The sequence below is a fragment of the Carcharodon carcharias genome, chromosome 20, assembly GCF_017639515.1.
Source record: "Carcharodon carcharias isolate sCarCar2 chromosome 20, sCarCar2.pri, whole genome shotgun sequence".
In the NCBI taxonomy this organism is placed as follows: Eukaryota; Metazoa; Chordata; class Chondrichthyes; order Lamniformes; family Lamnidae; genus Carcharodon; species Carcharodon carcharias.
The window spans coordinates 6,728,399-6,857,038 of NC_054486.1; the positions used below are offsets into that span (position 1 = coordinate 6,728,399).

General features: G+C 42.8%; 1 protein-coding gene and 1 long non-coding RNA gene across 2 annotated transcripts; both read right to left on the minus strand.

Moving 5' to 3' along the window:
• Positions 1-6,917: 6,917 nt before the first annotated feature.
• Positions 6,918-22,958, minus strand: LOC121292404. The gene is made up of 3 exons (XR_005946262.1): positions 22,837-22,958; positions 17,927-17,979; positions 6,918-6,929 (listed from the first exon to the last, which is right to left on the minus strand). It is a non-coding gene; the product is annotated as an uncharacterized LOC121292404 (long non-coding RNA).
• Positions 22,959-29,619: 6,661 nt separating this feature from the next.
• LOC121292749 lies at positions 29,620-120,520 on the minus strand. The gene is made up of 8 exons (XM_041215096.1): positions 120,450-120,520; positions 112,353-112,451; positions 111,628-111,736; positions 104,454-104,695; positions 89,264-89,416; positions 84,001-84,078; positions 83,807-83,885; positions 29,620-29,933 (listed from the first exon to the last, which is right to left on the minus strand). The coding sequence occupies exons 2-8, from the start codon at positions 112,401-112,403 to the stop codon at positions 29,620-29,622; spliced, it is 1,026 nt and encodes a 341-aa protein (XP_041071030.1). The 5' UTR covers positions 112,404-112,451; positions 120,450-120,520.
• Between the last annotated feature and the right edge of the window lie 8,120 nt (positions 120,521-128,640).

Sequence of the window (128,640 nt, forward strand, 5' to 3'; positions counted from 1 at the left end):
ATGCTGTCAAACATTTTGAGTGCAGCTGAAGGCTGCATTCATCTACAAGATGCACTGCAGAAACTCTCCAAGGCTGCTTTCCAAACCCCCGACCACTACCATTTAGAAGGACAAGGGTAGCAGATACATCAGAACACCACCACCTGGAAGTTCCCCTCCAAGTCACTCACCATCCTGATTTGGAAATATATCGCCGTTCCTTCACTGTCGCTGGGTCAAAATCCTGGAACTCCCTCCCTAACAGCACTGTGGCTATACCTACACCACAGGGACTGCAGCGGTTCAAGAAGGCAGCTCACCACCACCTTCTCAAGGGCAATTAAGGATGGGCAACAGCCACTTCCCGAAAGTGATTAAAAGGAGAAGTGAGTGGTGATGATTGCATTGCACTCCTTACATGAGCCTTGTAGAGGGAGAAACTTTGATCAGGAGGTGAGCCATACAGTGGACAGCACCCAGCATCTGTCTTGTTCTTCTTGACGCAGTGTTAATATGGTAGGTCCAGTTAAACTTATGGGCAATGATGACCCCCAAGATGTTGACAACAGAGGATTTAGTCATGGTGTTGCCATAAAGGGGTGGTGAGACGGCACAGCTTTCTTGTTCCAGATGAGCGTTGCCTGTCATTTAAGTGGTGTGAATGTTGCCTGCTAGCTGTCAATCCAGCCAGGAGATAACATCAAAGGTTTACATTTAAAATCAATACAGATAGTTTTCAATTAAATTTAATCAATTTGTCCCATAATTTGAATTACTCTGCTAAGGTATAGTACAAATATAGAACATGGTGAATAATTACATTTTACCCAAGATTTATCAAGTGATGCTACTCCCATAGTTCTTAAACATGTCTCCACTTTATAATACCCACCTCAGAGTTGTAATTTCTTTTTTTAGTACATATGCATACTTGCTTGTACATTAACATTAAATCTTGAATCCATGTCCATTGGAAGTAATTACCTCCACCCCTGAATTGAGCTAGCATTTACTGCTTTTTGTGGTAGTGACTCACCCTTTGCATGTAGAAGTGTTTTCTAACTTCTCTCCTCGACGGTCTGGTTCTAATTTTCTGTTTATATCCCCTTGTCCTAGACTCCTCCACCAATGGGAAAAAGTTTCCCTCTCTCAATCCTACAAATTCTTTTCAAAACCCTAAAAATCTCAATCAAATTGCCCCTTACCTTTCTATATGCCAGAGAGTGCAAGCCTAGTTTACATAATCTTTCTTTTTAATCTAACTCATGGATTTCTGGTGGTAACATTCTGGTGAATCTGTGCTGAATGCCTTCTAAGGCCAATACATTCTTTTTAAAATATAATGCCCAGAATTTACAATATTCTAAATATGGTCTAACCAGGGCTTCGCACAACAATTGCAAAACTCTGTCCCCTTGATATTCTAGCCATATAGTTACAAAGGTGAACAATTCCATTTGTCTTTTTGATTTTTTTTGTTGGATTCGACTACTATATCTTAGTGTCCATGGACCCCTGAATCTCTCTGCATCTCCACTGTTCTCACCTTATCTAATATATAATACACTGGAGCAGCATGTCATGGGTTCTCAGCTGTTTTACCCACAGTGTTGAAAGATTAACTGCAGCTAAATTAGTGTGGAAACACGTGGAAAGGAAATTGGGTATTCGCCCATGAAATTACAAAAAACCCCATAGAACTGCTTTCACACAGTATCCTGTAACTGGTTCCGAGTGACTTCACCCTCCAGCAACCTCTGTGCAATACACTTGATATGGACCAAGATGATGAGAGAATGGTGACGGACAGTGTGATGGCTGTCACTTTGAGATCACTTCAACTGAGCAGGGGGGTCACGTGATTTGTTCAACCCAATGTGTGGCTAGAATAAGTTCTAGGGAAGGGGTTTCTTAGGAAGTGATGGCTGAATGAGAGGCTGGTTGGACGCAAGCAGCCACGGAAGCTCTTGTGTAAATACAGTTCGTTCTGTTTGACTAAGAGGCCTCCCCAGATTGTGTTTCTACAGACGGGAAGAGTACAAAGGCAAATGAGAGATTACATGCAACATTTATTGTAAGCTATCTTGACGTTTTAGACCATCACTTACATTTCTTTGCTCATTCATAAGTTCTCCAGTTTTCATGCTTGATTTTAGCCATTTTTGGTTGCATCAAAATCCAGGTCATATCAGTGCTTTCACCAGTGGAGCAGTTCAGCAGTATGGTCTTGAGAGTTCCTGATTAGCAAGGAGTTTGCAGGATGGAGCACTGATTTGAGCAGTGAGCAACACAAGTCCAGTATAGTGCAGGTCCTTTGCCAGACTATTGAGAAACAGTTACCATGAGGGGGATCCAGAGTCATTTTGTGTGAATAATTGAACCAAATGTCAAGGAACAGCTGGTATAAATAATAGAAATGGTGAGGGCATTTAGGTATCTGATTCATGTTTTGTCTAAACCACTGATTTCAATTTTTTTTAATGGGTGGGTGTTGTTAGGATTCTATTGACTTAATTGTGAAATTCTGGTCAATTTAGAAGCCCGAGCACAGCTGTCCAAAATTTAAAAACTAATTTTGATTGAGCTGAGTGAGCTGGGGAAGGTATCATTTAAACATAGGTGGTATTTGTGACTTCGTGAAGAATGCGAAGTCTTGGTCCCAAGGGAATGCCGAGCTGTGTCAACCTTTCTTCATTCAAGTAAGGTAATTCCATTACACCCAAGCCAGCATTCTCAAAATGTGGAACGTATTTCTGAAAGCGAGAGACAAAAGATGGATAAGTTGCTGTCAATAAGCAAAGTTTTACAGTAACTTGTACAGTTTTGTTTAGGCGCAATAGCGACTGTTGCAATGTGTAGGCGATGTAAAGCTGTGGCTTTTTATTAAATACAGGAGGGAGGAGAGCACTTGAGAAGATTTGATTGTCAAAATTGGACTTCAAACCGAGAGGCTATAAAAATATATAATTGAGAAAGAAAAATAAATAACTTGCATTGATACAGGACCTTTCATAACCTCAGCACATCTCAAAGTGTTTTGCAGTCAGTCCAGTATTATAAAGTGCAGGGACCATTGTACTGTAGGGAAACAATACAGCCAATTTATGTATAGCGAGGACCTGAGAACAGAAATAAAATTAATGGCCAGATAATCTATTTTACTGATGTTCCTTGAGGGATAAATGTTGGCTAAGACTCAGGAATAAATCACCCACTCTTCTTGAAATAGTACTAAGTCCACCTGGGAAGCAGGTCTAGCCTTTATAGCATCTTTAACAATGTAACATTCCCTCAGTACTTGACTGAGGGGTAAACCTAAATTGCAATGAGTCAAAGCTGATGACTGTAGCAGAATGAGATGTTAAAAAGAGCCAATATCCTGGTAAACTGTCTCATGCATTTTACCATGTTGTAAACAGATATTACAATAAAGTTGCTGTGTCATTACACCTTACAAAAAGCTGGGGAAGGGGCTTTTCTTGAGACATGAGCCTGTTTAACAGTATTTCTTAATGCTGGACATTTCCAGCATTTTCTGGTTTTATTTTACTCACGGTGATTAACCCAGGAACTGGAAAACAGGTTTCTCTTATCCTCTTCCTGTCACTGTTTGTAACGGATGAGATTATGAAGGTATTTAGCATTACTGATGTCACGCAACAGAAAGTGAATATGATTACTAGTCAGGTGGTGATGGAGGGTAACCAGATTCAGTTTGCTGCATGTTTGGTGATTGAAGGAGGAATAAATGCTGATCTTTAAATGCTCAAAGGCCATGAAGTATAAATTTGTCTTGGGCAGTGGTGTGGAATGGGTGCTATTGGATTGGTTACCCATTGTATGCAGCACCTGACACTCAGTTTTGCACCACCAACACCAGCCAAGGTAACAATCTTCACACCTTTCAGTGATTGTCAGTTATGCCTGTGAAGGTCCATTGCAGCTTCTGGCTTTTTCTGGAATCTTCTAAATTCATTTTCTTTTCAGTGAATTTCTGAATTTATCAAGGTGAAGGTTACTAGTAGTGTGGAGTGCAATACCGTTCCACTTTGAGAACTCAGCATTCGTATCAAGCATTGGTGGGAAGCGGAGCCAGGCACCCTGTACTCAACCACACAGCACGTCAGTCTCACAACTCAACCAATGTGGATGACCCAGAGTTTGTTGTCAAATTAAGGCTGAGATTAATGACGCTCACTACTTTTTACGCACAAATACCACAGCTACTTCAGATGAGGCCAGACACACAATTAAATGCATAAATTGAACAATAGCTGCCAAGCCACTGTTATCTTTGCAAAAGTAGCATCTCACTGTTTATCTCCCTATTCAAATGCATTGAGTAATGTGAAGTTCCTACACTTACATGTTAGGCATGGCATAAACTCATCACAGAAAGTTTAGTCAAGTTCTTTTACATGTAAATACCCTGTGATAGCGTTAATTATTGCCAGTAAACCTCTCTGACACTGAAAATGTAACTATTACAAGGTCAGACTCTCATTCTTTAAGGTTTTAATTCTTAGAGGTTGTTTTTATTATAAAATAACTTTTAAAAAACCTTTTTTGAAGTGTGGTCACTGTTGTTATGTAGGAAACACAGCAGCAAATTTACGCACAGCAAGATCCCACAAACAGCAATGTGATAATGACCAGATAATCTGTTTTTGTGATGCTGAACCAGGGAACCAGGGATAATTCCCCTGCTGTTCTTTAAAAGAGTGCCATGGAACCTTCCACAGCCATCTCAGAGAGAAGATTTTGGATAGGATCCAAAATATGGCACCTTCGACAGTGCAGCATTCCCATTGTCCTGCACTGGAGTATCAGATTTTTGAACTCAAATCCTGGAGTGGGATTTGAGCCCAAAATCTGCTAACTCAGAGGTGTGGGTGCTATCAACTGAAGCACAACTGACAGACACAGGCTCTTCGCCTCACCTGCGCCCGAAGAAAGCCACAAGTGATTAAAGTTCCCACTTTTATTTCGAGTGTTAAGCTTAGAATCTGACCACTGTTAAAATAGCATATAATTGCAACTATTAATCTCAATTCCACATGTTGTGATCACTTGTGTCAGCTTAAAGACTGTTTCTGGGCCTAATCTGGCATTAAATTGACCCTCTCCAGATTACAATCAATGTGTTTGTTGTTAGTTTCATTATTCTTCAGTCTTCTCACTCAGATCCCAGGTGCTCTGCAGAAGGAGCCAAGTCATTTCCATTCCAGACCTCCAAAAAAGGACGGTGCTAACTAATAGTGGATGCCATTTGTCACTCTGTTAGAGCAATATTTGAGCCAACATTTCTATTCCAACCCCAACAAAGTTTATTGCCTTTCATTGTAAAATGGATCATTTTATGCTGGGCGATGATCAATTAGAAGCAATTATTGTAACGGAAGAAGGAAAGTAAATAGTTTTGCCCACTTTAGCTGAATGTTTCCTTCTTGCCCGTTCTGTGTATGAAGGGTGCTTTGGTAGGGCAGAAAGACTTCATTTTTACCTGCCTCACTTCAATAAGTAGAGGATGAAGAATGTAAGGATGAAAGATCAGCTACCGTACACTGTAGGTGCACTGTGCCTATCAACTCAAACGCTCCAAAACAAATACAGATGTCCAGACTTACCAGAGTAACCATCAAAGTGGAGAGCCAAGATTTGCCAGGAACGCAGTGTTAAATTTGTGCCAAATGCCGCAAGGAGACTTCTAGTGAAACTCCAAAGCAGACACAACACTGCCAGTTGCTAATAAAGTTCTCTATAGCTCTAAACCTATTTGCCTCAAGCTCATTTCAGGCCGCCATAAGGGATATCAGTAATATCAGTCAGCTTGCCGTCCACACAGTTAGGAAGCCAATTTTCAGGAGTGATTTTTAAAATAGTTTTTTTTCACTTTAGCTAAATGTTTTATTTTCGCCGTGTGATGGGGGTTTGTGGGAAAATTGCTTACCTTTAGGATAATGAGGGTCCCTTTGGGAACCACGCTTTATTTGTCTTCAATGAAAAAGAGGAGAATAAAGAGGGTGAATGCCTCCTTAAATCGCTGCAGACCTTTGACACCTGAAGTAAAGTTTGATTTCTTGCTCATGAACGCATGAATAATTCATGCCCGCAGCTTATCCACAGCACACCAATGGGGCTGAAGCTAGAAACAACAAAGCTGCTTCAGCACTCGTTGACTTGGGTAGTACAAACCCCACCAGTTATACCAGTCTCCTCCATATGATCATAGGATCAAGCATGACACAACTACAATGAGTAGAAAGATTGTCAGGAGGAAGGAGTTCTGGATGTGAGGATAGTGAGGTACCATACCTCACTGTAATGTTATTTTACTACCTGTGATAAGAATATTTATCATTTCAGTTTAAGAATAAAACTGCCATAAATATTTTAAATTAATAATGAACTTAAAGGTTATTACTTTGTTCTTCCACTTTTACAAAATAACCTGTTCTCTATCGATGGATGTTGTAATTGACCTGAACAATTACTGGCTCACCTTATGTAAAGAGGGAATTAATCTACCTTTGGTGAGCAAGTGTGTGTTACTTTCTGTTATTTGAGAAGCTAGAGAGAAATTGCTACTCTGAAAATCATGGTCTTTTGCCTTACTAACTCAACAAATCTGAATTAACATAACATTACAGAATTCAATCGATAAAGGACACTGAAGTTTAAGAAGCTCATACCAATGGGTAAAGTGAGATAACTTTGACACAACTTTACATGTAGGTGCAAATCTCTTGATAATCTGGGGGTTATGGCCCCATCAAAATATTTTAACCATTGTTTTAAACTATTTTTCCCTCAGAAAATCAGCTGAGTTATGTCATTGCAACTATGAAGAAAGTTTATCCTTGTCCCAATTTGTGAGTTGTCATTTGTTTACCTCATATCCTAATTTCTTCAGAAATACTGACATCAATGAAGGTTTTTCTCCACAGCAGCTGTTGACAAATTGAAGCAAAAATATAAAACGTTTAACACATCTGGGTAAAGTCAAGCAGAGATAATGAGAAGTTACAAATAGTCATAGCTAACATCGGGAACTTTATAAACCAACCTGCAACAATTTCAGAACAAATAGTTCCATTGTCGAGTCAGTAAAGAATGGACATAAACTGTCAGAATAAACACTTAGGGTAAAATTGTCCTTACATGTGAGAAGTTGTTCAAGAAATAAGACTAAAGACCACAGCCATTCTGTAAAAATCAACTTAAACTCAAATAGTACTTTTCATGATCTCATGGTGTCCCATAGCACTCTTGAAATGCAGTCACTATAATTATGTAGGAAAATGCTCCAACAAGGCATACAAACAACAACCACTTATATTTACATGGTGCTGTTAATGTAGTGAAACGTCCTAAGGAGCTTCACAAATTGGATAAAATTTGATATCAAATCAAAGAAGCAAACAATGGGACTGGCAACTAAAAGCTCAGAGAAAGAGGCAGTTTCTGAGGAGAATCTTAAGGGAGAAGGAGAAAGATGGAGAAGCCAGGGGGAGTTAGGGTGTATCAGCCATGGCTCAGTTAGTAGCACTCTGATCTCTGTGTCACAGGATTGTAGGTTCAAGTCCCACTTCAGAGACTTGACCACAAAAAAAATCTAGGTTGACCCTTCAGTGCAGAGCTGAAGGAGGGTTGCACTCTTGGAAGTGCTGAATTCAGATGAGGTATCAAACCAAGGCCCTGCTTACTTTCTAAGGTGGATGTAAATGATCCCATGGCACTATTTCAAAGATCGGGGTTTTCTTCAGTATCCTGTCCGATATTTATCCCGATAGTCAACATCATAAAAGCAGAAGGCCTGGTCATTCTCACATTGCTCTTTAGTGTGAGCTTTTACTGTGCCCTTTTCATTTGTTCATGGGAGATGGCACAATCACCATTTATTATCCATCCCTAATTTTCCTTAAGGTAATGATGAGCCACTGCAGTCCCTGTGGTGTAGGTACACCCACAGTGCTGTTAGGGAGGGAGTTCCAGGATTTTGACCCAGCGACAGTGAAGGAACGGCCGATATATTTCCAAATCAGGGTGGTGAGTGGCTCGGAGGGGAACTTCCAGGGGGTGGTGTTCCCATGGGCAGAATTTTACGATCGGCGTGCAGGTGGGTGCCTGCCACGCCCGAGTGTAATATGACACGCGATGATGTCAGCTGTGCGTCCTGATGTCATCGCGCACTCGCACGATATTTCATTCAGCAGCCACGCGCTGGTGTCAGCTGCAGGTGGCCAATAACTGAAAGGCCTGTTAAGGCCATTAACAAGCTTATTAAAATCAAATTTACGCTGCCCGTCCAACCCAACGGTTGGCGGGCAGACAAAAAGGCCAAGCGGCCTTTACATATTTTAGTAAACCTCATCCACGAGCGGGAAGAGGTTTCCTAAAGCAAATAAACATTAAACAAAAGCTTTACTTTTGAATTAAAAACATGTCCCAGCTCATGCGACAGAGTCACACAATGGGACATGCTTTATTAAAATTTTTACTGCCTTTAATCATTTTTTTAAAAAGCTCCCTCGGGTGCCTCGGAGAGATTGAAGCGCTCTCTCTCGTGCGCGTGCATGAACTCCGCTCCAGGCTCACTCTCCCTCCTCCCCCTGCCTGCACAGCTAGCACTGAGCGCAGCTGCTTGCAATCCACACAGGGCAGGCCTTAACTGGCCCGCCCGTGTGAAATCGCGGAGCGGAGCCTATTGCAGGAGGTGTTCGGCTTCCCGACTACCCCCCCCACCCCCCACCCCCCCCTCCACCCCGCCCAGCGAGGGAAAAGCTCTGGCCCATGCGTCTGCTTCTCCTTTTTCTCGGTGGTAGAGGTCGTGAGTTTGGAAGGTGCTGTCGAAGGAGCCTTGGTGAGTTGCTGCAGTGCATCTTGTAGCTGGTACACACACTGCTGCTACTGTGCGTCGGTGGGTGGAGGGAGTGTATTTTTATGCTGGCAGATCGGGTGCTGAGCAAGCCAGTGGCTTCGATTTGAATTGTGTTGAGCTTGTTGAACGTTGTTGGAGCTACACTCATTCAGGTGAGTGGAAATTGGTCCATCACACTCCTGGCTTTTTTTTTATTCATTCATGGGATGTGGGTTTCGCTGGCTGGGCCAGCATTTATTGACCGTCCCTAACTGCCCTTGAGAAGGTGGTGGTGAGCTGCCTTCTTGAACCGCTGCAGTACATGTGGTGTAGGTAGACCCACAGTGCTGTTAGGAAGGGGGTTCCAGGATTTTGACCAAGTGAGATTGAAGGAAAGGCTTTATGGATAATAAACAGGCTTTAGAAAACCATGAAGTGTGTCACTCACTGCAGAATTCCCCCAGTCTCTGACCTTCGTAGCCCCAATCTTTAGGTGGCTGCCTCCATTATGTTTCTGGTCACTATGAAGTCAAGATGTTGCTGGTGGGGAATTCAGTGATGGTTGAATGTGAAGGGAAAATGTTAAACATCTCTTGTTGGAGATGGTGATTGCCTAACACTTGTGTGGCACCACTGTTACTTGTCAGTTATCAGCCCAAGCCGAATATTGTCCAGGTATTTTTGCACATTGAGGTGGAGATCTTCATTATCTGAGGGGTTGGGATTTGAGCAGCTAGTTTTGGATGAGCTACAATTCATGAAAGATGGGAGGCTGACTTAGGGAGCAAATAACTAACAGACTGGATATTTTGTTTTTGGTGATGTTGGTCAGGGCACTCGGAGGTTTCTCTGCTCTTTTTCAGGTAGTCCTGTGGAATCTGTAACGGTCACCTGTTCTGGCAGGTTGGCTTTTGGCTCTGCAGTTTCAAGCACTATGACAGGTTTAAGGACATTATTCAAACTGATGATGGAATACTGTCTTTCAAATTAGATGTTAAACTGAGGCTCTGTCTACCCTCTCAACAGATGTACTAGATCCCATAGCATTATTTGAAGAAAGTTAGGGGATTTGTGTTGGCTAACCAAAAACAGAAGAACCTGTTATTAATCTTATTACAGTTTGTGGAACTTTGTGGTAAATCGATCTTACGAAATAAGGGTGACTACACTCCAAGAGCAATTCATTGATTGGGCATCTTGGGATGTTCTGAGGATATGACAGATGATATTTAAAGATAAGTAAAGTACTTTATGTAGATTTCGTATTCAAGTCCATGGTGTGGTTTGAATGTAGAAACCCTGTGCGACAGAGACAAGAAAGCTACAAACTGAGCCACATTAAAACTCTCATAAACAGCATGTTGAGAGAACTTGAGCATCAGGGTCCAAATCTACTCTTGCTATATGTTTGACAGCTGGGATTTTGTAGTCAGCAGAGAACAAATGGTGCTAACTGTTCATTACACTTACACCTGGCCACAGACATGGGGAATTGTGCAGCGATTTGCAGTAATTGGAGAGTTCAAACAGCATTGCAGATGCTACTGGGGATCTGGAACTGGCGTGAACAGGGCACGCAACGATCCATCTCCTTAACTAATCAGATTGAAGAATCCTGACTGAGACGAGCAGAGTCGAAACTAGGAAGTGTAAGATAGAATATTTAATTCAACACCAAATCATGTACAGAACGCAAAACGAAACAGAAAGAAAGATGGGGCTAATGGGAAGAAAGTTTTAAAAAAAATGAATCAGCAGGATTTTCAGGTCATTGGGCAGGTCCAGGAGCGACCGGGAAGTGGCCCACCACCCACAATCGGCCCCCCACCACATTAGACGGTGGCTGGCCAATTAATGTCTCGCTAGCGTGAAACACGCGCTGCTGGAGTGGGGGCGGGGGGAGTGCGAGTGCTAAAGTCTGCGTATGCGCAGGGCAGCGCACTGAAAACTCCCTGTAGGCAGGGAGTGCCTGAGGAAGCTGACAAATTCTAACATCAAGAATAAAGATTTTGAGAATGTGAAAAACATGTCCCCACATAGGACCCCCTCACATGAACAAGGACAGAGTAAAAAATGCTGTCAAAACATTTTTATTTTTTATAATTAATGTTGGAAACCTCATCCCGCCCATGGATGAGGTTCCCTCAAAAAATGCGAAGGCCGCCTGGCTGATTCATCTGCCTGCCAACCGGAAGGTTAGACGGGCAGCGACAAAGAGCTTTTAATTCATGGATTAATTGCCTTAATAGCCTCTTAATTGTCGGCGGGCACGCAGCCGACTCTCGCATGCGTCAGTCAACTGAAATATCACACGAGTGCGCGATGAAGTCAGGACACTCACATTGCCGTGCGCTATTTTATGCCTGATCGAGTCAGACGCTCGCCCAGCTGTGGGACATAAAATCCTGTCCAATGTTTTGAAAATCCAACAATGATTAAAATCTGAAATGACATCCCACATTTTTAAAATTATATTTTCAGTGCTAGAGAGGTTGTTTGGTTGTAGTTAAAACTTACCAAGCCATTTAGAATTGACTTACATTTGGATAGACAAACTCTAACTTTTCCTGGCATGGTTAGTGGGTATCTAATGGGTCAGTACCATAAATTCACGCCCTTCCATGTAATTAAATGCCCGGTCTCTCAGCAAAATACTGCATAGCGCCGCTCCTGGAGGAGTGCAGTAAATTGAACATCAACTTCCTGAGTTCCACATTTAAATGTGTGTGTGCAATCACTGGAAATTGTTTTCTGATTTGCTCTTTAACAGTGGGTGTTGATAGGCTCATCATTAATTTAGACCACAAAATCTGGGCCAATGTTCTAATTAAAACAGACCATTTCCGTTGGTATAAATAATGCGCACGTATAAAACAGTACTGATGATATAGTGTGTACTTTAGAATATAGGCACATGCGCAGCAAGCTCGAAGCACTCACACAACTGGTGGCACACATAAAAATGAACTGCACTTCCTCTGACATTGGGGACTAATCTCCCTGGGTCATGGAATAGCTACAAAAGTTATAATAATTTAAAAAATGCTTTGGCCCTCCAATTAAGGGTAAACAGAGATCAAAAGCTCATCTGGTATATATAAAATGGGGAAAGTGGCTCTTCAGTGTTGGGATTTCTACCTGGATGCCCTTCTCCCATTATCCTAATGACAGAAACTTTTAAAGATAAATCTATTGAAAATTCTACAGCCTATATTAAAATAAAGGGAAGGATTTTCCCCTTCTCAGGTGGGCATGGTGAGTGGGCCCTGACCGAGATTTCTTGCTGGCTGGCCAATTAACGGCCAGACAGCGTGAAACACATGCTGATAACCTTGGCGCTGCCTGGGTGGGAGGAGGGCAAGCGTTAAAGTGTGTGCGTGTGCGCATGAGTGCGCTCAGTAAAAGCCCCCTGAAGGTACAGAGCTGTCTCAGGGAGCTGAAGATTTTTCACGTGAAAAATAGAGATTTCAATAATAGGGAAAACATGTCCCCACGTGCGACTCTGTTAAACGAACAGGGGGATGTGAAAAATGAGTTTTAAAAATTTTAATTTTTATTTTAAGTCGCTGTTGGATGAGGTTTCACAAAAAATGCAAAGGCCGCCTGGCCGATTCGGCCAAACAGCTGGACGGTCAGCGAAACATTCAATTTAGTTAAATTAAACATTCAATTAAACATCCAATTTAGTTAGTTGACTAATGGGTTTGACAGCCCTCTTATTTGTCGACGGGCGCGCTGCTGACTTTCGCACACGCCCACTGGCCGAATTATCGTGCAAGTGCACGATGTAGTCGGGACACTCGTTCAACATCATCACGCGCTACGTCACGTTTGTGGGTGTCGGTGCCCACACGCCAAGCCGAAAGTCCTGCCCAATAAAATGCCTAAAATACAGCAGTCACGGAAAGGAAGTTATTCTGACACCGTGTGGCAAATGTCAGGTACCGCATAATAAACTTTGTGAAATCCTTTAACATAATTTAGTTCAATTATAACTTCTGATTGGAAATAAATAATATAGTAAAGTCCATTAAATTAGTTTACCTTAAGGACTAAAACTTTTGACATTACTTTTCTCCTTTAAAGCCTTTCTGAATTCTTAATGAGAACATAAGAAATAGGAGCAGGAGGAGGCCATTCAGCCCCTCAAGCCTGTTCTAATGTTCAATAAGATCATTACTAGTTGTGGCCTCAACATTGTCCCATCTGGCCCCCGTAACTCTTGACTCCATGTCAGTCAAAAATCTGTCCAACTCAGCCTTGAGTATATTCAATGGTCCACCTTCCACTGCTCACTGGGGTAGAGAATTCCACAGATTAATGACCCTCTGAGAGAAGAAATTCCTCCTCATTCCCATCTTGAATGGTAAACCCCTAATCCTGAAACTGTGCCCCCTAGCTCTAGATTCCTCCATGATGGAAAACATCCTCTAGCCTGTCAAGCCCCCTTAGAACCTTATATGTTTCAATATGATCCCCTCTTAGTCTTCTAAACTCCAATGAATGTCAGCCTTTCCTTATAAGACAACCCTTTCATCCCAGGAATCAACCTAGAAAACCTGCGCTGAATTACCTCCAACACTAGTACAGTTTGCCAACCTGAAAATGAATCATTTATCCTGACTGTCTTTTCTGTTAGTTAGCCAATCCCCTATCCATGCTAATGTATTACTCCCAAGACCATTACCTTGTTTGGTAACCTTTTTATATGAAAATCCAGAGAGACTATATCTGCTGGTTCCCCTTTATCCACCTTGCTTGTTACATCCTTGAAAAAAAATTCAAATGATTGAGGTGTACAAAATTATGAGGGGAATAGATAAAGTGGACAGGATAAAATTGTCTCCCTTGGTGGAGAATTCTAGAACCAGGGGACATAGATTCAAGATAGGTGGCCGAATGTGTAGGGGGGACATGAGGAAGAACTTTTTTACACAGTGGGTAGTGGGTGTCTGGAATTCACTGCCCAAGTTGGTGGTAGAGGCAGAAACTCTAAACTCTTTTAAAAAGTACCTGGATCTGTACCTTAAGTGCTGTAAGTTGCAGGGCTATGGGCCGGGTGCAGAAAGGTGGGATTAGAAAGGGCACCTGGGTGTCCTCAGGCTGGCATGGACAAGATGGGCTGAATGGCCTCCTTCTGTGCTTAACTTTTCTATGGTTTCTATGGTAAATAGAGTTGTCAAAACACTGTTTTTCTTTCACAAAACCATGTTGACTCTGCATGATTGAATTATGATTTTGTAAATGTCTTCAATAATGGATTCCAGCAATTTCCCAACAACAGACGTCTTGTGCCATCATTAGTGGAAAATGTGAGAACAAAGGGAGTGAGTGAGTGTGAGCAGAGTATCAGGCCAGGCTTCCACAGCTGCTGCCCTGTGACGGTAAAGTAAGAAATGGGCAAGGTAGAGGTGGGAGATTGAGAGTAATTCCCCTCCAGTTGTGTCCTCTTGGGTCCACTCAGCACCTTTCCCTAAAACCACAGCTAAAGTATGGGAAACTAGGCACAAACCTACATGCCGCTTCCCAGAATCCTGCACCACTGTGGAGCTCTTTCTATCACAAACATTCTGAATTGACTAAAATACTAAAGATTACTTAAATGAGCTATTTTTACATCCTAACAGTGAGGTCGTTACTAGATTAACAAAAGTCACAGTAATCTGGTTTAAGTCATATTTATAATCAGTTTAATTCTTATCTACTTAAAAGCACAGGACTAAAATGAAAAGTAATTAGATGTACGCTGGAGAAACAAACTATGAACAAATCACTGTGTATGGCTGAACATTGAATGGAATTATTTTCAGGAGCAGTTTTTGTTTTGAGGGTGTGGTTAGCTCAGCTGGTTGAGCGGCTAGTGTGCGGGTCAGATTCATGCCCACAGCCCTGTTCTAGCTGAGGGAGACTTGGGGCCTATTGCCTCAGCCTACCCATAGCAAAAATCACAGCACTTTACCGTGGTTCACTGAATAATTGCCAAGGATCCGCCTACAGGCAGAGAAATGAAGATTTATTTTAACAGATAATTTCTGCCCTTCTTTTCCTGCTCACTCTGGTGCACTGCCCTGCCGATGTGACAGGCATTCCCCTGGACAATGCCAGCGCAGTTCCAAAACTAGTTAGCAGGACATCCCCCAAATGAACTAAGGTAACCTCTCTGAGTTTATCTCAGTTGCACTAACTTGCTTCACCCAAGTTCAAAAACTTTTTGAAATTAAGTAAGAGCTACATGAAATTCATCTTCATGGTATAATATCTGGGTGTTTCCGCTTGTTGTAAGATGTGGTGGCTCTTGAAGTGGAAATCACTTCCAACTGTTGGCAATATGCATTAAATGCAGAGGGTAAGTATGTTCAATTCCAGAATTCCACTCTCAGCTGAATTGTGCCAATGTGCTTAATGAACCTTTCCATTATGCAGGAGAAATGAGTGGGAGGCTGCTCTTGCAGCAGTGATTCACCCAGCTCCAGTCCAGGGTAGTCACTTTGTTTGTGAACCACTTTATGGCCACTCTTGTTTGTTTTGACTTCATTCTCCTGCCTGGAATGGAGATGCACACTGCAATGAAAAACTCCACAAGGAACCATTCTTCCTACACTATCAATACTGAGGGCAACAGTGGAGAGGCTAAGGTGAGACCTGGAATGGAAGGCAAAGACAGAGAGCTGCTGGTTAAAGGACATTCGGTATTTTGAGAATTGTGCAACAGAACAAAAGAAACAAAGGAATTAGGATGTTAGTATTGCTTAAAGGATCACTATTTATTGTCCAAGCCTAGTTGCCCTGGATATAAGTAAACTGCTCGTTTGGCCATATCAGAGGCTAATTATAAGAGTCTACTATGTTAGTGTGAGATTGGTTCACACAAGATCAGATAAGGACAGTAGGTTTCCTTCCCTAAAAGGCAGGAGTGAACCTGCTGGATTTGACAACAATCATGGTCCCTGTTATTGATTCCACTACATTTTGTATGAAGTGTCCCACAAGAATCCTTTGCAATGCTGTGTCCTGGTGTAAAAGAATTACATGCTGTTGGCAGATTAGTCTGCATTTTCTGATACATCAGAAAGATCAAACATAGGTCTGGTGATCATTTCTGCAGAACATCCAGTGTGTCCACAATTGTGACTCTCAGCTTCCATTACAAATCTGACTTCTCTGCCTTTAGCTTTATACATTTTACCAATGACATTCAACACAAACTGGAGGAGCATCAGACATTGATCATTCTCATTATGTCTCCTTTAATCTCAGTCACATATCTGGGATATCACCATCTCCTTTTCCCAGCTCTATCATTCTATAGACAGGGTAGATGTTGAGAAGATGTTTCCACTAGTGGAGGAATCTCGAATGAGGGGACATAGTTACAGAATAAGGGGACATAGAGTCACAGAGGTCTACAACACAGAAAAAGGCCCTTCGGCCTATTGAGCCACTCATTTAAAACTGAGATGCGAAGGAATTTCTTCTCTCAGAGGCTAGTGAATGTCTGGAACTCTCTAACCCAGAGAGTTGTGGAGGCTAGATCACTGAAAGTGTCCAAAGAGAACATAGATATATTGGGGAGTTGAGGGCTATGAGGAGCTGGTACGAAAGAGGAGTTGAGGCCTGGGGCAAATCAGCCATGATCTTATTGAATGGCGGGGCAGGCTTGAGGGGCCGAATGGACTACTCCTGTTCCTATTTCTTATTTGTCTTCCTGTGTATGTGATTATTGTGGGTGTGTGTGTGTGTTTTTTTTTGTGTATTCTCTCTTCTCCTTTTCCCTTGTGGTGTTCCTCTTTAAATGCTGTTAGCCTGTAATATCTTCCAATTCTGAGGAAGAGTTCATTACCTGAAACATCAAATGTGATTTGCTGAGTATTACCAGTGTTTTCCATTTCAAATCTATAGCAGTTGCATCTTTTGTTCAACCTATAGGATATTCTCTAAATAAAATGACTCATTATTCTTTGAAGTGGAGTTAGACAGGAGAATATTGGAAAACAGTTTTGAAAATTGCAGCCTTTCAGCTTGAACTGTAATGTCCAATATTTTTGTTCATTTGTCTCTATAAATTGTTACTCTTTGTGTAAGTCAGACTCATTTCTGGGATTGGGTGAGAAAGTGGATCTGAGGTGGTTCAGCAGTGGTCTTATTGAATGGCAGAGCAGGCTCGAGGTGTATGTCCTACTTTCTTTTCTGTTCGTGGTTCAGATAGAATTCTGAAAACAGCAACATCAGTAAATTACAGATTTTTGCCACCTCCACTGTTCCATTCTTGTCAATTGCTTCATTTCTAATGTAAATGCCATCTTACTAAAACCTCTGCGGAGATTACATGCCTGACTTTGGTCATATAATGTGCTACACACCTCTGCTATTTCAACAAGTTAAAAGCAATAAGTAATAATAGGTAAAAGCAAAATACTGCGGATGCTGGAAATCTGAAACAAAAACAGAAATAGCTGGAAAAACTCAACAGGTCTGACAGCATCTATGGAGAGAAAGACAGAGTTAACGTTTCGAGTCATCAAAACGTGATGAAGGGTCATACGGACTCGAAATGTTAACTCTGTCTTCTTCTCCACAGATGCTGTCAAACCTGTTGAGTTTTTCCAAGTAATAATGGGTGTTGAGTGGCTGAGCTACACAGAACTAGGAACCCGGTTTAAATCACTGATCCTGGCTAAGTCACCTGATCTCAGCTGGAACAAGGATGGGAGCAACATAATTGTTTCAGTATCCCCGGGTTAGAAATGCGGGGAGGTGGCAAGTGGAAATCACTGAATTCACATTGTTATTATCATCCAGTGCTCCTACGGGAAGTACTTGTATGTAAGTATCAGATGAGGGCAGGCTTAGGCTCTTTGTCGTACCTACATTCAACTTTTCAGACTCAAACACAATGGGCATTTTCCCTACATTGAAATAGTGATTACACTTCATTGGCTGTAAAGCGCTTTGCGATGTCCTGCAAGACTCCATATAAATACAAGTTTGTTCATTCACCCTTTCTTGCTTTCTTTCTTATTTTCTGTCAAACATTTCTAATTGCATCCATCACTTTACAGATACCCTATGCTCCAAACATGTACTTACTGTGAAAGCTCGGAGCAATTCTGTCTGATAGATAATCTGTCAGAGTCCCCAACCTGCCAATAAAGAACACAATCCTTCACTAACAGTAGTAGCACCACATTATTATAGCCACATTACCTGAATATCCAATAATGTACAGTACACATTGCTGTATATTTCACAAGAGGGTTTTGTATCAAATACAAAGTTCATCGCTTTGTTAAAGGCACTATATACGTATATATATATATATATTTGTGTGTACAATAATTATTGCAATTTTCTATTGAATGTAATTCAGGATATATCATAATTGTTTTCAAAGTATGTTCAATGAATAACACTCGCATTAGTGCTATTGTTGAGGGTGAGGGAAATAGAGGAATGTGAAGGCTTGGGGATTGGTGGGGCAATGACAGCTGATGAAGGTGACTGGGTCCAAGGCTTAGGCTGAGACTAAAGCAAGTTACAAAAAAATTTAGCCATTGGACAATGGGGTTGGAGCCCATTTAATTCATCAACAGGGAAAATGGAACAGGAACAGATCCTGAGGCAAAAAATTAAATGTAAAAATAATGGATTTTGTTTGTACATGATTATTAATTTTAATTCTTTATTACTTGTATTAGAATCTGAGGGTCTAATAACTCAGGTTCACACATTACAAATCAGCTGATTTGTTACATATTCAGTGTAGAACCCAGACAGGTTGCCTGGATGGGAATCAGTGGTATGTTGAGTATACATCAGTAAATCTGTGACAGGCTCCTGTTGAAACAAAAGATGGTTTTAAGATGGTAACATTGACGAGTGCAGGTGCATTGGGTCATGCTTGTTTTAAAGTATATTTGATGCCATTCCAATTATGACAAATATATCTAACTTGGGAGACAAATGTCCTCTGTGATTGAGTATCAATGGCAGCCAAGTAAAAGTTAGTCTGTACATATCTTTGGCAGGAGCTGCAAGTCCGGCAAAGATTAATGAATTGGCTCTGTCTTATGGATAGCCAACTATGGGTGAAGAAAGGGTTTCGGGTCTGTGAACAGAGCAGGGCTATTGGCTTGTTGTTGTCTTTTTGACATAGTTGAGGTTCCAATTCCTACCTGCATTTAGCTGATCAGTCTATACGGTTAGTTTCCATCCAGAAGGCTATCTATATGGCAATGTTTCATCACGTAAATGAGTCAGTTACACAGCAATTTGGTGACATTGGCAGCAGAGGAGCATCGTTATTTATATATCGGAGGGATAACAAAGTTTATAAATTCAAGATCTTGCACTCTATGTTAAATAAATTGCCCAGTGAATTGTAGTCTGAGTCCAGATCTGACAAGTCCACTCACTGAAGATGAGGAGCAACATATGATATGTTCCAGTAAGCCAGCAAAAAGTAACAAGGGTTCTTTATTCAATCCCTAAGTCTTGCTATTGTTAAACCTAATGCACTCCAAATGCAGCAGACACAGGGTCTGCTTTCAGAAACGGCTGGTGATGCTGAACCAAAATAGAGATGCACCCAAAAATGTGACATCAAAGTAGATTGGGAAACGATAAAAACAATGTAAGAATAGAATAGAGAGACTTTCAGATTCATTGCAGCAAGTAGACTATCATTTGCTATGTCTGATTGGTCTGTGGTGTATATATGACTGATAATATGAAGAAGCTGCTAACTCCAGATGACCTCTAAAATTGTACAAGCTTACAATACAGCAGTATCACAAAACACAACACTTTTTGTAGATGTGACCTTCAACAAACCAAATGCATTTTTATTTGCTTTCAGCACAGACAGAACATGGAACAGGAATGGACGTTGCATGTCAGAGTCTGTGGCACGATTATTTATTCTGTTTCCAATCAATAGCCAATTCCTATTAAGTTCCATCCATCTATCCTATTAAAAATACTGTCTGTTTTGTGCAACATTATTTGATTGTGAATTTTTAATACTGCTGAGAAGTCCATGTCATGCTTACTCCTGGACACCATTGGATGCCAATCCCTTAACTCCACAGAATATGGGACTGTTGTGGGAAATACATTCCCTGGTTCTATCTCTCAGTTTGTGATTTTTACCTCATCAACCCACATTCTGACCCTTCCCAAGCATCACACTGTCACTCCGCCACCCACCCCCCTCTCTATGTGGTGCAGCACTGACTCATCCCCTTAACATCCACAAAGATCTGACTTGAGTATCCTAGCCATATCTCACTGCCTGACGTTGCAGTCCAGAACCCCTTCCTCTCCCACATTTCGCTTCCAAATGCTGGAATCACGAAATATTCCTAATTTTGTTTGGAGTTTTATAAATATCAAAGAGTTAAATAGGAATTAATATCTGATTTCTAATTAGATTGTGAATTGAAATTGCAAATATTTAGTTTAGTTCGCAGTTAATGAAAGGATGTCCTTGTTCTATCAAGATATTTATGGTTACATATATATAATATATATATGTAACTGTTATATATTATTTATGTATGTGATGGTTATATATGTGTATGTAATCATTATAAATGGTTTAAGTTTGTTTTACAACCTGCAAGCCTGGAATATGAGAGTGATATTTTAGTAATTTAGTGATAAACAGTGTCTCTCTGTTTTTTCACACTTGGTATGTCGATAAGGCTGAATTATAAGTAAAGAATATTAGCATTCTTCAAGACATCATACTTCATTGGCAGGGCAGTCAAACAAAGAAGCTGGAGCAGTCGAGCAGTTGGTGGTTTTCTAGGTTTATTTTTGGCAATAATCCTGAGATTCCAAAGAGTCTAGGCCCTGCCATTCCCTCAGATTCCTCCAGTACTGTAATCTCTCCAATGTTTAAACTCAACAGCATAACCATCTCCCACATGCCACTCCCAGAACCAGCCAGCCCCAGCCAGCTTGTGCACTTTGTTGCTGGCAGCCTTTAAGCGGCAGAGTACTGACCTTGTTCCAGTTTTACATTCACTTGGCCACACACCCAGCTCCAACACCTCTTTAACTCTCATCCCCCTGCCTGTTCCACTGTTTGGCTACCAACTCTATTCCCTACACAACTGCATTATTTCCCACACATGCTCCAGACTATCTGTGAATAACACTACGGAAGATCTGCAAGTATCGATTTTTTTAATCTTAAATCAAATTACTTTTAAATTAATTGGGGTAGACCTTCAACTTTCCTCTGAGTGTAAAGGAGGTATTCCTCATTGACTACAATAGAGTACATGATTTAAGTTGGTAATCAAGAGCATCTGTACCAATTGGGGAAGTATTAGGGCTTCATTGCAAGAGTATCAAAAGGTGTTAGCCAGAATTTTTACCTTGATGGGTGGGTGGGTGGGCCCCACCAGCTTGGCGGTGGGCAGGCAGCCGAACTTCACCGCCAAAACGGGCCCCGCCGCCATTTTGAGTGAGCGGGCCAATTAAGGCTTGTCCAGCGGGCTGCCCGACAGGAAGCGCTATGCGCTATGTACTTCCTGTGCAGGGGGGTGGAGGGATTCCCCATCTGTCAGAGTGAGCTCTTTCACACATGTGCACGACACAGCGCACATCTCCCTGAGACTAAGTGCTGTCTCAGGGAGATTACTGACAGTGTAAAAATCTTTAAAAATAGAAAAATATTAAAATTATTAACAGTCCCCCTCATGTGACAATGTCATGCGAGATGGGACAAGTTAATAAGAAACATAAATTTTATTGAAGTTTTTAAAAACGGACATGAAACCCCATCCCGCCAGTGGATGAGGTTTCCTGTTTTATCAAAAGCTCACAGGGGCTCCTGGCCTGCCCGCCAGCCTTAAGGTTGGACGGGCAGGGCCTGTAATTGGCTTAATTATCCTGTCCATGGCCTCAATTGGGGGTTCCTCCCAATGTCGTTCCGTGTCACTTTCCCGTCGGCGAGCGGGCCCCACCCCCGAATTGCCGATGGGAAAATTGTGCCCGTTCACACTGGGGGTAGAATTTTACGGTCGGCGAGCAGGGGTGGGCCAGCTCACCGACGTGTAAATTAACGCGGGGTGATGTCGGTGGGCATCCTGATGTCACCACCTGTCAGTTAGATTTTCAGTTCGGGGGCTGTGCACCCGCTGAACTGTCAAAGGCCTATTAAGGCCTAATTAAAATAGTTAAATGAGCTGCCGGTTGACGAGGAGACGGGCAAAGAGCCCAGGCGTTTTTTGCATTTTTCACGAAACCTCCTCCACGGGCGGGATGAGGGTTTCATGAAGTTTTTATAAATGAAAGAAGGTTTTCCATTGATGTTCCTTGACATGTCCCAGCTCATGTGACACTGTCGCATGAGGGGACTTGTCTTATGATATTTTCTTTTTTGTAGTTAGCTTTTAAACTCTTTAACTAATCTCCCTGAGGCACCTCCATGCCTCAGGGAGATTTCTGTGCTCTTTCGTGTGCGAAAGAGCACAGGTCCCGACTCAGGGAACGCCCCCCCACCCCCCCACCCCCCCCACCCCACTGGGCGAGCATCACATTGGGTGGGCCTTAATTGGCCCGCCCATGTAAAATGGCGGCGCGCACCCGATCGGGGGTGCCTATCGGGTTCGTGCTCACTCCCGCCCACTCCCACGCAATCCAACCCCCCCCCCCCCCCGCCCCCCAACAGGGGGAACATTCAGCCCTGGGTGTTGGGGGAATTGGAGGAGTCTGTGTCTTTACTCCGTAAGCTTGGAAATAAACCTGTCTTAAGGTGCAGGCTGGTTCCCAACTCACTCACGCCTCAACATACAAATAGAGGATTTTTCATCCTCTCGTAATTGACCTTCTGATTCTCCTGTAGCATTTCAGAAACTACCTGCATTCTGTTTAAAGTATTTTTCAACCTTCTCTAGCAATTCGGATACTGCAGCAGTTCAAGTTGGCAGCTCACCAGCACCTTTTCAATGCCCACATCCCGTAAACTAATTTTAAAAAATACCCACCACTTTGTTGCAAACATGTTGCGTCTTTTTTACTTCCTGTTGCAATGAATGTATTTCCAGTAGCAAGGATGTCTGGGAACCAATTTCATCAGCCAAGTGAGCTATGTTTCGAGCCAGGAGGAGTACATGAGCTTCCAGATGAGCAAACCTCCTTTGCAGTGTACTGTAAAGTAGCAAACACATGAATAAATGTACACAAAGCGATTGAAACCTGCAATAAGCAATGATGGCAATCTTCAATGAAGCTTTTAAATACCATGTTATTGTACTCCAATCAATGTGTTACTTTTTTAATTAAAAAAAATGCACGATTGAATTATTGATTTAAGGAACAGACATGAAGACTGTGCATAAGAGAAAAAAGATTCAGCGGGTAAATACATAGAATATAACTAAATGCTGACATGATAAATAAACATATAACAGAGTATAATAAATGCCTTAAAGTTACAAATGAGTGTATCAGAGTCGTATGAATGAAACTGCTGGAGAGGGTGGTTCAATCTAGGCTTCCTGGAGACTTTTCAAGGCTACAATAGTTTGAGTAAACATACATAGATTGTTTTGTAAGGATAAACTTAGAGGCATTGCTTCTTAGATATAATGAAGATGGATTGTCTGGTTCATATGTGGATGAGGTGGAAATCCAGTGGACACGATTGAGAAGAAGGAAATTAACTGAAGGTATCTGTTATTAGGTACCAGATAAGGAGGGAGTGGACTAAACACTCTGTATGTAGATGTAGGAAGGGTGTATAGAAACATGCAATCATTATGGGTGACTTCAATTTACCAGGGCTACATTGGAAATTCTATGAAAGGGCGCAATAGGTGTCTGACCATGACCTTGGACATAATACTGGATTTTTATATAGAATGATGTGGCAAGGAACCATACAAAGACTGTTATTAATGAAGACAACAAGAAAGTAAAGTAGATCTGAGTCAGAGTTTAAGATTAGACTAATGAGAGCAAAGATGAAAAGGCTGATTTTATAAGTCTGTTCTAAATAATAAAGAACTGGTATAAATCTTGCCAGACTAGTAATGTGCTAATAGCACAGTTTCCTGGAGTCAGCCTATTTCCATAATTATTTATAGCTCTGGTTGCACATCCAGACAGGTTTAGGGATTGTACAAGATAGTGAAGCCCCCAGATCCTGTGAAGATAGCTCCTAACTTTCACTGGTGATCATGTGTGACAATGGTTGCTGGTATCTGAGTACAGCCAACCAGACTATAAAACGAAAAAGATTTGCATTTATATAGCACCTTTCACAATTCCAGGAAGTTGTTAAGTGTTTTACAGCCAGCGAAGCATTGTTTTGATGTGTAGGCACAGCTCGCATGCGTAGGAACGCATAAGCCAATTTACACCCAGCAATGTCCCACAAAGAGCAATAAAATAATGACCCAGATAATCCAATTTTAGATTTTGGTTCGAGATATGGGCCAGGCCAGGCCAGGGACAGCTCCCCTTGTTCTTCGTTGACATAGTGTTATAGTATCTTTTACATCAACCTGAGAGGGCAGACATTTAACATCTCATAAAAACGTGGCAGCTCTGGCAATGCAGCACTCCGTCAGTACCGCACTGAAGTATCAGCCTAGATTTTGTGATCAAGTCCCTGGAATGAGATTTGAAGCCACAACCTACTGCTCTGTGGTGCAAATTCTAGCAAAAAGCTATGAGTGACACTCTAATAATACTAACTCCATATTGATTGTTGAACACTCTGGCCTGCTTCTTTTCGGATATTATTAGAATGCTTTCACTATTTGTACCATTGGATATTTAATTGCCAGCTACTTTGGAAACCAGTTTTGCCAAATATGCTGATCCTCTTCAAAACTGAATCATGTGTATCTCTGTTAATATGGGTCGTGAGGGTGGCATTTCTGCTGCTGTCTGGACTGACTGCTATTCCTACGTAGATCCTTCCCTTTGTTCAAAAAGATCAGAAAAAGGAATTTCTATTAGGAAACCCATTGCTGCCACCAATAAAGGGGCTATTGCTGTTTACAGTGTATTGAAAAATGATTTGGAAATTGAACAAAAATAAAGCTTGTTACATTTGCAGTCGACAGCCAATTGTAGATGGCAAGTTTAAACAATGGAAGCTGTGCAACCAAGTGTCCATCAAATTCACCTTGAAGTGGGAGGTGGATAATTAATACCCCTGTCTGAATCCCTTGACAATTTATCAAGTTAATGAAATCCTGTGCACTTCCGTAGATGTTAAACCAACCAATTGGGTCCTGGGCTGTTTTTCGTCATTTTTTTTTTTAAATATTCGTTCATGGGATGTAGGCATCACTGGCTAATATTGCCCATCCCTAATTGCCCTTGAGTGGCTTGCTAGGCCATTTCAAAGGGCATTTAAGAGTCAACCACATTGCTGTCACATGTAGACCAGACCAGATAAGGATGGCAGATTTCCTTCCCTAAAGGACATCAATGAACCAGGTGAGTTTCTATGACAATTGACATGGTTATCATTAGACTTTTAATTCCAGATTTTTTATTGAATTCAAATTTTACCATCTGCTGTGGTGGGATTCAAATCCAGGTCCCCAGAGCATCACCCTGGGTACCTGGAGTACTAGTCCAGTGACAATACCACTATGCCACTGCCTCCCACTGCTTCTATCCTCCGAGATAGAAGCAGGTAGTAGTGCAGACTGTCATGGTAAAGTTTTTGTTGGAGTACATCAGTAACTGCACCACCTGGCCTCCACTTTACCCTATTATTCCAAGTGTCGCAGTTTAAATACAATTTGTCCTGTAAAGACTTTATTTTTGCCTTTGGAATGTGTTTCTTTTAAATTATTGGTTGTATAAAAATGATTTATTGTAAACACAAGCTCCTATTCTATTTAATCTCCTATTTCATTAGTTAGGGAATTAAATGAGCAAAAACACATAATTCTACATATAACATAATAACTTCATGGCAACTTTGTTTCAGGCAAAATGCTACCATCTTTAAAGAACTGTATATAACTTTGAGATTCTCCCTTTAGGTTGAAGTTGACGAACATTTATTGCTACTTTGCAGAAAAAGCATTGCCATGAATTTGTCCTTTGACCTGTATAGGATATGAATCTATGCTTAGCAATTTGTTAGGAAGGACAGGAAGCTAGGAAAAGGTGGGGGAGGATGGTGTTGGGGTAAGGGGTAGCTCTGTTAATTATGATGGTATTAGCACATTAAAGAGGGATGACCTAAGTTGAGGAAACCAAGATGTAGAAACACATTGGGTAGAGATGAGAAATAATAAAGGCAAGAAGTCACTTGTGGGAATGGTGTACAGGAACCCTGACAGTGCTCACATGGTAAGATGGAGTATAAAAAGAAGAGATAATGGGAGCTTGTCAGAAAGGTACAGCGATAATAATGGGGGATTTTAATCTACATATAGACTGGAAAAATCAGATGAGCAAAGGTAGCCTAGATGAAGAGTTCATAGAATGTTTTCAGGATAGTTTCATAGAACAGTATGTTCTGGCACCAACCAGAGAGCAGGCTATACTGGACCTGGCATTGTGCAATGAGATAGGATTAATTAATGACCTCATAGTGAAGGCAGCCCCAGGTAGCAGTGGTCATAATATGATTGAATTTTACATTCGTTTTGAGGGATAGAACAGTGGGTCCAAGGCTAGTACTTTAAACTTAAATAAGGGCAATTGTGAGGGCATGAAAACACAGTTAGCTCAAGTGAACTGGCAAATTAAGTTAAGGGATAGGTCGTAGAGATACAATGGTGGACATGTAAGGGGATATTTCAGAATACACAGAAAATATACATTCCAATGAGAAAAAAATTCCAAGGGGAAGACTCACCAAACTAAAAAAGTTAAAGATAGTATCAAACTTAAAGAAAAAGCATATAATTACACAAAGACAGGTGGCAGGTCAGAGGATTGGGCATAATATGACCAAAAAATTAATAAGGAAGGAAAAACTAGAGTACGAGAGAAAGCTAGCTAGAAATTTAAAGACAGATAGTAAGAGTTTCTATAGATATTTAATAAAGAAAAGAGTTAACAAAGTGAACATTGGTCCTATAGAAAGTGAGTCTGGGAATTAATAATGGAAATTAAGGAGATGGCAGATGAATTGAACAGGTATTTTGCATTGGCCTTCCCTATAGAGGATTCAAGTAACATCTCAGAAATAGCTGCAAATCATGAAATGAAAGGGAGGGAGGAACTCTGGGAAAATTACAATCTACAGGAAAATGGCACTGAGAAAATTGTTGGAGCTGCGGGCTGACAAGTCCCCGGGTCCTGATGGACTTCATCCTAGGGTCTTAAAAGAAGTGGCTAGTGAGATAGTTAATGCATTGGTTTAAATTTTCCAAAACTCCTTAGATTAAGTAAGGTTCCATTGGAGTGGAAAATAGTTAGTGTAAATCCTTCATTCAAAAAGGGAGGGAGACAGAAAGCTGGAAACTACGGACCAGTTAGACTAACATCTGTCATAGGGAAAATATTAGAAGCTATTATTAAATACGTTATAGCAGGGCACTTTGAAAAATTCAGGGTAATCAGGCAGAGTCAACATGGCTTTGTGAGAGGGAATCATGTTTAACCATTTTATTGGAGTTCTTTGAAGAAGTAACATATGCTGTGGATAAAGGGGAACCAGGGGATGTACTTTATTTAGAATTCCAGAAGGCATTTGATAAAGTGCCACATCAAAGGTTATTGTGAAAAATAAAAGCTCATGGTGTAAGGGGTAACATATTGGCATGGATAGAAGATTGGCTGGCTAACAGAAAACAGAGGGTCGGCATAAATGGGTCTTTTTTTAGTTGGCAAGATGTAACGAGTGGTTTACCACAGGGATCAGCGCTGGGGCCTCAACTTTTTACAATTTATATAAATGACTTGGATGCAGAGACTGAAGGTATGGTTGCTAAATTTGCCTACGACACAAGGATAGGTATGAAAGTAAATTGTGAAGAGGATGTAAGGAGGCTACAAAGTGACATAGACAGGTTAAGTGAATGGGCAAAGATCTGTCAAATGGAGTATAATGTGGGCAAATGTGAACTTGTCTATTTTGGCAGGAAGAATAACGAAGAAGCAAAGTATATAAATGGTCAGAAATTGCAGAGCTCTGAGGTGCAGAGGGATCTGGGTGTCCTAGTGCATGAATCACAAAAGGTTAGTATGCAGGTACAGCAGGTAATTAGGAAAGCTAATAGAATGTTATCGTTTATTGTGAGGGGAATCGAATACAAAAGTAGGGAGGTTATGCTTCAGTTATACAGGGCACTGGTGAGACCACATCTGGAATACGGTACACAGTATTGGTCTCCTTATTTAAGGAAGGATGTAAGTATGTTGGAAGCATTCAGAGAAGGTTTACTAAACTAATGCCTGGATTGGATGGGTTGTCTTATGAGGAAAGGTTGGACAGGCCAGGCTTGAATCTTCTAGAGTTTAGATGAGTAAGAGGCGATTTGATTGAAATATATAGGATGCTCAGGGGTTTTGACAGGGTGGATGGAGAGAGAATGTTTCCCCTTGTGGAGAATCTAGAATGAGGGGTTGCTGTTTAAAAATAAGATGTCGCCCATTTAGGACAGAGATGAGGAGAATTTTTTTCTCTCAAAGGGCTGTGAGTCTCTGGAACTCGCTTCCTCTAAAGGCAGTGGAAGCAGAGTCTTTGAATGTTTTTAAGGCAGCGGCAGATAGATTCGTGATAAGCAAGAGGGTGAAAGGTTATCAGGGGTAGGTGGGAAGGTGAAGTTGAGGTTACAATCAGATCAACCATGATCTTATTAAATGGCGGAGCAGGCTCGAAAAGCTGAATGGCCTACTGCTCCTAATTCGTATGTTAATATATTCTAATGACAATGCATCTTATAATAGTCATCCACAAAGTAAATTAAAAAATTGCATTCATGTCCCAAATATCTTCACAGTCAATTAATACTTTTGAGGTATAGTCAACAACTGTACAGCAAATTACCACAAAAAACACTGAGATGAATGAACAGGTAATCTGATTTGAATGGTATTGGTTGGTTGAAGGGTAATTGTTGGCCTGGGCACTGGGATAGCTCCCTCGCTCTCCTTTGAAAAGTGCTGTTGGACTTTTTAAAGGCCTCAACTTAATATCTCAGCCAAAAAAAAGTGAGGTCCTGTCAGTTTTCTGTGGTAAACATAGAATATCCTGAAGCACTGGACATCCCATTGCAGTTTGAGGGAAATTACTGGGCACAATCCAACTGTCACGTTTCCTTACAATACAACAACAATTACTATTTGACAGTAATTAATTAGCTCTGAAGAGCTTTAGGACATTTTGTGTTCATGAAAGAACCTGATATAAATTCAAGTTCTTTCTCTTTCTGTCTCCAACACCGCAGCTCTCACTCAATACTGCCCTGAACTGTCATCCAAAATATTGTGCTTATGTCTCTGGAGTGGAGAATGAAATAATCTAAGATAATGTGCTCTGAATACTCCAACAAGAAATACAAAATATGACAGCTAAATTAAACCTGAAAAATTGGCATTGTGGTATGTCTTTGGGTACGCATTTAGATATTTAAAGTTTTGGAATAAAAAAATGTCATAACCCCTTGCCTTCAGTGCTGTATTTTTAGTAATTCCTATAAAAACCTTGGCATAAAATGATATTAATAGGGATGTTAAAATTGCTGTCAATCATTTTAATTTGTTAAATTGACACAAAATAATTAAAAGGTGAATTATATTATGTCATGAAATGCCACTATTTAGAAATGTGTTACTTTTGCAGTTCATCTATTCAAACTACTGCTCCCTGATAAATACCAAAGATCTTTCTGTCGCTGTAATGTGAGCTGTGCTAATAGTTTGCCATGTTTCACAGGACTTTGTCCTTTCTGCTTATGCAGTAACTTTCGATGCACTGGTACAGTCCTGCTCTCCCTTGAAAGAAGTGTGACAAGTTCCTGGTAATTTGCTTCCAGGGACTGCAGATGTTGTCTGATATCTTCCAGTTGTGATCGTCCTGTGGTTCCAGTGGACACAGAGTTGCTGCTTGATGCTTGAATCACTGAGCCCAGATGTGGAGAATCTGATCCTTGTTCACCTTTATTGAAGCGAAAATAACACTGCAGTAAAGTGAAGCAGAAATGTTTTAATACATACAATACACTCCATGTCTCTACACCGCCCCTTTGCAAAACAAACTCTTTTCATACTTCCATTTATCATTCTTATGATAAAAGCCATGTTGTAATTTGTCTCTGGTTGTGCTGTGACCTCTGCTGTGTAGTCACGTTGCTAATGCTGAAACCTAAAGTATAATAATCTTACTGGTGCATGTCCAATCTGGTCTCTAGTAATCTTAGCGGCATCAAGAAAAGCTCTTACATTGAGTTTTTGTGGGATTTTTTTTTTTGTTACAGCACAGAAGGAGGCCATTCGACCTTTTGTGCCTGTGTTGGCTCCCCAAAGGAGCAATTTACCTGGTGTCACTCTCTTCATTTTTCCCTCATAAATTTAGGTGACATTTTGTGATGCTTTTCTATTCTAAACAATAGCAAATATAGTGGCTGTAAAATTCGTTTGCGCCCATATTTTTGGCATTATGGGTGCTCTTTCAAGTCCAACTTGCACTGGGGGTGGTACAGTGAAGGTTCACTAACTTGGTCCCTGGGATGGGAGGGTTATCCTATGATGAGAGGTCCATTTTCTCTGGAGTTTATAAGAATGAGAGGTGATCTCATTGAAAAGTACAAAATTCTGAATGGCTTGATGGGGTGGACACAGAGATTGTTTCTGCTGGGCGGGGAATCTAAAACATGAGGGTCCAGTCTCAGGACATTTAGAACTGAGCTGAGAGGAAATTACTTCACTCAAAGGGTTGTGAATCTTTGGACTTCCCTACCCTAGAGGGACGTGGATGCTCCATCACTTTTAAGGCTGGGATAGACAGATTGTTGTCTCTCGAGGAATTGAGGGATATGGAGCACAGGCAGGGAAGTGGACTTGAAGCCCAGGATCTGCCTAGATTGTATTGAATGGCAGAGCAAGTTCAAAGGGTCATATGGTTTACTCCTGCTCCTATTTTTCCTGTTCTTGTGTGTTCCAAAATCACATCCATGACATGCATACAAATTCTTGTGCTGGCTCCGCTGGATGCCAGTTTGGTAAAGGCACGAACACAGGGCACAGACCAGCGCAGGAAGTACGCAGAGCAGGCAGAGTGTGATATTGGTTAGTGTGTAACACTGATTTCACACCAAGGGTGCCAATTTTAACTTAGCACTCCAGCTAACACAGTCTCTGAACCTTGCGCAGCTGGTGTGCATTCAGCAGCAAGAATATAACCTCATTTCAGGGCTGTTTAAATAGGTCAGCAACTAATTCCAAATGAATTACCTCTGCTTGCTGCTGCTGAGTTAGTGGAAGTGTTTGCCGGTTTGTACCCTTGATTAAAGTTGGTGAAGTTTACAGGGTGCGGATGTGGTAAAGGTCTTGGTTTGGCCTTAGAGCTCTGCTCAGACTGCTTGCTCCCACATGTGGGGGAAGTAATATCTACTCCCTTTCACCTAGAGCACGACAGGGAGAATGAACAGAATAAGAGGACAAGCTGCTGGAAGAGGAGCAGGAGGGAGAAAAGGGCTCTCAGCCAAAAACCATATCCAGCAAAGATCTTCAGAGAGCAATTCCCCCACCTCAATCTGAGCAAGGAATATTGTCTCCCCTTCTGCAGGAAGGTGCTGACTGAAATCTGCCCAATGTTGCAGCCTAATTTGCAGCCTCAGAAGGAGGTGAGGACAGCACTGCCAGTGGCTGTGGGAGTGGCTGTGACCATGAACAGGGACACCAAGCGTCTCTATACAATGAGAGCTGAAGAATTCATTCTGCCTTATTAGACTGAAGCAGGCAGTGTGCACGTGGCCTTGCGGTGATTGAGGGCTTCCCATATTGCCAGGTGCCATTAGCTGCATGGACATCGCTTTGAGGGCAATGTATATAAATGTAGCACAACCAGGAGGGTTTCCAGTCCCTCAATATCCACCTGTGCTGTGACCATACACAGCGTATCAGGCAGGTCAATGTCCGCTATCCTGGGAGCAGCCAGGTAGCCCACTGTACCATCTACAAACCAGAGGGTGGCACCTGGGTAATGTGGACTCTCAGCTGACCACCTGCCTCATAACGTCGGTATATGCAATCCATGCATGTTTGGGCAGCATGCATATAACGTAGAGTATGATCAAGCAGATCAAGGATGCTTGAACAATATTCCACTGCCTCGATTGTTCTGGAGGAACCCTACAGTACTCACCAGAGCACATGTCGTGATTATTCATGGTCTGCTGAACGCTTCAAAACCTCACCATCAAGAGAGTACATTCATGCTACCAGATATTTAGTGAGCAGCTAAGGGAGAGGAGGAACAGGAGGAGGCAACTTACAAAACTTCCCTTTCTGACCAGGCTGTGTGTGACTGCTTCAACTGAGTATGATATCAGTGACCCCAATTCCTCATCCAAAAACAGTCCCACACTTTACCTTCCCTCTGTTCCTGGCCATTCTCTTGGCCAAAGCACTGAACTAAAAGCCACCACGCAACAAACATAGAAACATAGAAACTAGGAGCAGGAGTAGGCCCATTCAGCCCTTCGAGCCTGCTCCGCCATTCAATATGATCATGGCTGATCCTCTATATCAACGCCATATTCCCACTTTCTCTCCATACCCCTTGATGCCCCTAATATCCAAAAAATTATCACTTTCTTTCTTGAATACACTCAGTCACCCGGCCTCCACAGCCTTCTGTGGTAGAGAATGCCACATGTTGACCACCCTCTGAGTGAAGAATCTTTCCCCATCTCAGTCCTAAATGGCTGCCCCATATCCTGAGGCTGTGTCCCCTGGTTCTAGACTCCCCAGCCAGGGGAAACATCCTCCCTGCATCCAGTCTGTCTAGCCCTGTTAGAATTTTATATGTTTCAATCAGATCCCCTCTCATTCTTCTAAATTCTAGTGAATACAGGCCCAGTTGAACCAATCTCTCCTCATTCGACAGTCCTGCCATCCCCAGTATCAGCCTAGTGAACCTTCACTGCGCTCCCTCTATGGCAGGTATATCCTTTCTTAGGTAGGGAGACCAAAACTGCATGAAATACTCCAGGTGTGGTCTCACCAAGGCTCCTGTACAGCTGCAGTAAGACATCCCTACTTTCCCTACGATCTAAGCCATCCAATATTCCACATCAAAGTCAACTAATATCATCCTCACACATTCCTTTAGTGCCTTTCTTGTGGGTGCCTTTGCCTGTCCTAGTATTCCTACACAGTGTAACTCCAGTGACTGCAGTGTGGCTGGTGGAAAGCTGCTGACTTTCACTGAGGGAGACTCCAGATAGCCTTGCAGTATGACCTCAAGCAGCTCTGGGCCAACAAGGCCCAGCTTCAGACTGCACCACCTCAGCATGGGAGGTAACAGTGGGTGACAGCGAGGGCACTGCAGGAGTGGTTGTGGTGGGATGACAGGAATGGTCTTATCCTGAGGGTGGTCAGCAGGTTCATGGTCCACAGTGCGACTGCTATTCCATCGATGTGACACCTCAGCAATGTTAGTTATCAGCTGGAGGGCTGATCCTGCATGAGCGCTGTCTGAGCTTACAACAGACATCGGGTGTCTTCTGCTTGTGATACAATGGAAGCTGAGACATTGCTCATCAGACTCTACATCATGGTTGGGTCCATGAGTGTGCTCATGGAGTTGGTCACTGCGTCCATGCTGGGCTCCAAGCCCTAAGCAAAACCATGAGCTAGGTTGATACCAGACTGTTCCAAACTTTCACTGGAGTCTTTGCAGTGGGGTTCATGTGCTACCTTATCCTCTGGCAGACTGGCAACTGCTCTTTCCTTGTCTCCTACCCTTGCTGCTGGCCATTCAACCCTGGTCTCCCAAAACTATCAAATTCCACCTCTAAATTACATATTGTTTTTATTCATTAAAGAGATGTGGGCATCACTGGTAAGGCCAGCATTTATTGCCCATAACTGCCTTTGAGAAGGTAGTGGTGAGGCGCAGTCCATGTGGTGTAGGTACACCCACAGTGCTGGTAGGGAGTTCCAGGATTTTGACCCAGCGACAGTGAAGGAACGACAATATATTTCCAAGTCAGGATGGTGAGTTGCTTGGAGGGGAGCTTTCAGGTGGTGGTGTTCCCATCTATCTGCTGTCCTTGACCTGGTAGGTGGTAGAGGTCACAGGTTTGGAAGGTGAAGTTCAAGGAGCTTTGGTGAGTTTCTGCAGTGTATCCTGTAGATGGTACACACTGCTGTTACTGTGCAATGGTGGTGGAGGGAGTGAATGTTTAAGCAGGCTGTTAATCAAGCTTCTTGAGTGTTGTGGGAGCTGCACTCATCCAAACAAGTGGAGAGTATTCCATCACACTCTTAAATTGTGCCTTGTAGATGGTGGACAGGCTTTGGGGAGTCAGGAGGTGGGTTACTTACTGTATTTATATGGCTGGTCCAGTTAAGTTTCTGTCAATGGTAACCCCCAGGATGTTGATGGTAAAGGATTCAGCGATGGTAATGCTGTTGAATGTCAACAGTAGGTGGTTAGATTCTCTCTTGTTGAAGATGGTCATAGTCTGACACTTGTGTGGTCCGAATGTTACTTGCCACTTGTCAGTCTGCTTGTGGGCACGGACTGCTTCAGTATCTGAGGAGCAGTGTCAGTGTCTGAGCCGGTGGCTGCGCAGGGGAGAGCGAGGGACAGAGTTTTTTTTCCCCCTGAACTTCCATCTTTTGGTCTCCCATCAGGGCCTGCCTGGCCAGGTTGCAATTCTTGGGTACCTGAAAGGAGAAAGGCACAAGGATTGGGTTGTGGTAAGAGAAGGGGGAAAGCAAGAGGTGCCTGATTACAAACATTATCTGCAGCTTGTAAATCAGGTGTGATTGTGGACTGATGGGCAAGTGGGATGTGAGAGGCAGGAATAGGTACCGCCACCTCGGATGAGGTCCCCAGCCTCAGCAATGGCTGCTCCAATGATGGTAAGCACTGTCTCCCCCCTGAGGGAAGGACCTGCAACTGCACCTGTGCCCTGCTGGTTAGGCGCTGCTGTCTCCACTTGTGCACTACCTGCCCTGCAAGAGAGAGGGAAGGATGTCAGTGAGTGTTGTGCTTGTGATAAGATGATGGTATGGCTGTTATGGTTGAATAGCTGGCAGTGTGTGCAAACTGTTGGATGCAGGTGTGGGGCTTGCAGCAGTGCTAAGTGTGCGAGGTTGAGGAGAAGCTATGAATGTTATGCGTGAGAAATGATTGAGAGAGAGTGTTGGTATCTGAGTGATGGAGATGTGATCCATCAAGCTGTGGCTACTTGGCAGGTGATGGCATTTGAAGATGCATTCACTGACCTTGACCACTTGTGAGGTCATTGAATGTCTTGTGGCAATTCATCAAGATCCTCGGGGCTCAACATCTGGCACTGGCTGCCACAGCTGTTAGCTCCCACCGCCTTCTGAGTGTCACTCTGGCCTGCCTCCTGTCGATAGATGACATCTTGCCTGCCCTCCTCCTCCTCCTTGGCCAAGGCATCTAGTACAGCTTTGGAAAATCCTGAAGCCTGCTCTTAGATAGGTTGGTGCCATCATTCAGCGTCCCTCTTGTTCACAATTTCTCCTACAACCTGTTCCATCAGCTGCTCCGGCCAGGATACACCTCCCCTTTAAGAAGCACAGAATTTTAAATCGGTGCTCGGGCATGCAACTACTCAACAGTGCGCTTAGCGCTGGCTGTATTGCTGCAATCATTTAAATAAGCAGGTTGCACCAAGTTTTCACGTTGCATTTTTCTTCCTTTAATCTTCAATGAGATGTGGGTGTCACTGCCAAGGCCAACATTTGCTGCCCATCCCTAATTGCCCTTGAACTGAGTGGCTTGCTAGGCCATTTCAGAGGGCAGGTAAAAGTCAACCACATTGCTGTGGGTCTGGAGTCACATCTAGGCCAGACCAGGTAAGGATGGCAGATTTCCTTTCCTAAAGGGCATTAGTGAACCAGATGGGTTTTTACAACAATGCTAATTGTCTTGGTTACTATTACTGAGACTAGCTTCATGTTCCAAATGTATTAGTTGAATTTAAAATCCACCAACTGCCGTGGTGGGGTTTGAACTCACGTCCCTAGACCATTAGCTTGGGCCATTGGATACTAGTCTAGTGACATTACCACTATGCCACCACCTCCCTGTGCATGCATCAGAACCAATGGATGTGACTTAATAATGCATTGCCTAAAAGAGCAAGGGAACATTGCAATTATAATGTTAAAAACAATATATGGGAGTTCTCATCCACAGCAGTTTATTACAATGAATTTATACTGAGAAGACACTCCCAGCCACACAGCACATTGTTTCTGACATGCCCAGAAGGAACTGACTAAGCCTCTTTGAAGTACAAACTTATAATGAGGTGTTCGTCCATCAGTGCAATCAATTAATGTGGTGAAGGGTGGTTTGGGGGTTCAAAGAGAAGAGAAGCTCAAGAGTAGGTCAGAAAGAAGTGTTCAAAATCATGAGGGGTCTGGGCAGTGCTGACAGAGAGAAACTGTTCCCATGAATGAGAGGACACTGATTTAAGGTGAATGGCAAAAGAACATGTTTTTTAAATGCAGTGATATGTCACCAAAGGTTTCATCTGACAGCACAGGCTATGAGAGTTCAAATGGTCCATCTTCATCATTTGACCCTAGAAGTTGAATTACAAAATTAAATTTCTTTTACGGCTATCACTCATGTCCATGATATAAAATTATTTTCCTTCTGTTGCTTGTTGCAGGACAGTGGGGTATTCCTGTGGGAAGTGGAATTTTAAAAATGACCAATTTTAAGACATAGACAGAACCTTCAGTAGTATTTTTGGTTAATTGCTCAGGAGATAGATTCCTTTTAAAGGTAAGTGTAAGTTGTTACTATTTTGATGTAACTTTCTTAATATTCAATAACAAACTTAACAGGGCCTATTTTCTGAATAAAGATTTCACACCCAATATATTAGCCTTTTAAAAATGTTGAAGGATCTGTATACAGATAGAAGGCAAACACTCCGGGGGTGACATGATACAGGGGTTGGAACGCAAAACAGGAGGTATTGCATTGATCATCTCTTCTACGCCCTGTCATATATTCAGTTCTATTAACATAAATAAGACTAAATATCAGGGCGTGTCGGATAACAGTCAGCAAATGTGATTTTGCAGCCCACCCAAACCCAATTTCATCCCTTCACTATAACTAGGGAAGGTTTCTAATCAAATGCATTTAATAGAAAAAACCATTTGGTGGAATGAAGTTTGCATATTACAGAGCAACAGGTTGTTAAAGTTAGCATTCTCGTGCAGTTGGGATGGAATTGATCTAGCCTCAGAGTAAAGGGAAGACCTTTTAGAACAGAGATGAGGAGAAACTTTTTTAGCCAGAGAGTGGTGAATCTATGGAATTCATTGCCACAGAAGGTTGTGGAGGCCAGGTCATTGAGTGTATTTAAGACTGAGATAGATAGGTTCTTGATTGGTAAGGGGGTCAAAGATTACGGGGAGAAGGCAGGAGAATAGGGTTGAGAAACTGATCAGCCATGATTGAATGGCGGAGCAGACTCGATAGGCCGAATGGCTTAATTTCTGCTCCTATGTCTTATGGTCTTATATTCTGCCTTCAGTGCTGTTTCCGCTTAGGCTTCTAATAAATTTCTCATCTGTATCTCCCTCTGAATTCATTCATTCTATGTGGTTAAAAGATTTAATCTTTTGTTTTTGAACTGCACATAATCCTAAAGAAAGAACTGATTGGTTTGGTGCTTTTCCTGAACAATTTATATCAGTAGTGGAGTTTAAGTGGAAAGGAGTTAGTATGTTTTGTTGATTGGAAGGTTTGTTTATTAGAGGAGCTTTTACAGGACAGACAGGCAGTGGAAGAGGCTTGAATTTTAGATTTTCTTGAATTACTAGATCACCCAAAACTATTTTCTCAGAGCACATCATCACTCCAGTCTCTCGGTCTTGCATAACTTCACAATGTACTGCTAAATGCGATGCTTTTTAATTGGTAAACTGCTGATCGATAGACTTGTTTCGATTGTCAAGTGCAAAGGAAGATCTTGCACCAAGACAGACTGTGGGCTGAAGTGGCAAACCGGCCCCAGAATAATGTTTGGTATGTTTTTACTGTTTTTTAAATCTTAATGTTTTCCTGGGCTAATCTCGGAGTCGATCTGCCAGGAGGCTACAATTGGCTCAATCTCTATTGCTGAGTTTGTCGGTTTTGCAGTCGCACTATTCTGATTTGCATGCAATGTTTAACAGTCCAGATGTTTAGGTGTTTCTTGGCTTTTCCTGCTAATAATAAATCTGTGATACTAAATGGAAAAAAATAGGAAATATTTATTACAATTTTTAAGTTGCACACTGTTAAAATTCCCTAAAATATGAGATAAGCTGGTGACGTGTGGGTGGGGATGTATAGGATCCAGTCATACTACATGTGGGTGGGGATGTATAGGATACAGTCATAACACATGTGGGTGGGGATGTATAGGATACAGTCATACTACATGTGGGTGGGGATGTATAGGATACAGTCATACTACATGTGGGTGGGGATGTATAGGATACAGTCATACTACATGTGGGTGGCTATGTATAGGATATAGTCATACTATATGTGAGTGGGGATGTATAGAATATAGTCATACTACATGAACTATTGCCATAAAGAGAATGCAACGAAGGTTCAGCAGACTTGTTCCTGGGGTGACAGGACTGTCCAATGAAGAGAGATTGGGGAAATTGGGCCTGTATTCGCTAGAGTTTCAAAGAATGAGAGGTGATCCCATTGAAACCTTAAAGGAATAGACAAGGTAGATGCAGGTAAGATGTTTCCCCTGGCTAGGGAGTCTAGAACCAGGGGGCACAATTTCAAAATAAGGGGGCGAGCCACTTAGATGAGGAGAATTTTTTTATTCAGGGACTTGTGAATCTTTGGAATTCTCTACCCCAGAGGGCCATGAAAGCTCAGTCATTGAGTACGTTTAAAGCAGAGATTGACAGATTTCTAAATACCACTGACATAAAGGGATATGGGATATTGTGGGAAAAAGGCATAGAAGTGGGCGATCAGCTGTGATGGGCTGGATGACCTTTATTCATTGAGTATTCTTATTAGCTTCTTAGCAAGTCGACAATTACTTTAACAAGAGAGTTCCATTATTTTAGTGAGTCCATTGTAAGCGCTTGCCAATATTGGCTGGTAGATTATCTAAAGGACAGTGGTAATTGTGATTCAAATTTTGAAGTCTCACCTTCCGAATGGAACTTTGTGCACCTAGCATCTTAAAAGAGTCTTAAACCAGTTCCGTCTTGTTGGTGATTAGATTTTCTAAGGTTGTAATAAGGTCAGCTTAGTTTAAATGGTGCTGTTCTTGCCTGCTGAGTTAGTAGCTTGTGGGTTCAAATTTCACTCGAGTATTTTACTTTAGTGTAATTCTGAGGGTGGACTGAAAAGCTGGACTGACCTTTCAAATCAGACAATAAACCAAGGTCCTGGGCAGGATTTTGCCAGAATTACACTAAGTGCGGTCACGGGTGGGTAAAATGGAGTCCTAGCTGCCGACAAAAATGGTGGGCTTTCACGCCATCTCATCCCAAGCCCTGCGAAACACGCCGTTTCCATGGCGAGCGGGCTCTCATCCGCCCACCCACCATCACCCCGCTGTTGCATCACACCGGCCGCCATCTTTAAAAGACAGCTGCCAGAAAAGCGCTCATGACCACCAGCTCACCATGGCTGCCCAGGAGACATGGCCAGCAAAGGGGGAAAAAAACTCCAGCCCCCCCCTTCAACGACGGGCACCTTGAGCAACTGCTGGATGCTGTGGAGACCCACTGGGATGTGCTCTACCCTCGCTCTGGCCGCAGGATGGGCAACAAAGTCACCAACCCCGCTTGGGAGATGGTGGCAGAGGTGGTCAGTGCAAATACCCTGCAGAGGAGAACAGCCACTCAGTGCTGGAAAAGGATGAATGATGATCTCCCTTCAGCCAGCGTAAGTTACTCTTTTCATTGCTCCTAACTCTCTCACTAACCCATCATACATCCACAGGGCCCTCACTCTCTGCCAGTGCAAGGGACATCACCATTCACTCTTTCACACACACAGTCATTGTCCTCAGCCCGTCCATGGGTCAGCTCACCAGGCCAGGCATGCTTATCATCTGGCCCGGCAGGCATCCTGAGACACTCCCCCAGTCTGGCACACAACAGGAGGGAAAGGCCACAGACAGGTGGAGGGACGCCAGAGATCAAAGTTCTGATAAAATTTGAAAACAGAGCCATCCAGCTAGCCGGCGATGACCGAGACCGGTCCTGTGCTGATAGTGAGGTTGGCGCTGCTGTACCAAGTGATGATCCAGCAGTGCAACATCCATCAGATGTCGTGAGTGGATGTGTCCTGTTTCACAGACCACTGCCATGCACTAATTATCTCTCCTTGCTTTCGCAGGCACATCTGGGAAACAGCCGACAGAGTCCATGACCCAGAGCCTCCAATCAAGCCCCAAAGAAAAATTTGGAGACACCCTCCCTGAAGTCCCGTCACAGCCTCATCCACACCCTCCACCAGCGCAGAGACACACACCTCGGTAAGACCAAGCTTTAGAGCAGCCTCGGGGTCACAATCTGGTGAGCACATCGCACTGTCTGATCCACAGCAGGCGGAGGCAGGAATTCCCAGGTTCCCAGCACTCGGAGGACTGCTGGAGACCAGAGTCCAAGAGAGACGATGAGCCTCTGGACTCGGTCATGTCACAGTTGCTGGAGCTGCAAAGGCAAGCTCAGGAACATCAGGAAGGAATGTTTGCTGCACTCCTCAGATTGCAAGGCACGATGGAGGAGTCTGTCCACCTTCAGGCTGAGGTGATAGCGCCGGCATGTCAACGCACCCAGGTCAACACTGGCAGGATGGCGACCGTCATGGAGACCTTGGTCCAGGACGTCACTCTGGCACTGCTGCACAGGCTCAACTCCATCACTGATGCCATAGTTAGGCCTCAACAGTGTGTTTGCAAGATGGGTGCTGGGCAGCTCGATCTCACTCCAGCTACCCCTTCCGCTCATGGAGTCAGCCAGGGGCCCTCGGGCACCCAGAGGGAGGAGGAGGACCAGCAGGTGCACACTCCCGGGCCATCCACCCTAGTGATTCTGGGAGTGACCGGCCCATCCAAATCCCCTCTTCCTGTGACCTCAGGAGGGGGCCGCTCCCACACAGCAGGACCCTGAAAGCAGGCCGGGGCCCTCCAAGTCTCGGCCCTCCAGAGAGACACCCACCAAGGTCATCGCAGTCAACAGCTGTCTCCACCTCTGCTGTGGACGTCAGGGGAGCACCAAGACGTAGCAGCAGGGTTAGGACAATTAGGTAAAAGTAGTTGCACAGCCTGGGCATGGGTGTTGATCACTTGTACACACTGTTCACTACTGTCAATAAACGCCTAAGAACGTCTCCCTGCCTGTGTCCCCTTGTTCTGATGAGCAGTGTTCTTGTCACTCCAGATGTGAAACCTTTCTGCACAAGATAAAAGGCAGGTTTCTCAGTCCAGGGCCTCTTCCTTGTGTCTGTGCAGCCTTCAGGCCACAGTGATGGTCCAGCCTCACACTCCCTGGAAACATTACAACATTACTGATGCCTGCCCCTCGATGGTGCTGGTCATTGCTGCCAGAATGTAGTGGGCAGGCACCACACAGCTCCCTCATTCTCCCTGTGTGCTTTCAGCACCTTTAAGGTGGGGCTGGCCCCCATCACACCAACATCTGTGACCAGTGATGCTGTGCACCAGCTCCTGAAGGGCTGTGGTGCTGAACTCTTGATGTAACGCTTTCAAGTACAAACACGTTTCCATCTGTTCCTATTCAGATGAAGTTACATGGTTTCATAGTTTGCCATTGTGAGATTTGAACTCTTGATCTTAGGGTTACAAACCCAGTACCATAGCCACTTGGCTATTTAGGCCAAGCTTCAAATTATACATGGCAGAGTGTAATTATAGCATTACAATCATGGTACTATTGTGACATGAGATGCATGTACCTTTAAGAGGGCGTACCTTAAGCTGCTGTCAATTACGCCCACCTCAACATCAGGATGTGTTGTAACTCTTTCAAGTACAAACCCGTTTCCATCTGTTCCTACTCAGATGAAATTAAATTGTTTCATAATTTGCCATGGTGAGATTTGAACTCTTGATCTTGGGGTTACAAGCCCAGTACCATAACCACTTGGCTAAGGCAGACGCAGCATCATATGCATCTAAAGTTTCGTGACTGCGTCTCTGAGCTGGCCCTGATCATGGAGCGCAATCGAGCTGCCCTTGGCCAGACAGGGGTCAGACATTCTCAGAGGCTGTGTGAAGATCTATGGAGTGTCCTCACTGAATGTCATCATCATCCTCCTGCGATCGAGTGACTATTCGGGCCTCCACTGTGTCTGAAGGAGCGTTCTCACAGAGGATATCAGCGCTACCGTAAGTCAGACTGGAGTCAAACTTCACCTCATTACATGTGGTCATCATCCTCCACAAATCTGGCAGCTAATGAGGGCCTCCGAGCGCACCTGCCTCGCCTAACCAGTTTGAGGGCCTCATCCCCATTGTCGTCACCACCGAGGACCCCCTCACCCTCATCCCTGTCAGCCTCCTCCTCATCCAGAGGAGATGTGCAGCTCCTCCATCCTCCTCCCCAACCAGTACCTCCCCCTGTTACAGTGCCTGTTTGTAAAGGACACAGCAGACAATGACGATGTGTGACACCCTCTGCGGACTGTATTGCAGGGCTCCACCAGACCGGTTCAGGCACCGGAGCCTCATCTCCAGCATCCCGATGGTTTGCTCCACCAAGTTGGGAGTTGCAGCATGAGCCTCATTATAGCGTCGCTCTGCTGCAGTCTGAGGCTGCCACATGGGTGACATCAGCCACGGCCTCTGTGGGTAGCCCTTGTCCCCGAGGAGCCATCCCTGTAGCCCTGTGGACACTGGAAGATTGCAGGGATCTGTGAGTGACTGAGGATGTAGGAGACGTACACACTCCCTGGAAACTGTGCGCACACCTGCAGGATGTGTTCCTGGTGGTCGCACACCAGCTGCATATTCGGTGAGTAGAATCCCTTGCGGTTGATGTAGTCCATGGAGTGTAGCGATGGAGACCTGAGCATCACATGAGTGCAGTCAATCACACCCTGCACCTGTGGGAATCCCGAGATCAGGGTGAATCCAATGGCCCTTGTGTCCTGGCTGTCCCGGTCCTGGGTGAAATGCACAAAGTTGTGTACCATGGAGAAGCTGGTATCCGTGACCTCATGGATATATTTGTGGGTGGCAGATTGTGAAATCCCACATAGGTCGCCTGTGGAGCCCTGAAAGGAGCCACTGACATAGATATTGAGCATCATGGTCACTTTCACAGCCACCGGCAGTGGATGCCCTCCATGTCCCCTTGGCACCAAGTCCTGCAGTAAGTGGCAGATGTGAGTCACCAGGTCCCTAGACATGTGCAGTCATCGGCGACACTGGTTCTCAGTCATCTGCAGGAATGATAGACGGTGTCTATAGACGCTGGGTGTCGCTAGGCGCTGACCAGCCACAGGTCACTGTCACTCCTGGACAGCGTGTGCGGGATCTCCTGCTGCCCCTTCTTCATGAGGTTGCTGCTCCTGCCTTTGCACTGCCAGGAGCCTCAGTCGCTCTCTCTTCCATCTTCCACAGTCTCTGTAGGCTATCAGGCATACAGGTGGGTCACCAGGACCCATGATCCTGACGTGGTCCTCCTGCAGCGTGAAAGAAAGAGGGACGTGGTTATCATGGCTGTACATAGCGCCATTCCTAGCCCTGTGTGACTGCCCCTTAATGCTTCCCAGAGAGTGCTGGTCACTCCTCGGATGCCCAGAGGTGAGTGCGCTGCATGGCTGCCCTGTCAACCTGCAACATGGGGGACACTGGTCCAAACCAGGATGCTGAGATTGCAAGGGGCTGTGAGCGTCTCCAGCAGTGACTGCTACATGGCCAGTGTTGGCGAGGAGATTGGACAACGTGTGCAGTTCAACTACTCCGCAGCCCAATAAAGTGGTGGCGGACTCGAGGCCTGTGATGGGGTGGTGGGTGGGCAGGCGAATGGGGGCTAAGGTATGGAGCGTTTGGTGGCCCTTTGGTGCCTCCCCATTTCTTGCATGTGCAAACAGGCTAGGAGCCCGACTCCCCACCCCCACCCTTCCTCCACCGACAACAGTCACTTCCGAGGATGGCCAGCACTTGGCCTCCAGGCACGCCCCCTCCCTCAGCAGTCACCTCCCCCCCCCGTGCCCCTGAGGCCTGTAAACAGTGGGCGAGCTATGGTGAACGCTGCTGCTCACTCACCTCAGTTCCCCCAAAGTGAAGGCTGCCAAGTGCACGTCGCCTGCGTGTTGTTGTGAAACACAACGATGTGCTTTCCCGCTAATGTGGACGGACGATCCGGTGGGATTCCAAGAGCCTGGCGGGATGGTCTTTTAATTATATGCTAATGTGTTACAATTAGCTCCTCGCCGACCGCTGGCGGGAAACACGGCCCACCGTTGACGGGCTGAGTGGACGATTGCGACCTGCTTCACACCGTCGTGGAGCAGATCCCACCATATCTTCCGCGCACTCCGCCTATCACTCCCACCCCCAGAGGGCTGGGAAAATTCCGCCCTTATCTATTGAGGTGAATGTGAGAGGTCCCGTGCCATCCTGTGAAGAGCAGAGAATTGACCTAGAACATAGACAGTCGATCATACAGAACAGGAGGCTGCCATTTGGCCCATTGCGTTTGTGCTGAATCTTGGAAAGCGATCCAATTACCTTAACCCCATTCGTCATAGCTCTGCAAATGTTTCCTCTATACGTGAAAATATCCAGTTATACTATAAAAGTTATTTTTCAATCTGCTTCCACCATCCTTTATGTGTTCCAGATCAGAACAATTCATTGACAGTGCAGCGGTGAAGCTCCTTTCCTTCACCCAACTGAACTTCTCTGCTTTCCAAATTGTTTATTTAACTATAAATACAATAAAATTAATTGCTATATAAAATAAACACAGAATGCAGGATTTCAAGCTGGGACTGAAACGGTGCACCCAGATGCAATCTTTTTTTTATTCATTCATGGGTTGTGGGCTTCGCTGGCTGGGCCAGCATTTATTGCCCCTCCCTAGTTGCCCTTGAGAAGGTGATGGTGAGCTGCCTTCTTGAACCGCTGCAGTCCATGTGGTGTAGTTACACCCACAGTGCTGTTAGGGAGGGAGTTCCAGGATTTTGACCCAGCGACAGTGAAGGAACAGCTGATATATTTCCAAGTCAGGATGGTGAGTGACTTGGAGGGGAACTTCCAGGTGGTGGTGTTCCCATGTATCTACTGCCCTTGTCCTTCTAGGTGGTAGTGGTCATGGGTTTGGAAGGTGCTGTCTAATCAGCCTTGATGAATTCCTGCAGTGCATCTTGTAAATGGTACACATTGCTGCTACTGTGCATCGGTGGTGGAGGGAGTGAATGTTTGCGGATATGGTGCAAATCAACCAGGCTGCTTTGTCCTCAACGGTGTCGAGCTTCTTGAGTGTTGTGGAAGCTGCACTCATCCAGGCAAATGGAGAGTATTCCATCACACTCCTGACTTGTGCCTTGTAGATGGTGGACAGGATTTGGGGAGTCAGGAGGGGAGTTACTCATTGCAGGGCTCCTAGCCTCTAACCTGCTCTTCTAGCCTCAGTATTTATATGACTAGTCCAATTATTTGCTGCCCTTAGGGAGGGAGTTCCAGGATTTTGACCCAGTGACAGTGAAAGAACAGCCGATACAGTTCAAAGTCAGAATGGTGTGTGACCTGGAGGGGAACTTGCAGGTGGTTTTCTTCGCTTGTTCTTCAAGGTAGTACAGGTGGTGTCAAAGAAACCTCGGTGACTTTCTGCAGTGCATTTTGTGGAAAGTACACACTACAGCTGTTTTCCTTTGCGCTAGGTATGACTCCAACCAGTGGAGGGTTTGCCCCCTGATTCCCATTGACTTCAGTTTTGCTAGGGCTCCGTGATGCCAAATGTGGTCTAAGGCTATCTTGATGTCAGGGCAGTCAGTCTCACCTCACCTCTGGAATTCAGGTGCATTCGTTCAGATTTGGAATCTGTTCTACATCCATACTCCTTTTCTCAGGCAGTGAACTGTAAAGTAGGAGAGCTCACTATTCTGTTTGTTACTTTACCTGGTTTAGAAAAAGAACTGGTTGAAGAATTTATAGAAACTTATTGTACATTTGGCCCTCTGTGCCTATTGCAGCTATTAGACAAAAGCAGCGATGTGGCTCTTTCAGTGACCTTGTGAGTTCCTCAACCTCAAATATCTTTTCAATTCCCATTTGAAATGTGTTATGACACAGTGGATGGTAAATGTCAAGCTGCTCAAATCCCAAAGGGAAACTTGAAACAGCTACCACAACTGTTTTGCAATTTGCATTTTATTTCGAGATGCATGCCTCGAATTCAGCAGTAATAAGACCACTGAGGCTTAGAGATTTTTTTACAAAACTAAATTAAACATTTATAATAGAATAAAAGGTTTTAAGCACATCCATAGGTATACAAATTACTACTATAATAACTCCTAACTCTTCTAATTAATCTGGCTCCCAGTTATACCTCCATTAAGGCAACAGTAAAACAAAATAAATTTCAACAGACCCAGGCAAAGCACATAATACCGTAGACAGTGATATTCACAGTGAGTTATCTTAGCTTCAGTTCCTATGGACAGCAGCTTGATACATAGAGGCTGGAGGCTTTTCAGGCTTGTGTTAGATCTTAGAATTCCTTCCTCCTGACACATAACCTCATCTTCTTTATACATGTTTCTCCCTTTTTAATGTAAATTCCATTGTTCCCATATGTCTTTGCAACTTTACTTTTCTCATAATATAAATTTTCATAGTACTCATATTATCAGTAACCTTTGAAAAAAATAAACACACTGTTTGGCTTAACTTCTTATGGCTAAGTGTAACATCTTACCGTCTCTTTGAAATTCAAACTAACCTAATTTATCTAAAAACGCAAATGTTCCTCACACCTCACATTCTAAAACTTCTGTCATGTTTACGTATTTAGCATTTCAAACCTACCTTCTCTTTTGATAACTTAAAATCTCCAGACCAGCTGCTTCCAATTCAATTCAATCCACCCCACACACACACATCCACACAGAGAAACTAATCCAGAACCGACTATTAACTTACCTTTACAATAAATCACAATAACATTATGACAATTATTATATTTTCATGACAAATTATGTATGGGATCAGCTTATGTAATATATGTGTATATAAATATATATTATATATGGTCTTTGCAGAGAAAAGTATTTCTGAACTAATTCATTTTATTGCAATATCTTTCCTTTTCCCCTCTTCTGAAGGTGTTGATTCTCATTGGAATTTGTGGATGGAGATGGTTTAATTGAGTGGCCATTCTTCACATCACCAGACATTGAGGATTGATGAGCTGTTTAATTGTGAAAGACATTACGGCAATTCAAAATCCAAAATCACAGATCTTCCAGCTGAGTCAAAACCCTGGAACTCCCGCCCTAACAGCACTGTGGGTGTACCTACGTCACATGGACTGCAGCGGTTCAAGAAGGCAGCTCACCACCACCTTCTCAAGGGCAACTAGGGATGGGCAGTGAATGCTGGCCCAGCCAGCGAAGCCCATATCCCATGAATGAATCAAAAAAGGAAAGCGATGAGCAATGAGAACTCCCTCCAGGGCTCAGGCCTGCTGAGGTTCATTGCAACCCCAGCGAACCAAGATAAGCTCACTGAAGAATTGAACCAGTAATCTCGTGGCCTTGTTCCACACTTACATGATCAACTGTATCATTAAGGGAGTGAAGGAGTTGCCACTGGGCAAGCTTTTGCACGGTATCGTTATGCACAGTTCAGAAAGCATGGAGGAATATCCTAGGTAATACTGACATTTTTTTTTAAAGAGGGTGGAGGTAACTTTTTTATAAACAATATACAATATCTGGTTTTAATCAGCTTTTTACAAATTTTCCATGACCATTTTAAAATAGTATCATAATCAATTTTCCATGAAAAGCGTAAGAGACATAATCATAATAGGTTTAAAATACCTAAGGTGATGACAAACATTTTATATAAGCATTGCCAAAACAGGCTAAATATATAACAAGACAAGCATTAGACATATTATTATAGCATGTCAAGGAAATTCATGATAAGAAGCCAATCGTAATGTTACCAAAGCAGATTTTCTTTCTCTGTTCTCTCTAATAGGCCTAATTAGTTTGCAACAGCAGGCTGTGTTCTTACAAGATCTCACTGTATCTCTTCTAATAGTGTTAATCTTATTAGTTCAATGCCTGACACCAAAACACAGGCAGAGGTGGCATTAAAAAAAAAGTCTCTAATGAAATTGGATGATGTCATAGAAAGTCACGTGGACAATGTATTTAAAGTTGGCGTTTTAGCAGGCAAAAGTTCAATGGCTCTTTAGAAAAGGCCAAAAATGCCATTTTTTAAAATCCATTCATGGGATGTGAGCATCACTGGTTAGGCCAGCATGATATTGTCTGTCCCTAATTGCCCTTGAAGATGGTAACGAGTTGCCTCCTTGAATACAACTAAGTGGATTAGTATCATTTCAGGGGGCAGTTAAGAATCAGCCACATTGCTGTGGGTCTGGAGTCACTTGTAGGCCAGACCAAGAGGGAAGGGCGATAAATATCCTTCCCGAAAGGACATTAGTGACCAGACATTTTATAAAGAATCCAGTTGTTTCATGGACACCTATACCCATACTAGATTCTTTAAATTCCAGATCGGATTAATTAACAGAATTTAAACTCCCCAGCTGCCTCGGTACAATTTAAACTCTTGCCTCCGGACCAGCTTTCTGGATTCCTAGTTCAGTAACATAAGCACCATCTTGTGGCTCAGTCAGTACCAGCCCCCAAGACTCTGAACCAGAAGCATGGGGTTCAAGTCCCACTCCAGGGCCTGGATTTTCAGCTCAGTGGCTGGGCGCAATCAGCGGTCCCAGGATTGGCTGGGAAACAGACTGTTGGCCGAGAGCTGCTGCAGGGAGCTGAAGACCTGATAAAGCATCCATGCATCATAATCAATTACCTGAAAATTTAGCTGATGAAAACGCTGTCCATACAGATTTATTTATATTTTATTTCTTCACGGAAATCTCATCGCACCCGTGGATGAGGTTTGATGAAAAATGCAAAGGCCGCCTGCCAATTTGCCCATCTGTCAACCATAAGGAAAATCCGAGTCAATTGCACCATTAATGGACTTCTTGGCTACAGAGGGAGCATTAATGATGCAGTTCAACTGGGCTGATAATCAGCCTGTTAATCCCCCACTTCCCCAAAGGGGGGTAAAAGTGTGCAGGAAGATACAAAGGCAGTAAACCCACTATGCTACCATATTCTGCACTTGAACCAGGCCTGGGAGAAGGACCAGGCAAAGGAATCCCAGCATGGGGACATGAAATAGAGTCTACATAAGCTGCAGGAAGATTCAGCTCTTTACACCTGTTCCACCCGTGAATAAGATTATAGCCAATTGTATAGTGGCCACCACTTTACTGTCTGTCCCCCAAAACCCTCAACTCTCTTGTTGATCAAAAATCTGTCCAAATCAGCCTTGAATATATTCAGTGACCCAGCTTCCATTGTTCCTTGGAGTAGAGAATTCAGGAGATTAACCACTCTCAGGAGAAGAAATTACTCCAAATCTCCATCTTAAATGGGAGACCTCTAATTCTGAGACTATGTCCCCTAGCTCTACATTCCCCATGAGTTGAAACACCTCTCAGCATCCACCCTGTCCAGCCTTCTCAGGATCTTATATGTTTCAATATGATTGGCTCTCATTCTTCTACATTTCAAGGAGTACAGTTAACCTGCTCAATCTTTCCACATAAGACAAACCCCTTCAGTTCAGGGATCAACCTAGAAAACTTTCTCTGAAATGCCTCAAACACTAGTTACATTGCCAACCTGAAAATGACTCATTTATCCTGATTCTGTTTCCTGTTAGTTCACCGGGCCCCTAACCAGACTAATATATCACTCCATCACCAAGAGCTCTTATCCTGTGCAGTAACTTTCTATGTGGTACCTTATCAAATGCCTTTTGGAAATCCAAATGCAGTGCATCTACTGGTTCCCCTTTATCCACCCTGTTTCTTACATCATCAAAGAATTCTAATAAATTTGTCAAACATCTGTCAAACTTGTCAATCTGCTGCATTTGTCCATGACTTGACATCTTGGCCAAAAAAAGGCAGGTGCTGTTGCAGGAGGTGGATGCAGGGGAACCTAAGAGCAGAATTTTTAGCTTGGCATGCAGGGGCGTGCCAGATCTCCTCGAGCGTAAACTAGCACGTGATGACGTTGGGTGAGCGCTGCAATGTTATCCCGCGCTCGCGCAATATTTTGGTCAACGGGTGCACAAAAGTCAGAGTGTGCCCGCCGACAATTAAGAGGGCAATTAATCCCATTAAAGTTCCAATTGTCCCTGATTTTTCGTGGTCCGACCGACTTACAGTTGGCGGGTGGGTGAATCTGCCAGGTGGATTTTGCACTTTTGATGAAACCTCGTCCAAGGGGCAGGATGAGGTTTCGTTACTAAATTTAAAAAATTAAAATGTTTGGACAGAATTTTCATCACCGATATGTTCGGGTGACTGATTCTGATGCACGGTCATGTTTTTCTGGATTTTAAGATCTTTATTGGTTGCTTTTATATTCTTCAGCTCCCTGAGGCAGCTCTCTGCCTTCATGGAGCTTTCATCCTGTACTTCCCCGCGCATGTACAGGTTTCAGCGCCTGCCCTCTCTCACCCCCACCCCAGCAGCACTGAGCATTTCAGCACGTGTTTCATGTTGACTGGCCGTTAATTGGCCGGTGTGAAATGACAGTTGGAGGCTAATCACGGTCAGCGGTCCATTCTCAGGACATTCCCGATGTTCACCTATCATGCGCGCACACCAACCTGAAATTCCTGCCCCAAATGTTTTTCTAATCCTGTACACTGCATTGAGTATAAATTCCTGTACACAATGACACACTGATTCGATAAAAGTTGGTGAACATATTCAGAACATATATAAAGAAGTATTCTGAAGTGCATCTTGAAGAAATAATCTTTTTTTTTCAAAAAGAAGCAAATTCAAATAAACATATGTGATAAAGAAGTTGTGCATTTAATCAGAAAATCTGTTCAGGCACTAAATCAGTTAAATTACATCAATCCTTTAAATAGATAAGCAAGACAAATGCTGACGTTAACAATGTTCTATTCCCTATACCTGTAATGAAAAATATCAGACATGAAGATGAAATCTTCACACCAGAAGAAGCTGATTTGAGGATTAATGAATGGAAATGAATAAAGAGAGCAAAGGGAAGACATGAAATAACTGAAGAGATCAGGACTTAAGTCTGGATTAGTTCTCTAAGGAACACCACAAAAATCTATCTGATGTTGTGTATATGCACATCACATGCCCTGTGTCCATTATTCAAGGATCATCCTTCAAGGGGAATGCAAAGATAGCCCCTTGGTTTCGTTCTCTACTGCAAACCTTCTTCTTAAACCTCTCTCCCATGCAATTCCACCCTCACCACCAACATTAAGTGTGAGGAGCTCATGGAGTTCTTTGTTGCCAAGATGGAGACGACCTGATCAGCGGCCTCTATGGTATCCTAGCCCAAGCTTCATCTTGATCTCCTCCCCCCACCACCCCCCAAACCCCAACCTGAGCCCTGTACTCTCATCTTTCACTCCACTCATAGCCCCTGAGTTCATCTCGCCCATGCTTCCAGTCCTTCAACCATATTCCCACTAAACTGCTCAGCATCCAATTTCCCTTCCAGCTCTCCATATTACCCAATATTTTTAATGGTTCTCTCTCTTCAGTGTTGTCCCCTCTCTCCTTGAAATCTGCCATCATCACCCTCCCCCCCTCAAAGAAATCATACCCAGTGTATCACTCACAATGATTTTTCTCCTTGCTCTTGCATCGTTACCTGTGGTGTCCCCCAAGGATCAATGCTTGGCCTCTTCCTACTTCTCATCCACATACTGCCCCTGGGCAACAGCATCTGAAAACACAGTGCTAGTTTTCACATAGATACTGATGACACCCAGGTCTACATCACCACCGCCTCTCTCGACTCCACCACTGTTGCTAAATTTTTAGACTGCTTATCAAACATCCACTACTGACTGAGCACAGTCTTCAGACTGCCACATTTGTGGTTTTGTCCTGCCTGGATATACCCATAATGTGCCACAGTCAGTGAAGATGGAAATTGTTAAGCTTCTTTTCTTGGTAGCTGTAAGTCGTCCATGGTTTCACAGTCATGCAACAAGGAGCTGAGAACACAGGCCTTATAAACCATCACCTTGGCCCTAAAGGTCAGCCTGGTCTTATTTTATGTGCATTTCCTGAGTTGGCCAAAGATAGTAGGGATTTTCTCTATGCAAGTATCAAGTTCTGAACCACGGAACAGTTTGTGACCATGGACCCGAGGCAGCGACATCTTGATTTTAAAATTCGCATTCTTATTTTGAAATTCCTTCCCCGCTCCTTATCTCTGTAATCTGCTCCAGCCCCACAACTCTCCAAGATATCTGCACTCCTATAATACTGGCCTCCTGAACATCCCCGATTTTCATCGTTCCACCATTGGTGGCCACACTTTCAGATGCCTCCACCGTGAGCTCTGGAATTCCCTCTGTACCTCGCTCTCCTCCTTTAAGACATTCCTTAAAGCCTACCTCTTTGACCAAGCCTTTGGTCATTTGACCTAATATCTCCTCATATGGTTCAGTATCATGTCTTGCTTCATAGTGCTCCTGTGAAGTGCCTTGGGGCATTTTAATATGTTAAAGATGCCACATAAATATAAGTTATTGTTGTATTGGTTGTACTGGCACAAAAGTTACACTTGAATTGGATAAAGAAGGGTTATTTGCTACTAATTTAATTTCTGTTCACTTTACAATTATTCTCACAACCTTCAAAGATTAAAACGTAGTTAGAAAGGAATATTTACGAATGACATAGGGCAGCTATTCATTACAATAGCAAGTTCTAAGCAACTGTAAGTAAAGTACAAGATCCTAATAGCTGTACCATTGTTAGGGTCGGTGTCCAAAGCTGATTTTCCATGTAATTTATCATCAGGAAATAAATTCTGTTGACAAGAAATGCCAGTCACAACAACTCTGTGGGAAAATGAATACACTTTAAATCTTATTTACATCCTGATACAATGAAAACTACTTGATGTACCAACACTATAAGCAGAGGATAAAAGAGATGCCAAGCCCAAGTGGACTATGAAGCTACATTCTGTATTTCTACTGTAAATACTTGATTGGTGTGAAGCAAAACTGGCTTTGCACCAACCCTGCAGTTGGAATGTGAAAACATCTATAGGAATTAAAGCACACAAAGCGGCAAATTCACCCATCCTGCCTGTCACAGTGTTAGCTCAGCTGTAAATATCTAAACAACTTCTGTGAAAGCTCATTGACCTGAAGCGTTAACTCTGTTCCTCTCTCTGCAGACGCTGCCGGACCTGCTGAGTTTTTCCAGCGTTTCTGTTTTCATATAGGATTTGCAGCATCCTCAATATCATACTTTCGTAATCCATTTCCTCGTCCTTTCCCTTTAACCCTTCTTACTGTTCATTTTAAATACTTGTCCAGCTACCTCCTAAACGCTTGTAATAATCTCTGCTGCAATTGTACAGTAATGGGATAAAGGATATGCTAATGAGACCATGATGATCTTATGATGTAGCTGTGACATTAGTAGTCAGACGACAAAGAGAGGTAGGCACAGAATAGTCTGTGTCATGAATACCATGTACTTACCCTGTGGTCTTTGTAAATAATTCTTAATAAAAGGTTCTAGGTTAAACCTTACTATCTCATAGGGAAGCAAAGCCTTATCAAGGCACAGCAAGATTGGAAAGCATGGTATAAGTAAAGCTTCAGTAAAGCTCGGCAACAACATTGAAACATGGTGGCAGCACTAGAGGCCACAGTCTAGCAACAGCCACAGATCGGCAACCTACAGGTGACGACCGGTGAAAGAAAATCCACTACACCGTGACACAGATCAGACCAGGTGGTGAGGCCTTCCAACTGCCTCAATGGCCACTTGTCATTTCATAACACATTGTCAATGCTATCATCATCCTCCTCAACTTCCCATTCTTCAGTCTTCTGAGCCATCCACTTATCCATTTAAAACAAACTCAGCTTTGTTTTTAATGGAAAATAATACATAATGGCTCGAATTTTATGAAAGTAATAACAGCCAAACTATCAGCGTTGTCATCATTACTCTGTGAAATTGACAGCATCTTCTGGCGTCAGGAAAAATTTAGCGATTTTACTTCCAATTTCCACCCCTCTATCACCTTCACATGGTCCATCTCCAATACTTCCCTTCCTTCACCTCTTTGCATCTATTTCTGATGAAAGACTGCCTACCAATATTCATTACAAGTCCATTGACTCCCACAGCTACCTCGACTACAGCTCCTCACACCCTGCTTCCTGTAAGGACAGCATTCCATTCTCTCAGTTCCTTCACCTCTGTCACATCTGTTCCGATGATGCTACCTTCCAAAACAGTGCTTCTGACATGTCTTCCTTTTTCCTTAACCAAGGGCTCTCCCTCATTGTGGTTCATAGAACCTATCTCCCACAGTTCTGCCCTCACCCCTTCCCCTCCCTCCCAGAACCATGATAGGGTCCCCCTTGTCCTCACTTTTCACCCCACCAACCTCCGCATTCAAAGGATCATCCTCTGCCATTTCTACCAACTCCAGCATGATGCTACCACCAAGCACATCTTCCCTTCACACCCCACTGCTGGTATTTCATAGGGACTGTTCCCTCCGGGACACCTTGGTCCACTCCTCCATCACCCACAACACCTCATGCCCTTCCTATGGCACCTTCCCACACAATCACAGAGGATGCAATGCCTGCCCTTTCCCTCCTCCTCTTCCTCACCATCCAAGGCCCCAAACATTCCTTTCAGGTGAAGAAGTGGGTCACTTGCACCGCCATCAATTTGGTCTTGTGCATTCGCTGCTCTCAATGTGGTCTCCTCTACTTTGTGGAGACTAAACGCAGACTGGGTGAGCCCTTTGCAGAATACCTTCAGTCTGTCCGCAAACATGATCCAGACCTCCCTGTCACTTGCCATTTCAACACACCAGCCTGAGCTCATGCCCACATGTCCATCCTTGGCTTGCTGCATTGTTCCAGTGAAGATCAACGCAAACTGGAGGAACAGCACCTCATCTTCCGACTAGGCACTTTACAGCCTTCCGGACTTAACACTGAGTTCAACAGCTTCAGACCTTGAGCTCCCTCCCTCATCTCTATTCCTTTTCTAATCCAATTTTTTTTCATATTTTTAATTTTAATTTTTATTCTCATTTATTTTCATTTTTATTTATTATTTTTATTTATTTATTCGTATATTCCTTTTTAATCCTTTTTCCCCAACCACCACACCCCCATCCCCCACACAGAGCCATCTGACACTTGTTCTATGTTGTGCTTTCACAGAGTGCTCACCCTTGTTCTGCTATTAACACATTCTGCTATCAGCACCTTCTTTAGTCCTTACCACTACCATTAACAGTCCTTTCATCTTGCATCCATGACATCTTTGTCAATCTCTCCTTTGCTCCCAGCTATCCCTCACCTTCTATCCTGCTTCACCTGCTCCACCCCCATCACGTTTCTACTTCTCTTTAGCTTGTACGGACTCAAAATGTTAACTCTGTTTCTCTCTCCACAGATGCTGCCAGACCTGCTGAGTTTTTCCAGCATTTTCTGTTTTTATTTCAGATTTCCAGCATCCACTGTGTCTTGCATTCATGCTAGCACCTTCTGGTGTCTGTATTTGTGCCGTTAAACACAGAGATCCACAAGTTGCTGTCACTGATTTCTCGATCCTCCACAAGGAGAGCAGTTGAAGTCTTCCCAGATAAAAATCAGTTATAAATCACTGATTTGACATGAACCTCCATTTTTTATGCCATCAGTCTCGCTGTAAAACTCTGAAAAAGTTACACATTATTGAATGGCATGTAACTGGGTTTTTAACAGCATACTAAGTCATAATTACTGAACAAAAACTCTCTGCCTATGGGAAACTAATTTTATATTTGTAGAATATCAAATTTCTCCAGTCAGTGCTAAAAAATTCATAATTTAAAAAAATTTAACGTTATACTATTTCGGCTTCCACCTTAATTCCCACATGTGTGCCCCAATTTTTATTCCACTTTCTATAAAATTATTTTAAAAATTGATAGAAAAAATCCTGGTTGTTACTTCCTGGTTTGTTGTCTGTGAGAATACTTCAATGTGTTTGGTTCTGGCTTGATGACATCACTGTTGCTGGACACCAGAGATCCCCTAACATTGGGCCAGACTGATATCAACGTTGAGAAACAACAGTAAAGGACAAATGCAGAGTATAATCTAGAATTTACACTTGGCAACACTCTGTAACCTCTCTAGTCTGGAATATCTAAGACCTAGTCATTTCAGAATTTCAGAATTGTCTGAATTATAGAATGATGATGGAATGCCTAACCACAAGTGAGAGAACCAGAAAACACCATAGATATAAATATTTATCTGAAACATAAAAAGCAGTCATAAAAATCGTTTTAATTATCCAAATGCTTCATTTTCCATGTTTTCACTCCTAGTGAACTGGACTAAAATGATACCATTGACATCGAGGGAATTCTTGGATCTGCTCAAAATATATCCAGACAACGGGTATTTCTGAACAATAGATTTCTGAACTGAAGTGGTTACAGTATATTAATGGATGAACACTCTGTTTTACCAGTTGCATTAACCCATTTAAGATAAAGCAGGGCCTACGGCTTATGTGGTGTAGTTTAAACATTCATCTGCTAATATCACAATAGTAATCTCTAGGTTTAAAATTCCTTCTAATCTGACTAACAATATGTGTCTTAAATCAACTTGGAGGAGTCCTGCCACTAATTCATTCTCTGTAAAAACACTCAAGCCGCCCATTAGGAAATAAATCTGTCAAAACACACTTTTATACAGTACATAGCACCAATACAAACTGCACAAAACATTTCATCTGCTCACTCCTAGTCAGGTTCAAACACAGTCTTGCCCAGTATCAAAGGACTAAGCTTAACATCAGAGGGAAATGTGGGAGCACAGGCCCATTTTGAGCCCCAGGCTGATGATAGGCCTCTGGAGTCAGCCACACAGAATCTGCTGAAGTGATAGTGACAGCCAGTGGAACACCTGGTGGAATTTCAGAGGCTGTGCACAGACATGTGTGGATGATGGAAGAAACCAACTACAGCATGAGTTCTGCCATGCCTCAGGTATGCGAGTTCATAGCTTTCTTTATTATGTGCTTGGCGATCTTCATAGAGAGCCAGACTGTGCAGGCCACTCAGTGGCTGACAGGTGTGCGTCCGGCGCTCCATACCGGCAATTCGACCACGAGCTTTATTCAGCAGTGGACGAGTAACAGGGCAACGAGGCACCTGACCTCCTTCCATTTGTCCCTCCATCTCCACAAGACATGGAGGTGCCATTGCATCCTGAGTGGGAGGAGGAGCTGCAGCTTGCCACATCTGGAGACTCCTCTCAGAGCTCTCCGACGGTGGACAGGCAGCCCTCAGCCTCCCAGTCAGTGACCTGACCAAGAGCCATGGCCCCAGGGGAGGCATCTTCCCCTGTACAGGAGCCCCTCAGGCAACCACAGGACAACCACCAAGGTCATTTCAGGCCATGGGGCATTGCGATCAGCAGCCAGCCCCCACCTTGGTTACAGATGCCAAGGCCAAAACCCATTTGAGCACTCAGAAGTGCACCTAGGCTCAGCTGAGTGGCAGGGGATGTTATATTCTTTACATGATAATGATTGGCGTTTGTGTCTCAGTAAATAGCATTTGCATGTTTATTCCTGTATGCTTTATTCAGTGACTGTTGTCCTCTCACTCACATCCTCATCTGTCTGCTTGTAGGGGTGGGAAGGTGGAATCTGGCCCTCTCTGTGAATGGGGCAACATAAGAATGGGGAGGCTGGGCAATGGACACTGGTAAGTATTAAATGTAAGATGTAGTGCAGCTTGGGTTGGAGTTCTTCTGCAAGAGCCATCTCAAGGCCCTGCTGGAAGTGAGTGTGAATAAATGTATCACGAGTCTCCCTTGTTCATCTCTCCATGGCTCTTGCCTCTGGGACAGGCGCCTCATCCTGATGTCCTGTCTGATCTGTCCCCTCCCCCATATCTTCAGATGAGGAGATAAGTTGCAAGGCCTCTCCCCTCTTCTGCGCTAGGTTGTGCAGAGCAGAACAGGTGACTATGACTTGGGAAGCCCTCGCTAGAATATACAGCATCAGACTACCGGAACGGTCTAGGAAACAGAATCTCATCTTCATCATGGCCTGGTCGAACAGTGGCAGCTATGGTAATGTTCCTAAGCTCTAATAGGAAAGTTCCTCAGTGGCGTCAAACTCCATCTCCTGGGTGGTAACCCTTGACCTCGAGGGTTCATCCCTGACGCACAGTGAGCGGGAACAGTTCCAGTACCTCGGGGTGTCAAAGTACTTTGGCATCATGAATACTCCTGGGAAGCACGCAGATGCTGGCTGGATGTGCTATGGGTGGTCACAGACCATTTGCATGTTAATTGAGTTGAATCCCATCCTGTTTATGAAGGCCACTGGCTGGTCTGAGGGAGCTTTGATTTCTATATGGGTACAATCGATTAGACCCTGCATCCATGGAAACCCTGCGATGGTTCAGAAAGTGATGAGCCTCTTTACCTGGCTATCAGAGCCAGTTTGGTAATGCACAAACTCTCTGGCCCTCTTGAACAATGTATTGGTGACCTCCTTAATGCAGCAGTGAGCAGCTGTGTGGGAGATCCTGCACATGTCCTCATGGGATCTCTGGAAGGAACTGGATGCATGAAGCTCAACGCAATGGTGACTTTCAGCACCACTGGCTTTGGGTGTCCAGAGGGTCCTATGGGTTGCAGGTCTCCCTGCAGCTTCACACATTGGTTGCTCACTGCGTCTCTTGACAGCTGTAGTCTTTGTTGGCACTGGTGCTCTGACATCTAGAGGTAAGTTGATGCAAGTCCAGAAAACTCTGGGATGTGGTGCAAGCCATCAATGTACTGCTCCTGCCACCATCCCCCTTGACATCCTTCTGCAGTCTGTCCAGTCGCAAGTTCCACCTCCTTCTGCTGCTGTGACATTGGAGCCTCCGGTACGTGGTCCTCCCATCTCTGTGCTGCTCCTCTCTGCTTGTGGGCCCAAGAAGACTGGGTGGATCAGTGCCATGTCTGTTTCAATCTCCCTTTTCTGGTCACTGCTCTTGAACGAAGAGCACTCCAGTAGGTCCCAGGCCTTCCCGATCCACCTGGCACCTGAGGCTCTGGCTCTCAGAACCTCAGAGATGCTCCTCAGCTCCCTTGCACTCTTCCTCAGCTCCCCTCTCCTGCCCCTCCGAGTGACTGCGATGGCCTCTCCCCTTTCAGCAGCAGTTTCCAGTCCAGTGAAAGGCAGCTCCACAATGGCTGGCCTTCCCCTCAGAGCTTGAGGCCTCGCCTGGATAGCACCACCTTTGAATGGTTGGGGATCTGAAGGCCCATGATCGCCGTGGACTGCATATTTAATTCACACGGCAACATTAAATTCCATTCGGGGGCATGCAAATGAGACATAAGTGCGTTTTTAACAAGCTTAATGACCTTCCCACTGCTTCTGTGTGGCATCACTGCCCCCCCAAATCCCCCCATCGCCCATATTAAAGTCCAGGGTTCCCAGTGCTGGGCCTCTGAAACAGGGCCTCCCATGTGATTCTAGCCCCAACCAACTCCCTCCTCACCCCCACTACCTGGTTGATTGGGCTCCATTAAATTCCACCCATCAACGTCTTGCTGCACATCATCCTGAGGGCAGCTGTAGATGTGATTGGGCTTCTGTGTGCTTGTGATGTGAAGCCAGCAGGGAAAATATCTGTTTTCGCCTAACATTAAAAACATTTGAAGATAATTTGGTAAAGTCCATTGGAGTAACTGAACTCCTGCATTAAAACATCATTCATCTTAATCTTCGTCCAAAATCATTTCTCAGTTAAATATAACAACGTCTTAAAATGTTTTTGTTGGAGTGAATTCCGAATATCTATGCCCAAAAACTGTTAGCTTGGAACGCAGAATGTTTTCCTCTGAATAAAGGCACTGTTGGCTTCTACTAATCCCATGTTGTGGTACTTGTCGAATGCTTGTGGAAGTAGATTACTAACAGGCCAACATTTAGTTACTGAATCATTCCTGTTTTTGTTGTCTTCTGTGAAGCATTGCTTTTTTGATCTGAACTGTAACAGGTACATACAAAACTATTCATGTGTAGATCTGATATCAACACCAATTTTCATTTATATAGCACCTTTTAAAGTAGGAAAATGTCCCAAGGCCACTCACACTCGTGTAATCAGCTTAGTGTATTGAGCTGAAAGGCTGGTAAGAAGTAGGTATCCAGGGGGGTCATAAAGGAGACTTGGAGTCAGAAAGGTGTAGGGAGGGACTTCCAGAGCTCTGAGCTTAGACAGTTTCCACTTCCTTCACCCCATAATATAAGCAAATTGCTTTGAGAATTCAGGTCTAACAAAAGCTGGATGAAGTCCCAATTTTCTTTATGATATAAAACTTATGTATTGCATCAATCTTCAATTCCTCTCTTCAACCCTGACTGGCAGCCATCAACTGGTTCCTCTGAGAGTTGCGCAATCCCTCTACACCTAGCTCAGGAACATGGGCACAGATGCAAAGGGGTGATACAATAAAGGACCACACTCAGTCCAGAGCTCTCAATCAGAAAGCTGTAGATAGGGGTGCCTAAGCCAATTCGGTAGAGTCCTGCAGTATATCCCTGAATGAGCCTTCAGAACTGTAGATATTTGCTGCGTGCAAAATACTTGAAGCATTCAGAGGAGCCAAGTCTTTCAGCTGCTACAAGAGGAAGGGGGTGTGGAAAATGAAGGTTAATGAATACCAGAGCTGCTCAAGCTGTAAGGCAACAAATCATTGAGATTCTTATACATGAACCCTCCTCCGGCACACCAACAGTCCCATGATTTGACCCACCTCCAAGACACACTCCAACAATTTTACTTCTTCGTCTTTCTCTTAAATAGCTAAGAGCATGAAAATTATCAATACAGACCAAAACAAAATCTTTATTTCATGCTGTGAATTTAATTATTTTCCTTCAAATGAGGTTGAAATGAAACCATCCCAGTGGAATCCCTTAATACCAGGCCTCGGTGCTCATTTATCTATTTCTGGCTCTGCCAAGATAGTTCCGCTCGCGGGTGACCTGCTGCTGCTCGTGGTGGGTCAGGGTTACAGTTAGTTCCACTGGAGCTGACCGTGCTGGGTCACCCTGAGCTGCTCTGGGCTACGAGGGTCACAGTTACAGTCTCGGTGCTGACTGAGGCAATCTGGGTCAGCTGACTGTGCGGGGTAACATAGACACACCAGTGTCAAAACAGCAAGATACCGCGAATGCTGAAAATCTGAGAGAGAAACAGAAAGTGCTGGAGAAACTCAGCAAGCCTGACAGCATCTGTGGAGAGAGACATTTCGAGTCCGTATGACCCTTCTTCAGAGCTGTTTTTCTCTGTTTCTCTCTCCACAGATGCTGTCAGACCTGCTGAGCTTTTCTAGCATTTTCTGTTTTTATTTCTTACAGACACATACATCCTGAGTGTATAAATAAAAAGTCTAAAAAGCAAGGCCATTCAGGAGGCACATTCCTGCTCCTACGATATCACTGCTGCTTTGTCTTGAACAATATTAATGATAAAATGACATATTAGTCAGTGCCACAAGCAATAGTGAGCAACACAGTCCATTTTTGTTTGTGGGGGGGTGGTATTTTCACAATCACTTTGGCAAAGGTTTGACTTTCCCATTCTGATAGTTTTAGTTTTCATCGAAACAAATTTGAAATAGTCATTAATCTGTGGACAGGAGTTTAATTTGATTGATTTGGAAGTCACTCCAAAGTCACAACAGCTAAAGGATGAACTGTAAGACAGAAATACATTTAATTTAATACCAATGTAGTTGAGGCTAAGCTGTAGTCAGTCCTAATTCCTGAAAGAAACAAAATCCAACATAATCCTCGCCTTTAATTCCAAATAGTGGCAGCCTTCCAAAATTATATGTAACTATGAGAAAAAATATATTTCCTTTGTCTTTTTCTACATAAGATCAATTTACTTTAGGTCAGAATTGAAGTTTCATATAGGATAGCGCTGGCCTATATACTTCAGCTTTTAATCAATGAGACATCAAGGTCTTATTCAAATTAAAAACACTGCTTCAATTTTACAAAAGAAGGGGTTGGGGGGGGTGGTGGTGGGGAGGGGAGTTTTCCCAGGCGAGAAGAGGCAGGTTTGGGTGCGCGCAGGGAGCTAAATCTCCTAAAAGTGGCATCAAATTGGAATCCTGGCATCATCCAATAATACCGAGGGATCTTTAACAGGCACCTAAAGAGGCAGATGGAGCCTCGGCTTAACAGCTCCTAGAGCATTTGTGTGAATGATGGACAGTTTTTTTGCTACCGTCTTTCACTGGGGAGGACCCTGGTAGCTTCTGCCAAAACACAAATGTATGTTGCCCGTCGACAGTTGTCCCTCGGTTCGAGGGTGAGGTCGACCCAGGTCGTGGCTCTTCACGTGACTTAACCCACTGGATCTTGGGCACAAGGTGCGGAACGTTCCATGATCCGGAGTTCAGGATTTGCTTCCTTTTCTTTCCTTCCCTGTCACTGTTCTGCCTCATCGTTAAGACGTCGTGACTCAAAGTGTACACTGCCCATCCAGCCGTCAGATAGAGACATTCATCCCGTTACTTTGGGTCTCACAAGCATCTTTGTGGCCACCCAGTCTCCTACTAAATTCAGATTTAATTTGACTGAACGGAAACATAACAGATAATATTTTAATGGGGATCAATTTAAGTAATTTAATTGAGATGTTCTGGTGTTGCATGCATCATAAAATCTAGCTTCTTTAGTTGCAGATGGTTTTTTATCTCTCTTGCTTCACTCTGACATTCTATTTTGTTAACTGTGAATATATAAGCTTACGCAGCACTTCTACCATATCATTGCCTTGTGTTAAATTATTATTGGCTTGAGGGCATGTACCAGATAGTTAAGGCCTGGCTCTGATTCACTCAGTTCCATCTGGTTTAGGAGGGGTTCCTGAATGAGAATGCTCACTCATGTTTGTAAGGAGCGTCTAGCACCACATTTTAGCCACTCTTCTGGGGGTACTTGAACAATTGTTGGACCCAATTGGCAGTCAGATGTATATCAGGTGTCCGTGGGGATGGAAGATGGCGCCGATGAATTGGGTTAATCCTGGTCCTGCTCTGCATGTGGAAAAACAGTGCAATTTCGTCAGTAATTGGAAATCTTCAGGAAAATGTGCAGTGCAGACAGCTCCAGCGAAAGGACAGGTACCTACAGAGAAATAAGCAAACAGGATGTTCTATGCTCACTGCCTTGCTTTAAGAGACACGCCAAATCAGGCCAGCTCTGATGAGCAGTGGGGTGCCCCCATTTTACATACATGAGATAGGTTCTGGAGGTGGAGTCGCATCTTAAACCACGAATATCCAGATGGGATCTCACTTGTCTAAATATACCACCGAAACTCTGTCCTTCTTGATGCACGTCTTCAATCAGACCAGCAAAATCGCACATCGGACACAGGGGGCAGAATTTTACGCTGATTGGGCCGACATGTGTCCAATCCGATCGGACGCAAAATCGTGCGAGATGACATCGGGCGAGCATCCCAACGTCATCCCGTGCTCAGGTGATATTCCGGTCGGTCGGTGGGCACGCACAAAAGTCAGAAGCGCGCCCGCCAACAATTAACCCCAATTATGGTTATTAAAGGTGCAATTGGCTCTGAATTTCTGTGGTCTGTCTAACCTTACGGTTGGCGGACTGGGGAATCAGCCAGGCGGCCTTTACATTTTTCATGAAACCTCATCCAAGAGCGGGATGAGATTTCCGTTGTTAAACGAAAGAAAAAGAACAATCTGTGGACAGCGCCTTTAACATGTGACTGCCTGTGATGCTTGGACATTTTTTTTTTCCTGATTTTAAAAACTTTATTTAGTGCTTTTCAGCTCTCTTGCCTTCAGGGAGCTTTCTGTCAGCGCTCGCCTGCATCCGCACTGACGTCAGTGCCCGACCTCCTCCCACCCACAACCCAACAGTGCTGAGTTTCTCAACGTGCACTTCACGCTGGCTGGCTGTTAACTGGCCACTCAGCATGAAATTGCAGATTGCGGCCGATCGTGGTCAGCCTGAACAATGCCAAACCCACCGATCACACCCGCCTGCCAACCTAAAAGCTCTGCCCATGCACTCAAATGAGTTGATCATGAGAGCTTAAAGCTTGATTTTCCACCAGTGAAGCCTTATGAAATTGGCCTGATTGAACTCCTAGGTGCCCTTTCTAAGCAGTTTCAGTTGAGCTTAGGAGTACTGGCCCCATGTAGAAATGTGGTGTCGCAAGAGTTATCTAAGATAAACTATTCCAGTACACAAAACCTTTAGATCTGAGAAATATACTTTGAAAATGGGAGAAGGTCTCTCCCCAGCCTGTTCCAACTTCAAGTTCACCTGAGAACCAACCTCCTGGCAATTTAACTACAAGAAGCCTCACAGCTTACTGACCTTCATTTCAACTAAAACCATCAACTTGTCTAAGAAAATACAGGCCTGCCACAAAAGGGAGACTGAGACAATTATACGTTGTTATTGTAATGTTCTTTTCTTCATCTGCAACTAATCTTTGTGTGAGTGATAGTGTGTGAGTCAAGTGAATGAGAGGTCATGTTTAAACCTTCAGGACAAGTGTGGGATAATAAATAATCTTCTTTACTTTTTAAAATCTAAACATGTTAGCTGCTGGAATTATTTAAATCAGGAAAGCCACTCCTGAGCTTAAGAAAATGCGCACACCTCATTTCAAAAACACATTGATCACAGGCAGTAAGAAAACACATAAATTCTGTGACACAAGAGTGTTCTATCCAATCCTGGATACAATTACGAATAACTTGTAATTAAGTAATTCACATTGAGCAAGAACTCGAACTCGCTTACAGGATCGAACCTTGACATTGCTTAACCTTTACTCTGAGATCATTAATTAATCCTGTCTCATTACGCTTTACCAGACCTAAAATAGGCTTTTCCCTGGTTGATTCCAGAACATAATGTTCTATGAAATATATTCTATGAACTCATCCTCCATGCTACCTTTGCTAATTTGATTTGCCTAATCCATATAAACATTAAAATCACTTATGATCATTGCAGTACCTTTGTTGCAAGGCTCCATTTTAAAAAAATTGTATTCTGTCCTACAGTGTAGCTACTATCAAGGGCGGGTCTATAAACTACTCCCACCAATGACTTCCCTTTGCTATTTATCATCCCCACCCAAACTGATTCCCCATCCTGATCTACTGAACCAAGATCATTTCTCAGTACTGTATTGATCTCATCCTTTATTAACAAAGCTACCCCTCCTCCTTTTCCTTTCATCCTGACCTTCTGAAATGTCAAATACCCTTGAATATTCAGGTCCCAGCTGTGGTCACTTTGCAACCATGCCTCTGTAATAGCTAGCATATCACTCTCATTTATTTCTATTTGTGTTACCAATTCGCCCGTCTTGTTATGAATGCTGCATGAATTCAGGTAAAGAGGCTTTAATTCTGTCTTTTTACCAAGTGTTCCTACTCAGAGCCTATTGTGGCTCACTTTTATATTTCTAGACTCTGTCCCTTGCTGTCATACCTGTATCACTACCCTGCACTACAGCCTTGTCCATCTTCTTCAACTTTCCAAACCTCCCCTCATGTGAACCCTCCACTCCCACTATTTAATCCAAAGCCCTCTCTACAGTCCAGGACACTGGTCCCAGCATGGTTTAGGTGAAGATCATCCCAACAGTACAGCTCCCTCTTTCCCATGTACTGGTGCCAGTGTCCCATGACTCAAAACCTATTTCTCCCATATCAATCTTTGAGCCGCACATTCAACTCCTTGATCTTATTTACCCTATGCCAATTTGCTCGTAGCTCAGGTAAATTTCTTTCACTCATTATCGTAATTAAACACGCTCTTGTCACACATTTTTTTCTAATTCAGTTGAAAGAATTTCAATAAGTTGCTATATAACCTTATCAACATTCTAGTGACATGGGCTATTCCAGGAATCCCAATGCTGTTTGGGTTAGAAAATGTAAAAAAAAATGTTTAATGCTTTTCTAGAAATATTGAGCACATGGTTATCTTTGTAATTTGCCAAATATGCACATTCTCTCTCATTGTGTTAGGAAAATGGTTTATATTGTATAAATTCCCATGGAACTGAAGATGAGGTACAGAAATGCATGATGCAATTTCAAAATTGATCCACAAAATTTTAATTAACTACCAAAATTATGACCGATATCTTGTGGGGAAGGAGGAACCTAGAGTGATATATGATATTGCTAAAGGAAAGGAGGAAACAAGGGATTAAAACTATTGAAAGGGGGCAATTTTTTTTCTATAGTAAAGACCACAGAAGATTGACTTGTATCAGAATTATTCTTATAATTTTGAAACGATTTTATGAATTGGTTTCTTTTTTTAAAACAAAGATTTTCAACTTGCTGCCCATGCATTAACCCGGTGAAGACTGCTTCATTGTTATGGAAAGTTCTGAATTTCATCTGCATTAAAATCGAAGGAAATGAGGTGATTAATCCACAACAACAGTGTTACAACCTGGCATCAAGTTGAAAATCTGTTCCCTTACTTTAGGGAAAGAAACAATCATATAATTAGAAAACAAATAAAGTAGAAAAATGACCATGTTTTGACTTCTTACTCCTTAGATCATGTCTAGATTTTATCTAGTCCAGGATGTTGTAATCAGCGTAATGTTTTTGAAACAATATTAAAAACAGACACAATAGATGCATGTCTCCCATTTGCAGACATTGGCTAAAGTACAGAAAAATAACGCAGTCACTATCTCATCAATTTACCACATTTAATTTTCCATCTGTTTCACTGAGTTTCAGCACAAATCATATTTTTCTTACTTAACAGTATATTAAGTGGAAACAGCAAGGTCAAATATTACCTTAGTGCTGTTTGTTTCTTTTTATTGCTCTGGTTGCCTGCCTGTCAATTTGCAAACAACAGCCACTCTCTAAGTCAGGAAGACTAATGAAGGATTTTCTGTGACAAACTATTTACCGTTAGAGGAACTAGTACTGCCATCTATGGCGACATACGCGGGGTGGGGGGGGGGGGCTGTTGTCTTTCCTTTAGAGCACTATTTGTGATTAGTTTAATAGCTTATTACATTTTTAAAATATCTTTCCTGCCCTCTTGGTTTTACGATTCCCATATTTAATCTTGTAGGGTGATTCTCAAATCCAACTAAGATAATCTTTTAGTATCGCGATCTGGATACCTTTGAGAATTACTTTAGCTACTGGAGTTAATCTACTCCTCCAAAGATTTTTTTTCTATCTGTTGGTAAGTGGGTAAAGTATTATTTCAGGCTTGGTATTAGTGCAAAACTATCAAGCAAATTTATTGAAAAGATCAACAAGGAAATAAATAATTGGTATGAGATATAGAAATATCAATAGCTATAGATATCCACAATTAGTTATATTGACCAACTCCCAAAAGGAAAACAGCAGATTGCAATCTCTGTTACTATTCTACACTGATCCTTAGATTTCTCTCACACAGTGGAAACTGAACTAACCTAATTTAGCTCTTCAAAACAGATTCTCTCAATTCAGTTCTGACACATTTGCATTTCTGTGAGAGTTGTAAATATAAATAACTAATAGTGTGAATCATATATATAAAACTGAAGAAATCACACAATATGTGTTTATTTAAACATGGCTTGACTTTTCCCTCAATCCAGAGTTAATGCCCTGGGGACCTGGGTTCAAATCCCACCATGGCAGATGGTGAACTTTGATTGCTATTAAAAACAATCTGGATTTAAAGATCTAATGATAACCAATTATTAATTGTCATAAAAACCCATCTGGTCTACTAATGCAAATCTGCTGTCCTTACCTGGTCTTACCTACATGTAACTCCAGACCCACAGCAATGTGGTCAACCCTTAAATGGCTTGTCGAGCCACTCAGTTCTCAAGGACATTTAGGGAAGGGCAATAAATGCTGGTCTAGCCAGTGATGCTCCATCTCATGAACGAATAAAAAGAAAATTGTGTCAATATAGTTTCGGATAGAAGGGGGATAATGTCAGGGCATGAACTGCCACATCCAATCCCTTGTTACAGAAGAGGTCACCTAAAATATGCAAATCAAAAACTTGGTTGATCACGCATCCTAAAAGGGACAACTCGAGAACAGATACCCTTCTGTTTTTTTTTTACTTTCTCTGCTTGGGCCCACGTCACACTAAGAGTGCTTCTCCTACTATACTTTAGGTAGCTGCTGATGTATGCATGCAGCCTCTGGACTACAGTTGATGCTGACCCTCTGAATCTCTTCAAGAGGTAGAAAGACCAGTTCACAACTGGTGCAGAGATTGCATCAAACAGAAGATAACAGAAGGTAACAGAAGATAAGTTTCCTTATAGATATAATTGTCCCGTGCGATCTCCTGCATTGGTTTTCATTACCCAAGGGGAATGGAGAGGAATTTTCCAGAGCATCTTTTCCCTTATTGATCCTGTATTTTCCTTTTTCTTTTGGCCTCCCCTAGGAGCTTACATGGCTATAGGGTCAGGGGTAAGGACGTGTTTAATCATGTTGCTCCAGCCATCATGTTGAGGGGAAGGCTTAACTAACTGGCTGGTTTTCTCCCTGCCAGTAATTTTTGAATGCGGAGTGGTCTTGTGACGCAGTGGGTAGTGGCCTTGCCTCTGAGCTAGAAGCTCTGGGTTCGAGACCCAACCCAGGACTTGATGCCACAGGAGGTGCAGACATAACAAGTCCAAACAGGTCGATTATCAACTTGTAAATCCTTCCAAAATGCAGATGGTAAGAGTGGGGGAGTCTCCTGATCAGCCATGCTTGATGTGGACTGACAGCCCTCAAGCTATATAGCCTCTGATGTCAGACTAACAACCTGCTTCAGGAAAAACTAGCTATAGAAATAGACATAAGCATGTGCTTTGCCTACCTCATGTACCTCTAGACATTTGAAGTCTAAGGCCCAGATTTTCACCATAATGGAAAGCCTTTTCAGTGAAAATGGCAAGTGTGCCTGAAAATCCCAAGTCCCAACCCTGAGCACAGCACCTCCCATTTTCACAGGGATGGGAATAGGGGGAGTTCACATTTGGTGCGTCCGTGTTTCACAGAGGTAACTGGTCATTTAAATCATCAGTTGCCTCCGCTGAAGTCGGATTATGGTAGCCCAGTAATGTGGAACCCGAATTCTGCAGATTAGACCTGGTAAGAGCAGATCCAAGCATTGTGCATTTCTTTCGATAGCCAGGGTAGCCCTTTGGAGAGGTAAGGCACCCTTTTGGAAATGATCCCGGGACACCTTTGGAAGAGGTCAGGTGCCCTTTGGAATTAGGCATGAATGGGCATAAAAGGTCCAGAAACTCATTAACTGTCAAGCTCCTTGGAACTGTCAACAGACCTGTCAAGAGGAGCTGTCAAGCAGTCAAAGGATTTTAAAAGTCCTGCCTTTTAAACCTTTGAAAAAAATGTCTGGTGTTAAACAACATCATTGTTTGCTATTTCACTCTATTGACATAAACTGGAAGGCTTCCATTCTGAATTTGTGCTGCACGACTGATTTCACAATGGTTCATTATCACAGCCTGCTGTTTCACAGTTTGATTGACAGAAGTTTGATTGGCACCTGCAAGTAGTTATAGACTCTTGGAAATCAGACTATGAATTCCAATACTTGTTGTTATGAGAGATTGTGCACTTGAATTAAATGTTTGTTGTTATAAGGTTTTATGTAGCTGAAGGAATGCAAATGGGGTTCTGTAACTGAGTGTTTTTTTCAATAAAGTCTGCAATAGATTCTTAAAATAAAGTTCTATCAAATCTCTGCAAGGGTCCTGAGGTCTGTTCATGGCAGATGCTAGGTGAGTTGGCATGGTAGGTGAAAGAACAAAAGGCAGTGGGTGATGGGACATTGATTGGCAGAGTTGGACTAAGTTGGCATGGGTTGTGTGGCCCTTGAGAAGATGGCATCCATGACCTTATGGCTGTGTTTGTGGGTGGCGGATTGTGAAATCCCCCAGGGGTCACCTGTGGAGCCCTGAAAGGAGCCACTAGCATAGAAATTGAGCACTGCAGTCACTTTCACAGCCACTGGCAGTGGATGCCCTCCATGTTCATGTGGCACCAAGTTCTGCAGTAAGTGGCAGATGTGACTGACCAGAACCCTGGACATGCGCAGCCTTCGGCGACACTGGTTCTTGGTCATCTGCAGGAACGAAAGGCGTCTATAGACCCTGGTCCACCTGGGCGCCAACCAGTGATGGCTCGCTGTGGCTCTTCGGTGGCACATGCAGGAGTCCCAGCCACCCCTTCTTCCTGAGGGTGCTGCTCCTCCCTCTACACAGCCAGGTGTCTCAGTCATTCTCTCCTCCGTTGTCTTCACTCTCTGTACATCACGAGACACACAGTTGTTCACCAGACTCCATGATGTGCTCCTCTTGCAGGATGAAAAAGAGACACACGTGGTTAGCATGGGTGTACGAAGAACTTTTCCTGGTTAAGTGTGAAGGCCACTTAACACATCCCGGAGAGTGCTGGCCATCACTTGCATGGCCAGAGTTTAGTGCGCTGCATGGCTGCCCGAAATCTCACCCTCCTCTGCCCCACTCCACCTGACCGATTGGCAGCAGCTTTGCCCATTGGACTGCAGGCTGTGCTCTCAGCTCAGGCACAGGCATTCTCCTAACCCACACTGCAAGGCTGCCCTGTTAGCTTGCACCATGGGGGAGACTGGTCCAAACCGGGATGCTGACATTGCAAGGGGCTGTGAACAACTCCAGCAGTGACTGCTCCATGGCCAGCTTTAGCGAGGAGATTGTACAACATGCCCAGTTGTCCAACTGTTCTGCAGTCCACCAAAACGCTCATTAGTTTGCAGCCTGTGCCCAAGGGGTGAAAAGCTCTGGAGCTCTTGGTGGCACTTTTATGCCTCTGTGTTGCTTGAGTGGGCAGAGAAGCTAAAGGCCCAACCCCAGTCATATCAATGTGGCTGTGCCTGAACTGTCTCAGCTGCAGAGGAATGGTCACTTTAAATATGATGTCCCTAATGCGTGACTGCTTCCCTCGCCCAGCCCGCACATGCTTGTGCACTACCTTCAACAGCAGGGCAGCACTTATCCCACCCCCAACCCTTCAACACGCCTCAACCTTGAAGTCCAACAGGCGACCCGGGCGAGCACTCCACATCGTTACTGTGCACTCACCCGCGAATTCCCCTCAAAGTACAGCCCACCAAATGCACGCCTTTTATAAGCTGTTGTGAAATGCGTCAGCGTGATGGGTGGACAATCCAGCGGGGGGTGGGGGCGAACAATTCTATTTCCAGTGCATAAAATGAAACTTCTGGTTACGTTCAAAGGAACACCATGGACTAGACTGGCATAGACTGGCAATAGAACACCATGGACTAGACTGGCATAGACTGGCAATAGAACACCATGGACTAGACTGGCATAGACTGGCAATAGATCATGGACTAGACTGGCATAGACTGGCAATAGAAAACCATGGACTAGACTGGCATAGACTGGCAATAGAACACCATGGACTAGACTGGCATAGACTGGCAATAGAACACCATGGACTAGACTGGCATAGACTGGCAATAGATCATGGACTAGACTGGCATAGACTGGCAATAGAACACCATGGACTAGACTGGCATAGACTGGCAATAGAACACCATGGACTAGACTGGCATAGACTGGCAATAGAACACCATGGACTAGACTGGCAATAGAACACCATGGACTAGACTGACATAGACGGGCAATAGAACACCATGGACTAGACTGGCATAGACTGGCAATAGAACACCATGGACTAGACTGGCAACAGCCATATAAATAAATATTCAACATGTTCATTTGACATTTCTACATCCACTACTTCAACACTACTTATTGCAATTTTTGAAGAGTACACGCTTGTCAGGAAGATACAAAGAAGAATTTTATTTTGGGCTGAAAGGCAAAATTATAGTAGATTCCAAAAAAAAAACCCCAGAAGGTTCACCAGCTGAAACTGCCTAAAAATCCAATGTTCCAGGGTGGAGGGCGGAGGGGGGAACATGCCTCCAGAAGGCTGTAGAAAATAATTCTCCTACCATCAGGACTCACATTCCCCTTTAGTGGCCAAGATGTTTTCTTCAGCACTATCTGGTGACCTTTGTAAGTGTTTAAAAGTGACGTATGTGTAGCATTGGCATGGCTACGAATTCCTTGCCATAGAATATCTGCCACAGCACTTCGGCCACTCTTTACACACGCGACTGATTTTCCATTCTTTAACCCACTTTGATAGATTAGACACAGAGGCATTTCCACTCGTGGGACAGATCAAAACTAGGGCCCACTAATATAAGGTTGGGCCCACTAATAAATCCAATAGGGAATTCAGGAGCAACCCCTCTGCCCAGAGAGAGTGGTTAGAATAGGGAACTCACTCCCACCAGAAGTAGTTGAGGCGAAGAGCATGGAATCACTGAAGAGGAAGCCTTTTGAATATGAGAGTGAAAAGACTCAAATGATATGTTGATGGGGGTTAGAAGAAATAGGGTGAGAGGAGGAACTCAAATACTGGCATACGCCGGTTAGACCAAATGGCTTGTTTCAGTATTGTACGCTGTGTAATCCCTTCAATTTAATTGTTAAGTACCACAAACCTCATTACTCTACTTACTAATTTCAGTAATTAAAAATGATGATTATGCTGTAAAGCCACAAAAGCCGAGTTTTATCTATATTAAATTGTCCTGTAGTCCGTGAGAGATTTTTAACAATGCAATTCCAAAATCAATGAATTAGTAAAAGAAATTAACATGGACTTGCTTAACACACACTATTGATTCTGTCAGATTCCTGGTGATAGCTTTTTTTTAAAAGAGTAATACAACTAACATCCTTTACACTAATATTAAGTGCTGATGTGGAGTTACATTAGATGCACATGACAATGATAAAAAGTCTTATTCTAAAAATAACACATTTCCTTCTGATTAATGGTCACCATTACTCTGATAAAGGATAAGTGCAGCAGCTACAGGACAGTTAGTTTAACCTCAGAGGTCTAAAAGCTTTCAGAAGTGATAATCTGGGACAAAATTAACACTTAGATAAGTGTAGATTAATTAAGGAAAGCCAGCACACATTTGTTAAAGGCATATTGTGTTTAATTAACTTGTTTGAGTGTCTTAGACGAGGTAACTCGGAGGGTGGATGAGAACAATGTGGTTGATCTGATGTACATGGTGTTTGATAAACTGCCACAGAATAGGCTTGCAGAAAAGTTGAAGCCTATGGAACAAAATGGACAGCGGTGGCATGAATATGAAGTTGGCCAGGTCATAGAAAACAAAGTAGTGATGAACAGTTGTTTCTCAGACAGAGGAAGGTATATATTGGTGTTCACCAGGGGTCCATAACCAAGGCCACTACTTTTCTTGATGTACATACATGACCTTGACTTGAGTGTGCAGAGACAATTTCAAAATTTCCCAATGATACAAAGCTTGGAAGTATTTTGTGAGAAGGATAGTAATAAACTTCAAGAGGATATAGACAGGCTGGTGGAATGGGCAGACACATGCCAGATGAAATTTAAGCATTATTTAATTGATGACTCTGACTGATTAAGTTTGTGGTTATGCAAATGAGCTCAGGTGGAAACTTGAACTTTCTGAAACTTCATTTCTGAAAAACAGCAGAATTTCAAACACAATCTGCATCCAGTGTGACAATTGCAGCCATTGAGTGTAAAGGTAATAATGGATCATGGGTTGGGCAGTGTTGGGTGTGGAGGGGTGGACACTGAGGGAATGATTCTCAGCAGCACATTCAGGTGCCAATAATCCTCTGAGGTATCGAAGATATGGTCTTAAGCAGAAATGCCAATTTAGCCCACATGTAGCCCAGGGTGGCATCTGAGAAAATGAGTTGAAGCCTGGACAAGGATCTGGAGAATCATTAAGCAGATGATTATCATTTAAAATACCTGCCAGGGCTCATTAAAAGAGCTGGACAGCATTTTGGTGGCAAGCACCTGTCCTACTCTCTCCTAAGAGTCACCAGCTGTTTGGGAGTGAACACGACATTGATGCCAATTTCAAGCGCAATTTAAAGACCATAAGAAATAGGAGTAAGAGTTCGCTGTTCAGTCCTTGGATTCCACTTCGCCATAAAGTAAGTTCACAGTTGATTTTCTGCACCAGCTCCACGTTCCCACTCTATAACCATAGCCCTTGATTCTTTTAGTATCCAAACATCTGTTGATTTCTGGAAAAACTCAGCAGGTCTAGCAGCATCGGCGGAGAAGAAAAGAGTTGACGTTTCGAGTCCTCATGACCCTTCGACAGAACTTGAGTGAGTCCCACTCACTTAAGTTCTGTCGAAGGGTCATGAGGACTCGAAACGTCAACTCTTTTCTTCTCCGCCGATGCTGCCAGACCTGCTGAGTTTTTCCAGGTAATTCTGTTTTTGTTTTGGATTTCCAGCATCCGCAGTTTTTTTTTTGTTTTTATATCTGTTGATTTCTGTCTTGAATATACTCAATGACTGAGCATCCACAATGATCTGGGATAGAGAAATCCAAAATTCACAACTCTTTGAGCAAAGAAATTTCTCCACAACTCAGTCCTAAATGACCAACCCCCAACTCTGAGACTGTGGGCTTGTGTTCTAGTTTCTCCATCCAGGTTTAGCTCACAGTTTTGATTTTAGCATTTAGCCAGCCAGTCACATTCTTCAAGCATTAAACCTGTCAAGCACCTTAAGAATTTTAGATCTTTCAATGAGATCATCTCTCATTGTTCAAAACTCAATATAGGCCGAGTCTCACTCATCATAGGCAAATCCCCTTACCTTGGGAATCAGTCAAGTGAACCTTTGTTGCACTCAATCCAAGATAAGCATAACATTCTTAAGGTAAGGAGACGAAAATTGTACTCAATACTCCGGCTGTGATCTCATTAGGACACTGTAAAATTGCAGTAAGGCTTCTTTACTTTTATACTCCAACCTCTTTGTAATAAAGGTTAACATAAAATGTTACTTTTCTAATTGCTTGCTATAACTGCATGTTAACTTTCTTTGACTCATGTACAAGAATATTCAGATTCATTGAAATGCTAACATTCCCATCTCTCACCTTTTAAAAACATTGTTATGATTTTCTATTTTCCTATCAAATTGAATACCTTCAAATTTCTCCATATTGTATTCCACCTGTTATATTCAACTTCTTTAACCTGCCCACATCCTTTTGCAGTCTCTTTGTGAACCCCTCACAGCTTACCTTCCCAGCTAGCTTTGGTAGGAGCAGCAAAGTCAAATACATTAGACTAGGTCCTCTCATCAAAATCATTGATATCGATTGTAAATAGCTGAGGTTCAAGTATTGATCCTTGTGGTACCCAACTAGTTGCAGTCTGCCAACCTGAAAATGTCTTGTTTGTTCCTTCTATCATGGAAATGCATCTTTATTTTTGATAAAAATGATTTTTTATATAACTTTCAGCTGACTAGAGATTCGGTACTTAAAAAATGAGACTGCAAACTTCTTTAAAATGCAAGGTCAAATCCCAAGGTGAAGGTAAGAAAAGCAAGCAAGAACCCTCTACAAAAGGAAGTGTGAAGAGAGAGACATTTCAAAGGAAACCTACAGGCATCAAAACTCAACACTCTAACTAAGGAAGAAATTAAAAATGCAAAGTGCTGAACTTTAATCAACAGTAAAGATAATGGGAACTGCTAAGCAGCCTGATACACCCAACAGACACTCAAAACACCCTGCAGAGTATGAGATAACCCCATCTCCTGTGGGTTTCTGCTATGGTGAAATGTGTCAAAAGTTTCTGAGATGAAAGATCAAAGTGTGATTACTTGTTCTACAACAATGACTGCAAGACATGCTAATCAAATTACTTCTTGGGAATATACAGACAGGAGGTTTTTAAGAACTGGTTTTGCCAAGCCAGGAACAGACACCAGTCATCAAATTCATCTTGAAAAACTGCTGAAGGGAGCAGTAAGGAATCTCTCTCTCTCTCAAGTTAAGAAAAGCCCTATATCTACAGTATAAAAAACCCAACCCAAGAGATAGTGCCTCTCCATCAGAAAGAACCTCAGGAAAGACCCATCGATTTCTGGGAGATGGGATCACAGAATTAAAAGGAAGGAAATTGCCTCCAGCAAAGTGCATTTACCTGGACTTCAAGTCAATTCCAGGATCTTAAAGGGAACCAGCTAACTTCATTCATGGGATGTGAGCATCACTGGCTAGGTCAGCATTTATTGCCCATCCCTAATTACCCTTGTTCAGAGGGCATTTAAGAGTCAAACACATTACTTTGGGTCTGGAGTCACATATAGACCAGATAAGGACAACAGATTTCCTTCCCTAAAGGACATTAGTCCAGATGGGTTTTACAACAATTGAAAATGGTTTCATGCTCATCATTAGACTTTGAATTCCAGATTTTTTTTTCACTGAATTCAAATTCCACCATCTGCCCTGGTGGGATTCAAACCCAAGTCCCCAGAGTATTATCCCTGGGCCTCTGGATTACTAGTCCAGTGACAATACCACTATGCCTCCCCTAAATGCTGCAACATTCAACAATCTATGCCTCAAGTACAAGCAAATGACTTAATGTATACTCTTTTAACTTTTAGTTAGACTCTAACTTTTCTTATTTTGGATGTTTTTGTGTGTGTGTGTGTGTGTGTGTGTGTGTGCGTCTGTGGTGTATTTTATCATTTTTCTCAGGTTTATTAGCTAATAACTCGCTTTTTGATTCAAGAAAACCAGTTTGATTAGTTCCTTATTAAAAAGTAAATACATTTGGACTGGAAAAGGCATCTACAGGGAAAAGAAATGTAAAAATCTTTGTTGTGACCAACTGAGGAGGTGGAATAAAGAGGAGCCAGCTCCTCCCTCCTCACCTGGTCGTAACACTAGTCTCTGTTTTCTGTCTGTTAATCAATCACCAGGCCACAATAATATATTTCTTCAAATCGCATTAGCCCTAATTTTATGTAGAATAATCTCTTGTGTGACACCTTATGGAATGCTTTTTGAAAATCCAAATACATTACATTCATTGGCCCCCCTTATCTAGCCTGCTAGTTACAACCTCAAAAAACCAGATCCGTCAAACACTATTTCCCTTTCATAAATCAGTATTTACTTTGCGCGATCACATTATGATTTTCTAAGTGCTCCATTACCAGGTCCCTAATAACAAATATCATCATTTTCCCTACTCTGGCCTAGAGTTCCCCAATTTTTCTCTCCCACCTTTCTTGAATACTCACTATTTAATGTTCATAGCTGGAGGTGTGAGGAGGACCCTCTGAAACACATCGGGACAAGTTCTGGAAAACATCGTTGAGACTTTGCCAACACTCAAGCTACATTTATGCTAGAAATTCACTGCGGGCTTTACCTAAAATGTGCTACTTTTAGAAGCCACCAGGAGAAAGGGACTGCTAGACATGATAGGAATCCCCCTTGGTCTGAACAAGCAATGGGGGGAGTACAAGGCAGACAGAGCAGCACCAATAGGAGAGAGAGGAGCAGGGGTGAGGGGTGGTGTCCTTGCCCCCTTGCAGGCACAGGACATCCTTTCCTCCCCTGAATCTCCTCCACCAGGACCCTCTGCATCCTCTCCCTTGGTCCCTGAGCTACCCAACTTCTATGGAAGGAGACATGAGGAGCACACACACATTGCACTGTGAAAATTGCATCCAATCAGCTCTGTAAAGTCCTTCCAGGCAAATTCAAATGATGGTAGTCAGCAATTAGAACCAAAAACCTGGACTTTCAAACAGACATCTTGTTAGCACTTCGCCCACTTAGCACCGGTTTTCACATTTTGACCAAAATAACAAACTGTTGCACTGGTGGAACGAACTTGGTTCTGGGTTAGACAGAACACTAAGGTTACACATCTTCGGTTTCAGCTCGAACTGAGCTACAGTCTGGAAGAGGGATGGCGTCAATGGCAAGAGTACGTACAAAAGAAACTGGTTCCATGTTCACAGATGATATCACTGAAAGGTTGGGGCACAGAGAATGCATGGAGGTGCGGGGCACACCAAACAGGACTCTGCAGGGCTGAGGTGAGAAGCCATTGCTAAAAGTGCAATGATGGCACTGGAACAGGTAGAAGTGCAACCACACAGTGACAAATCTAAAGATGGTAGACCACCAAACAGAGTTAATGTAGGTTGAATGCCACAGAAAGACAGACCAACAAGGACAAGCGGCAATTGCCGCTCCCGTCATGGAGGATGTTACTGGCATTGACAAGGTAGAACCTGGACCGAAGGGGTTTAGAAAATGTAAAAAATTTTGGAATTCCTTTAGTCGGGGCCTTAGCAATTGAAGGGTCAGCCACCAGTGGTAAAGCGATTAAAAAATCGGGCACGCTCAAGAGGTCAGAATTGGAAGAAGCAGAGGTAGCTCAGTGGATTGTCGGAAGTCACAGTGAGAGGAAGGAAAGAGATTTGAAATCAAGGATGAGAATTTTAAAATGTCAACATACTCCTATTTGCAATAGCATTGACCAGTGCTCCAAAGCGGTTTAATTGTGTGAATTTATGTTAAGGAATCAGTTGGGGCATACCTGTTTTAAGAAAAATAAAAAGCAAAGAGCTAGGCTAATAGCTCAAAGATGGATTATGCACACTGCAGCCCAGTTTAGATAATAATGCATTGAAAGGATACACAGACCCAATTCAAAAAAGTCTGATTAGAGGACTTGCAGTCCACACAACAGAGTGACAGATGAGAAAAGCTCAGCTGCTCTGTTGTAGAAATAGAAATACCGTGTTCATGTGGTTTCAGCTAATAGCACACTTTTTTTAAAGAGCAGAGTTAGTCCCAGTTTAGGTTCCTGAGGATGAAACTCTGGAATTCTTATGCTAAGGATTTTTAAAAATGTCCTATGAAAATTTCAACTTACTCTGAAATAAAAAGAGCTCCCACCTTAATGATTCTCAGTTCAATTCATTTTACTATCAAATACTTTGACGTTAGAGAATTCTGACGATGATAAATTGAAAGAATTGAAGAAAGTCAAAACAAATAAAAATTAATAGAAATTAAGTAAGAAGCTAATAAGAAATAGAAATAAAATACAGTTAGAGATACATTTAGAAGTAGATGAGAGATAAAAGCAGCACTGGAATTAAACACAAGTACAAGAACTGAGTTAAAATGAAGTGAGTACCTCTGGACTATTTGCAATGGGAAGTTCTTAATAATTACCTTGCCTGCAATTTGGTTGCTTGGCCCTTTCAGGAAAGCTATTGCGGGGCTCTTTTTACAACTCAGCACTTGTGGTTTCAACAGCGGTGCACGAGTTAGCTGCCTGAATCTTTGTAGTACAGTTTGGGTAACCTGGTATTACATGAGCCAGTTGGGCTGTGTGAGGTCAGGGTAGCTGCATTCACAGACTTCCAGTGCATGCTGGGGCACTGTTTATGATTGCCTTTAAGAGGGCTTGGCATGCAGGGCCACACCAAAAGTAACTGATGGCACAGCGCACCCAAGCAAGTAGCGAACAAAATTCTCCCCTCTCAAATTTAACTTTTTTAAAAAACTTTTCCTGCCTGTTCTCTCTCTGAATCCCTCTCTATTTCTCTTCCTGTGCCTGAGTTGACATTGAATTCACCTGCTCTAATTTACACTTCTTTCTCAATCAGTCCACTAACCATTTTTTAACCTGTCAGTCTGATTGGTTAAGGAACTACAGGCCGGCATCTCCCAGGCCCACCGCGGTGAGGCCGGCAAGTCATTCAAATCTCCGTTCACACCAGCAGAACCGGAAGATCCCGCCGGTCTGAGGAGCTGGAAAATTCCGGCCACAGAGTTAGTTGCCCCCTGTGTCCATCCAGGTCCTGTTTCCCTCACTGCAATGTTAACAGTTTATACTTGAAATAGTTTATTGGGAAAATCTGTTTCAAGTTGAAAGTCACAGGAGCAAGTCTAACTAATGGCAGGCACTGTAAAATGCCCTGTTAGAGCTAAATCTGACAATATATTAAAATTTTGCTTTAATGTGTTTTTTAATATTTGTTCTAATTCAATTGTTTCGTTGATCAAATCATTACCACAGAACACAGTGTACAAGTCGATCTAGCATATAAGATGACCCCATATTTTGGTGCCAAAAATCATACTTTTGCATATGCTTGCTGTATACGTTGACCCACCCTTTTGAACTACGCAATGCTATACTCGCATTAGTCGTCAGTCTCAATTTTTCACTCCAGAAATGCATGTTTTACTTACCATATACTGTAAGTTGGTGCAGGGATCAAGCAGGTGATACACTCTGTGTTGCAAAGGTGATACGGGGGGAGTTTAAGACACGCCCAGGCAGAGCAGACTGTGCATGGCACGGTGAGTGGCAAATAGAAATGGGTCCTCCAGCAAAAAGAATGAATTCTGAAGCTGCTTTCATGCTAAGAGTTGCGACATTTGCTGACTTGTCAACTAACCGCTGCCGCAAGGGAATTTGGCGACAGTGAAAGAAGAATGGTGCGAGAATGGAAGAGGGAGGAATCCGCCCTGAAGAAGATGCCTAAGGCCAAATGCGCCGTGAGATCAGCCACTGGCCTGATCTTAAGCAGCGTGTATTGGAATGGGTCCTCAAGCATCGTCAGAATGATTACAACGCGGCCAGAAATGCAATAGGTATATAAGCACTTACATAGGCCCAATCAAACGTTGCATCCAGCAAAGATTTCAAAGCAACAGCTAGTTGCTGAAGCTGCTTTATGGAATGAAACAGTCTGGTGTTGCAACATAAGAGCAAGATCGCTCAGAGACTAGCCAGAGATCTCGATGCCAAAATGACCAGTTTCCAGTAATTCATCATCAGACATGATGTCAGATTGGCAACATGGTGAAACACCCATGAATTTCAATATGCCCAGCAACCAAACTGTGGAGTGGAAAGGTTCGCAAATAGTTTTAGTGAAAACAACAGAACATGAGAAGACAAGATTCCCAGTGGTACCAGCCTGCATGGCCAACAGAATGAAATTAAAGCCTCTGGTAATTTTCAAATGGAAAACCGTGCCAAAGAGCAAGTTCCCTGCAGGAATGCATGTCCATGACAATGGCTGGATGAATGAGGATGGGGTCAAGTTATGGATCAATAATGTGTGGAACCAGCCTATGTAAAGAAAGAACACCCACGCCACAGTTATACCAGGGGATCTAACACCATTGTTCAACTTTTGGATGCGTAAGCCATTCAAGGATCATGTGCATACTGAATGGAGGGAAAAAAAGCTTCAAAAAGTGTGGAAATATGTGTGCCACCTCAAATTGTGGGATGCTATGTGCACAAAATGTCATCAGATTGTTCAAAAAATGCAGAATATCCAATTCAATGGATGGAGAGGAAGATGATGTGTCGTGGTGGGATGATACTGAAAGCAGAAGTGCCAAATCTGATCCAGAGTGGGATCCTTATCACGATGGGATGGCAAAAGTGAGTCAGAATGAATCTGATGAACTTTTGCAATGGATGCCAAAGATGTCAAAGACAATGGATTTGACAGTTTTAAAATGCTTTGATTGTGGTTAAAGGTGTCTTTGTACAATTCATTCATTCAATAAATCATGCCGCATTAATTTAGTATTAATTACTGATGCTATGTTTTATTCACATTTCAAAATGGCAGCCACCTACACTAATGGTTCACATTTTATACTCGGTGTATAAGTCAATTCCATTGGAAATCTTTTGTTTTGAGGCTTCAAAGATTGAATTATACACCGCAATCTACGGTATGAGGGCTGAAAGTCGATTGCCAAGAGTGAGCTTTCTTTAACCTAAGGAAAATACATCTAGATAAAATGCATAACTGGTTAAATTTTAAGATTCACAACTTTTAGATTTAAAAATTTTTCAGTTTTGTTTAAACATAACGGTCTAGAATTTGCAATTATAATGACGCCAAAACTATCTTTCTGAAGAAGAGTCATGTTGGACTCGAAATGTTAACTCTGTTTTTCTCTACACTGATGCTGAGTTTTCCCAGCATTTTCTGTTTTTATTACTGGTCCAAACTGGTCTTGTATATCTTAAAATGGAACACCAGTAAAAATTGGGAAATAAGAATGGTCCGAACTGCTATTTCCAATTGGTCAGTGGCAGGCACCCTCACTTTGTTGCTAACAGCAATATTACAGCTGTTAAATGGAAAGCTTTCATTACAGATACATGCACTCAAAAATTAAAAATTTAATGATGCAGCCCTCCTTCATTCTCATTTGGCAAAGTCACTTTTTTCAAGCATAATAGAGGAATTCTATTATCATTGTTATAGTTCATTAGTTTCATATTTATTCTAGGCTAAAAGGAAATCAAGCTTAGACAATGTAACCCAGATATGTTTAATGGATTGTTCTGATTCTATTTTTCATTAAAGTAATCCATGGCAACATTCATTTTCCTGATACTACACGAGACAGCATCAATTGCCATCAGGAGACTTTAAATTAAGGTCTCAAAATCAATGATCATCAAAAACACTGAGAAACAATTTGTAGACTAAGAAGTGTAATGTGTACATTAACCATTAAACTTTTGCTTATGAATTTCTGCTGTGCTTTCAAATTATTTTTCAGGCTTTTAACAGGTGAAAAGGTTAAATCCATTTAAGTGTCGTTAGGTAAATGTAATCACTGGTATGAAATGCGTATTAATCCAAAGCAAAAAGGCTGTATGTAATGTCCACATGTCAAAGATCCTCCCATTCCAGCATTATTTACAGTGTCCTTTGATGACATTCCTAATGCTCCCAGAACATTAGTTTCTTGCAAAATCTACATACCCCAGAAGGACCAGAAGTGAAAAGCATATTATTTCAAATTGGCCTAATCAGAATTTCATTGCGTTCATTTCACAAGTTTGATTAGATTCCAAGGCCAATATTTTGCAGCCCCCCCTCCCCCTCACAGCAGGGAAATCTCCTTTCCAATATTTGGTGCTTTATACTATACACCTGACAACATGATTAAAACTCTGTTGATCCTTAATTCTAACTAAATAGACTCTGTCTTTGACACCCCCTCTCAAATTTTATCAACCCTCTCCATTGTTATAATGGTTGCTTTCATCACTACATCCATGCTGCCCCCATTGGTCTGGCTGTTTCAGTTCATTCTAACAATATGGAATAAGACCAGGACAGATTATGTTAGTTTTAAAATTACTCATCATGCAACAAACAAAAATCATTATATGCTAGAACATCATCAATAATTTGTTCATCATGATCACATACAAGTGAACTGAACCTGCAAGTCTTTGCTGCAACTTATACCTTAGTTGGTGCCATATTTTGATAGGGAGGCTACTGAATATATCCAGATGCTTTATCAGATACAATTTGGTGTGATATTTGTAGATATTTACCAGGATTTTCATCACCAAATGCTGACATTTGAACACAGTGTGGGTTTGTCTGTAGAGATGAAAATTGAACTATTTTCTCCTAGAATAAAACGTGATACATTAGCCAAATATAATTTAAAATTTGCATTTATTCTGCTAACAGGAATGATAATTACATTCTTTGGTTAAATGATATAAAAGCCTTTGACACATACTTCCCTTTCTTCCTGATGATCTGAATCTTCACTCAGCAAATGTTGTAGCCTGTCCTGAAGTGTCTGGGGTGGTTTTTCCTTAAACCAGAAGGGAAAACAAACAAAGAAATAGGAGATCACAGGAATTTCACAGGAATGGCATGGCCAGAGTTAGTATGGCATCCCGCTCTTTTCAGGCATGCTACAACGTGGAACGGTACCTGGCATGGTACAATCACCTCCATCAATAACCCCATCACTTTAACAGCCAAACAGAGGGTTAATACTGAGATGCCCTGATTCCTTTCATTTCACACTTGCCTGGTACTTCTCCAACTCCTTCAGACTTGCAAAAGGCAGCTAATGGTTTGAGATTCTTTATCAGCTTTGCTCACAACATTCAGAATTTTTGTAACTTAAATTGTGAGTTTTCGTTTCAATTTCTCACCTCTGTTGATTTCACTGATATGCAATTTTCTGCTCCTGTGACTTGTGTCCCAGATCTGTTCCTCAGTTTGTGAGCGTTTATACAAATCCTCCAGGGACACTTGGCTCCCAACCTTTTCACAGTACTTGTCCAAACACAGACAAAAGAGCTGAATTCCAGAGATGAGGTGAGAATAACTGCCCTTCATATCAAAGCAGCACCAAGGAGCCCCAGCAAAACTGAAGTCTGTGGCTTTCACAGGGAAATTCTCCACTGGTTGGAGTCATACCTAGAACAGTAGAAGATGATTGTGCCTGTTGGAGATCAGTGGTCTCAATCCCAGGACATCACTGCAGGAGCTCCTCAGGGTAGTGTCCTCGGCCCAATCATCTTCAGCTGCTTCATCAATGACCTTCCCTCCGTAAGCTCAGAAATGGGGATGTTCACTAACGATTGCACAGTATTCTGTACCATTCACAATCCCTTAGATAACGAAGCAGCCCGTGTCTGCATGCAGCAAGGCCTGGGTAACATTCAGGCTTAGGCTGATAAGTAGCAAATAATATTTATGCCACACAAGTACCAGGCAGTGACCTTTCTCCAGCAAGAGAGAATACAACCATCTCCCCTTGACATTCACCATCGCTACCCCTACCATTAACTTTCTGGGGGTTACTCTTGATCAGAAACTGGACCAGTCATATAAATACTGTGGCTACAAGAGCAGGTCAGGGACTGGGGATTCTACAGCGGGTGACTCCCCAAAGCCTGTTTATCAACCACAAGGCATAAGTCAGGAGTGCAATGGAATATTCTTCACTAGCCTGGATGAGCGCAGCCCTATGTAAGTAGGTCTGGGTAGTCAGATTTGAGTTTAACTTGAACATTTTTAGACTATTTTCATAATGTATCCATTACAACAAACTGACAGTGTTAAGGAATCCGTTTTGATACTAACATAGGGGAAAACGTTCCCCCCATTGTGGGGGAAAAGCAGCAGTGGGCACAGGTGGGCATGCCTCCAATCGGCGCCCCGATTGGGGACAGGCCGCCATTTTACATGGGTGGGCCAATTAGGGCCCATCCAGTGTGAAGTCTGCCAGGAAGCGCAGGCTTTGGGGTGGGGGGTGATTCCTAAGCTGGGAGTGTGCTCTTTCGTGCATGCCTGTGAAAGAGTGCACTGATCTCCCTGAAGCTAAGTGCTGCCTCAGGGAGATCGGCTTCAAATTAAAAATTGCAATACAGATGATAGAAAAACTTCCCTGACATGAGCTGGGACATGTCCATAACTTTTTTTGAAATTATTAAAAATTTAAATACCCTCACGAAACCTCCTCCCGCCCGTAGATGGGGTTTGATGCTTTTTCTGAAGCCCACCAGGGCTCCCTGCCTGTTCACCAACCTTAAGGTTGGACGGGCAGCTCCATTAATGATTTTAATTAGTTTCTCAATGGCCTCAAGACACGGATTCGGCTGCGCCCCCGCCAAGCTGAAAATTGAAATGGGGCAGGGCGATGTCGGGAGTTCCGCCCAACGTCATCCCGCTTCATTTTACACGTTGGCGACTGGGCCCCGCCCCCACTCGTCGACGGGAACATTCTTTCCATAGAGCTTAAAAAGCCATTTTGTATTCTGTATTTTACTTTAATGGAATGTGTTAATCAAAGTTACTGTATTGAGACGGTCACCAGTCAAAAACAGGTGGGGCTGAATTTATACAGCGCCTCCTACGAGCGGGACTTTCCTGTCCTGCCAAAGTCGATGGACGTTTGAACAGTTCGCCACATTTTACAGCCCCGTCCCCATCAGGACAGGACTGTAAAATTCTGCCCCATGATTGAACAAGCAGTAGGCCTGCGCTGAGTTATATTTACTGAATCAATAATTGTATCAGAAAGATGGTATTTTGTTTAAAACTTTTCATTCCAAGCTCGTTAAAGTCACTAGCTAATTGCAAGGAGCTATGAAAGAATGCGTAGCTCAGATAGGATGTGCTAACAGCGAAACCTTCAAACTCTGGTAAGCCTCGAAAAGAGTACCACAGACTTAAAAAGAATTTGGTTTTAAGAGACGTTAATTGAAACTCTATGAATAGTGAAATTGTACAAGATCAGAGTGTGAAACAGTCCTAGTACATTCTTGCCCAAGCTAAAATGGTCAGGTGGTGTAAGTAATTGGGAACCAAATAAATTAAGTAAATTTAGCAAAGGCCTGGACCAAGTATTAAGTTGGAAGAAGTCTAACTCTGATATAAAGTGATGGTCACTGGGGGTTAAAAGCAGGGGTTCTGCAGGGCTTCTTTGTTAGTCAAGTATTGAAGACTCCTGATGCAAGAATTCAAGTGAAGTCATGTTAACGAAGGAGCATGGATTTCTAAAGGGGAAATCATGTTTAACTAATTTGCCGGAGTTTTTTGAAGAGGTAACATAAAAGGTCGTTGAGGATAATGCTGTTGATGTGGTGCGCATGGACTTTCAAAAGGCACTTGATACAGTGCCACACAACAGACTTGTTAGAAAAGTTATTGCTCATGGAATAAAAGGGACAGTAGCAACATGGATACAAAATTGGCTAAAAAATAGGAAGCAGAGAGTAATGGTCAATGGATATTTTTTGGGCTGGAGGAAAGTTTGTAGTGGAGTTCCCCAGGGGTCAGTATTGGGACCCTTGCTTTTCCTGATATATATTAATGACCTAGGTCTTGGTGTGCAGGGGTCAATTCAAAGTTCACAGACAATACAAAGCTTGGGAGTGTCGAAGGGTGATGAGGACTCGAAACGTCAACTCTTTTCTTCTCCGCCGATGCTGCCAGACCTGCTGAGTTTTTCCAGGTAATTCTGTTTTTGTTTTGGATTTCCAGCATCCGCAGTTTTTTTGTTTTTATCAAAGCTTGGGAGTGTTGTGAACTGTGAGGAGGATGGTGTGGAGTTTCAAAAGGACATGGTGGATAGGTGATGAAGTTCAGTGTGGAGAAGTGTGAGGTGATGCATTTCAGTAGGAAGAACATGGACAGACAACATAAAATAAGGGGTGAAATTTTGAAGGGAGTGCAGGAGCAGAAAGACCTGGGTATATATGTGCATAGATCATTGAAGGTGGCAAGACAGGTGGAGAGAGCAGTTAATAAAGCATATAGTATCCTGGGCTTTATTAGCAGAGGAATAGAGTACAAGGGAGGTTATGCTGAATTTAGAAAAGACACTCGTTAGACCTCAGCTGGAGTATTGTGTGCAGTCCTGGGTGCCACACTATAGGAAGGATGTGAACACATTGGAGAAAGCACTGAAGAGGTTTACAAGAATGGTCCATGGATAAGAAACCTAGCTATGAGGATAGATTGGAGAGGTTGGGACTGTTCTCCTTGGAAAGAAGAAGATTAAAAGGAGATTTGATAGAGATGTTCAAAATCATTAGGGGGCTGACAGAGTAAATGGGGAGGAGCTGTTCCCCTTCGTAAAAGGATCAAGAACAAGAGGGCATAGATTTAAAAAGCAGATGTGACATGAGTAAAAACTTTTTCACACAAATGGTTCGAGTCTGGAATGCACTGCCTTGAAGTGTGATGGAGGCAGGTTCAAATCGAGGCATTCAAGGGGGCATTGGATGATTATTTGAATAGAAACAATGTGCAGGGGTACAGGGAAAAAAGCAAGGCAATGGTACTAGGTCATAATGCTCATTTGGAGAGCAGGTGCAGACACAATGGGCCGAATGGCCTCCTTCTTTGCCGTTAAAATTCTATGATTCTGAGAGGTCCGAGATGGTTACTCTTCAACAGACTGGTCACCCGGATTAAGGTGTAAAAAGCCATTGTCTTAAAGTTGCTAAGTATACCTTTTTCCTTTAATTAACTTCTTTAAAACACAGGGCAGAATGTTCCCTTTGGCGTGCGGAGACAGGCCCCAGATGTCCGCGTATAAAATGACACGCGGTGATGTCAGGTGAGCACCCCAACGTCACCACGTGTCATCGCAATATTTCGCTGGGCGGGCACGCAATGATGTCCAACCCACTCCCACCAAACAGAAAATTCAGCCCATACTCTCTAAAGAGTCCTGCTTTTGCCTTGATTGTTTAAATTCAGTCCAAAACAAAGCGAATTTATTAAATGGCAAGTTGGGGGCAGGTGAAATCATTAAGTTTCAGTTAACAAAATCAGAGGACAGAGAAACAAAAATACCTATCAACGTTCAAAATGCTCGACACCCATCTAGGACAAAGCAGCTCACTTGATTGGTCCACAGCCTTAAACAATGACTCCCTCCACCACCAGTACATGGTGGCAGCAGTGTGTACCGTGCACAAAGTTCACTGCAGCAACTTGCTGAGATGCCTTCGACAGCACCGTTTAAACCTGCAACCTCTCCCATCTAGAAGGGCAGCAGATAGATGGGAACACCACCACCTGCAAGTTCCCCTCCAAGTCACTCACCATCCTGACTTGGAAATATATCGCCGTTCCTTCACTGTCACTGGGTCAAAATCCTGGAACTCCCTCCCTAACAACACTGTGGGTGTACCTACACCACATGGACTGCAGCGATTCAAGAAGGCAGCTCACCACCACCTTCTCAAGGGCAAACAGGGATGGGCAATAAATGCTGGCCCGTGAATAAATAAAAAAAACTTGATCCACGAAATTCAAGCAGTAGTTGCACTTTACCATTCTGGAAGAATTATTTTTGTTCTTAACCATTTGGAACTAACTTATACTAGTACACACAAATGGAGCTGATAACGTTCTAAAAAATCAAAACACCTTTTGGAGTCTGTTTAATTTGCTACATAATTAAATTGCCAATATTCTTTATACAGCACATCCACAAAAAAAAGTGAATTATTTTCTAAATGCCTTACCTTGTGAGGCACAAATCCTTCTTCCACACCAATCTCTTGCTTTGAATCATGTGACGATTGCTTAACCTTCTCACAAATAGCCTGGTACAGACCAACTAGTTGCCTTCCTTTCTCAACGGCAGAGTGTTTCAGAATGGTGCCCTCTTTTCCTGACTAAAAGTAGCAATAAATTACAAACTTTATTCTATTTTAAAGCTTTACGTAGATGACAGACAAAATACAAATTTCCATAAATTTTATTAGTCAGAATAAGACCAGCCTGCAAAAGCAATTATCTACTTTTCTCCTTCAAACGTAAATTAAAGCCTGAAGCTTTACATTGAGTTAAGTAATTTGCAGGCAATAAAACTTTTGTTCCACAACAACTGACCTGGATTTTGCAGTTAGCGGTGAACAAATAGTGTTCATCTTTCATTGTACCTACAGCAGCCCAGGGACTTTCTTGTGGCCTTTCAAGTAGCAATTTGTGGTCATTGGGAGTTCTGATACAGTGATTCTCAAACTGGGGTTGACAGATTCCTGGTGATCTGTGCAGGCTTTACCAAGGGTCTGTGAAATAATGTCAAAGTGCTGACTTGAGTGGCCAGAGGCAGGGTTAGAGTGAGCCAGGAGGCAGAAGCAGGCTGTGGCTGCCACTACATAGAGTGGTTTGACTATCTAGGAGTGGGAATGAAAGAGCTCTGATAGCAGCATGAATATCTCTATATCTGTAAGTAAATAGATGTTTATTTACATGTGGGGGGTAGGATTTGTTTATTTACATGTGGGGGGTAGGATTAGTGAGTTTGCGGATGACACAAAGATTGGCCGGGTGGTTAACAGTGAGGTTGAGTGTCTTGGGCTACAGGAAGATATAGACGGGATGGTCAAATGGGCAGATAAGTGGCAGATGGAATTTAATCCTGAAAAGTGTGAGGTGATGCAATGGAAGGAGTAATTTGACAAGGAAGTATTCAATGAATGGCATGGCACTAGGAAGTTCTAAGGAACAAAGGGACCTTGGCGTGTGTGTTCATAGATCTCTGAAGGCAGAGGGGCATGTTAGTGGGGTGATGAAAAAGGCATATGGGACACTTGCCTTTATCAATCAAGGCATAGATTACAAAAGTAGGGAGGTCATGTTGGAGTTGTATAGAACCTTGGTGAGGCCACAGCTGGAGTAGTGTGTGCAGTTCTGGTCACCACATTATAGGAAGGATGTGATTGCACTGGAGGGGGTTCAGAGGAGATTCACCAGGATGTTGCCTGGGATGAAACATTTACGTTATGAAGAGAGGTTGGATAGACTTGGGTTGTTTTCATTGGAGCAGAGAAGACTGAGGGGCGACCTGATCGAGGTGTACAAGATTATGAGGGGCATGGACAGGGTGGATAGGGAGCAGCTGTTCCCCTTAGTTGAAGGGTCAGTCACAAGGGGGCATAAGTTCAAGGTGAGGGGCAGGAGGTTTAGGGGGGATGTGAGGAAAATCTTTTTTTACCCAGAGGGTGGTGAGGGTCTGGAATGCGCTGCCTGGGAGGGTGGTGGAGGTGAGTTGCCTCACATCCTTTAAAAAGTACCTGGATGAGCACTTGGCACATTATAACAATCAAGGCTATGGGCCAAGTGCTGGTAAATGGGATTAGGTAGGTAGGTCAGGTGTTTCTCACATGTCGGTGCAGACTCGATGGGCCAAAGGGCCTCTTCTGCACTGTGATTCTGTGAAGCAATTTTAAAACACCCTTTATATGCAGCACTTTAATAGTATGAGCATTATATAATATTACAATTTAGATGGCGCAGTGGGAGGGGCAGCATGAGTACTAATCCATTGAAAAATGGGGTCTGTCCACCAACTAGCACAAAGGCTGCGGGCACATGGGAGCTGCACCACCTCCAAGCCCCCCCTCCAAGCCACACCCCACCCTGTCTTGGAAATACGTTGCATTTCTCCATCATCGCTGGGTCAAAATCATGGACTTCCTGACTTAACAACACTTGGACTGCAACAGAGTGAGAAGGTGGCTCCACCATGTACACCTTCTGAAGGGCAATTAGGGATGGGTAATAATTGCTGACCCTGCTGGTCTCATCCACAGTTTGTGAATGAACATATTTTCTTTAAAAGGAATTAAAATGAGAGACTGCCACTTAGCTCCAGTTACCATCAAATTAATTCCCCTCAACATTATCTTATTTGACTCTTGTGGTTGGTTTAATTCTCCATTTTTGCCATTCAAAAAGGTGGAGAAAATATAAAAATTGTGCAATGTGCATTGCACAATAATCATCGAAAACCTAAACCCATCTAGGCTCCATTCCGCTATCAATTGTTTAAGGGTGATGTTGGTTACTGAATGGGCCTCTAACCTGTGTCCTGCTGCTCTTCTTTTTCATCTCAAGCGATGCCAAGGACTCAAGGGTATAGCAATGTTCTTCCAGGGGTAGACTGCATTTTTCTTTGGACCTCAAATATTCCTAGCACTGTGAAATGCTTTAAATTGAAGGTATCCTGACCAATGCCTGAGAATTGGGCAATGATTGCATGATCCTATTTTGATGGTGGCAGCCAATTAATGAAATGGAATCCTTCATGATTCGTGATGAATTTTGTGAGGAATGTCGGCCCATTTTGGTGCTTCCAATATTACACTGGAAAAGATGAAATGTTCCCCATTTTTCTGCCAGTTGCGCTTGGGAACATTTAAGAAATTGTTGCCTGATGAACAATGCAGTAATCATCTGATGGATTTACCTGAGAATTAATGATTGACTGATGTTGCCCATGGCAACTGGAAATGAGACAAACACAGATTTCAGAGCTGTGGTGACCTTGGACAGCCATTGGCAGTGCTTTCCTAGTGATGCAGGTTAACTGGAAGCTAATTTCTCAGAGACAGTATAACTCACGTCATGGTCTTGAGTATAGCACATATATGAAGACAGTTTTCCCTCAGAGATGGGAAGGTAGGTGTGTTTCTGCCTCTATATACCTATTGGTGAACTTTGCCAGGGGGAGACAGTCAATTTAGGAATAATTTTACTGAGTGCCTGTCCTTTATCCTCCAACTGAGGCAAAAAAGTAATGGGATTCTTATTAGAATTCCAGCTGTAGCTTATAGATGATATAGCTAAAAAAATTCAGTTCAAACTTTCATCCTAAACCTGGAAACATTGCTCTACACAAAAAATGTAAAAATATCCAACCATCATTCTCACTCAAATTGCAGTTTCAAATGTCAGCACTCAGAGATCATGGGTCCCCCTTTAAAAGCTGACTTAATTCAGCATCGATACACCTTAGTTTGGCAGATTCATGTGAGTAAAATTAGTACCTGACTGGCAGGAATCCTGAGAAAATGCATATGTGCTCATGAGCTTCACATTAACAATGATCTTTTGTAATGAAACTCTTCCCCAAACACCTCTCCACAAAAAAAAACTTGGCTCCTGTAAATCTATTGATCAGATTGACCTGCGCAATTTTTCAAAACCAACCACAACATTTTGCACCAGGACCAGCTGTGACAGTTGACAAATATACCCTCCATAGCCTGTTTACATGCAGTATTGGCCTTGTAACACAAAATCTTTACTACATCCCCGGGCTGGGCTTAAATAGCCAAGTGGTTATGGCACTGGGTTTGTAACCCCAAAATCAAGAGTTCAAATCTCACAATGGCAAACTATGGAACAATGTGACTTCACCTGAAACAGACGGAAACGTGTTTGTACTCGAAAGAGTTACATCCCTCAACAGCGCAAAGAGTAGCAACCTAGGGTGCCAGACAGTGGCGTTATTAGAGAGGCCGGACGCACACTGGGTCAGTGCCTACTAGAACACCTCGTGCAGTCTGCAAGCATGGTCCTGAGCTTTTAGCCGCCTGTCGTTTTAATTTTCTAGCTTGTTCCCACTCTGACCTCACTCTCTCTCTCTCTCCTGGCCTAGGGCAGTGTTCCAATGAAGCTCAACACAGCTCAAGGAACAGCAGCTCATCTTCCGACCAGGCGCTTTACAGCCTTCTGGACTCAACACTGAGAACACGGAGTTCAACGAATCTAGATCCTAACCTCTGCCCCCAATTTGTGTTTTGTTTATTTTTCTTCCTCTCTCTCTCTCGTTGCTTTCTCAATCCCTTTGTTTTACATTCGGACGGCTGCTACCCTGCCATTCACGCCACACCTACACACATCATTTGATTCTTTACTTGTCCCATTACCACTCTTCTGGCTTTGTACCGTGACACCTTTTGTCATTTAATCTCTCCTGCCCTCCACCCTTTTGTTCTTCTTCCCAGCCTCCCTATTGCTCAAAACCTATCACAGTTCCAACTTTTCTCACTTCTGCTGAAAGGTCATGGACCTGAAACGTTAACTCTGTTTCTCTGTCCACGGAACGCTGAGGGTTCCCAGCATTTCTTATATATTTTATATTTCCGGTTTCCGCAACCGCAGTATTTTGCATTTATGTGAAGCAACAAAGAACTTTTTACCTGGGAGATAACAGTCCCCTTACTGCAAATAATAAATAATAACGGAGAACTTAGAAATACTGGCGACAAAGTGGGAGCTCAATGAACTGCATTTGTATTTAGCCTGAATCACTAATCTACTCAGTGTCAGAACCAAAAGAAGATTAACTCATCACGGTAGGATTTCTATTTTAGGCAACACAAGCAAATGGCTGCTATTTCTAAGCCTTACTGGTTACAGAATGACACTGTCCATTTATCCATGATAAACATTATGAACTTGAAATTCCAGGGATCATGAAGGCAGAAAGTACGATTCCCGTCCCAGGAGGGGGTGCCAGGGTGAGAAGGGGTGGGGGGGCTTTATTTCCACCAAGATTCCACTCAATTCCGACCATTGAATCCCAGTACGGGCGGGGGTGGGTCAGCGGCGAAGGGAGAAGGGACTATTTGCTGACAAGGGGAGATTATTGTAGGACCAAAAAGGAGCTGGACGATAGGGTGAATGCTGATAGGCGTCGGAGGGACTCAGTTCTCCTTTCTTAGGGAAAGGTCATCAAACCAAAAAAAATTGTTTTGTTCCATTAGGATAAGAAGATTAAAAAAAAACCCAGATTTTCTTTGGGGGGAGGGGGTCTCACCAGCAAACGATCTCTCAGTTCTCACAACAGCACCGTGCTGCTCCAATGTTCTTACTGACAAAGCAGAGAGCTGCCATTGACGTGTCTTTACAGGTGTAAAGTGTCCGGCCTGGCCATACAAATGACCCTGTCCCCAGGGTTTGAAATGGGGCATCCAGCTCATTGATGAGGATTATACTCCACAGGCAGCAGAGCCCAATTCTGGGGCTCACACTTACCCAATGACAACGGATCTTGAACTCGGATTGTCCTGATGAAGCCAACGTCTCAGCAGCATCCAAAACTTTAAAAAAAAATGCTGCTTCCTCGAGTCCTCATTTCACAAATTGCTAGGGGTCTACTTTTGCACAGTTCCAGCCAGGGTCACATCGATTTCCTGGTCTCAGACAAACATCAACCGCTGAAGAGATCTCTGAGACAAGCAAAAGTATCCAAGTAAGGATGTTAAATTCAAAAATTACATCATGGGAACATAAGAGTTGCTAGGTGAAAAACGACCAAGGTCCATCCAGCTCATTCTCTACCAACCTGGTAGTCGCATGATACGATGATGAGTGTTGTTGACTAATAATAGTAATCAATCTTTATCAAGTCGTCTCCAATGTAACCAGACACAACTTGAGGAACACCTCAGTAAGTGAGAGCTTTGGAAACCAAATGTCCAAAGTCATCTGTATCTCCCAAGCTCGTTGTTTCCTAGACTACTGCTGTTAGTTGTCAGTTGGCAACAATCATTTGATTCAAATTGTTTGCGGCAATTGAATATAAGTTAAACTCCACCTTTCAAATCACTCGCTAGGTATAAACAAACAACCAGCTCAAACTGCAATATCGTACTAGCATTTGATTGGTGGGACTTATAAATGATCATAAAGCAGCAATATGTTTATGCAATTTTACAGGAAGTTTAGCAGTTTTTATACATCTGCAGAAGAAAAAAAACTATTTTTTTCTGCTATACCAAAGAGAAATAATTGTCAGTTTAGGGAACAAATGTGTAAGATTTTTACACAAGTGCCAAAGCAGAATGGTGATGCAATGAATTGGTCAATAACATAGTACAGAAGATGTACTGGACAGACACACAGATTAGTAGCTGTTTTTAAAAAAACGATCCATTTGAGATTGTGTTGGTCAGTCAGAGAATGTTGGAATGGTGTGGGAATCTAAAAGAAAAAAAGATAACTTTTTTTTAAATTAGCAAAGGATGTTAATAAAAGGAAACAGCTAGATCAGTATATGCGTGTTTTCTTCCTTGGTGAGCTGTCTGGTCTTCCATAAAAGACATGGAATACAATCTATATCGGACAACTTACACACTAAAATAGTAATGCACAATTGCAATAATCATTTTGATAGCTGATTTTGCTGCTTATTTTAGAGCAATATAGTAACATCTTTAACATCTAATGTGCCTATAGCATTTTGCATACTCTTTTTGAGGATTATAAAACTTTCTATGCAATAAACAGCCCAGATATGCCATTCAAGTCTTAAAAAGAAAAACAAACTTGCATTGATGTAGCCTCCTTCACAACCTCAGGACATCCTAAAGCATTTTACAGCCAATGTGGTACTTCTTGAGATGCAGTCACTGCTGTAATGTGGGAAACAGAGCAATCAATTTCCACACAGCAAGCTCCCACAAATAGCAATGTGATATGACCAGATAATTTGTGTTTTGATATTGAGTGAAGAGGAAATATTGCCAAGGGCACTAGGGGTAACTCCCTGACTTTTCTTCAAAATAATGGCATGGGATCTTTTACATTCACCACCCAGAGAGCAGATGGGGCCTCTGTATAACATCACATCCAAAGTGCAACACTCCTTCATTACTGCACTGGATTGTGTGTTCATGTTCTGGAACAGGGCCTGAACCCACAACCTTCTGACTCAGAGGGGAATGTGCTACCAAATGAGCCATGGCTGACACATGGCTTCTCCTAGCATTAATTCATTAGTAGGTGTAGACATCAACCAAATGTGACACTGAATCCTAAAAGTTGGTATAATTTTTGGGCTAATCTCATAGGTTTTTCCATTTCATGTAAATTGCCTTCATAGGTTTTTTTTTCATCGTTGATCTCTGTTAAATGGATCTAAGCCAGATGGCGAAGTATGAAACAAGGCATCAATCTTCTCCTTGATGGTAGGTTTATTTACAGGATGCAGCCTTACAGAGCTCTGCCTCCTACCAATAACCCAGTCTCTCAGCTGACTCTTTTTATATGTGATCCCAGTCCTTAAACAATGTCTATCGCTTGTGTAACTTCATCAACATAAACAACAAACCATTAGTAATTTCATATCTAAATGCTGCACTTGTGTTTGCTCTAAAATTGGGCAAGTCCCAAGCATTGCATTTGGATCAAGATTTTCTATATGTTTAACTCACCTTGTTTAAAGGTGTTTCTCAAAATGTGCTTGAGTTAATCTTTAATCTGGGCAGTTAATAATTAACTTAATTGAAAAATCACAGACCAGGCTGACCTGTGGCAGGTAGTGAGAGAACCAACAAGGAAAAACCTAAAACAAAAATAGAATTACCTGGAAAAACTCAGCAGGTCTGGCAGCATCGGCGGAGAAGAAAAGAGTTGATGTTTCGAGTCCTCATGACCCTTCAACAGAACTGAGTGAATATTAGGAAAGGGGTGAAATATAAGCTGGTTTAAGGTGGGGGGAGAGAAGTAGGGGGTGGGGGGGTGTGGTTGTAGGGACAAGCAAGCAGTGATAGGAGCAGATAATCAAAAGATGTCACAGACAAAGGAACAAAGAGGTGTTAAGGTGGTGATATTATCTAAACAAACGTGCTAATTACGAATGGAGGGCAGGGCACTCAAGGTACAGCTCTAGTGGGGGTGGGGTGGAAAGACTAACAGGGCATACAAGATTTAAAAATAATGGAAATAGGTGGGAAAAGAAAAATCTAAATAAATTATTGGAAAAAACAAAAGGGAGGGGGAAGAAATGGAAAGGGGGTGGGGATGGAGGAGGGTGTTCAAGATCTAAAGTTGTTGAATTTAATATTCAGTCCGGAAGGCTGTAAAGTGCCTAGTTGGAAGATGAGGTGCTGTTCCTCCAGTTTGCGTTGGGCTTCACTGGAACAATGCAGCAAGCCAAGGACAGAAATGTAGGCAAGAGAGCAGGGTGAAGTGTTAAAATGGCAAGCGACAGGGAGGTTTGGGTCTTTCTTGCAGACAGACCGCAGGTGTTCTGCAAAGTGGTCGCCCAGTTTACGTTTGGTCTCTCCAATGTAGAGGAAACCGCATTGGGAGCAACGAATGCAGTAGACTAAATTTGGGGAAATGCAAGTGAAATGCTGCTTCACTTGAAAGAAGGGTTTGGGCCCTTGGACGGTGAGGAGCGAGGAAGTGAATGGGGCAGGTGTTACATCTTTTGCGTGGGCATGGGGAGGTGCCATAGGTGGGGGTTGAGGAGTAGGGGGTGATGGAGGAGCGGACCAGGGTGTCCCGGAGGGAACGATCCCTGCGGAATGCCACTGGAGGGGGTGAAGGGAAGATGTGTTTGGTGGTGGCATCATGCTGGAGTTGGTGGAAATAGCGGAGGATGATCCTTTGAATGCAGAGTCTGGTGGGGTGATAAGTGAGGACAAGGGGGACCCTATCATGTTTCTGGGAGGAAGGAGAAGGCGTGAGGGCGGATGCGCGGGAGATGGGCCGGACACGGTTGAGGGCCCTGTCAACGACCGTGGGTGGAAAACCTCGGTTAAAAAAGGAGGACATGTCAGAGGAACTGTTTTTGAACGTAGCATCATCAGAGCAGATGCGACGGAGGCGAAGGAACTGAGAGAATGGGATGGAGTCCTTACAGGAAGCGGGGTGTGAGGAGCTGTAGTCGAGGTAGCTGTGGGAGTCGGTAGGCTTGTAATGGATATTGGTGGACAGTCTATCACCAGAAATTGAGGCAGAGAGGTCAAGGAAGGGAAGGGAAGTGTCAGAGATGGACCATGTGAAAATGATGGAGGGGTGGAGATTGGAAGCAAAATTAATAAATTTTTCCAGGTCCCGACGAGAGCATGAAGAAGCACCGAAGTAATCATCGATGTACCGGAGAAAGAGTTGTGGGAGGGGGCCGGAGTAGGACTGGAACAAGGAATGTTCCACACACACCATAAAGAGACAGGCATAGCTGGGACCCATGCGGGTACCCATAGCCACACCTTTTATTTGGAGGAAGTGAGAAGAGTTAAAGGAGAAATTGTTCATTGTTCAGCCAGACGGAGGAGATTAGTGGTGGATGGGGATTGTTCGGGCCTCTGTTCGAGGAAGAAGCTAAGGGCCCTCAGACCATCCCGGTGAGGGATGGAGGTGTAGAAGGATTGGACGTCCATGGTGAAGAGGAAGCGGTTGGGGCCAGGAAACTGGAAATTGTTGATGTGACGTAAGGTATCAGAGGAATCACAGATGTAGGTGGGAAGGGACTGGACAAGGGGAGAGAGAAGGGAATCAAGATAACAAGAAATGAGTTCCATGGGGCAGGAACAGGCTGACACGATCAGTCTGCCGGGACAGTTCTGTTTGTGGATTTTGGGTAGGAGGTAGAAGCGGGCCGTCCGAGGTTGGGCGACTATCAGGTTGGAAGCTGTGGGAGGAAGATCTCCAGAGGAGATGAGGTCAGTGACAGTCCTGGAAACAATGGCTTGATGTTCAGTGGTGGAGTCATGGTCCAGGGAGAGGTAGGAGGAAGTGTCTGCGAGTTGATGCTCAGCCTCCGCGAGGTAGAGGTCAGTGCGCCAGACAACAACAGCACCACCCTTGTCAGCAAGTTTGATGACAATGTTGGGGTTGGACCTGAGAGAACAGAGAGAAGTAAGTTCAGAGAGAGACAGGTTAGAATGGGTGAGAGGAGCAGAGAAATAGATGTCACGCCAGATCCTTTGAATGCCGAGGCTGGTGGGGTGATAAGTGAGGACAGGAAAAAGCTACTTGACCTTGTCCTCACCAATCTACCTGTAGCACATGCATTGATCCATGACAGTGTTGGTAGGCACACAGACCTTGTGGGGCCAAGGTCCCGCCTTCACTATGAGGACAAGCTCCATCATGTTATGTGGCACTACCACCATGTTAAGTGGGATAGATTCAAAAAAGATATAGCAGCTTAAAACTGAGAACCCATGAGGTTCTGTCCATCAGCAGCAGCAGAATTGTATTCCACCACAATCAGTAGCCTCATGGCCCAATATATCTACCATTACTATCAAGCCAGGGGTCAACCCTGCTTCGATGAGGAGTGTCAGAAGCAGCATCAGGCATACCTAAAAATGAAATTCCAACCTGGTGAAGCTACAACACAAGACTACATGCATGCCAAACAATGTAAGCAGCAAGCAATAGACAGAGCTAGGCAATCCTGTCTCCATCAGATCAAATCAAAACTCTGTAGTCCCACCACATCCAGTTGTGAATAGTGTTGGACAATGAAGCAACTAACTGGAGGAGGAGGCTCCACAAACATCCCCATCTTCCAGATTGCAGAGATGGGTGTGTGAGTGCAAAAGACAAGGTTGAAGAATTCAGAACCATTATCAGTCTGAAATGCTTAGTCTCTGGTCCAGCTCGCCTCTTCCTGAGGTCCCCAGCATCACAGATGCCAGTCTTCAGCCAATCCCATTCACTTCTTGTGATATCAAGAAACAGCTGAGCATACTGGATATGCCCAAGGCCATAGGTCCCAACAGCATCTCAACTGTAGTGTTTAATACTTAGGTGCAGAACAAGCACCAAAACAACTAGCTAAGCTGTTCTAAAACAGCTACAGCACTGACATCTATATTACGGTGTAGCAAATTGTGCCGGTATATCCAGTCCACAAAAAGCAGGACAAATCCAATCAGGTCAATTACCAGTCCACCAGACTACTCTCAACCATCAACAAACTAACTGAAGGAGTCATCAACAGTGCCATCATGCAGCATTTATTCACCAATAATCTGTTCACCAATGCTGAATTTGGGTTCCGCCAGGACCACTTGACTCCAGATCTCATTGCAGCCTTAGTTCAAACATGGATAAAAGAGTAGAATTCCAGAGCTGAGGTGAAAGCTGCTGTCCTTGGCCTTAAGGCAGCTTTCGACAGAGTATGGCATTAAGGAACCCTCATCAAATTGAAGTCAATAGGAATCTCCCCAGTGGTTGGAGTCATACCTAGCTCAAAGGAAGATGACTGTAGTTGATAGAGGCCAATCATTTCAGCCCCAGGATTCCTGAGGGACCACCTAGATGCAATCACCTTCAGCTGCTTTGCACATTGACCTTGTTCACTGATGACTGTATAGTGTTCAGTTCCATTTTCAAACAATGAATCAATTCATACCTGCATGCAACTAGACCCAGTCAGTAACATTCTCACCACAAAAGTGCCAAGTAATGACCATCTGCAACAAGAAAGTCAAACCACACTTTGATATTCAACAGTTTCACCATCACTGAGTCCCCCACCATCAACAATCAGGAATTCAGCATTGACCAGAAACACTGTGATTACAAGAGTAGGTCAGAGGCTGGGTATTTTGTGATGAGGAACTCACCTCCTCACTCTCCAAAGCCTTTCCGTTATCTACAACCTTTCTACCCAGCCCTGCAAGCACCACCTGCTCCTCATGTGGCAGAATCTGCACATCGCACATTGGGTTCTCGGATTGCTGATAAATCCATCGAACCACAGGAGCAAGTGATCCTCGATCCCATGGGACTACTTAAGAAGAAGATTATCTACAAGCTGCAACTCAGGAGTCTGATTATATTTTCCACTTGCCTGGACGAGTGCAGCTCCAACCACACTCAAATAGCTCGACATCATCCAGGACAAAGCAACCCACACGTCTGACACCCCATCTACCAATTTAAATATTCACTCCCTCCACCACCTATGCAGTGGCAGCAGTGTGTACCACCGACAAGATGCACTGCAACTCACCAAGGCTCCTTTGACAGCACCTTCCAAACCTGCAGCCTTTACCAACTGGAATAACAAGGGCAGCAATGCATGAGAACACAATCACCTGCAAGTCCTCCTTCACGCCACACTTGACTTGGAAATATATCACTGTTCCTTCACTGTCACTGTGTCAAAATCCTGGAACTCCCTCCCTAACAGCACTGTGGGTGTACCTACACCACATGGACTGCAGTGGTTCAAGAAGGCAGCTCACCACCACCTTCTCAAAGGAAATTAGGGGTGAGAAATAAACACTGGTCTTGCCAGTGACACCCACAGCCCATGAATGAAGGAAAAAATTACTATATTGGATTTATAGTCTCAGTTTTATATAAATCAAAGTTGTCAACATTGTTGCCAACCAATCAGCACTCTCTTCTCATGCAGTATAAATTGTTGTTCCCTTTACTGTTGGGTTATCTTGCAAGCTGTCCTGATGAGTGCAAGATGAAAAGCTTGGATAGCATGTCTCTTTTTTCAGCAATACTCTGTCTTACCAAATGACTACTTGCCAACATTTCTCAATTCTTTCTATTCCTATCCTTCCCTTATTAAAAATGGAATGAAAAGCAAACTTGCTTCAACTGATAATTAAAACTATTGTTAAAAAGTAACAAAAACATATGCAATTAAAGTATCTGGAGTTGTACTTGAGGTTTTAAAGGTTAACTGAGCATACTATAAAAAGACAAAAATTAGAAATGAAATAATGGAGCCAGTTTGAATGGGATACAGGAGCAGCATGTTCTTGGTCAAGGGCAAGGAACCAGCCAGAACTCAGAGTTTAGTTCAAAGGCCTCAATTTAAACTCAGCAGGAATCAGTACATGAACCATCAGGTTAAAATTCTACCCACGCTGTCTAATTCTAGAGAATTTACACTTGAAGAGAAGATTTATCCATCCAGGAAAAGAAATAATCAAATTCTAGTCATTGTCAAAGTGTGATTTGCATTTAACATTTGGATGGTTTTCATCCATTGCTAGTTGGTACTTCAATAAAAACTCCGTTCAATTTCAGACAAACTTCATTTGGACAATTTATTCACTTTTTGACCTCAGGATATGGGCTGATGCCCATCCTTAATTGCCCTGAGTTTGTGCTTCATAACAATAGTTTGCACAGCTGAGAAAGCACTAAAACGGCAACCATACAGTGTGCAGTAGTTTTCACATATAGGCCAGACTGGGCGGGTTACAGAGCCGCACGAGCTTAACATCACAACCTTTCCTTGTGATTGCGCATCAATAACCAGACCTGAACTCAACCTGTGGGTCGCTTGCACAGCAGCATGACTGTCTCATTACAGATAATAAAACTTGCACTTAAGTAACAACTAGAAACTTGTCAAAGAACATTTTGAATTCTACGTTAAATCATGAACAGTTAGTATCAAAGATTCATCAAGTTTTACAGCCTCTGTCCTAACAGGTGCATTTTTGATCGTGGCAATGGAAAAAAATGTCTCATTTACATAGAAAATTATAAATCATTTCTTCATAAATAGGGTTTTCTCTCTCTCGCTTCACATCCACTTCCATGCTCACAGACTGCCAAGCTCAGAGAATAAAACATCCTCAAGTATTTTTTCCCCACTGTGTTCCTTAGGATCTGGTCTATTGTAGAGTTGTAACAACAGTTTACATAATACCTAAGTATGCTAAACTTGTGCTATTTTCAAAGTCTTAATTGGAGTTCATCATAATGAATCATTCTACTTGATGAATTAATATACCAAAATGTTAATTTGCACCTGCTAATCTAATAATGGATTAACCGCAATATAATCTATTATTTATACCTCACATAGCAACAACTCATGACAAATTGTTCCTCAAATCCAGCTGGTCTACAATTGAACAATTTAGCAGAGATCCAAAGCTCTAACGTGCTCATGTTTTCTTTACCACAAGAATCACCGGCTTTTCACATTCATAGGTTTATGACAAACCACCAATTGTATTTCACCTAAATCTGTACTGTTATGATATGGCAGGTGGTATTTGCCAGGCTGACCAAATCTACAAGGGGAACTTGGCCACACTATCCCAATGGTTTTGCAATTTGTATTTATTATGAGAAGGCGTGTGCACTGAAGTCAGAAGTAACGAGTCCACTACCACCTTTAAAGATTTTAAAGATTAAATTAAAATGTCTATTAACAAAAGAAGAAAAAAAATACTTAAACACACACATAAGATTATAGTTACACAGTTATAGCAGTTCCAAAAATTCCTACTTAACCAGACTTCTAACTATGCACCCCTTTAAGGCAACAGTCCAAATGGATTCCAAATTTATATAGTCATCCAGCAATTTTACCACATACACCCACTGGACAGTAGACTTCCAAAAGCTTTTAACACAACTTTGGTTACTGGAACAGCAAACTTCTTCAGGGTGGCTAGAGGCTTTTTCCCCCAAGTCTGTTTCCCACAGTCACCTTTCAAGATCTCACACAGCCACACCTCACACAGCCTTCCAACCTTCGTTCAATATATTTCTCCCTTCTTGATCTGTAAATCCCATTGTTTCCACTTGGCTTTAGCAGTTACTTTTCTCAGAATATAAAAATCTTTCGTGTTCTCATTATGGCCAGCACTTCTGGGAAAAATCAATGTAATAACCCTGCCTTATTATTCTTGCCAGTTGCAAAAATCTTATATCCTTTGAAAATCAAACACCTTTCACAATTACATAAAATTCAAATTTCATTCACACCATATCTGTTAACCTTGCCTGGGTTTCACTCATCTTTGTTTCAATGCCTGTTTTACACCTCACTTCTTTGATAATTTAAACCTCATAGCCTATCCATCTCCAGTCCAATTAAATCAGCCACATAAACAGAACCACACCCACAAATCTGCTTTCAAATATCCCACAATAATATTAGGACAAATATGATAGTTTCTTGACAATAGGGAGTCATTTTGTGAAGTTTTGAGATTTTTTGGAGTAAATTATATTTTTGACTGTCTAAAGATGGTCACAATGAAAATATTTATGCTAATTCTGAAGTAGCGTGAAGACACACGAGAAGCCAGATTCTCATCCTCTAATATCAAGTCTATGAAGAGAAATATTTAAAAAGCACAATTTTATACAAGCGTCCTCATCATACATAGAAGAAATTACCTTAGCTTCTATGATATTTACATTATCGTCATCCTTTGAAAATTGGCATGGTCTATGACCACGATCCACAATGCCACTGCCAGCTAGATCTGGATTGCAGAGCTTCAGTGTCGCTGGGATTTTACCGTGTTCTGTTGGGTCCTTTGTAACTGAGGCTGGCAATTTTAGATGTGATTCAAAGAATGCCTTCCTTTGGCTCACAATAGAACCAGGACGAGGTGTCCTAATGACTGTCTCTGAACCTACCAGAGGCAAAAGCATATTGAAGAATATTATCTGAACTCCTGTGGCATATTACTTAATACATAATCCCCATTGGAAAGCATACTATTTTGTTTTTTCTGTAGTGACTTAAGTATTTTAAGTATTGCTGAAAAAAGACATTATGTCAAAGCTTTTCATCTTGCACTCATCAGGACAGTTACATGTTATGTGATGATGGTGTGATCTGGCAGATGATGTGTGCCAGGCAGACCAAATCCACAAGTGAAACTTAGTCATGCTATCACAACAATTTTGCAATTTGTCTTTATTACAAGAAGATGTGTGCATTGAATTCAGTAGTAATAAGTCCACCAAGACCTTTAGAGGTTTAAAAAATTTAATTAAGATATTTATTAACAAAAGAAAATATTTCAAGCATATACATGAGACTACAATTACTTACCACTATCACAAATGCTAAAATTCCTAATTGACCTGACTCCCACATACACCCCGTTTAAGGCAACAGTCCAATAGATTTTAGATTTAAAACGGAACCAGTAAGTTAACACAATACCCTCTTGACAGTGGAATTCCAAATGGCTTTCCCCCAACTTCAGTTTTGTTAGATAGCAGACTTATGCATAAATGGCTGGAGACTTTATTAAGGCTATTTTACACACTCCTGTTAGATCTTATATGGCCTTCTTCCACGTAGCCATTCATTCTCCTTTACATACACTTCTCTCTTTTTAATATGTAAATTCTATTGTTCCATTTGTCTTTGAAACTTATCTTGCTCATAATATAAAAACTTTCATGTTGCCAATATTGTCAGCAGCTTTTGGGAAAAATAAACACACTCCTTAGTCTTGCTTATCTGGCTAGTTGTAAACAGACTAAGATCCCTTTGAAATCCAAATCCCTTCATTTAACTAAAAATGCAAATTCCCCTTCACACCTTACATGCTAAGCCAGTATCCATGTTTACTCATTAGCATGTCAAGCACTTAGCTTCTTTTGATGATTTCAAGCTTGCAGTCCACTTGACCCAAACATAATCAAATCACATAGATAGGCACGACTAGACTTACTCCAAAAACCTACTTTACAATAAACCAGAAAAATATGATGAAAATTATTATACCTTCGTCACACACAAGAATATCAGTGTCAGGGGAAGCAACAACTTTACTCTGTATGAGAAGAGAGTGCCAATTGGTTGGCAAGTGGCCAGGGGGTTCTCTACCATGATCTACCGCAAGCCAAACTTCACTGGTCGATGTATGCATTGAGATTCTTATAGATCTACGCGCTACTAGATTGGCCTTATTGGCAACCTCATAAGTAGGGCCCAAACCATTTGCTCATCATGCAAATTTGAAATAGGGCAAAAAAACATTCTTCAGGATAATGGCAACCTCGATCAGATCATTTCACTCTGTACATCGCGCCAACTCATGAACAAGCCTAAGGCCATCACTTTCAGCCCTGAAAAGTGCCCAGTCTACCTCAAATTACCCTAGAAGGGCAAGGTATCTCAAAATTTGAGCAACAGGTGAAGCTAGCTGTTTCACACTGCTACTATGCAGTAGCAACACGAGTGGTATTCACCATGAACAGGATGCTGTCATCGAGCCAAAAAATGTCCTGCCTATCACCCAAATGGGTAATGTGGTATATGAATTTCAGTGCCAGTGTGATGCTAGGTGTGTAGGCTGTATGTCCCAAAGACTGGAAAGTCGTATCAAACAGCATGTCTCTTCCACTGTTCGCAACGGACAAGGTACAGACCGTCCCTGACCAGCCTGTGCTTGAAAAACCCAAAACACCCTGTCCAACATTAGATGTGATTCTGTGATTGGACAACATTTGCTAAATAATCCTCAGTGTGCTAAGAATTACGCAAACAACCAATTTGAGCCTGGGTGGGATGGTCCCAGATTTTCACTAAGTACGGTGGGTGTGAAAAAAGACATTTTACCCTCCGGTTGCCATGGCGGATTTTCACACCTTATCTGCATGTCCTACCTCATTAAAAATGCATTCACAATAAACCAGAAAAATATTATGAAAATTATTATATCTTCGCCACACATAATACCAGTGTCACAGAAGCAACAACTTTACACTGCATGAGAAGAGAGTGCCAATTGGTTGGCAAAGTGGCCAGGGGGTTTTGCCCACCATGCTATGACCTCAGTGCTTCATCACTCCAGTAGCCATATTTAAAGTGCATCAGAACACAACCTGCTTCACATCTTCAGACCGGGACTGCTCCAGATGATAGAAGGCCCCAAAAGCAAAGACGGCAGCATCCGAATTTAGTGACGCCTCTCTGGGGTGCCAGTGGAAGGGCATTGTCCCCTAACCCCGCTATGGCCTCAGGAGATCCGTCAGACTCACGAATCAGGCCTGGGAGGCAGTGGTAGCTGCAGTCAGTGCCACCGGAGCACAGAGGAGGTCAGCCATCCAGTGAAGGTCAACCACAAGGGTAAGTCAACCAGCTCATCACACTCAACTCACACACTCCCAAACCCATCATACACCCACAGGGATCTCACACCTCAAGGGACAACTCCACTAACTCTCACAGATACTATCGGTGAGGATGTGGACCGTGACTGCAGTACCGGTGAGGTCAGCGGTGAACACCCATGTGAGGATCCTGCAGCACATCATCCTTCTCTCAATGTAACTGTGAGTGTCTCTCTCTCTCCTGCTTTTGACTTGCTGCCATTCACTAATTATCTCTACTTTGGTTCACAGGAAGTTCTGCCAAGCGGCCGACACCCTCAGCCAGCCAGTCCCACACCTCCATCCAGGTCCTCACCTCCAGCCAAGAGGTCACCTCCTCCATTGAAGAGTTGGAAATAAGCAGCCTGGAAACCCATCACAGCGCTTACCCACACCCTCCACCAGTGCAGACAGACACACCTCGGTGGGACCTAGATCTAGAGCAGGCTTGGGTTCACAATGTGGTGGTCACTGAACGGATACATGTCCACAGCTGGAGGAGGCAGGTTCAGCCGAGCTCCCAGGCACTCGGAGGGCTGCTGGGAAAGAGGCATCTGTGAGGTCCAAGTCAGATGACGAGCCTCTGGATTTGGCCTTCGAACTTATGGTGGACAGTCAGCAGAAGGTGGAGAAACATGATGCAGAGCTGTTGGAAGTCCTCAACAGAATGGCAGGCAAGTCAGAGGAGCGCATACACCTGGTCGCTGATGAACCGCTGTCCACATGTGCGCATATGGAGGTCTCCATAAGAAGGATGACAAATGCCATGGAGACCCTGGTCCTGAAGAATGCGGAGATGTGCACAGACCTGCACTCCATCATGGTAGCCATGGGCGAGTTCTTGCAGTAGTAATGTGAGGGGCCAACAGGGCCCCTTGATGTCCATCCAGGTACTCCTTCCCCTCAAGGAGTCAGGTCGGGGCCCTCAGGCACCCAAAGGGAGGAGGAGTGGCAGCTGGATACCCCTGCGTCATCCAGTCAGGAATCTCAGAGGCTGTCCCCTCCTTCCGAATTCTCTTTGCCTGTGGCCCCCTTAACCTCACCATCAGTCACTGGTGAGGGAGCAGCTGGCCCACAGGAGGACAGCCAAAGCAAGCCGGGGACCCTCAAACCCTCAGCTCTCCAAAGGACGCACACTGAAGCCATCAGAGGCAACATGGCCAACCATTGCACAGACTGTCTCCACCCCTGCTGCGGATGTCAGGGCAGCACCTAGAAGCGGTAGGCCTAGAAAAGTTAAGAAATTCTGATCACAAGTAGTTGCACTGGTGAACACATTTTGTCACGTTATAATCTGAAAAGAGATTCACTTTCACTGAATAATGTGTAATGTTGTCTTTCAGCTTCATTTACAGGCTTCACGAGTCCTCCCTCTGCATCCAGCTCCCCACTAGCAGTTCAGCTGCACGCACGGGTGATTCTGGAGGGAGAAATGGGCGTGTGGCAGGGCCTATCGGAGCCTCGTGGAAGTACTTTCCCACACACGCGGAGCCTTCATCCACCATGTTCATCTCACCGTCCTGAGCATTTTCAATGCTGCCTGCTGGGGGTCTTTCAGTCGTCTGTCTGAGCTGATCTACGTCTCCACCCACCCGCTGATCTCACTCCCATGCAGCACCTGTGCCCGTCCGACATGAGGTTCCACTCACTTTCAATTTGAAAAACATGGTCATTGTCAAGTTTTTGATTAGCTCTCCTGTCCTTTCCCTTCCCCCAGTCATCCATGTCCTTTCCCCAATCACGTTCCACTCCCCAGCATCACCTTCCACCTCCCCACCGTTACCCTACAACCAGAAACCTTCTCTTTCCAGGATGCCCAGGTGATGGCGCACATACCCCACCCTCCTGAAAATCCCACCTCCCGTCCACATTGACCTCCCTGGTCTCCTACTTCCCAGGCCTGAGGGTCCGTGTCACTTCAGTGTCCCCACCAACCACCCTCGTCACCCGTTCTACCGGAACCGACACACCCTCACCCTCCCAGCTCCCTCTGGCCCCTCTCACACTCACCATTCCCTCTTACCATGCCGACCCGGAGTTCGCTCCCCAGGAGGTAGTCACTAACTCCACAGACCCCTCCCTTGCACGTTTACCTGGGCATTCCAACCCTTCCTTACTCCTTCCTCCACCCTGACTCCCTCCTCCCCCTGACCCTTTCCCTCCTCTGAACTCACTCCTCCCCCCGCACACCTCCCTCCAACCCCAAACTCCCTCCTCCCACCCCCAGACCCCCTCCCTTCACAGAATCACAGGGTTGTTACAGACGGCAGAAGGAGGCTATTCAGCCCATTGTGTCTGCACCGGCTCTCCAAATGAGAATTATGACTTAGTGCTATTCTCCTGCCTTTTCCCCCGTATCCTTTCACGTTATTTAAATGAAAACAGTTATCTAATGCCCTCCTTCTCGAAAGCCTCGATTGAACCTACAGCCACCACACTTCCAGGCCGCACAGTCTAGATTCAAAGTTTTTTTTCACATCGCATTTGTTTCTTTTACAAATCACTCGATTATTTTACGAGCAGGAACAGATTTTTCCTATCAGCTCTATCCAGCCCCCTCATAATTTTGAACATATCTATCAAATCTCCTCTCAGCCTTCTCCACTCCAAGGAGAACAGTCCCAATTTCTCCAGTCTACCTCCATAACAGAAGTTTCTCATCCTTGGAACCATTCTCGTAAACCTCTCCTGCTCTCTCTCCAATGTGCTCACATCCTTGCTATAGTGTGGCACCCAGAACTGTACACAATACTCCAGCTGAGGTCTAACTCCCCCTTAAACCCACCTCCCCACTTGTAGCATTCTTCCCTGCTACAACTTCCACTGCCTTATACTGCCTCCTTCCCTGGATCCCCTCAACCCCCTCCCAACGTCATGTCCCCGATACCTTTGTCCCCCCAACCCCCAGCCTCCACTCTCCCCGACCCCTTCGTATTCCCCCACTACCCCCCACTCACACCTACACCTCTCCCTCCATCCCGTCCTCCGCCACCCCTTCCCCCCACCTTCCCCCCCACCCCCACCGATCATCCATGCCAGCCCATGAAGCCCGAGAAGTTCCAAAGTTTCAGCGGAGGCGAAGCTGCTGCGTCGAGACCTTCCACCTTCCGTGAGCTGGTTTGCGGTACAGCCATGTCCATGAGGATCCACCCAGCATGCAATGCAGGTGTTCCTCCGGGGTCCGATAGCCAAAGGGCTCCAGTATCTTCTTCCCCTCGGGTGTCCGCGATCTGAGCAAGGCCCTAAAGGTAAGTCCCGGCTTCTGCACGTCACACTTGTCTAGACGTGTTCTGAGCTAGTGTGCTTTCCTGCTGGTGTAACAGTAAAGTCAGGCATGGGCGGACACCATCGATGATCCTACTGTGATTTCACGCCAGTGTGAAACCGATTGCTGCCCCTCCCATCGAATTCTTCGCACCCCCCTCCCATCCACTAATGGGAGCAGACAATTCCGGCCATTGTCATTTGGGCTCGCAGTGTGGTGCATTTTTGTGTACTGGAAGCTACATATATTAATACACAGGGCCCTGTTTTTTGCAGGTAGAGGAACATGTACACACATTGTGCCTGTTTCAGTTAAACAAAATAAGTGATAGCCATTCGCTGGTTCATTCCTCAGGGCAATGCCTTGACCAATCAGAGTCAAGCTGCCTGGTTTAAATTTCAAATAATGCTTGGCAGTTAATTGTCAGTCACCATTAACTGGTGCATTCTCCATGGCAACGCCTCTATCATTCAGGGTAAACTTGCCAACCAATCAGCACCCTCTTCTCATACAGTATAAAGTTGTTGCTTCCCCTGACATTGGTATTCTTGCAATTGTCCTGTTGAGTGCAAGATGAAAAGCTTTGACAAAATGTCTTTTTTCAGCAATACTCAAATTCCGTACTACCAAACAACTTTTTTTTTAAAGTATCCAACAAACCACTGGTGTATAATATGGGAGAGAAAAAGAAAAGGCAGTAAATAGCTTGCTTTATATAGCATCTTTCCTGGCCTCAGGACATCCCAAAATACTTCACTGCTAATTAAGAGCGTTCGAAGTGTAGGAAAACATGGCAGCCAATTTATGCACAACAAGATCCCATACACAGCAATAGCCAGGTAGCTGTGGCCAGGCCTCATGCAAGCCTTCACCAATCCATTCACCTCTTCACTTTGCCACATTCAGAAGAATTAAACTGAAAATGTCCAACTTGTTTTATTCAGCAATCCTAACAGCTAGCAGAAAAGGAAGATCGTCACCTTCAGCCCCCACTCATTGACTGAAATGCAGTTTTTAGAAAATGATTGAAATTGAGATGATGCGCTAAAAGTCCAAATATTTATTACAACATGTGCTTAATGTCATCTTAATCAACATGTGTAAGTTTATGACGTGGATCATAACACAAAGGATAATGATTCGTCCTTCTGTGTAACCTATCCTTTAAAAGTAAGATTTAGAGTGTACCTGACTTTATTTCTTCCAAATGTTGTGATCGATTTGAGGTCTTCCATTCACGCTGTAGTAGCGATTGTTTGGTATCATTCAATGACCACCTCTTGTGTATAATGTCATTCTTGAAAAATAAGGCAATGTAATAAAAAAAAACTAAACAGCAATGAAATCATATTCTAATGCACTTCTAATTCCATCAGCTATGAAACATATAGAAGAAATAGATCGCATTCTCTGCTAACTAAAATCATTTATTTTATGAGTACTTTTATGGAAATGTCATCTCAACATAATAATTATTAAAATTAATCAGTTAATATCACATGATATTGTCCCTGAATTGACATGCAGCCAAGAGATTGCATTAAAGACAGACCTACTTTAAACTGAACTTACTGTGTAACCAATGATGTATAGGAAGGCTTCACTTTTACGTTAAAATAGTTACCCCATTTGAAAAGTGACAACAGTGTGCGTAAGAGGGGAACAGATTAAATCACCTCATGAAGAAACATGATTATCGAATATTCAATAAATTGTACTTCATGAGCCTTGTAACTAATCTAAATGTTCTAAAACATAAAGTATTTTTGAGATAATTTGACTGCATGAAGAATCATATATTCGTAACGGGCAGTTATGAGTCATGTCAGTTAGCACTGAAGAAGATAGGAAACAGTGGTAGTGATGTGTGAAACACAAACATGAACTGTAATATTGCAAGGTAAGGGACTTACTACAGAGGTCCAATGAAATATTGGTATTCCATCTACCATCACTTTATCCATTTCTTGAAGACATTTAAGTTTAATAATGTAGTATTTTCTGGGCAGCTCCTGTGGATGGTGTTATTAATTGTCAATAACGCATAATACACAAACTTTAAAAAAAATACTTGCTTTGCCTGGGATGAGGAAAACCCAAAGCATCATATTACAACATAATGATTACTTGAAAGAATGCAAATAATTTGTAATACATTTAGGATTGACACCTTCATTCTAACCCAGTCAACCTAATGCCATTTTGCAACGTTTACAATAACTCAGTCACAAACAGAGAGAGAGAAAAAGTTGAGCTTTACGTATAGAAGTATTGATTTTTAAATTTTACCTCATATTGGAAAGTGACATGTTATTGACTAGGAGCCCCAAGTTTCAGTTAAGTTCAAGTAAAACCAATTAACAGAGTAGGTGTGTTCTAATCTATTTTTTTAAAACTTACCAAGCATAATATTAAGCTTTTCAGCACATACGATTCTCAAATGCACAATGGGGCAAGAAATTCAGGTGGCTGACTGATTTGAAAGCTACGGGACTTAAAGAACTGATCTTTGAGGGTTAACCAATCAAATTTGCCAAACTTGGATTTGTGGAGTTCTCCTTGGCCTAACTTAAATTATATCTATAGGAATGTCAATCAGAAAATGCTATTCACAAGCTGTAGGTTGAAGGGAGGAGAGTAGAAGAGAAGCACCTGCAATAGGGAAAGAGGAGAAATGGCTAAAAGACTTGGTTAGGGTTTTTTTTAAAATAGTACTTTGATCGGTCATTTCCAATGAATACATATTTCAGCAGCTCTAATTCTTTGTAAATGAAGGCTTTTTTAATCATTCATGGGATGTGGCAAGGTCAGCATTTATTGCCCATCCCTAATTGGTGGACCATCTTCTTGAAATTGCTGAAGCCCACATGGCTTTTCAGATTGGAAGTAGAATTTCTGCTTATATTGTTACTTCAAAAATAAACAATTTTTCAAAAGATCAAACAAAGTGCATTTGATCTATTGATATGAATCCTGTGTCTGTGATTAATTAAATTCACCATTCGGTTAAGAAATTAGTTACACAAATAAAGCTTGGTATCTCCAATTGCCAACCTACAAAACCCAGAAAACATGACAGAGCCCCAAAAAAGCTGAGTTCAAAAATAATTTATACATCGGAAAATAAGCCCAGAATAAAGGCCTATGACAAAGATCACTAGTTTAAGGCAACTAAGTAAGTTAACTTATTTTTATTGCCCCACATTTTGGTTGGGGGAAAAAACAGCAAGCTGTTAAAATTGGCTGATCCTTCCTGCTCCTGATCCCAGAGGGACCATCCGCTCACCAGACTACATTCATGCTCGAGAGGACAGAAGAAAAAAATCCCTATATTTCAGAATTTTTCCTAAGGTTTTCCTTAGCTGGACAACAGCAGCAATATTGTAGGAACATCACCATATCCAAGTTCCCCAAGTCACAGGGTATTCTGACTTAGACATCTATTTGTTGTTTCTTCATCATCACCGCCCAATTTTCAGGAAATTTCTACCAACCACCACTCTGGGAGCAATATCAGTAACCAGGGCTGGCAGGAGGAAAAGGGCCATCACCACCTCTTCAGGGCAATTAGGGATAAGCTATGAATAGTACTTAGCCAGCATTATCCCAGAAATAAACGAAAAAAAATACATGAGTTATTTGCCACATTACAGGCCGTTTGCTAACAGAACAGGGTCAGGACAACAAACCAAGGACATTTTCGTTGAAAAGGACAGGGAAGGAAGACTTGCATTTGTTTGGAACCTTTCAGATCTCAGATGTTCCAAACTATTTCACAGCCAATGAGGTAGCTCTGAACTGTATTCAATATTGCGATGTAGGAAATGTGGCAGGTTATCACTGCAAAATCTCATAAACAGCAATGAGATAATGCCCAGATCATTTTCTTTTAAAAGAGATATTGAAAATGATTATAATCAATACAATGATTGTCAGGATACTGCACATCCTTTGATCCTCTTCAAATAGTGCCATGGGACCTTTTGTGTACCGTTTAGCAAGCCAAGATGGTATCTGACAGATACCTCTGACATTTCAGCACTCCACTAAAGTGTTAACCTAGATTATAATCAGGGGAGGTGATGGTTTAGTGGTATTATCACTGGACTAGTAATCCTCTGGGGACCTGGGTTTGAATCCTGCCATGGCAGATGTGGAATTTGAAATTAATAAAACTCTGGAATCATGAAACCATTGTTGTTAAAAACCCAACTGGTTCACTAATATCCCTTTAGGGAAGGAAATCTGTCATCCTCCAACCAATGTGGTTGACTTTTAAATGCCCTCTGAACAAGGATAATTAGGGATGGGCTGGCCCACATCCCATGAATGAATAATAAACAATATATATGCTCCAGTACCTGAATAGGACTTCAGCAGATGACTTTCTGAACCAGAAGCTATAGTGCTCCCACTAAGCCAAGGCTGGCCTATGATGGCATTTATCTACATGTGCTGCATAAGTGGTCTTACAACTAGAGAGAATCCTATCTAAAGGGAATAAATCAAAATGCATTGTAACATCATTAACCCACAGGCTCAAACTATATGTGAATTGCAACTGTGAGATACAGAAGTATTCTCAGCAATTACCGACAATCATCTACATAGACACGAATTTATACATGGGATTATACACAATGGGCCAACTTTAAAAGCATTTGAAGAAACAGACATGTAGCACAAATGGAGGCCAGAATCAAAAAGCAAACAATTTCACATGGAATCCCCAGAGCTGCCATAAGCTGTGCCGGGATTACTGAAACTTGAATATGTTACATCAGAGACTGGATCGTATTCACTGAACACAAAAGTAAACAAGTAACCTAAGTTGCTAAACCATTCTCAATAATCAAGAAATGGAGAAGACCACTCAACATCAAACAGGAAAGTCAAAACCATGTAGTCCAAGAGTGAGAAAATAGTAAAAATGTAACACTCAAACAAATCTATGACAGAAGCTGATAGCTCAAAAGCCCCACAGATTAAATGTCATTTTTCCAGGTTTGTAGAATCACTACACCTGTTAAAACTGGAAGCTGGAGAAAAAAAATAGTAAACAGAATGGTCCACATTCTGCATTAATAATTATGGTAAAGCTATCAAGCCTCAATTGGACAGTAACTTCTGGAGTACATAGTTGCACAGTTTAACACAGAACTCAGGAAGATACAGTCTGAGTTATCCTGCTCCTTCACCAGGACTGCCCTGTAACAGAACCTCACCATAGACTCAGCATTGAAATACATGCATAAAGTTGCAGTAATCACAAACAAGATATTCAGGACATAGTGCATTCAGGGGTAGGTGAATTTTTTAACAGTGTGATAATTGGCAGAAACTGCCAAACAATGTTTCTGTTCATGAAAATTCAATTTTACAAGTGTGGGGTCCCTTCCTTCAGATGTTAATTAGTGTTGGAGAACGTTTTTCCCATTTTATTTTTTATGTGTGTCTCCTTTATATCCTCTCTTAATTCTACCTTTCTTTACACTTCTCTGCATGATTTAGGTGTCATATACACTTCCTGGTTTAGACTTTGCGGACGTCAGTGAAGGTTCTTCAATCCTTTGCATTGAAGAGCCTCATCTTTCCTCACCCTGTTCGCACATCTGACAGATGCCCTGTAGTGAGCACAGTGCTGGATCAGACATCAGTATTGCATGTCACCACTGAAAAGTCTGCAGAAACTTTGTGGGCAGCTTTCAGCTTAATGAATGACAATGCTGTTCCCTCACCACTGACTGCAACACTTGGGACATGAATTTACTGCATGCATAATAAAGCAGACAATTTTTGTCAATCATTCAACTTTACAGACGACAAAAATAAAAAAACTGTATACAATGATGGGAAATTTCAGTAGCTTTTCACAATCATGAAAAGCCTGACTAATGAAGAACTGAATTTCCATAGAAGAAAAGAAAGTAGAACTATTAATAAATAAGCTTCACTATAACGATGTGAGTTGTATCCAAAGAATTAGGGACAAACTTTAATGGAAACACTAGATGAAGGTTTGAGTGTATTCCAGTAATTAGATACAAATCTGACATTAGAGACAGTAGTGGTGTAGATGATCAAATTTCCAGTACAGAAAGAAGTGTAACAGTAGAGGTATGTGTGGTAGATGTGGCTGACTGCTAAACAGCAGGGAAAACTATACAGCTATAAATGCTAAATATAGAAAAATGGATACCAGGCAACTGGGGATTATCCAAAAAAAAAGGATACTGTCAAATCTTCCGGCTTTTACTTTTATGTTCAGTAACACTATTATAATATTAGTGTGAAGTTTGATTTGGCTTATAAAGAAAGAGTTATCTCCTCGAGCTACACAAGCTATTTAGAATGATTAGGATGATCAGATGGGAGCCCAGATAAACATTATGATCACAGAATCACAGAATTTTAATAGCACAGAAGGAGGCCATTCGGCCCATTGTGTCTGCACTGGCTCTCCAAATGAGCATTATGACTTAGTGCCATTGCCATGTCTTTTCTCCATGCCCCTGCACATTATTTGAATGGAAACAATCATCTAATGCCCTCTTGAATGCCCCAATTGAACCTGTCTCCACCACACGTCCAGGCAGTGCATTCCAGACCTGAACCACTCGTTGTGTGAAAAAGGTTTGTCTAATGTCACATTTGCTTCTTTTGCAAATAATTTTAAATCGGTGCCCTCTGGTTCTTGATCCTTTTATGAGCAAGAACAGCTTCTCCTTATCTACTCTGTCCAGCCCCCTCATTATTATGAACATCTCTATTAAATCTCCTCTTAGCCGCCTTCTCTCCAAGGAGAACAGTGCCAAGCTCTCCAATCTATCTTCCTAACTGAAGTTTCCCATCTCTGGAACCATTCTTGTAAACCTAATCGCATTTGTTCATTGTTTGTAGAATGCATCAGCATTGAAACAATGGGAGTAGTCGAGCACAGCCTATAGCAGTTGGCATCCTGATGGCAATGGTGGGGTGGGAGGGGGTACCACACTTTCAGATAATGCAGGTGCTGTACAGCTTCCTCCTCAATGAAGGGGGCTTGTCATTCAAAGTACTAACTTCAACAGGCAGTTTAACAAGCCAATCCTCTTCGCACAGCATAGAGGGAGGGAGGGTTAAAGAACGCTTGTTGTTAATTTATTTGCTGTTTTCTCACTCTTTCTCTGTAGAAGTGAGTCTGGAACAATAATAGACATACAGAGATCTCTAGACAGTCAGGGGGATTGAGAGACCCCAGATCCAAGTACGAATGTATGCAGCCTGTAAGAGAGGAATTTAAGTTCTAGTTGGTTCAGGAGCTGTTGTCTTACTGAGTTTAGTCCACACCAGGGCAGAATTGTGTATTTTGTTATTTGCATGGGACAGTAAAATCTTTATTATCCAGCAGGCATGGGGACTGGGTGGTGCCAGCTAATCAAAAATGCTGGTTATTGGACAGTTCCATTTACTAATGGAATACAGGGCCATACTTGGAACATATATGCAAGTGCTCAGGAAGTAAAGATCAGTAATCTTTTTACTTCTCAACTTCAACAGTACATTAAAATATAAATAAAAGTATGAAATAATACAGTATACAGGTGTGGGCTCTGGATAGCTTTGTTAATGCTTCCAGTTAATAAAGTGACGATTTGTATTAGGGCAACATCAGAAGTTCCGGTTAGTAGAAAATTCCGGATGGTAGAGTGCTGGATAACATAAGGTTTACTGCACAATGTCTGTTGGAAAATAGATGTACTTCACTGGAAAATTGTAGTCTGTTCATTCATATATTTTGTACAAAATATACCAGTTTTTGATTTACAATTGGCCTCATCTTTCTAGGTTGATTTTCAGTCTTCCTTCTGAATCAGCTGATTGTCTTTGTCAGATACTTGGAGGAGGCTATTGTTATGGTCACCAGGTCATACTACTGTTCAATTGGACATTGGGTGCATTCCATATCTGGCAACAACCAGCGTCAACTGTCTCTGGCCATAGAAAACCAACTGGTGATATCCAGCATCAACTGTTGCCAGGCTGGTCCCAATTTCCAATTGGTAACTGGGTTCAACTGTTCCAGTTGAACTGGTTTTCCCGCCTGGATGAGGCTGTGGCTGTTGCCAGCAATGCTCAGGATCGCCAAGGGACCCAGGCCACAGGTGCCAGAGGGAGGGAAATTGAGGGGCGGAGTGGAGGGGGAGGGTGTTCAGCAGCAAGGACAGGGGGCGGTGGGGTGACTCTCAGCAAGCAACCCCCCTTCCCAATGTCAGGTCCCTTGAATGGGCATTGAGTGTCTTTGAACAAGGGATCCCCCAGAAGCCCACAAACAACCCCAACAAAGTTTGCATTTCAGGCTTCCCATATGGCGAGACCCCCCCCATTGCTGGGTGATTTGGCACAGGGGGCAGGAAGGCTGTCCATGAGCTTTCCTGTCACAGACTTAAACAGAAATGGGAAGGAAGCGTGTACTCACTTGCCATCTGATGAATTCCCCCTGCCAAACTCACCACAGGGTGGGGGTGCAGAGGGTTTTAAGTTCCATCCTATATCTCTGTTAATAAAGCCAAATATCCATGTCTTTTTAACAGCCTTCTCAACATGCCCTGCTAATTTCAAAGATTTGTGTGCATATAAACCCCAGGTCTGACTCTGCACCCCCTTTTAAATTATATCATTTAGTTCAAAATACCTCTCACCATTCTTTCTACGAAAATGTATCACTTCACATTTCTCTGCATTAAATTCCACCTGTCATGCCAGCCCATTTTCTAGTTTTTTGATGTCCTCCTGTTATTATCTTCCTCATTGTTTAAGTTTCATGCCATCCACAAACTTTGAAAGTACGTATTCCCAAGTCCTGATCATTAACATATGTAAAGAAAATGACAATCATGAAAATCAAAGTCACAAATAAACAGACAGTACCAGTGCTGCTCCAGGAGGGGGTAAACACATGAAGGTTTTATCATTACCAAAACTTACTTATGGAACATCATTTCAAAATTGAAAGATCCATTTCTCTCTGATCACTGTTTATTTCTTGGTGGGCTAGTTCCTCCTCCTTCAGGTACTATGAACTTTCATTGGAATTGGGGTGGACTAGTTACCTTGATGTAAGGAAACCATGTGAAGTGTTGAGTGGAACACCAAGACCCGAACTCCTAACAATGGTTAAATATATATTCATTTAAGTTAACAATTTCTATACATCAGTGCAGTAAGAAAAATCTTGCATCGGGCACAAACGTGCTGTCTATAAATCTCAGTCCCTCCCCAATGTCACATTTTGGTCACACTTTCCATTACAAATTGTTTTTTTTTAAATATACAGGCTGCCCTGATGAAAGGTGATCAGCCTGAAACTTTGCTCGGTTTTTCTCTCTCCACAGATGCTGCCTGGCCGGCTGGGAGTTTCCAGTGTTTTCTGTAATTTTTTTTTAAAAATTATATTCTTCAATTTACCAAGGCGGACATAGTTTTGGTTTTAAATCAGCAGTCTTAGACTACAACTGGTACCGCTCCCGTAAACACACACACTGATGGTGATGTGACTCAAGGTTTGTATCCAACATCAGCAATGAGAATGCCACAGAACAAGTGAAACATTGATGGTAGGTAGATAGAAACACGGCAGAACAGGAAGCATCTACTCAGCCTGACAATCACCCACTCCCCCAAATATCCATTCAATTCTCCCTTGGGATCATAATCTTACAACAAAACGAGGTTTAACTTCACAGGTGTAGGAAACAGTAACATTATCCGCAAATCGGGCGCAATTTTCAAGGGATATTTTCCAACAGAGTAAAGCTGCGACCGACAGGAGTTTCTAATGCAGCTGGAGTGAGGCGTTAGGGTTAAAACGCGAGTCATCATTCGCTCACCTGCTGTAGCCGCACAGGCAGGAGTTACAGATGCAAGAGGAGTGGGGGGAGTGGGGAGCCAGACACCCGTGGGTCGCCTGTTACCGACTCAGAGCAAAGCCTCCCACCCCCCGGGCCAAACTCCGGGCGGTTCCAACTCACCAAGTCCACCTCCTGACAATGGGACACACACAGGCCGACACAGAATGGGAGTTTCACTCTGTAACCAGGAGACCGAGGACGCTCCATGCGCCTGCTCGTCAGTCCGGGAACAGGAAACCCTTCTTTGCAGCCGGGGTGAATGAAGCCGGTCCAACAGGTACCAGGGAGCTGGGGAGGATGCACTCCGGAGAAATTAGTGTCCCCGAGATAGGTTCATTGGAAAATGACAGGCAGAGACAGAGCATCTGGCCTTACCCCACACTCCCGCAGCATAGAGAGAGGCAAAAGGACAGAAACACCCAGAGTCCATAAAAAGCGGGAAACACCTGGAAAATTCCCCTCTGATTCCGCCCCCCCCGCCTCCCCACAGGTAATCCAAAATCGGTCCAGCTTGGTCATGCCTGAGTTCACTTTCAGTTCGGTTAATGCATATCAACTGAATTCCTTCATCACGTATGCAATTTGGTGACCGGAGCAGATTTTAATTGCAAAACCTGGATCACTTTGAAATGGCAAAAACCCTCTACAAGAGGCTCAACACAGCCCAAAAACAGGTTAAACTACAAGTGCTGGAAATTTAAAACGGAAACATAAAATTCTGGATATACACTGCAGCATATAGTTTAAAAAGCGCTTCCCCACTGGAAGGGACTCAGGTACTTTCACCTTTCAGAGATCTGTCCGGAGCAAAGACTTCAGCTTAATCCTTACCCCCAATTTACAGATTTCAAAACAAACATGGTGCTCGATTTATCTCCTGCCACCTTTATCAACATCCTGGGGTTACTATTGACTAGAAACTGAACTGGACCAACCATATAAATACTGTGGCTAAAAGAGCAGGTCAGAAGCTAGGAATCCTGCAGCGAGTAACTCACCTCCTGACTCCCCAAAGTATCTACAAGGCACAAGTCAGTAGTGTGATGGAACACTCTCCACTTCCCTGGATGAGTGCAGCTCCCACAACACTCAGGAAGCTTGATACCGTCCAGGACAAAGCAGCCGCTTGATTGGCACCCCATCCACAAACATTCACTCCCCCCACCACCGACGCACAGTAGCATCAGTGAGTACCATCTACAAGATGCGCTGCAGGAATTCACCAAGGCTCCTTAGACAGCACCTTCCAAACTCGCAATCTCTACCATCTAGAAGGACAAGGGCAGCAGACACATGGGAACACCACCACCTGGAAGTTCCCCTCCAAGTCACTCACCATCCTGACTTGGGAATATATCGCTGTTCCTTCACTGTCGCTGGGTCAAAATCTTGGAACTCCCTTCCTAACAGCGCTGTGGGTGTACCTACACCACAGGGACTGCAGTGGCTGAAGAAGGCAGCTCACCACCACCTTCTCAAGGGGCAATTAGGGATGGGCAATAAATGTTGGCCTAGCCAGTGATGCCCACATCTCATAAATTAATAAAAAAACCTTTTTGGTCATAAGGCTCCACCCACAAAGCAGACTTTATTTTTCAGAATTTGCATTCCACCCAGGATCCCCCCATTGGCTTCCTTACTCTCTACAGATTTTAAAATTGAAAGCTGGTAATAAGACTCCAGCTCTGTCAGCTTCTCCACCCCCTTACTCACTCTAATCCATCTTCCTGTAAACTTGTAGCACCATTGAACATTTCCTCTAAGTCCACTCACTTCTTTCTGATAAAACGTACCACTATGCCAGGCAACATGGCTCCCAGCTAGTTTCTCTTTTTCACATAATCACTCTACAGCTCATTCTTTTCCTTTATCCTGTGCTGTGGTCATTTTCTCACTTTCCTTGTTTTCCCTGGCTCTGTTCATCCTCCTCAGCAGTGCATCCATAATATTTTCTTATTTTTCAGGGACTCATAAAATCTGAAAGGTTTTGTATCCTCCATAGATGCTTCCAACCTGCCGATTTTTCCAGCATTTCCTGTTTTTATTTCATATTTTCAGCATCTGCTGTATTTTACTTAATGTTCCTTGATGAACCTGGCCCAATCTATGCTCACATTGGGGGAGGTGATGGTGTAGTGGTATTGTTGGCGGGCTAGTAATTCAGAGTCCCAGAATAATACTCCAGGGACCTAGGTTCAAATCCCACCATGGTAGATGGTGCATTTTGAATTCAACAGATATCAGGAATAGCAGTCTAATAGTCCCTGTATAACCATTGTTGATAGTCATGTTTTTAAAAACCCATCTGGTTCACCAATGCCCTTTGGGGAAGGAAATCTGCTGTTCTCACCTAGTCTGGCCTATATGTGATTCCAGATCCAAAAGTGATTGACTCTTAAAAATGCCCTCTAAACAAGGGCAATTAGGGATGGGCAATAAATGCTAACCTAGCCAATGATGCCCACCTCCTCATGAATGAATCGTCCCAGTGTACCAGATGTCATGTTAGTACAACTCATCTCTAGCATGACTGGGTTTAAGAATTATGATATCTGTTCCATATTCATGATCACAGCAGATCATATATTTTATTATCGCATTCAGGCTCACAATTGTCAAATACTTAGTTATAGACCAGCAGTTGATTGTTTTGTGTTTCACACTCCTGTCATCCTTCTGTGATCTGCTGGGATCCACTGACAGAAGCTCACAGTACATCGGCATGGTCATTCGACCGTTGTCTTCAAATTCTGGTCCCTTTCTACTGACACCACCGCTCTCCCAGGAAACTGCCTGAGGTTGAACCAGAACCTCTGCAATCTTGCTGTCATACTTGACCCCAAGATAATCTTCTGACCACCATATTTGCATCTTCACAATGACCATTGATTTTCATCTCTGTAACATCACCTTTTCCAGCCCTGTTGCTGAAACCCTCATCCATCCCTTTGTTACATTTTGACTTGACTATTCCAATGCTCTCTTGGTTGACCTCCCAACTCTATAAACTTGAAGTCATCCAAAGCTCTGCTGCCCTTATCCTAACTCATAATAATTCCCATGCACCTATCACCCCAGTTGCTCACTGACCTGCACTGGCTCCCGCCTAAGCAATGCTTTGATTTTAAAATTCTCATCTTTGTTTTCAAATCCCTCTGTGGCCTCACCCCTCTCTATCTCCGTAATGTCCCTCAGCCCTCCAAGATATCTATGCTCCTGTGGTCATTGGAACAGGCTCATGAGGCTAAATGGCTTTTTCTTGTTCCTCTTGAGAATCACCAATTTTAATCACTCCAGCTTTCAGCTGCCAAGGCTCTCTACCTTTCTTTCCTGCTTTAAAATTCTCCTTAAAACCTCCCCCTTTGACCAAGCTTTTGCTCCTTTGTTCTAATGTCTCCTTACATGGCTCAGTGTCAAACTTAGTTTGATAATGCTCCTTTGATCTGCTTTGTGACGTTTTACTATTTTAAGGGTACTATATAAATATAAGTTATTCTGCTGTTGTTCTTCAGCTGGCTCAGTAAGCTGCTTACTGGAGATTCCGCATGAAGCTTCTGATTTCCCACCACATGACACTCTCCTGATTCTCATGAGGCGCAAAATGATCAGCTAAGTCACCCAATTGCTTCAGGCTCTTGCACTGCCGGTCATGCAACTGTATGAGCATGCTTAAATCATCTGGACCCACGTCCAGAATGACCATTTAACATCAATTGACTTATAATCACTTACATTCTTGATCTCTAGCCACAATTTCCAAATGTTCTCCAACTTTATGACTAACTCTCTATAAATATAGACAAAACTTCCTGTAACATTTAACGCATTTGCTCGGGTGATTCAAGCACTAAGCCATTGTGTCTATCTAGCTCCTTGTAAGAATTATCCAATAAGTCCCAATTCCCTGCTCATTCCCCATAGCCCTGCAACATTTTCTTTTGCAAATATATGTCTAATTCCCTTTTGAAAATTACCATTGAAGTGCTTTCTATTTTTGATCTTTGTTCTCAATACAAATAAGAATAGTATGTTTTACAATTTCATAAATCTATATTTCTTATTGGATTCGCACATGAACTGCAATACAGAATGACAGCACACTTTTCAAATTCCTTTGATTTGCATATGGTAGTTTGCCAACAATTTAAAAGCCTTTAAAAATCCACATATATTGTCTCAGTCTTTGAAATTTGGTATAATCTGGATTTAGTGAAGTTATTCCATATCATATTATTGATTTGATTGTCATCAATATGCCTCACTCGTCCAGTTCAAGCGCACATCAATACTTTCCCTCTGCTTTTATTTGTAGAGAGCCTCTGTGTTGTCACTGTATCTCCTGTTCCTGTGATTTGAATTTGTGTGCAGCTTCTTCTCATCAGGTCTCTTCCCCCAGTTTCCTTATAGTTCACTGATCTATTATTCTCCTTAGCCTGAAATTCACTCTGAATTTCCTTCATTTTCAACATCAAGACTATGTAAACATTTCCTTTCTTCAACCCTGAGTTTAAGCTCTTCCAACTGGCATGCATGCTCACTGTCTTTTTCCTCTTCAGTCCCTTGCGCCCATGCCAACTCTTGATCAGCACCTCTTGTATTCATTCTTTACACTGCTCTTTGCTAAAGCTCTGTTTACTTCAAACATAAAAGTTTTCAATAGCCTGTTTTTTGGTCTATAATTGATACCAACTTGTTATTACCATTGTTACTTTTTTCAGCTTTACGCTCAGATATTTCACGCATGTTACATGCCAAAACCTCATTCTATAAAGTGGACCAAACCATTATATGCCAATAACTGGTATTGTAGCGAGCCTGGGGTCAAGTAAAATCCTTTGTCACTGTCAACTGAAATATATTTATTTCAGTTTGAAGTAAACTGAACTGTAGCAACTGAGTGGGTCAGCCGGCTGGCTCTGGACCATTGTAATATCAGGTGGTCCAGCCAGCCTTAAAGGAGGAAGAAGGAAGGCTGTGGTGCGGGGTGGGGGCAAAGGGTTGCTGATGTGGGGGCCAATCTTGGTGGAGAGTGAGATGTGTCTGACAGTGGCCCAGGCTGATATTGTGGAGTCTGGAGGAGCACTCTCCACCTCTCAGCCCCAAAAATGTTCATCAAAGCCTAACCTTTGGACTTGTCTCTAGCTGCACTGATGCTGTGCATAGCACATGCAACACATAATCTAGCCAGCACTGTCCAAAACTGGCGAGTGGGCTCCTAGAGTTCTGTCGAAGGGTCATGAGGACTCGAAACGTCGGCTCTTTTCTTCTCCACCGATTGTGCCGGACCTGCTGAGTTTTTCCAGGTAGTTCTGTTTTTGTCCTAGGTACATTGTTGGACCTCAACCTGCATTTTAAAAAGGCTTACTCTCTGATCAGGTGAACAGTCCAGCTGTTCAGCGATAGATCCAGAGGAAGATTGCAACAGCTACCATGACAGTGGGAATGGAGTGGGTAAATTACTACCCAAGATTTTTGAGGCCACCCCTGTTCCTTTTCTACCCAGAAAGAAGCTCTCAAAATCTCATCCTCCATGCATTAACATTGCTCCTACATGGTGCTGTTTGATTATTCCCTACAGAGTCTACCATGTTCTTCTTAATGGCTTCAGGAGAACTTGGAGCACACTCCATGAGATTTACCCCTGGTACTTTTTGAACTTAAGAAACAAAGACAATAAAATGTGTTTTTCAAAAATCAAGTAAAGTTGCCAGTTATAAATAGAATTCAAGACAAAAATGAATGCCTGCAGACCCAGTGTCTCTCCTGGTATGTCAGGGGAATCCTGCTAGTAGGTGTTTCATACAAATCCATTTGCCAATTAGTTTCAAAGGTCTGTTCAACTTAATTGGTCAACCAGTAAGCAAAGTGAACAATTAACTAATAAGAAAATGAAACAGAAAATAATGAATATATTCAGCAAGTCTGTGCAGAGTGCAACAGAGTTAATGCTTCAGGTCGGTGACCTTTCATCAAACTGTTCTGCAGTTTTCTGTTTTTGGTTTAATTTACTGATAAGTTCTTATCAACCAAAATGTCTTCACTGCAAAACTGCATTAACTTATTAAAGACACTTTAATTCCACCAAACTGTCTGAACTCCTGATATCAATTTGTAATCACACATGAAGGAAATCTAACGTTACTCCCAATTTAACCTTGGGTTTATAGTAAACAGCATTTAATGTGACTGACATCTTCCTATAAATAGATATCAAAATGTAAAGAATTTCTCAATTGGATGGTGACTGAAATCTGCTTTCACACAAAGCAGTTGAAATGCAGGTACAGGACCTACAGCTATACACTCCTACAGCAAAACATTAACTTAAAAGTCACATACAGCCCAAGGCTGAAATTTGTTTTTGCTATAGTATGTTTATTTCAACAGGATTTACACTTACTTTTCTCCTATAATTATTGTTATATTGATTTTGGTATATTTAACAAAAACAGGTAACAACATTTGTATGCAAACAATAACTTCTAAAATAATATATACAGCCTCATGTTATTCACTGTAGTAAAATTTGCATTATAAATGTAACAAACCTCGCCAGCTGGTTTGTATATTTGTAGCTGAAATGCTTAGCCCACACTGAGAATTACTGTTTCCCTCTGCATTTTCCCATCTCACACAATGGTTGCTTTAACACTGAACATCAGTGTTTTTTTTATCATTATGATGGTTTAAGGTATTATAATCGACCTTTCTGCAGATTGTACTTTCCTATCTATGAATGTTCAAAATATTTTTGACTTTAGTTCTCAATGCAATTTTTTTTCCAAAACACAGAATATTAAAATTAGTTCAATGACAGCTGATGGGTTCAAGTATTTTTTTTTTCTTTCTGAGTAAGTAGACCTGAATAAGCAGACCAAACAGTTCACTAACAAAACTTTATTTTTGTATAACAATTGGTACAGGTGAACTAACAAGAGGTTGGAAATAAACGACAGCAAGGTGACATGAGAAAAAGTGCTCAGTCTTGTTCATCTTAGTTTTATGTTAACTTGGAGTTTGTTTTCATTTAAGGTATGGCACTCACGAAACAACATTAATAAGATGACATTGCTGAAGTTAAAAGAGTAAAAGATTTGCATTTAGATAGAACCTTTCATGGCCTCGGCGTATTCCAAAGCGCTTTACATCCAATTAAGCACATTTTGGAAGTACAGTTACTGTTATAATGTGGCAATCATAGCAGCCAATATGCCCACAGTAAAATCGCAAATAGCAATGAAATAACGACCAGTTAATGGTGGCAAAATTGGACTTTAGTGGCAGACATAAAACTGACTTTACTGCATCAGTGGCCTATTATATCATTATTATATCATTGTTATCAGGGGCCCGATATTCAGTTCAATTGACTTTCCATATAACGGAATATAACCGAATATGTCGTGTACCCAGGAATGGTGGAAAAGCACAATTTAGCCTTTTTTTTCCCGACCCTGCGTACATCCAATTTCACTCCTGATCTATCTTAGAGATATTGGCTGAGGGATAAATATTGGCCCGGGGACTTGGGAGACCCCGTCTTCTTTCCGAAACATTATATAATAGGAAAATAAATTATTGACTGATCGACAGGTGCCTTGGTCCTACCAGCTATGTACATCTCGTACTAATCAGAACATAGGAAATAAATATCGACATATATATATAATATATATATATACACACACATAGCTCTGACCGGTGCATTGTTTTATAGCCGTTGAAAATACAAACATGTCGCAAACGGTATTTAAAATAAACTCGGATACACAGAATTACATAAATTAAGGTTGACGGTGGGGACAGACAGGCGAATTCGGGGCAACAATCCCTAGTCACGGCAAAGACTGTTAGTACAAAATGTCAAAGGGACTTCATTTCAACCGTATGCAACTACATTTAAAGGAACCGAAATGTATACAGTGACCATGGTTTAAAAGAAAATATACAATTGTCGTCCACTCCAGCTCTCTGTACTAGCACCAATGCACAGGAATCAGTAACCAGTGCTAAAACGCACACCTCCAAGCAGAAGCTGCCCGCTATCTTGAAATAAGATCGCACATGTACATCACACACCATTTACCAAAGGCAACCACTGACTAAGAGCCAGGGAGGTACCGTTCTGCTCTCAGACAGCGGTCGGCTAGTTTTGTCAGTCATGTGATGCCAATTCTATAGAGTATCAATTGTGTCGCTGAGAGTAATAGCGATAGTGCAAATAACGAGAGTGCGCGATGCCTGCAGGTCATTTAATAATAACTCATTTCATTCGAATCCTCCACCATCGATATCGCGCAGGTATTTTTTT

What these genes read in the sequence shown, in the direction of transcription:
- LOC121292749 (XM_041215096.1), bottom strand. Translation starts at nt 112,403, where the DNA reads ATGGATAAAGTGATGGTAGATGGAATACCAATATTTCATTGGACCTCT. An exon ending in TATTTCATTGGACCTCTGTA is followed by an intron (nt 111,737 to 112,352) that starts GTAAGTCCCTTA and finishes TTATTTTTCAAG; the next exon opens with AATGACATTATACACAAGAG. An exon ending in AAGGATTTGTGCCTCACAAG is followed by an intron (nt 84,079 to 89,263) that starts GTAAGGCATTTA and finishes TTCTGGTTTAAG; the next exon opens with GAAAAACCACCCCAGACACT.